General features: G+C 42.8%; 3 protein-coding genes across 3 annotated transcripts; all 3 read right to left on the reverse strand.

Moving 5' to 3' along the window:
- Positions 1 to 1,308: 1,308 nt before the first annotated feature.
- On the reverse strand, positions 1,309 to 32,974 carry cyyr1 (cysteine/tyrosine-rich 1). The gene is made up of 4 exons (XM_080204315.1): positions 32,968 to 32,974; positions 30,275 to 30,377; positions 12,676 to 12,833; positions 1,309 to 1,445 (listed from the first exon to the last, which is right to left on the reverse strand). Exons 1-4 carry the CDS (start codon positions 32,972 to 32,974, stop codon positions 1,309 to 1,311), a joined length of 405 nt encoding a protein of 134 aa, XP_080060441.1.
- Positions 32,975 to 48,758: 15,784 nt separating this feature from the next.
- adamts1 (ADAM metallopeptidase with thrombospondin type 1 motif, 1) lies at positions 48,759 to 56,117 on the reverse strand. Its single transcript, XM_080203398.1, has 9 exons — positions 55,177 to 56,117; positions 54,366 to 54,794; positions 54,025 to 54,157; positions 53,365 to 53,532; positions 52,664 to 52,950; positions 51,705 to 51,891; positions 51,356 to 51,534; positions 50,606 to 50,781; positions 48,759 to 49,696 (listed from the first exon to the last, which is right to left on the reverse strand). The coding sequence occupies exons 1-9, from the start codon at positions 55,720 to 55,722 to the stop codon at positions 48,958 to 48,960; spliced, it is 2,844 nt and encodes a 947-aa protein (XP_080059524.1). The 5' UTR covers positions 55,723 to 56,117; the 3' UTR covers positions 48,759 to 48,957.
- Positions 56,118 to 90,964: 34,847 nt separating this feature from the next.
- Positions 90,965 to 127,110, reverse strand: adamts5 (ADAM metallopeptidase with thrombospondin type 1 motif, 5 (aggrecanase-2)). The gene is made up of 8 exons (XM_080203399.1): positions 125,949 to 127,110; positions 116,639 to 116,771; positions 115,319 to 115,486; positions 112,475 to 112,758; positions 110,641 to 110,824; positions 105,813 to 105,988; positions 101,559 to 101,734; positions 90,965 to 98,050 (listed from the first exon to the last, which is right to left on the reverse strand). Exons 1-8 carry the CDS (start codon positions 126,891 to 126,893, stop codon positions 97,492 to 97,494), a joined length of 2,625 nt encoding a protein of 874 aa, XP_080059525.1. The 5' UTR covers positions 126,894 to 127,110; the 3' UTR covers positions 90,965 to 97,491.
- Positions 127,111 to 144,179: the final 17,069 nt, after the last annotated feature.

The following is a 144,179-nucleotide window of genomic DNA, read 5'->3' on the forward strand; positions in this document are numbered from 1 at the left end:
TAAAAATAGATAGATTTGCCACAACTGTATAAGGTATTGGCGAAAGTGCACCTGGAATGGAACTTGGCTTAAGTAGGAAACAGGCAGCAGAGCTTTGAATTACCCCATGTTTATGAAGAGAAAACTATGGGGTTAATCAAGTCTGGAGGTAACGGATGGGTGAGGATTTCAGCAGCAGATGAGCTGAGTTATGAAAGGAGTTATTGCAAAAGTACAGCTACGCAGATTTAGTGCCAGAGTGGATATGTGGTCAGAAGCTGATTTAGGGTCAAATGTATCAATGTTTTAAATAGACTGATTTAGCTTCAGACTTAGCTTTAGCTAAGGAGAGGGATGGAGTCAGTACCTTATAGAATGGACTTTGTAGTGTGGATCGAAGACAATGCTTCGGTCTTCCTAGTATTTAATTGGAGGAAATTTCAGGCTATCAGCACTGCGTGCCAGACAAATATTCGGATAATTTAGGAACAGTGGAGGAGTTGAGAAAGTCGTCATAGGTAGACCTGAGTGCTACCAGCATATGTGTGATGGTGTTGCTAAGGGAAAATATGTAGATAAGAAATAGAGGGCACCAAGGATAGATCCTTGGAGACACCAGATGCAAATATGCAAGAGCAGAAAGAGAAGCTATTGCAATTGACAATCCTTAATATTCATGTTTCTCCGTCGAGGACATTTGTACTTTGTATGCAGTCCCCAGTCTGGATCAATTATAATTCCCTTTGTGTGGACACCAAAGTTTCATGGGATATTATACAGTTTCTATATGCACAGGCTTTGTTGTTATATTGGGATGATACTTCTGTTTTTCTGTAAACAGGCTCTATTTGATAATATGTTTCAATATACATAAGTCCAGTTGTTATCTTGGGATTATATTTATGCTATTCTATACACAGGTTCTATTGTTTTCCATAATTTTTTTTTGAAATGGGTCACTTCATTTTGTTTCACACACTGATCCTCAGTAGTTACTCTGCGTTATGCCGTTGGGTTCTGCCAGCTCAAAGTCTGGATGTTGATAGAGAAATTTGTAGATTCATAATTTATTGTGACATATGACTGTAGCATTAAATCTAATAATTTATCTTAAAAAAAATCCAATCTCTTTAGTTGATAGCATCGTAGGAAAGAAAATTGCCTAAAGAGCTGAGGAGACAATTATTGTCTGGGCGCAATGATAAAATAAATCAGAGGAACAATTGTGCTTTTCTTTTTTAGCTTTGGGCATAGTCCACTCTCATTTATTATGAGAGATGTAGTTACAATCAGCTTCCAACATTCCATTTAGTAATGCCAAGTGAGAATTTATTTTCTTGAGTAGCCTGGATAAGGTGGGGGTGGAGTGTACCGCAGGAAAGTTCGAGGCATTGGAGTATAAGGTGGGGGAAGATCCATAGGATAATCCATCTCATAGTCGTAGCTGTAAGGTGGAGGAGGCGGGACTGAAAAGAAAAATTGAGAAATAAATAAACTGAGGAGGCAGCATTCAAAATTTAGAGTTGACAGGAATATTAAACAAATAAAGTCGGCCTACTCTCAACCATTGTCTACAGCAAAAAATATATTAAATCATTAGATAGCACTCATTTACACATGTAACATTTTATTAAACTTTGCCAATAATAATCTGTAAAATTTTATCACACTTAAATTGAATAACTAGGGCATGTTTTTCTTGCATTCCTGATACGAGAGAATTTTATGTTGTTCACAGTTTCACAATTATCCAGATGACAAAGCAATGAAGGTCTTATAGAACTATCAGACACTCACCAAAAGTTGTGCTTATACTTGTGATCATAATGCTACCTATGTTTCTTCAAAACAAATACTAATGAAGAGTGTCTCCCCCATATAATTCTTTATCCCCTAAATTAGGAAGAAATTCCTCAGGATATTCCCTGGTGTGTAATGTTCAATGATTCAATTGTTCTATATTTAGTAATGTGACTGGAATTTTACCAGCCCACCCACAACAGAAATCAGAGTAGGCAAGGGGCGGACAATGGAAAGGTCCATTGACCTCAGGTGGGATTTTACAGTTTTGGGACAAGCAAGGCCATAAAATCCTGCCTTGTGTGTCTGTTGTTTGATCTATGCTCACTATACTTGATTACTGCTTTATAATAGACTTTGCCATTTTGCACTCATCAGGACAATCGCAAGAATACCAATGTCAGGAAAACAACAACTTAAAAGGTTGATTGGTTGGCAAGTGGACTCTGATTAGTAGAGGCCTTCATGGTGTGGAGATGCCGGTGTTGGATTGGGGTAGACACAGTAAAAATTCTCACAACACCAGGTTAAAGTCCAACAGGTTTATTTGGTAACAATAGTCACTCAGTTTCGGAGTGCTGCTCCTTCGTCAGGTAAGTGGGAGTTCTGTTCACAAACAGAGCATATGAAGACACAAACTCAATTTACAAAATAATGATTATTATAATGATTATTATGATGATTATTATAATGATCATTATTTTATAAATTGAGTTTGTGTCATTATATGTCCTGTTAGTGAACAGAACTCGTACTTACCTGATAAAGGAGCAGTACTCTGAAAGCTAGTGGCTTTTGCTACCAAATAAACCTGTTGGCCTTTAACCTGGTGTTATGAGACTTTTACTGTGGTAGCGGCATTGCTATGGAGAATTCACGAGTTAATAGAATCATAGAATCCCTACAGTGCAGAAGGAGGCCATGCCACCCATTGAACGTGCACCGACAACAATCCCACCCAGTCCATATCCTCATAACCCCACATATTTACCCTGCTAATCCCCTTGATACTGAGGGTCAATCTAGCATGGCCAATCAATCTAAACTGCACACACATCTTTGGACTGTGGGAGGAAACTGGAGCACGTGGAAGATATGGGGAGAAATACAAAATCCACACAATTACCCAAAGCTGGAGTCGAACCTGGGACCCTGGCATTGTGAGGCAGCGGTGCTAACCACTGTGCCTCAGTGCTGCCCACGTGGCTTAATGGTGACTGACAGTTAACTGCGAAGCATTGTTTAAAAATTTAAACCAGGCATTGCCCTAAAGAATGAAGCTGTGAATAGTTATCACTTATTTTGTTTCATGCAATGTGTGTACAAGTTCTTTCTGGCTGCAAAGAATAGGGCCCTATTTATTAATACATGTAGTTTCCAGTATGTGAAAATGCACTACACTGTGAGTCTGACTGACATTCTTAAATTGTTTGTCAGCATAATTTTTAGCACACTGAAGATTATTTGGCAAATGTCCAATTGCAAAATCACATCTAATTGTTGAATACTGTGGACGAGACTGAGATCTTGGTTTGAGATCTTCCTTGCCATCACCGCCCCATTCCGCCCCCCCGCCCCCGGCAACACAATCAGGTTTACGCCCAGAACCTGATTAGCATTAATTTAAACATATAGAAATCTTATTAAACGGATTTATGATGTGGAATCTGGCCCCATTGAATGCTCCCACCCATTGTCATGAATCACTACTATTTTTTGAAAACGGAAACCAGTCATGAGGACCATGCCGGGACACAGAACTGAGAACAGTCCCTGTTGATGGACATGGCTGAGCAGTCCCCTTGCACTGTTTCTTCCACCCTGGAGGTGCCAAGCTGACAGTGCCAGGTTGGCAATGCCATGGGCAAGCACTCTGCTTTATTTGTGATGGGGGGTGGGGGGGGGGCGAATATTGATGGAGGGGGCTTATGCCTGAATTGGGATGGGGAGGGCAGAGACTGTGAATGGGGGATGGACCAGGTAGGGGGGCGATGGTTGCCCCAATGCCAGCTGAGGGCGTGGGCAGTCATGTCATCTTGATGTTTTTCGTAGTGTAGGATGGGTGCCCTGATCTTTGAGTGGTGGATGGGTCCACTCTGCATGCAAGGATTGAAGTCTTCCTCTTGTCTGCTAGGTGTTCCAATGTGCATGGGGAGAAATCCTGCTGCAATCATTTTGGGAGTTAGTTAGCTCAGATGATCAGAGTGTAGTGCTAATAATGCCAAGGTTGTGGGTTTGATCCCCATACTGGCCAACGGGATAAACCTGTCTTGAAGCAGGGATTTCTTTTAGTGTCAGCTGTGGATCATATGGTGGCAAACTCACCCTGAACCACAAGGTCCTGGGTTCAAGTCTGGGTTCTAGTGTTTGAGTGCATAAAATCCAGATTGGCACTATAATCCAGTACTAAGTGAACATTGCTATGTTGGAAGTGTAGTTTTATATTATGTTAGCCTCAGCTGGATGTAAAAGATCCTATGGCGCTAGTTTGAGTTCGTCCTGTGGCCTAGTGGTATAGGTCACTGAACTGGCGAACCAAAAACCTAGAACAATGTCTGGGATTTCAGATTCAAATCCCATCAGAGTAAATGATTAAATTTGAATTCTAAAATAAACCTCCTGGATAAACTCATTGTTGTCAAGGCTCCATATTAAACTTAATAGGATCAGATTACCCTGCACCCCACAAAGTTGTGGCTCCTTCAAGCTTTGTATTGTGGGAATGCTGCTCAGGTTTCCTGGCCCATAGCCAGGATCCTTTGAGATTACAAAGGCCCATCAGCTGTGGATTCCAGCCTCACTGTGGTTTCATTGCCTTCTCATTAAAAATCTCCCCCCCACCATTATGGAGCCAAACCATACTGCCCTCTCAGCAGATTCATGCCGATGGTGCCCCCTCCACATGACCCCTGCCCCCACAAGTTGGTTTCCACCCTCCCCTAGGAAAATAGCCTTCACCCCTGCTGCCACCCCTTCCTCCTCAAGATTGTACTCTTTCCTTCACGAATCTGCACATTGACAGTGGTATCAACTGCATCCCGCACTTCTCCCCCACCAGTTCCAGCAAACCCCAGGATTGGCATTTACTCTCTGGCCTCCATGCCCCTCTCTGATGGGCACCCCTTAACCGCCTTCCCCCCACTGACCTGTGAGTAACCCCTCCAAATTCATAACCATCTTATCTGCCCACTCATCCATCCACCTGAACTCTCAGGTGCCCTCTCTTCCTTGGACTCTCACCTTTGAATTCACTGTTAAAAACCTGTTGTGAACTGTGTTGATATGACAGAGTTAGAATATACAATGGGGCGGGGAGGGGGGGGGGTTGCGGGGTGGGAAGTGGGGGGAAGTTATGGCGAGGTTCTCTGCTAATGAAATGTGAATGTATTGAAATGAGGTTCCTGACCTTCTTAGCTGGGAACCTCATTACATCACTAGTGGAGGGATGGGGAAAATGTGAAAACAGGATTTTGCTAGTAAGATTAACGTTTTTTGACTCCTTTGGCATTTTGTGCCCACAATCATCGTTTGCCTGGCTGGTATAAGAGCTGACTGAAGTGGTGGGTAATTGGACATTAAGAGGCAAACTAAATTTTTAAAATTTTATTCATTAGTACCACAAGGAGGCTTACATTAACATTGTAATGGAGTTACTGTGAAAATCTCCTAGTCGCAACACACTGGCACCTGTTCAAGTGCCAGAAGACGTAGTGGGATGAGTAATTTAAGACATTACATTTGATAACTGTATTATGGTCGGGAAGAAATGCAACTTCAGTGCCATGATTCCTAAAGCATTTCACCACTGTGGGTTTCCTCCAGGTCATTGTGGACGAAAGAATCAAATGTTATGAGCTTTATAGAGGCCAATACTGTGTAAAAATTTAAACTTCCAGCTTATAGCTAAAAAGGATAACACAACAAGATTTCATTTTAAGACTTTTACCATGGAACCATAGAAATACTACAATGCAGAAAGAGGTCATTCAGCCCATTGTATCTGCACTGGGCAAAACAGGAAAAAGAAATTAGTCGCTCATTTTAATCCTACTTTCCAACCCCCAGTCTTAGCCTTGCAGGTTACAGCACTTCAGATGTGGATCCAAATACCTTTAAAATGAGTTGAGCATTTCAGCCTCAACCCCCAACTTAGGCAGTGAGTTCCAGATCCCACCACCGTCTGGATGAGAAAAGGTTTTTCTTATGTCCTCTCTAACCCTTCTAACAATTTCCATAGATTGAGTCATAGAGATGTACATCATGGAAACAGCCCCTTTGGCCCAACTCATCTATGCTGACCAGGTTTCCTAAACTGAGCTAGTCCCATTTGCCAGCATTTGGCCCATATCCCTCTAAATCTTTCCCAACCATGTTTCTGTCCAAATGTATTTTAAATGTTGTAATTGTACCCACCCATACCACCTCGTCTGGCATCTCATTCCACAAATGCATACCCTCTATGTGAAAAGGTTGCCTCTCAGCTCCCTTTTGAATCTTTCCCCTTTCACCTTAAACCTATGCCCTTCAGTTTTGGACCCCCCTACTCTCGGGAAAAGACCTTGGCTATTCACCTGATCTATGCCCCTTATGGTTTTGTAGACTTCTATAAAATCACCCGTCATCCTCCTACAACCTAGGGAAAAAGCATATCCAGCCTCTCCTTATAATTCAAACCTTCCAATCCTGGTAACATTCCTGTAAATCTTTTTGTACCCTTTGCAGTTTAATAAAATCCTTCCCATAATTGGGTGACCAGAATTGTATGCAGTACTCCAAATATGGCTATATCAATATCTTGTAGTTGTAACATAGCATCCCAACTCCTTTACTCAATGCTCTGACCAATGAAGGCAAGTATGCCAAATGCCTTCTTCATCATCCTGTCTACATGTGACATCACTTTCAAAGAACTATGTACCTGCACCCTTACGTCTCTCTGCTCGACAACATTCCCCAAGACCCTACCATTAACTGTGTAAATCCTGCATTGTTTGTCTTATCAAAATACAACAACTCGCATTTATCTGAATTAAATCTCTTCTGCCATACCTCAGCCTACTGGCCCAGTTGATCAAGATCCTGTTGTATTCTTAGATAATCTTCTTCATTGTCCACTACATCATCAATCTTGGTACCACCTACAAACTCACTAACCATGCCTCCTATATTCTCATCCAAATCATTTATATAAATGACAAAGGTAGACCCAGCACTGATCCCTGTGGCACACCACTGGTCACAGGCCTCCAGTCTAAAAAATAACCCTCTACCACCACCCTACAAGCAAGCTAATTTTGTATTCAATTGGCTAGTTCTCCCTGGATCCCATGTGATCTAACCTTACTGACCAGCCTTCCATGCAGAACCTTGTCAAAGTCCTTGCTAAAGTCCATGTAGACAATGTCTACCACACTGCCTTCATCTATTTTCTTGGCCAACCCTCCAAAAAACTCTATCAAATTTGTAAGACAAAATTACCCATGCACAAAGCATGCCGACTATCCTTAATCAGCCCTTGCCATTCCAAGTGGACGTAGATCCTGTCTCTCAGAATCCTCTCCAACAACTAACATAAGGCTCAACGGTCTGTAGTTCCCTGGTTTTACCCTGCCACCTTTCTTGAATAAGAGCACAACATTTGCCTCCCTCCAGTCTTCCGGCACCTCACCTGTGGCTGTTGATGATACAAATATCTCTGCTTAGGGGTCCCACAATTTCTTCTCTAACTTCCCACTATGTCCTGGGATGCACTTGATCAGGTCCCGTGGTAATTGACCACTGAGCTAGGGAAAATAAGTCGCTCCTGCCTACCCTATCTAGGCCCTTCATAATTTTACACATCACAACTATCCAAGCCCTCTTTATAGCTGCAATTTACAAGCCCTGGCAAAATTCTTAGTAAGTTCCTCTGCAATCACTTCAGGATAATTATGTCCTTCCTGTAATGTGGTGATCAGAACTGTAGACAAATTTCCAGTTGTGGCCTAGCCAACACTTTATACATTATCATCATTACGTCTCTGCTTTAGTGTTCACTTCTCACTTCTTGAACCCCTGTCTATATCTTCCCATTTATTGAGTGTTCCCTTGCTTTGTTTGCCCTCCCCAAGTTCATTACCTCCTTATTACCTTTTCCAAATTGAATTCCATTTGCACCTTCTCTGCCCATCCAACCAAACCACTGATATCATTCAGGAGTACACATTTATTCTCTTTACTACCACACAGCCAATTTTTGTATCAGTTTTCCAATCATGTGTCTCACATTTCCGTCTAAATCATTAATATGTACAACAAACAGCAAGAGTCCCAACACAGAGTCCTGTGGAATACCTCATTTAAGAACATAAGAAATAGGAGCAGGAGTAGGCCATCTAGCCCTTTGAGCCTGCCCCGCCATTCAATAAGATCATGGCTGATCTGTCGTGGCTCAGTTCCACATTCCCGCCCTCTCCCCATAACCCTTAATCCCCTCGCTTATCAAAAACCCATCAACCCACGTCTTAAAAATATTTAGCGAGGCAGCCTCCACCACCTCAACGGGCAGAGAATTCCAGAGATTCACCACCCTTTGAGTGAAGAAGTTCCTCCTCAACTCCAATTTTTGCTGATGACACCAAGATTGGGGGAACGGCAAATTGCTCAGAGGGTGTGGAGAGTCTGCAGAAGGATCTAGATAGACTGGGCGAATGGGCCAGGAAATGGCAAATGGAATTTAATGTTGGCAAGTGCGAGGTGGTCCGCTTTGGTAGGAATAATGGTAGGAAGGAATATTTCTTACGTGGCGAAAAACTGCAGCAGGCAACGGTTCTAAACCGCCCCCGCTTTACCTTGAGGCTGTGCCCCCTAGTCCTACTGTCCTTTCTGAGCGGGAAGAGTCTCTCCACCTCTATCCTATCCATCCCATTCATCACCTTATACATCTCAATGAGATCTCCCCTCATTCTTCTAAACTCGAACGAGTACAAGCCTAGTTTATTCAGCCTCTCCTCACAGGTCAACCTCCTCAACTCCGGTATCAGCCTAGTAAACCTCCTCTGCACTCCCTCCAAGGCCAAAATATTCTTGCGTAAGTGCGGTGACCAAAACTGCACACAGTACTCCAGCTGCGGCCTCACCAATGCCCTATACAGCTGCAGCAAGACCTCCCTACTTTTATATTCAATCCCCCTCGCTATGAAGGCCAGCATCCCATTCACCTTCCTGACCACCTGCTGCACCTGCAGGCTGGGTTTTTGCGACTCATGCACAAGGACCCCGAGGTCCCTCTGCACCGTCGCATGCTGCAGTTTTTCGCCACGTAAGAAATAGTCCTTCCTACCATTATTCCTACCAAAGTGGACCACCTCGCACTTGCCAACACTAAATTCCATTTGCCATTTCCTGGCCCATTCGCCCAGTCTATCTAGATCCTTCTGCAGACTCTCCACACCCTCTGCGCAATTTGCCGTTCCCCCAATCTTGGTGTCATCAGCAAATTTCGACACCATTTCTTTCAGAACCCTCGGATGCATTCAATCTGGTCCTGGGGACTTGTCCACAATCAGTCCCTCCAGTCTATCGAGCACCACCTCTCTAGTAACAACAATGTCATTGAGACGCTCCAGTCCTACCACCTTTCCATCGCTAACACCCGGCAAATTATTCACGTCTTCCTCCGTGAAGACCGAAACAAAAAAGTTATTCAAGACCTCAGCCATTTCCCCATCCCCTACCACTAAGTCCCCCCTCTCAATTTGTGAAAATATTCATCGACCATTACCCTTTGTTTTCTGTCATTGAGCTAATTTTGTATCCAACCTGCCACCTTCTCCTGTATCCCACGAGATCTTTATTTTTCTGTCTTGTTTGCCATGTGTGACATTGTCAAATACCTTACTGAAATCCATGTAGAAAACATCCATTTGTTGTTTCTCAAAAAATTCTATTCACTTAGTAAGACACGATCTTCCTTTATCAAAAGCATGCTGAATATTCCTGATCAATCCATGCCTTTTTAAATGACAATTCATCTTGTGTCTCAGGATTGTTTCCAGTAATTTACCCATCACTGAAGACAGACTACAATTTTCTGGCCTGTCTGTCGCACACTTTTTAAATAGTAGTACAACATTCATAGACCCCAGTCCTCCGGGATGTTGTCCATGTCTAGCAAGGATTGGAAAATGTTCATCAGAGCATCCTCCGTCATTTTTTTCAACAACCTGGTATAAAGTTCATCTGGACCTGGCAATTCATCCACCTTTCGAAAATGCCAGTCCTTCCATACTTCCTCTCTCACTATGCTTATTGTACCTAATATTTGGCACTCCTCATTTTTAACTAGAATGTCTACATCATCTCTCTTCTTAGTGAAGACAAAGTACTTGTTGAGAGCCCTGCATGCATCTTCTCTATCAACCGGCAAGATATCATATACATCTCTGACACGCCCTAACTTTTCCTTAGTTATTCTTATGTTCTTTATGTATTGGTAAAACATCTTATAATTTTCTTTGAGTTTACCTGGCAATATTTTTTCATATCTTCTCTTTGCTTTTCTAATTTCCATTTTGACCCACCCTGTACTTTCTATACTCCTCTTAGCTTTCTACAGTAAAATCTTTTGTTGGCAATATATGGATTTTTTTCTGATTGGCAGTCAGTGATGGGTGAGGTGCCACAGGGATCTGTGCTAGGACCCCAATGTTCATATTATATATTAATAATTTGGAAGAGGGAACTGAATGTATTATCTCCAAATTTGCAGATAATACAAAGTTGGGTGGAAGGCTGAGCTGTGAGGAGGATGCAGAGATGCTTAAGCATGATTTGGACAGGCTGAGTGTGATGGCATTTGCATGGCAGATGCAATATAATGTGGGTAAATGTGAGGTTATCCACTTTGGTAGCAATAATAGGAAGATTATTACTTGAATGTGTGTAAATTGGGAGAGGTGGATACTCAACGAGACATTGGAGTCCTCATGTATCAGTCACTAAAAGTAAGCACGCAGGTACAGCAGGTAGTAATTAAGACAAATGGTATGTTGGCCTTCATAGCGAGAGAATTTGAGTTTAGGAATAGGGATGTTTTGCTGCAATTGTATAAGGCATTGGTGAGGCCACACCTGGAGTATTATGTGCAGTTTTGGTGTCCTTATCTGAAGAAGGATTTCTTTGTAATAGAGGGAGTACAGCAAAGGTTTGCCAGGCTGATTCCTGGGACGGCAGGTCTGTCATATGAGGAGCAACTAAGTCAGGATTACATTCACTGAAGCTTAGAGGAGTGAGGGGGATCTCATAGAAACTTATAAAATTCTAACATGGTTAGATTCCTAGATAGCCTAGATTCAGAAAGAATGTTCCCAGAAGTCCAGGTCTAGGGGTCATTGTTTGAGGATAAGGGGTAAACCTTTGAGGACTGAGGTGAGGAGAACTTTCTTCACCCAGATGGTAGTGAATGTGTGGAATTCACTACCACTGAATGTAGTTGAGGCCAAAACGTTGTCTGATGTCAAGTAGAAATTAGATATAGCTCTTGGGGCTCAAGGGATCAAGAGATATGGGAGGAAAGAGGATCAGAATATTGAATTCAATGATCAGCCATGATCAAAATGAATGGCAGAACAGGCTTGGAGGGCCAAATGGCCTAACCAGCTTCTAGTTTCCATGTTCTATGCGACTACCATAAGCTTTCTTTTCTGCTTTTTCTTGGCCTGTAACAAATTAATAAAAACACTATTAAATAAACTATTTTTGTGGCAACTTATACATTAACCTAGAGAAAAATACATTCATCTTTTATACTGAACAAATATTGTGCTCTCCACAGAACGACAGTCCTTACAGCAAACAGTCTATGGTTGCTTATCATCGGTTCATGTTTCCCTATTCCATCAAGTAATAACTTAAAAAGACTGTTTCAGGTACTTCTCTCAGTTTTTGGAGAGTTTCCTAAATTCACTGGTAGCAGTGAATCTGTTGAATGATCCTTGCCTCTAGGTCCACCAGGACAAATCTCTCCAAATCCTTAGATGGCTGTGGGATTCATCTCTAACGAGACACTATCTCCTTGCCATATATTTCTTGTGCTAGTTCACAAAGCCAAGCAGCCTCTTTTTTCTGTTGATTATATGAAACTGCTGTCTGTCTGTGAAATTCATTGATTTGTAGGGAAACCTGTAGCCTGATCTCAATTTCTTTTTCTGCACTTCTCCATGGCACTATGAAACACATTTGTCTTGCATCCAGTTGAAAAGGCTGATTAGCTATTCTTGACCCCAGCTTGCTTTCATCTTAGAAGTAAATGAACAGTGTAAAGCACAACTGTTTATGATCAAACATTCTTAACAGCTTTCTGGGACTTTTGTGAGACTCATTTTTCATTGCTAACACACAGGCCACTGCCATTGGCCTCAAGCATAAATACCTCACACTTTCTTCTCAGTAAAAGAATCTAAAGTTTTCCTTTGTTCTCTATCAATCAAACAATCCAGGCTTATTGTCAGGCAGAGTTCAGAAGAGGTCATATGACTCCTTTCATCCCTTTGTTTTACCTTAAATCAAAGACATAATTCCAAACATAACAATCTTATTACGCTCATAATTAGAACAAGTGATTGATTACCATGGTTAGCTAATACACCCATTTCTGTTGTATCACATGACTATTGGGATGCTAGAAGGCATGTCAATAAACTTGTTTTATTTTTAGCTAGTAATTATTAAATTCCAAAAAGAAAAGGATAGGTTAAGAGAGTTCAACAGTAAAGGGAATGGACCTTCAATATAAAGAGATGGATTAATGGAGAGAGAGGCAGTGACCCGAAAAAGTTAAATTGATAAAATGAGTGCTCAAGCTCAATAAATGACTATTCATGCCAAACTCCGCTTGCGGATGCTTTTGCTTCTTACCAGTGAATCGACTGACAGTATTGATCTGAGATGTCTGCATCACACCCACACGTGTGCTCCCACTGTTTTTGATACACATGCAGATACAAATGGCTATTCCAGCAACCACTCCCATGAGAAAGACAATCCCAAATACGACACCTGCTATTGCTGTGCCTCTGTAAAAGAAAGAATAGTTACTGCATATTGGAGATGCCATTGTGAAGGTAATTGCATCATTAAATATCAAACTGTTACAATTTCAACAAAAATATTGGTTAGTATTTTGGTTATAATACAATTTTAAAATTTGCCCAGCTTGTTAAAATTCATTTAAAATCTCCATTAACAGTTGAGTGGGATAATGCATTGTGAATATTAAACTATATGCAACCAGAAGATTTCAGGTTTAGTTACTAATTTGTGCCAAATTAGTTGATGTCAGCTGGGACTGTACCAGAAGTACTTAATTAATTACAGTAGATCTTCATTAAAAGTTATTTGAGTTCCTGAAAATCGCGATTTTAAATGAAATAACTTGATGTGAATCATAAATTGAAATCAATGTTACAGCTGGAGTTAGATTCCTTTGGACATTTCTTGCACAGAAAAAGCAACGTAGGAGTTGAAATACTATACTGTAAATGTGCAGCAATCTGCATTCCTAGTTTTCAAAAACAAAATAAATCACCGAATATAACACAAGTGCCGTGTATATTGAAATTAGATAATGCTAAATCACCCAAACAAGCCTCGAGTAGCACAGCTTCTGTCTCATCCACAACACTCCTGGAAATCAGCTCAATTTTGCTTGCTTTCCCACCCTGTCCTTCTCCTTCCCCACACTTTCTCCCTCTTTATTTATTTATTAGTGTCACAAGTAGACTTACATTAACATTACAATTAAGTTACTGTGAAAATCCCCTAGTCGCCACACTCTGGCACCTGTTCGAGTTACACTGAAGGAGAATTTAGCATGGCCAATGCACCTAACCAGCACGTCTTTTGGATTGTGAGAGGAAACCAGAGCGTCCGGAGGGAACCCACGCAGACACGGGGAGAACTTGCAGACACTGCACAAAGAGTAACCCAATCCAGGAATTGAACTCAGGTCTCTGGTGCTGTGGGGCAGCAGTACTAACCACTGGGCTACTGAATCATTCTGTCCGTCTTCTATTCTCTCTCACTATCTCTGACCTTTCCCACTCACTCTCCTTTCCTACCATGACTCTCTCTTGCTCTCCTTTCCCACTCTGTCTCTCTCTAATTTGTCAGGTTGTCTCTTCTCCTTTCCCATTCTCTCTCTCTCTCTCTCTCTCTCTCTTGCTTTCTGTCTCCCTCTTGTGTTGTGATGCTAGAGCTGCAATCTTGTTCACCAGAGGCACACAATTAAATTTAAATGTCTCTTTCCCCTCCCAACTCCAAACTTGCCATGGGAAGGGCATTATATATCTGCCACTCTACCACTTTAACACTTGCTGGTTTCCTAATCCTAATCGTCTCCAAAAAAGACAATCCTACTTCCTGTCACTCAAACAACTTTAAATCCATGCTGCCACTGTAACTTTTATTCCATGGGCTTCAACTTTGCTGGCAAGTCCATTAACAAAATTTTCCAAATATATATATTTTTTACATTAATGCAACATGGTTGTTGATAGCTGGCCAACATTTATTGCCCATCCCTAGTTGCCCTTGAGAAGGTGGTGGTGAGCTGCCTTCTTGAATTGCTGCAATCCATGTTTTGTAGGTTGATCCACAATGATGTTAGGGAGGGGATTCCAGGATTTTGACCCAGCAACTGTGGAGGAATGGCAATATATTTCCAAAGCAAGATGGTGAGTGACTTGGAGGGGAACTTGAAGGTGATGGTGTTCCCAAGTATCTGCTTCTCTTGTCCTCCTAGTTGGAAACGGCATGGATTTGGAAGGTGCCGTCTAAGGATCTTTGGTGAATTGCTGCAGTGCATCTTGTAGATGGTACACATTGTTGCCCTGAGTGTCAGTGGTGGAGGGATTGAATGTTTCTAGATTTGGTGCCAGTCAAGTGAGCTGCTTTGTCCTGGAAGGTGTCAAGCTTCTTGAGTGTTGTTGGTGCTGCACCCATCCAGGCAAGTGGGGAGTACTCCATCACACTCCTGACTTGTGACTTGTAGATGATAGATAGGCTTTGGAGAGTCAGGAGGTGAGTTAATCGCCGCAGTATTCCTAGCCTGACATGCTCCTGTAGCCACTATGTTTATGTGCTGAGTTCAGTTGAGTTTCTGGGCAATGGTAACCCCAAGGATGTTGACATTGGGGGATTCAATGGTAATACCATTGAATGTCAAGGAGCGGTGGTTAGAGTGTCTCTTACTGGCGATGATCATTGCCTGGCATTTATGTGGCATGAATGTTACTTGCCATTTGTCAGCCCAAACATGGATATTCTCCTGACCTTGTTGCATTTGAACATGCACTGCTTCAGTATCTGAGGAGTCATGAATGGTGCTGAACATTGTGCAATCATTGGTGAACATCCCCACTTCTAACCTGATGACGGAGGGAGAGTCATTGATGAAGACTGTTGGACCTAGGACACTAGGTCCAATTCACCTACGACATGTCCTGTAACTGAGATGATTGACCCTCCACAATCATAACCATCTCTTATGTACCAGGTATGACTCCAACCAGTGGAGAGTTTGCCCCCTGATATCCATTGATTCCAGTTTTGCTAAACCCAGTTGGATATTTTCTAACTAAAAGTGTATCTAGAAGTTAGGGAACATATTATAAATGGTAACAAATCAAAAAGCCTTTCACTCTATCAAGTCATTGTGAATGGTAATGCATACTTATTAGAAAAATTGCATTTCAATGATATTTCTTTTAAATTCCTCCTATTTTTGTGGCATAAATGAGAATTGACTCTTGTTTTAACTCATTAATATTTATAAACTTAAAGAAATGATCAAGAAGCTAAGTTTTTATATTCTTTTTACATTAGCCCATAACTACCTGGTTCCCTGGCATTGTATTTCAATGTACCTCAATGAAGTGTTGGGAAATCCCTCTAGAACGTTCTCATGTAAAGGTTTACCCAGGAATTCCCCAGAAGTGCTAACTTCCCTTGGACAAATGCACTGGGCTGGGAACCATCTGACTGAAGAGATTTAAATTGCTAACTTTAGATCGTTTTGGCAGTTTTACCCTGATCATTACTCTGAAAGAGTATTCTGAAAGGATTAGAAGGGAAAAAAAATATTTCTAACTCCAGGGTAACTATTTAAACACCCCCGCAGACACCCACAACACTGCCCCCCGCCCCCCCCCACAAATCTCCCTTCCTGTCCAGCCCTCTTACCTTCCACGTTTTTTTATCTCCACTAACTTCCCTTCACCCTGCCATTGCTCTGCTAGCAACTGTCGGCAGCCACGTGTGCCTCGTGATCCAGCTGACACCTCATCAGAGCACTACACCTCAAGGCAATGATCATTAATTAAAGCTTACAGAAAAAGTAAGGCTTCTTTTGAGATGTGGTGTCAAAGAGCATAGTGGACAGGCAGCTTCAAGCTCTGATATTTGGCCGATGTTTATTGGAAGAATTTGAAACATCTCCTATCTGAGATATGGTCAGAGGGAAGAGAAAACCAGGTAGGTGAGTTTGTCACGCTTAGTGCTCACAGTACTTTAGTGTTGCAATAAAATATTCCAATATCTATTTATCCAACTGTCATCCCATGGGTGAAACATTTGACTAGATCAATAGCTGACCAAAAAAGTCCAAACAGATCCGACTTGGGGTCACTGTCTGTGTGGAGTTTGCACGTTCTCCATGTGACTGCATGGATTTCCTCTGGGTGCTCCGGCTTCCTCCCACATTTTGAATGATGTGCTGGTTAGGTGCATTGACCCGAACAGGCGCTGGACTGCAGGGACTAGGGGAATTTCACAGTAACTTCATTGCAATGTTAATGTAACTTTTACTTGTGACTAATAAATAAACTTTAATTATTTTCTGCATTCTCTTGTTTTCTTCTCTATGAACAGTATACTTTGTCTGTTTAGCCATGAAGTGCTGTTGTCTGTATAGTGTGTAAGAAACAATATTTTTCACTGTCTGTTAATACATGTGACAATGATGAATCACATCAAAAGACTTGACTTGGCTCAGTAGTTAGCAGTACCCTCTGGTGGCTATAATGTATAATACAGAATTAGCAACAGCTCTGCAATAAATTGCAGTTACTAATCAATTTGTGTGTTTTAACCTGGGAGTGTGGCCCCATGAAAACTGTGCAAGTCCTGAAACTGGCATTATAATATGGTTAAAAAGTCTGACAACACCAGGTTTTAGTCCAACCTATTTATTTGATAATATACTCACAAGCTTTCGGGGTTAGCCCCTTCGTCAGGTGAATGGAGAGTTCTGGCCTCAGACTGAGCATATAAAGCACAGACAGTTTAGAGATTGCTGATTAGAATGCGAATCCTTACACCTAACCTGCTGTTCAAGACCTGAAGTGGCTGATAATGTGAGTGGAAGGAGCACTGACGACTCTCTTTAAACTGTGATCAGTGCTCCTTCCACTCACATTATCAGCCACTTCAGGTCTTGAACAGCAGGTTAGGTGTAAGGATTTGCATTCTAATCAGTAATCTCTAAACTGTCTGTGCTTTATATGCTCTGTCTGAGGCCAGAACTCTCCATTCACCTGACGAAGGGGCTAACCCTGAAAGCTTGTGAGTATATTATCAAATAAATAGGTTGGACTAAAACCTGGTGTTGTCAGGCTTTTTACTGTGTTTACACCAGTCCAACGCCGGCATACCCACATCATGATTATAATATGGAACAGTAATATCTCATTAAAGTGTTTTCCAGGGCAGGTAAGCCTTGGCAGATGCAAAAAAGTTGGAGAACCCAATCTGTATGGCATCTATGAAATTGTTATGGTTTTCTTTATGGTTTAATTGGTAAACATGCTTCAGAATGTAAATTAATCTATAAAGTTCAGAAGATTCCAGGTTCAGTTCCAGATCTTCAGTGAGGACAGCAAAGCTGCTACAACTAAGGCCAATTGTAGCATCTTTGAAAATAGGCTATGTTCAGTTATTTCTCTTTATTCTTTGATGGGATAAAGAATTCACTGGTAAAGTTTGCATATATTGTTCATCCTTAATTGCCTTTGAAAATATGATGCTGAACTACTTCTAAACTGCTGCAGTCTACATGGTGTAATATAGCCATAGTGCTGTTAGGTAGGAAGTTCTGGGATTTTGATCCAGTGATGAAGGAATGGCAATACAATTTCAATTTGTGATGGTGTGTAATTTGGAGAGAACCCAGAAGATGGTGTTCCCATGCATCTTCTGAGGATGAATTGCTCTAGCCTCCAATTTCTGATTGTAACAATGATTTTTCATTCTTCAATCTTTGCCATCGGCATAAGATCACTACACTTCAGAAGTTTCTTATTTTTGTCCTCCAAATTTCTAAATATCAAACATGCTATTCATTAATTTCCAAACTTTGTTACATCAAAATTAAAATTCAATGCACATTGCCCTTCAGATTCATTCTCTTTGGCTTGTTATCATCTCATGAATACTCCTAAATTTACCCTGTTTCCTCTTCACCCAACATTTCATTAGCACATTACTCAAAATTTTCAGGAGGAAACATACTGGCTTTTCAATTGCTTATTGGAGTCAAGTAGAGATTCTCTAATACAACCCCAAAGATGTTATGTGTTGAGTAGAGTTTGTATACTTGGAAAGGAGTGAATTTGGTTAATTGGATAACCAAAGTAATTAATTATAAGGGACATATTCTGAAAGATGTAACATGTCATTATATCAGTCAAATTTCCTTTCCTTAAAGTCTATTCCTACGTTGTAAAAATCAATCTGTTTTACCCCTTATACGGTGGACAAATAACTTTGAGTAGACATTATATTAGCACAAACAATATTTATTTAAACCCACACAATCAATAATCACCCACCCAACCAACAATAAGTTATCTTACAGAAAATGCTAGAATTCAAGTACAATACAAAACCTTGACTTAACTTTGTGTGACTGACAAGTACCCAAACAGATATTGGCCTTTATCTGTGTGCTGGTCTTGGTAGTTGTCAGTGTAGTTTGGTCCTTTGGTCTGGTCTGGCATTCTAGCTGTAGCCTGTCTTTCTTTCTTCTCAGGTGTGGTGGCTCTCCTCTTACTGGCAATGTTCACCATTGTTGTAGCTCATTCAGGGGGTTAGAGAGAGAGATTCCAGCTTGTGCAGCATCCTTTATACCCCATTTGGTTTCACGCCCCTTTTTTGGCCATTGCCAATCAATCGATCAGGACTTGATCACTGATCGATAAGAGTCCAATCAGGTGCAATCACACCGATCTCTGGGTGTGTCCCTACACCTCTTTAACCTGTGATCAGTGCTCCTTCCACTCACATTGTCGGCCACTTTAAGACTTGAACAGCAGGTTAGGTATAAAGATTCGCATTCTAATCAGTAATCTGTAAACTGTCTATGCGTTATATGCTCTGTCTGAGGCCAGAACTCTCCATTCACCTGACGAAGGGACTAACCCGAAAGCTAGTGAGTGTACTATCAAATAAATCGGTTGGACTTAAACCTGGTGTTGTCAGACTTTTTACTGTGTTTACCCCAGTCCAACACTGGCATATCCACATCGTGTCCCCAGCGGCCATGCCTGTAGGTGTTGTAGGCACATAGGTCACATACCTCCCTCCTAAATAAGGATTCACGGTGCCCCTATGTCTGGCACACAACCCAGTGTGACCAGAAAGTCTCTTTCATCCTGGAGATGGCCCATATCCTGTGTATTCACTCATCAGGGTTGCAGCCTGTTTGTCTGTCTTTAAACTGCAGCCTGTCAGTTTAGTTTCTTGCCCAGTTGTCCCAGAGTGCTTTACAAAACACCATTTTAGATGGCCTGTTTGGCTACATGGGCGAATGGGCCAGGAAATGGCAAATGGAATTTAATGTTGGCAAGTGTGAGGTGGTCCACTTTGGTAGGAAGAATGGTAGGAAGGACTATTACTTACGGGGCGAAAAACTGCAGCAGGCGACGGTGCAGAGGGACCTCGGGGTCCTTGTGCATGAGTCGCAAAAACCCAGCTTGCAGGTGCAGCAGGTGGTCAGGAAGGCGAATGGGATGCTGGCCTTCATAGCGAGGGGGATTGAATATAAAAGTAGGGAGGTCTTGCTGCAGCTGTATAGGGCATTGGTGAGGCCGCAGCTGGAGTACTGTGTGCAGTTTTGGGCGCCGTACCTGCGCAAGGATATTTTGGCCCTGGAGGGAGTGCAGAGGAGGTTTATTAGGCTGATACCGGAGTTGAGGGGATTGAGCTATGAGGAGAGGCTGAATAAACTAGGCTTGTACTCGTTAGAGTTTAGAAGAATGAGGGGAGATCTCATTGAGACGTATAAGATGATGAATGGGATGGATAGGATAGAGGTGGAGAGACTCTTCCTGCTCAAAAAAGACAGTAGGACTAGGGGGCACAGCCTCAAGATAAAGGGGAGGCGGTTTAGAACGGAGTTGAGGAGGAACTTCTTCACTCAAAGGGTGGTGAATCTCTGGAATTCTCTGCCCGTTGAAGTGGTGGAGGCTGCCTCGCTAAATATTTTTAAGAAGCGGGTTGATGGGTTCTTGATAAGAGAGGGGATTAAGGGTTATGGAGAGAGGGCGGGAAAGTGGAACTGAGCCACGACAGATCAGCCATGATCTTATTGAATGGCGGGGCAGGCTCGAAGGGCTAGATGGCCTACTCCTGCTCCTATTTCTTATGTTCTTATGTACACCTAGAATGAATTGTGATCTGAAGGAACTTGCAAATGAAGACCATTAGAAATAATCTCTATAAAAATAAATCAATTTAGTCAGGAGCGTACTTATTTTTGTAAACACTGATCACATTTAGTGAGAGATACTGTTCTGCTAAATGACCCTCTTTTTTAAGGTTCATTCAAATATTTTGTTCCATTTTAATGACAGAAAATGGACAAATATATTATCCACACCAAACCCAGGACTCCTCATATAAAAGCTTTGAAAGCAGTTTCTCAAGAGTTCTATTATCATTTTACCTTGGTACACAACAATCTCTAATATAAGAGTCTTCTATTTTAGCTTTTAACTCAGTAGCCTTCCAGAATGCAGTTCAGAATATTGTAAGTGGTTCCGAAATACTTGTTTTACAAATAGGCTTATGTTAACACTGCAATTAAGTTACTGTGAAAATCCCCTAGTTGTCTCACTCTGATGCCTGTTCGGCTACATTGAGAGAGAATTGGCATGGCCAATGCACCTAACTAGCACATCTTTTGGAGTTTGGGAAGAAACCTAAGCAGCCAGAGGAAACCTACACGGACACGGAGAATGTGCAGACTCCGCACAGGCAATAACCCAAGGCAAGAATCAAAACCAGGTCCCTGGCACTGTGAGACAGCAGTGTTAATCATTGTGCCACCCCTTATGAGTTCTGTGAGAACGTAGATATTAAACTGAGCAAAGACCGAAAATAATATTGTTAAACCAATTATACTTCCTTCCCAGTGGACAATTTTCTTAGGTGTTTCACACAATAAGCAATAATAGTATAAAGTTAAAAATTAATGAGCAGAACATAAGAGCAGGGAAGGAAAAAAATGAATCATCCAATGTATGGCTTGTCCTATATCTTAATTTGCTTTTCAATGAGTGCTAATTAGAAGCTTTGTGCATCATTTCTATCACAACAAATAACAAGCCTGCCTATTTATCATCAATAAAATTCTGGATAAACTCAGCAGGTCTGGCAGCATGTGTGAAAAGAGGAACAGAGTTAATGCTCCATGTCCATATTACTTCTTCAGAACTGAAGAGGGATAGAAATGTGATGGATTATACAGCTGGAAAGGGGGGTGGAAAAGGTGGAGCAGAATAGAAGATCAGGGATAGCTCAGAGCTTAGGAGAGATTGACAAAGATGTCATGGACACAAAGGAAAAGGAGTGTTAATGGTAGCGTTAAGGACTAAAGAAGGTGATAATAGTGGTGTATAGGTAAGATAGCAGAATGTATTAACAGGGGAACCCATTATGTGTGACGGGGTGGTGGCGGGGAGAGGGGGAGGTTGCAATGGGAGAAGCAATAAAAAGGGTCAAGATGAAGGAGAGAGTTCACAGTTGAATGATTTTGAACTCAGTTTTCAATCCAGAATGCTGTGAAGAAAGGTGAGGGATTGTTCTTCCAGTTCATGTTGCGCTTCACCGAAATATTGTCATGGACCAAGGATGGACATGAGGGCATGAGAGCAAGGTGCTGAGTTGAAATGGCAAGCAACAGGAAAGTTGGGAATCATGCTTGCGGACTGCATTTAGTCTCTCCAATGTAGAGGAAATTGCATGGGAGCAACAAAGAAATCGAATTGGGACCGCATTGGGAACAGTGAATAGGAACACATGCAATCGCAGAAGGTACAACATCTACTCCACATCTCCTGCCTCCTCACTGTCCAAATAGCACTTCACTTGCATCTACTTCAATTTGGTGTACTATATTCACTGCACCCAGAATTGTTATGGGGGGTGGGGGTGCTGGGGGCGGGGGCATCAGATTCCTGAGGCATTGGGATCAGTTCTGGGGCAGGTGGGACCTTGTCAAGATGGACAGATTACACCTTAACTAGGACTAATATCCTCGCAGGGAGTTTTGAAGGTGGTAACTAGATTGTAATGGGGATTGGAACTTGAGGGGTAGCTCAAATTGGAAGGAAGTAGAAAAGTATCAGTGAAATTACAAGGCAGGCAAAAAGAAAATGAGCAACAACTAGGCTTGGAATGTAGAATAATGTTAAAAAGACAAAGTTAAGGGCACTCTATCTGAATACATTAGCAAGGGAGGATATCAGATTAGAAGAACAAAATGTGGAATCTGTTTGGGTGGAGCTGAGATACAGCAAGGGCCAGCAAATATCGTTAGGAGTTGTTTAAAGACCAACAGTAGTAGTAGTGTGGGACATGGTATTAATCAGAAGATCAAACAAGCGTCAAAGAAGCATGTAGAATGAATAACAGCATTTATGGGTGACTTCAATCTGCACATAGACCGGATAAATCTAATGAGCATTAATGATGTGGAGAATGAGTTTCTAGAATTTTATGGATGGTTTTCTAGACTGGTATGTTGAGGAATTGACAAGAGAACAGGCTTATTTAGATCCAGTGTTATGTAGTGGAAAAGGCTATTTAACAGAATGCTTATTATGCAGGAGGCCATTCAGCCTATCCTGTCTGTACTGGCCATCTTAAGAAGCAATTCACCTTGTGCGATCCTCCTTCCTTTTCCTCATAGCCCTGCAATTTTTCCTTTTCAGATAATGATCCAATGTCCTTTCAAAAGCCTCAATTGATCATGCCTCCAGGAATCTTTAGGGATGAGGAACCATCATATGACAGGATTTTACATTCTGTTTGAAAGTGAGGTACTTCAATCTGAAGCCAGGTGTTAAAATTGAACAAAGGAAATATGAAGGTATGGGGGGAAAATTGGTTGAGGTGGATTGGGGAAATAAATTGAGAAATATGATGGTAAACAGGCAATGGGTAGTCAGTAAATAGTGACCTTTGCTCCATCATCAGGTCAAAAGTGGGGATATTCGCTGATGACTGCGCAGTGTTCAGCACCATTTGCCACTCCTCAGGTACTGAAGCAGTCTATGTCCAAATGCAGCAACACCTGGACAATATCCAGGCTTGGGTTGACAAGGCAAGTAACATTCATGCCATACAAGTGCCAGCAGTGGTCTTCTCCAACAAGAGAAAATCCAACCATCGCCCCTTGACATTCAATGGCATTACCATCACTGAATCCCCCACTAAATACATCTTGGGGATTACCATTGACTAGAAACTGTACTAGACCAGCCATATATGGGGCAGCATGGTGGCACAATGGTTAGCCCTGCTGCCTCACAGCACCAGGGGCCTGGGTTTGATTCCCAGGTTGGGTCACTGTCTGTGTGGAGTTTGCACATTGTCCCTGTGTATTTCCTCTGGGTGCTCTGGTTTCCTCCCACAGTCCAAAGATGTGTGGGTTAGGTTGATTGGCCATGCTAAATTGCCCTAGTTTCAGGGGGATTAGCAGGGTAAATATGTGGGGTTACAGTGCTGGGTGGGATTGTTGTTGGTGCAGGCTTGATGGATCAAATGGCCTCCTTCTGTACTGTGGGGATTTTATGATTCTATATACTTACTGTAGCTACAAGAGCAGATTGGAGGTGAGGAATCCTGCAGCGGATAACTCAACTCCTGATTCCCCAAAGCCTGTCCACCAGCGACAAGGCACAAATCAGGAGTGAGATAGAATATTCTCTATTTGCTTGGAGAGTCCAACAACACTTAAGAAGCTCAACATCATACAAAATAAAGCAGTCCATTTGATTGGTATGTATTATGATGGCCACAAAAGCCATGGGGGATCATTGATTGATCTCCTCTTGGGCTTCATGGAGTACAAGCTTCCTTACTGAGCGGGTGGAGGTGTACTCAATGAGAAGCGGTCAGTGGGTTTTTTTAAACATGCTGCTCAAGCTGGACTGGTGTTATAGGTCTTGAGGTGTAGACTGCTTAGCTGTAAGCCACAAGTGCAGCCATTTTCTTTGGTGCATAATAAATGGTATTTGGTGATGACAAACTGACATTTGGCTGAATTATTACAGTACCCCTTCCACAAACATTGAATCCCTCCACTAATAATGGACAGTGGCAGCAGTGTGTACCAGCTACAAGATACAGTGCAAAGCTTCATAGGCAACACCTCCAATCCCACAACCACTACCTTTTAGAAGGACAAGAGCAGCAAATATCTGGGAGCACCACCAACTGGATGTTTCTCTCCAAGTCACTCACCACCCTGACTTGCAAATATTTCACCATTCCTTCACTGTAGCTGGGTCAAAATTCTGGAGCTCCCTTCCAAACAGCATTTTGGGTGTACCTACACATCAGGGACTGCAGCAGTTTAAGAAGGCAGCTCACCACTGTAGGGCAGTTGCTCAAGGGCAACTGGGGATAGCCAATAACTGCTGGTCATCCATATCCCGTAAATAAAACAATTAGATAGTTTACAACAATTACAAACTCCTTGATGCCACAAAAATACAAAAGGAAAAGTCAGTCAACCATGGTTAGCAAAGGAAGTTAAGGATTGTATCAGGTTAAAAGAAAAGGCCATATAAATAGCAATAAAATTGAGGATTGAGAACATTTTATAATGCAGCAACAAAGGACAAAGAAACTGATAAAAGGAGAGTAGAATAGGAACATTAACTAGCAAATTAAACAAAAGAACTGTTAAAGCTTCCTTAACTGTGTAGGAAGGAAACTAAGCTAAGACAAATGTGTGTCCATTGTAGGCAAAGTCAGTAGAATTTATAATGAAGAATAGAGAAATAGCAGAGAAGCTGAAGATTCTTTTATGTCTGTCTTCACTAAGGAAGCTACAAGGAATCTCCAAGAATTAGAGATCCAAGGGACTAGGGAGATTGAGGAATTGAAGGAAGTTACTACTGGTAAAAAGGTTGTATCTAGAAATTAGTGGGACAGAAGATCAATAAGCCCCCTGAGCCTGGTACTCCATATTCCAGAAAGTGGTTGTAATGGAGATAGTGATGGGGCAGCATGGTAGCAGTGGTTACCACTGCTGGTTCACAATGCAAATGACCCGGGTTCGATCCTGGCTTGGGTCACTGTGTGGAGTTTGCACATTCTCCCCATGTCTGCGTAGGTTATTTTTGGGTGCTCCAATTTCCTCCCACGTTCTAAAAGACGTGCTAGTAAGGTGCACTGACCTGAACAGGTGCCGGACTGTGGCAACTGCAGGAATTTCATGTAGCTTCATTGCAGTGTTAATGTCAGCCTTACTTGTGACTAATAAACTTTACTTTAGTGATGCATTGGTGATTATCTATCAAAATTCTATAGATCCTAGAACAGGTCTTGTTGATTTGAAATTAGCAAATGTCCCCTTACTATTTAAGGAGGAAGAGAGAGACAAAATGAGGAACTACAGACCTTTTGGTCTTCCATCAGTAGTGGGGAAAATTCTGGAATATGTTAAAAGGATGTGATAAATGGACACATAATAATGATCTGATTGGGCATATTCAATATAGATTTGTGATTGGGAAATCATATTTGACGAAACCATTGGAACTTTTTGAGGACATTGCTAACAGAATTGATCAAGGGGAGTTGGCGCACATAGTAGACTTGGATTTTCAGAATGATCTCGACAAAATCCTCTGCCAGAGACTGGATAGCAAAATTAAAGCGGTTGAGATGGGAAGCAATATACTAGCATTGATTAAGGATTGGATAACAGACAGAAAGCAGGGATTAGGAATAAACTGGTCATTCTTGAATTGGCAGACTGACTAGCAGGTACCACAAGAATCAACACTTGGGCCTCAGCAGTTCATAATATATCAAGGATTTTGATTACGGGTCCAAATGCAATATTTCCAAGTTCATAGATGACACAAAGCTAGGTGGATATATGTGTTGTGAGAAACATGCAAAGTCGCAGTTGGCGTTGTCCATGAGAGTTCTGACGTTCCAGATCCCAAACATTATTTTAATAGGTGGATGATATCTGTGTGACAGTTATTTGAACTTGGGGCGGCTATTGCACACGAGCTATTACAGGGGCTTGACAGAGCAGGGCCTTCATCCAGTGGCAAGGGAATCTAAGATGACTGAAGACCAGGCTCTGCTGTGTTGGCCTAGGACATGCAAGTACACAGGAATGTAATGGCCTCTTATTAATACACATAAAAAAGATTGTAAACAGAAAAATTGTTATAGACGGAGATTAACAGCTAGATGTGAAAGAAAATTTGCCCAGTAGGCAATAAGATTGTCTTGGATCCTTTGCAACAGTAGAAGAAAAATGATAGAAGAATATGCAAACTTTCTAAATCCAATCATATCCAATGTTAAAGAGGTGACATTATTATGGTGTAAATGATGTGGAGGGAGGAGGAACCAGTGATCCTTTTTAAGCCAGGTTATTTATTGCAGCTGATGTTGTTTAGTTTGCATTGGAATGGAAGCAGCGAGGCTATGTAAGACTGTGCATTGGAAAAGAATTGGCTATCATAGGAATGATCAATGCTGAATCACCTTTCGGAGCAAGACTTGTCTTTGGCTTTGTCTGTATCTGTTATGGACCATGAAACCATTTCTCATTGTTTTATTCTCTCAGTAATTTCCCAAAAGTGAAACCCAAATTGGATCAGTGGTTTATCATTATGAACAAAGGTGCCTTTAAATCTGCTGTGCACATCATAGGATATTTAGATACAGGAAACCTGCAAATTCACCAACTGATGTGAGGGTCTGCAAATTAAAGGGATGCTTGTTTTAAAATGCCAATAATTGTAAACAAAATATTGAGTATGTATAGTCAGGATAATGCATCTGAAACAAACTATAATCCTAGTTCTCAATGCATACACAAAATGCTTCTGAAAATTTAATAAAAATTCTTGCATATATAGCGTTTTCACAGAATCACAGAATTATTATGGTTCAGAAGAAGACTGTTTGGCCCATCATGTCTGCACCAGCTTCCCAAATGAGCATTATGATTTCGTACCATTCTCCTGCCTTTTCCTGTAACCCTGCATATTGTTTTGATTCAAATAATCATCTAATGTCTTCTTGAATTCCTTGATTGAACCTGCCTCCATCATACTTTTAGGCAGTATATTTCAGACCCAAACCAATCACTGTATAAGAAAGTTTTTTCTGATGTCGCATTTTCTTGTGTAGAAAATCACTTTAAATCCGTGTCCTCTTGTTCTTGATCCTTTTATGAACGGAAACAGTTTCTCCCTATCTACTCTGTTAAACCCTCCCATGATTTTGAACACTTCTATCAAATCTCATGTTAGCTTTTTCCTCTCCAAGGAGGACAGTCCAACTTCTCCAATCATCTGATGTACTCATATCCTTTCTAAAATGTGGCACCCAGAACTGAACACAATCTCCAGCTGAGGTCCAACTAGTGTCTTATTCAAGTTCAGCATTACCTCCTTGCTCTTGTGCTCTATGCCACCATTAATAAAGCCTAAGATACAGTATGGTTTATCCTGCCACCTTTAATTACTTAAGTGCATGTATACCTAGGTCCCTCTGCTTCTGCACACCCTTTAGAATTATACTCCTTATTTTATCTCGTCTCTCCATGTTCTTCCGACCAAAATGAATCACCTTATGCTTCTTGAACATCATCTGTCACCAACTGCATAATCCACCAAATTGTTTGTCCTTTTCAAATTCTATACTGTCCTCCTCAGTTCGCACTACTTCCAAGTTTTGTATCATCTGCAAAAATTGTTCCCATGCACACCAAGATCACGTTTTGTGTCATCCGCAAAAATTGTTCCCATGCACACCAAGATCGACATCATTCAAATCTGTTAGGATGTTTGAAATCAGTTTATGAGTAATTAATTCCTTTGAGTTGCAATAATTATTGCTATGTAAACAAATACTAGTCATATTTTGGAGACAGTTATATCCCATGTGAGATGAATGACCAATAATTTGTTTTTGGTAGAAACAGTTCAGAGTATAGTATTGGCCAGGATGCCAGGGAGAACCACTTGCTCTTTTTTGGAATATTTTATATATTTAATGTAGAAGTAGTTAATTTAAAGGAGAGATGACCATTCATCAACCACAACCTGGCAAATCCAACATACTTGGATGAACCATTAAACCAAATTACATCTTAAATGTACATTGCAGAAACAATCAATCACAAACATTACTGAACTGCACAACCACTGAAGTGCACAATCACATTAACACATATCCGAACACAACCATTCAGATATGCAACCAACATGTGCAGCCATTCAAACATATAGCCAGTCAAACACAGAACTAGTTAACCATTCAGCCATTCAAACACAGCATGTCAAACACACAACCAGCTAAACACATAACTCAAACAGCTATTCAATACATACAATACACATAGTGCAGGTGAATGTAGGATTGTACTTCACCTTGTCCAACAAAAATCCAAAGAATCAATTGGGTCAGAAAGCTTCAACATTGAAAAGTTTTGTACTCTTCAATGCTAGTTCTCATAATGTCTCTTGTGTCTTCCACAAGTTCAGATGTTGAGGACAATGGTCAGATTCCTAAGTCTGCAATGGACAAATTCTTCCACCAGAGAGACATCAGAGAAAGCACCACTATATCTGACAAAGGCACCGTCCATCAGAGCAGATACAATCACCTTAGTGGGACCTTGCACGTGTGCAGATAGGGTGGCATTGGGTGAATGACAAATTATGAGTGAGTAGGAAAAGGGAAGAGAAACAGAGGCAGCTGTTGGTTGTCCCCATTGGAGAATGGAGAACGCAGCCATGCTGCTTCAACTGAAGCCATCAGGGATCATTGCATATAGGTGCCAAGAACTGAGGCCACTGTGTTAGTTTAAGTTTATTTTTCAGTGTTACAAGTAGACTAACAGTAATACTGCAATGAAGTTATTGTAAAAATCCTCTTGTCACCACACTCCGGCACCTGTTTGGAGAGAATTTAGCATGGCCAATGCACCTAACTAGTACATCTTTCAGATAGTGGGTGGAAACCGGAGCACCCAGAGAAAACTGGAGCAGACACAGGGAGAACTCTGCACAGACAGTGACCCAAGCTGGAAATCGAATCCATGTCCTTGGTGCTGTGAGGCAGCAGTGCTAACCACTGTGCCACCTATATGAACCTTGATGGCAATTCCTCATGCAATAACAATAATAGGTATATTTAATTTAACAGTTCTTCCCTTGCCTATATGCCAAACTCAAGAAGGAAATTTGACTGTTAATCAAAGTAAGTTTTTTCTAATTTTGTATCGATTTTTGATGAGATTCACTGAGCACCCGATGACCTTCAAATTAAGTTAAAGAGGAGTCACAGGAAGAAAGGAATTGTACTATATTTATATAGTGCCTTATACATCCTACAATATCACAAACTGTTTTCTGTATTCTACTTCAAATAATACCAGAAGATGATGGCTGGTTTAAGCAGCACCAGTAGTGAAGTACTCCTTCAATAGTAATACCGAAGAACTAACTTGGATTGAAAATAAAGTCCAAAATAGGGCTTCTTACTTCGCTCAATGCTTTCAACTATGACAACATAACTACAATCTGACAGAAGAGTGAAAAGGATGATTACAGACATTAGGCTAAATAATGAGAAGATACATGCAGAACTGAACTTGTTTTTATCAGTGCAAATGGAATTGAAAGGAAACTAACAGTCTACATCAAGTAATCTAAACCATCTATAACTCAGAATTTCAAAATGTTAATTACTTCCCACTCTACCCATCTTCCTCAATATTCTATTTCCCAATGAAAATATTTTGGCTCTGCACGTTTTGCTCATAATAGAGCTCTGGAATTATTCTTGACCATGTTCTCCAAACCTGCTTCAATTTATTTTAACACGTTGTAAGAATGGAATTCCTGCATGACAGGAAGAAGTGCTCTGGTATTCTTCGAGCCTGTACTTTTCAAAATAACAGAAAACTTACGATAAGACGCTTCCGATGTAGGCGTAGTATGAGCAGCAATACGGAGGGGAACCTCTGCAGCAGTAGGAAGATTTGCAGTCTTCACATTGTGCACAGAAACACTCTGGATCATTCAAAGACACATTCTCAGTAGGTAAAACATATGAAATTATCTAAATGAATTTTCCCACCCGTTAGAAAAGACCTATATCCATTTAGATCCAAAAGGTTCATTTCTCTCACAATTCAACTATCCAATTTGAACCGTAGAAGTTTACAACACAGCAGTCGACCATTCAGCCCATTTGTATTTGTGCCAATTTTTTGCATCCCATTTTTCTGTTTCAATATTTACTCATTTTTTTCCTTAAAGGATATAGACAGTCTCGATCTCAGCCATCCCTGTGGTAAAACATCCCACACTAAAGCTTCCGCTAAAAAAATGTATTCCAACATTTCTCTTCACTCTTCTTTAAATTGATGACTCCTCAAAGTTGGATCCTCAGCTAGAGGAATACGTTTTTAGATATAACTAAATCAAAGCCCTTTACAGTAAAAATAAACTTCTTCCTCAGCCCTCTTTGCTCCGGTGGAAATAGTTCTACTATTGTATCGAACTGTGCTTTAAATACATTTACTGTTACTACCGATGCCACCTCATCTGGTACATTATTTGCAATATCACTGTCAGCAAAGTTCTGCCTCATCTGTTTTTGCGAAGTAATTTAAGTTTAATATTACTAATTCTACTTTTCTATTTGAATTTAAGGTATTATTTATGGTCAGCATATTCATTTACCATTTGTTGTCCCATTTAGTTCCCGTTGAAAATTTCTTTCTGATCTGAAAATGTTTAATCGCTGATCTTTTTTCAAAGCTCCTTCCTCTTCTACTCAATGCAACTTTTATCAGGTTCAGGCAAGCACTATTTCTGAATACAGTTTCTTAAACTATTATTGTTTCCCACCTGAAAATGCATTCAGAAGACACGGAAGAAAGTAATTGATTCTGTAAGTCCTCAAGACGTCCATTCACGATTAAGTCAGGGCTGTTTCTTCTTTTATCCCAGTTTTTTTAAGTTTATCGAGTCGTTTAGTCGGTCGTGCCTTCTTGGCGCACGTTTCCAGCAGATGTTCTGATCAATGATCGGATCTAAGATCCACCACGATAAAAGAGAGAAAGGGAAAGACTTTCCTTTCCATCTAATCCTTGGGCATTCTTCTTCCGTAGCCATCTTCCATGACCGATCTTTCAACCTTGGTAGCTTGCCGGAGTTATTTTTAAGTATTAATTTTATTTATTTTTCTTATTCCTGGTGGTATTAAGCTCGAATTTCTGTAAACTAAATCCCCAAAGCCTTTCGCCTTTTGCTCTTTGTCAGCTCTGCGGTTTCCGTGCTCTTTGCTAACTCCAGGCTTGTGCTGCATTCTCAAGTTACAGCCCTGTGGGTGGCATGAAGGAAGCTGGGTGGTGCAGGCGACGCTCAGTAAACCCTTATTTAAATCAAATCACTAGTAAAGGAGAAAAGACTAATGTGTACTTGACAAAAAAAATTAAACGTTCTTCCACCCAAATCTTAATCTATAATCATGGTGTAATTTTCAACAATTTATAGAATGAGTGCGGTTAGTATAAGATATTCAACAATAACTTGTAGTTTTACAACGCTTTTCAAACATTTCAAGATGCTTCACAAGAGACAAGCATTCATAAGAAAAACACACAACCAATGAAGGACATGTTAGGATATGTGATTAAAAACTTGGTCACAGATAAGTTAGTAGGAGGTTCTGAATGAACCAGAACTAGTTGGAGGGATGTGAAGACTTGGGAAATGTATTCTAGAGCTTAAGGCTTGACCACAAATCGTGTGATGAGAGAACCGGCGGGTGCACAAGATTCCAGATTTGGGGGAATGCAAAGTTCTTGGAGAGTTGTGTAATTGGAGGAAGTTATAAAGATAAAGAGGGACAAAGCCATGGAGGGATTGAAAATAAGGATAAGAGTTTTAAAACTACAGCATCAGTGGACCTTGAGCCAAATGGGTCAGTAAGATTGACAGCTGAGCAGGATTTGGTGCAGTTTAAAAGCAGAAAGTGGAATTTGGATAAGCTTACTACGTCTAAATTATGCTGTTTATCTGGTGTCTACCACTGGGTAAGTAGAAATTGCCTCCAACTAATTATTGGGAAAACCAAAGCCATTATCGCAAAAGTCACTTGATAATGCAGAACCTGAATATTGCTGAAGCTTTTCATTTTCCATTCATCATGACAAATGCAAGAGCCAAATTTCAAACTATCACAACAATTTATACCACAGGAATAAAGAGTGTTGATTGGTTAGCAAGTTGACTCTGATTGGCCATGGCATTGTTATGGAGAAGTGATGGGCTCTGCAATCTCCCAAGTAATTCAAAAAAGGTGCAAAGCTTGACCATATTCTTTTGTTTGCAGAGAATGGATCACAGCGTATAAATATATAATAAACATAAATGAGCCATATTGTGAACTTGACTTATTATCTTTAATTGGTTGTTAGTGCAGCTATTAATGTATTTAGGATTATTCAATAAGATAATCATATGTAAGTCTTTTTCAGGATTTGCAAGTGCAAGCTCATTGAGTACGGTCTGTCCTCTGCCAGTTACGACCAACTGTTGAACATGCTGTTTGATTCAATTAACTAATCATTACAACATATGGACTACGTACCTGCCATTGCACCAGCACTTAAATTCATACATGACGTTCCTCAATTGTATGATAGGCAGAATGTCTTTTTCTGACAAATTCTGTTAGTGGAAAGTATCGCTTCCTCTCTTTTTCAAATTTTTGAGATGCTTTGCCTTTCCAGGGTAATCAGGGTTAGACCAGGCACTTTTCAGATCCAGAAGTGGTGGCCTTTGACCTACTTGCTAGTTTGCATGATACACAATAATCAATGATCTTATTATGATAGTCACCTTTCTACAGGATAGAACATAAAAGAAATCATATCAGGAGTAGGCTATTCAGCTTTTCAAGCTTGTTCCACCATTCAATGAAATCTTAGCTGATTTCCTACCTCAGCCATTTTCTTGCACTATTCCCATATCACTTGATGTTTTTATTATGTAGAGGTCTATTGGTTCCAGAGCTCTCTTGGGCAGAGAATTTCAAAGATTCTCCACTCTCTAAGTGAAGAAATTCCTTCTCATTCCAGTCGTAAATGCCTTGCCCCTTACTCAGAGATTATGTACTCTGGTTCCAGACCCTCCAGCCAACGGAAGTATATCCCTGGAAGAATTCTGTATGTTTGAATGAGATCCCTTCTCATCCTTCTAAACTCCAGAAAATAAAGACCCAGTCTACTTACTCTTTCCTCATGGCACAATCCCTCCATCCAAGAAATTAATTTAGCGACCTGTTGTTGTGCTCCCTCTATGGCAAGCATCTATTTTCTTAGTTACTGAGATCAAAACTGCACGCAGGTGTGGTCTCACCATAGCTTTATATAATCAAGATAAATTTGATACACTGTTGTTGCATCAAACTTGCAAGGTGTGAAAATGGCTAGGATCTTATTTACAAAATTGATAAGACCAATATTACAGCATGTGATAATGCAAATGTCAATGTTTACATTAACTAGTGAAGGTAGGCAGTTTAATCATTCTCTTTCCTCGGTATGCTAGCTGAGATACCTGCTAATGAGTTCTCCACAACTGACACCTCAAGTTTATCTTGACCTAATGGTGTCCCTTTGAGTTCTCAATATTGACTCCAGACACCATGAAATCTCATGGCATCAGATCAAACATGGACAAGGAAACATTAATCACCATCTATTGCCATCCCACGGTTGATGAGTCACCACCTGAAAGAAGCACTGAGAGCAACAAGGTATCCCCTCTGTGGAGAGTCCTCAATAGTCAGTATCAGAAGTGGATAGACTAGCAGGCCCAAAGATGTCAGTCCCCGGCCTGTTAATCTCATTTAAATTATAGGGAAATAATTATTTAAATCATTTCTGCATCTGTCTGCCAGTTTGTGGCATGGAGGAGATGCTGCCGAAAAGCCATTGCTAGGAGATGCAAGTGGGGTGTGAATGCTCGCGCAAACTCTGCGAATCAGCTGCCACAGGATTCTCCCGGCCCGCTACACTAAAAAAAAGCTAGAAATCTACAGCTGTTGGGACTAAAGAGATCAAGGAGTGTGGAGGGAAGGTGGGGTCAGGATATTGTATTTGATGATCAGCCATGATCATCAAATGGGGAGCGGGCTCAAAGAGCCGAATGCCCTACCTCTGCTTTTATTTTCTCTGTTTCTATGTAGAGGGATAATGGTTAGACATTCTTTCACTAGAGATGATCATTGCCTGGCACTCATATTTGCCACTTATCGGCCCAACCCTGAATATTGTCCAGATCTTGTTGCATGGGAGAATAGACAGCTTCATTATCAGAGGAGTGGCAAATGGAACTAAACACTGGACAATTGTCAGCAAACATTTTCACTACTGACCTTATGATTGAGAGAAACTCATTGATGAAATACCTGATATTTGAGCACTGCTAGACTGGTGCAGAGATGATTGAACTCCAGCAACAAATGTCTTTTTTTGCGTGAGATTTGCTTCCAGCCAATGGAAAGTGTTCCCTCTGATTCCTATTAACTTCAGAGCTTTGTACATCTGAAGTAGGACTTTTAACCCCTTGTATTCTCAAAAACAAATATTTTTAGACATTCTGAAATGTTCCATAGCCATAAATTTTCTTCTTCCTTTGGTGGAAAGAAAGGGGAGACAGTGGGAAGGATTGTAACATCCAAGAATGGGTGATTTGCATGGTATTTGCATTGATAATTTCAGAGAAAAATAAAGCGTGACCACAACCCAGCAGAGCACTTCTCAGTTTAACTGAGAAACATTTAGTTGCTTGCAAGTAACTTATTCGCTGGAGTTGGTGTGATTATTAATGCAGGAATGTGGACAATTATAGAACCATTTAGACTCACAATTGCATCAAGTATAGGTTTTCTAGGGCTCAGGAAACCTGGCAGCTGATGGGAAATCAGAAGTGTTGGATTCAATAAGTCAATGCCTTTCCAACACTAGTTCTGGACCAGAATGAGTGGGAATGCTTCTCCCGTCCCTCAAGCAAACCTGTATCCTTTCCTGTGATTGGTTTCCCTTTACTTTTACAATTTTCCTCTGACCTTTCATCCTTGACATTCCCACAACCATCCCACCCCCGCACTTAATCATCCATCCATGGCCTTGCCTACAGCATTCTTTAAGGCTGACCCAGGATCCCTCTCTTCCTCCTCTCTATTCTCTTGCTGTGGTCTCTTGCCTGATAACTGGCCAGTTTCTCTTTACAGCTTGGCTGACTGCCTGCTAGGGAACAAAGGAAACAATTGAAAATGATGTCTAACAGTTGTCAGACCCTCCATGTTGCTCACATTTTTGTGTTTCCCTGCAACTCTGAGCCCCATTCCCCTCCCCACATTCCCCCCCCCCCACCCCACTCACATGCCTTCTTGCCTCCCCATTATTTTGGAGGCAAAATCTTCATTGGTGCATTCAGTGAAATAACCAGGAGAGGGAGATACTACACTGAGTGAGTAACTGTGGAGACATTTGCAGAACTTTGGGTGGGATTCGCCCAATAAAATTTGAAGTGCCGAATTTGCATAAAAACTAGAGTTTTTCAAAATGGATCTCCCAGACTCTGAGCACTACAGAATACCCTAGTGTGAATCTCATTCAAAATCAGTGGGTGTAATCTATTCCTGCTGATGAGGCCAGCAGCATAGCACTGAGTGGGCAACAGTGCATGTGCCAAACTGTCAGTGCCGAGATTGGCACATGCACAGTAGCCCCACGCTGCAAGTTTCCCAATTGCTGGCCAGCCCAATCGTTGGCAAGTCCCATGACCCCGCAATGTTGTCCCTCCAATCCCCCCAGCCCTGATCGCTGGGCTCTCAGACTTGTTCGGGCCAGCCTCAACCCATCTCAGCCCAACCCTGTGACGGCACTGGAAATCCGATGACCAGAGATGCAGAGAGACGGTGGGGCACTCAGCGGGAAGCTCGCTACATGACCTCCGCTTGACTTTTCCGGCTCACTGTGCTGCTAGAGCAGTGAAGTGGGCTGGGAGAATCGCCCCCAAATTTATCTTAAGTCTCTGTTTATGAAACAGGACATATATCTCTCTCTGTTTTCAACCAAGTTCTCAGGTTGGCTTTGCCCCTCCCTATCTTAGAAACAACCAGTTACTTTCACACAGACTAGGTAATTGAATATTGCCAATTTCTAATCTGTCTGCTTTGTGCTCCAATTAATGTTTCATTTATCTACTAAGGCAAGAATCTACCAAGACAAGATAATTTCACAATGTTTAGTTTAAAAGAAAGGAAGAGAATAACAAAGCAACTTAAGTTCATAATCAGTTCTGCCCACATTCAGTTTTATACTTGAAAAGGATAATAGCTCCACTTTCAATTCATGTGGAAATAATTCAGTTTAAAAAGCGGAATATTTGAAGGATAATTAATCAAAATAATTAGTTAAATAGTTTCTTCAGTTTTAGTCTATCCGCTCAAGAAGATGTTGACTCACTTTGGGATTTAATCCACAAATTTCCAGAACCCTTCACTGATCAACAGACAAAATGATAGAGTTTGAAACAAGTCATTTTCTTTTCCCCAAGTCATCAGAAGGCAGAGAAAGAGAGCATCCTGCTGGACATGTCCTCTTACTTCTTTTGCTTTACTTCACCATGCTCTGCAATTTTGATAGAGATTAAAGTACAAATGTGGAAGTTGAAGAAACCTTTACCTTTTTCCATTTGTTGATTGAGCAATAATAATTCTATGTTGTAGTCCTACTCCTGTTGTTAGGTGAACTTTGTCCAATTTCTGGACTCAAATGTTCTGACACTTGTGACAGGATTCTTGATTGTAAATTTAATAGTAGCCTAAACATTTCAAGGAACTTCTGACAGTCATTCATGACTATTACAACTAATACAGTATCAGAAATCATTCAGAACTAATGTAAATGTTTATTTGTTAGTCACAAGTAGGCTTACATATACACTGCAATGAAGTTATTGTGAAAATCCCCTAGTCACCACACTCCGGTGCCTGTTCGGGTACAATGGGTGGGAATTTAGCATGGCCAATGAATCAAACCAACACATCTTTCGGACTGTGGGAGGAAACCGGAGCATCCAGAAGAAACACATGCAGACACTCCGCACAGACAATGACCCAAACGGGAATTGAACCTGGGTCCCTGGCACTGTGAGGCAGCAATGCTAACTACGGTGTCATCCTCTGCAAAATTTGGAAAAGAGTTTCATCAAATGTAGGTACATGTAAAAACTGCATTTAATTTCTGAAAAAATTCATTTTCAGGATGACGTTTCAGATGGCAAACAAAATTTGATGTCATCATGGGACCACCAACCACTTGCATTCCCCATATTTTCAATCTTTGTCATAGAACTTTCACAGCTTTTATAACCAAATGATATAGCCTTTGGTTATGCCTTGTTGCAAAGTTTGTGAGAGTAATACATGTGTTACGTGCAAATCAATTATCAAAATAACCTCAGCATTTCAGAGTTCAGTGCCACTAGAACATGTGTGTGTGCTGGTGACGTGCTGCCCTGTCCTTCTCCCCATCCCTCTCCTAGTTCATTCCACTGTTCCTCTCCCCTCCCTCCCTGATCTCTCTCGCTGACTCCCTCCCTAGTTCTATTCCACTGTATCTCTCTCCTGTCCCTTTCTCCTGTTCTTCCCTGTCCCTCCCCATTATCTCTCTCCCCTGACTCTCTCCCCTATCTCATTCCCCTGTTTCCCGAGTTTCCTGGGACACTGTGGTGCACTCACAAGGCGAGAGTATCATGGCTAGTGTGTATAGAAAGGTGGTCACACCGCAAATGCAGACTCCACAGGCAGAAAGGGAATGAGTGACCAACAGGCAGAGCAAGAGGACGAGGCAAACAGTGCAGGAATTTGCTGTGGCTATTCACCTGGCAAACAGTTATGCCATTTTGGATACAGTTGATGGGAATGCGCTCTCAGGAGATAACACCAGCAGCAAAATTTATACCACCATGGTTGGTTCTGTTGCTCAGGGGAGGAGTAAAAAGTGTGGGAATGCAATAATTATAGGGGATTCAATTGTAAAGGGAATAGATGGTCATTTTTGTGGCCACAAATGAGATTCCAGGATGGTATATTCCCTCCCTGGTGCTAGGGTCAAGGATATCTTGGAGAGGTGACAGGACATTCTGAAGGAGGCAGGTGAACAGCCAATGGTCATGGTCTTTATTGGTACAAACACCTAGGTGAAAATGGGAATAAAGTCCAAAAGGCGCAATGTAGGGAGTTAGGAAGTAAGTTGAAAAGTAAGACTTTGAAGGTAATCTCAGGATTACTACCAGTGCCACATACTGGTGAGAGTAGAATTAGCAAGATATATTAGAAGAATACATGGCTGAAGAGATGGTGTGAGGGGAGGGTTTCAGATTCTTGGAGCATTGGGACCAATTCTGGGGATGTGGAATGAACTAGACAGATTACACCTAGGCACGACTGGGACTGATATCTTAGGGTGTAGTGTTTGCTTGAGTGATTGGAAAGGGTTTAAACTAAAATGGCAAGGGAATGGGAGCCTTTGCAAGAAGTCAGGAGGAGGAATCAAGGACAAGAGCAAAAGACAGTAAGTGGAATAAGAAGAGTGTTAGGCAGAGAAATCAAGGGCCAGAATCAAACAGGGCCACAGTGAAAAATAGTGTGAACGAGACAAGTAATGTTAAAAAGACAATCCTCAAGGCTTTGTGTCTTAATGTACAGAGCATTCGCAATAATGTTGATTAAATAATAGATGTAAACAGCTATAATGTGGTCTAGATTATGGAGACATGGCTGCAGGGTGACCAGGAATGGGAAATGAACATCCAGAGACATGCAGGACTTAGGAAGGACAGACAGAAAAAAAGCGGTGGCGTTGCATTTCTGGTTAAAGAGGAAATTAACACAATAATTAGGGATGATATTGTGGGCCATTCTTCCATTCTGCTGTGCTAATTTTTTAACGCAGCGGGCCGGGAGATTCTCGCAACAGCTGATTTGTGGGATTTACGCATGCCTTCCTGCCCTGATTGTGTTTCCCAGCCAAGTTTTTTGTGCTGATGGAACCATGCTGAAAATCAGCATAACAGACATTTGCATGCGTTTACATACCTTACCATCTGATTACCAGGTCCGCGACAGCAATCTCCACCCTCATTAGCATCTCCCACCTCTCTGGCATGATGTCACTCTGGCGCGGTTTACAACTGCTGTATAAATGTTGGGAGTTGCGTGGCAGAGTTGAACAGGAGGAAGGAGATAAGTTTTATGGAGCTGCAGCTCCTGGAGCACTGGGGAGGTTGGAGGCAGGACCTAGAGATTTGCTGCTTGCTGTGGGGAGCTTCCTGGGGATCTTCAGGTGCTGTGTCCTGGCCCTATGGGGTGGGGTAGGGCCCTTAATGGACTGTTGGCCTGGCTGCTCTCTGCAGCCACTATACTTTTGTTTGTTCTGGCTATGAGGTGTGGTGGCGACAGGACTGACTGCTGGGTTTTAGGGAGGGGGTGGGAAGTGCACCATGTGCTGCTCGAGGGCTAATCAGTTCAAGCACTAATGCTCCAACAAGGATGCTCAGGTTAACATAGACACTCAAACTGCATATACTCTGCAGTGAATGGGAACCCATCTTGTGATAATTAGGAGTCTATCCCTAAAATGCAACATATGCCTGGAAGGGAATGCTGTAGTTGCACTCATAGCAATGACTCAAGAGGACGCAATGGCCATGCCCGCATACCAACCTGGGGGGGGTAATGCTGGACTATTTGCAAGCAATGAAATTAGAGATGCATACGATAAAGGAACATGTAATTATGGGTGACTTTAATTTGCACATAGATTGGGCAAATCAAATTCATCACAATACCTGGTATACATCAGAATTCCTGGTATACAGGACGGTTTTCTGGATCAAGAGAACATGCCATCTGTGTAATGAGAAAGGAATAATTGGCAATCTAGTTGTGCGAGACCCTTTGTGGATGAGTGACAATAATATGATAGAATTCTTTATCAAGATGGAGAGCGATGTAGTTGATTCTGAGATGAGGGTTCTGAATCTTAATAACAGAAGCTACAATGGTATGAGGCACGAGTTGGCTATGATGGATTGGAAAACATCTCTTAAAGGGATAATGGTGGATAGGCAATGGTTAGCAATCAGAGACCACAACAATTGTTTATTCCTATCTGGCGCAAAAGTAAAACAGAAGAGGTGGCAAAAGCATGGTTTACAAAGTGCTGGGAAGAGGAGTGAGCTCTAGAAGCTTGTGTGTTTTAACTGCTTACAAGGTAGGACAATGCTGTGTTGTTTGCTGAAGGTTACAGGGTTTATTGGGGCACATAAATCCCTCTGTAGAAAATGGGAGTCAGACAGATACCATAGTAAAACATGCTATGGATCCAACCGCAGAAACAAATCCCCTTAGACACACTACTGTGATGGAAGGTGAGTTTAAAAAAATCCCTAAAATTCCAAGAAGTTTATATTAAAAAACAAGAGTGGCCATGTTGACCAAGAGCGAGGTAAGTAAGCTTATTGCGATACAGAGGGATACATAGGCTAGCCAAATTTACTTCTGGGAAAGGAAATGACTTTTCCACCAGGGAGTGTAGTAAGTGCCAAGTTAAGATTGAAACATAGAATTTGCTAGCAGGAGTAGACCACTTGGCCCTTAGAGCCTGCTCTGCCATTTTGATCATGGCTGATCAACAAAATTCAGTATCCTGATCCTGCCTCCCCTTGGTAAAGTTTTGGTACTTCATGCACCTGGAGTATAACCTTGTGTCAGGACTGGAGATTTTGTGTCATCCATAGTTTGCTTGTGGATGGGGTTGACCTGCTCCAGGCAATGACCTGACAGGATGAAAAGTGATAGCATTCTTAATGGTGAGAAAAGCCTACCAAAGTCAGGGAGACAAAACAGCTGCAAGAGAAAGTAGCCGGTGTTTTTCCTGACTATGTGGTAACCCAGTCTATCACCAGAAAAACTTTGTCAGGGAGGCTGAAGTACACGCAGATGACCCTTCTCTTTGGTTATCTGAGACCTTATTCAGGAATGTAGAGGATGCTATGAAGATCTTCCTTGGTTGCAGCTCAACAAGTTGACCTGTTACATAGAACATTACAGCACAAACAGGCCCTTCGGCCCACAAGTTGCGCCGATCACATCTATACCTACCAAGCCATAGAACTATCTGTAACTTCCAATGCCATTTAGATCCCATATACTTATCCAGAAGTCTTTTAAAAGACCCCAGTGAGTTTGCCTCTACCACCACTGACAGCAGCCGATTCCACTCACTCACCATCCTCTGAGTGAAAGACTTTCCCCTAACATGTCCTCTGTACTTGCTTCCCAGCACCTTAAATCTGTGTCCTCTCGTAGAGACCATTTCAGCCCTGGGAAATAGCCTCCGAGAATCCACCCTATCTATTCCTGTCAACATTTTATAAACCTCTATCAGGTCACTTCGCAACCTTTGTCTTTCCAGGGAGAAGAGACCTAGCTCCCTCAACCTATCTTCATAAGGCATGCCTTCCAGTCCAGACCCCACTTGGAGTACTGTGCGCAGTTCTGGTCGCCTCATTACAGTAAGGATGTGGAAGCTATTGAGAGGGCGCAGCCTCTTCAACCCAGCTAAGACTCCTACCCTTGATATTGTACTCCTGCATCCCGTTGGTCCTGCCAAAATGGACCACTACACATTTATCCGCATTGAAATCCATCTGCCACTTCTCTGCCCAGTCTTGCATCCTATCTATGTCACGCTGCAACTTCTGACATCTTTGTTAAAAAAAGTTAGTTCAGATTACCCAAACTGAAGCTGAGGGAGAGGCAATCCTGAATGTAACTATGTTAAAAATGAGATGCTGATGAAGAAGTGAAGACCCCCTCACAGACCTACAAATGAGGAGTGGATCTGCCAAGTAGTGGTGCAAAGAGGTACCATGGGGAAGTATTAAGAGTAGCCTACAAAAATTTTAATGGATGAGCATGTTGGAATATGAAAAACCTGAGCCCGCATCGGCCAACATTTTTACTGGCCTTAAGAATATCGTAAGGTTTTGCAGAATCTGCCACATCTGCCAGATTGTGGGAAAACCCCTGCCTGCAATAAAACCTGCACCAATGAATCCATCCATTAATGTGTGGAGCCACTGCCCATAACAAGACGGGGCCATCAGTCTATATTTATCATCATGGATGTGGCTATCCTCGTCCCTGAGGTCACTCCCTTGAGAACCATATTTGCAAAATAGTGGTGGGGGAACTAACCCAAATATTCCAGGAAATCATGGGTAACCTGGGTGTGACTCAGCTGAAGTCCTAATCGTATCACCTGCTGTATCAGGGGGCAGGCACTAGAATGGTACCAACACACCCTAAAAATATCATAGTATACAGCCAAGAGTACTTCCATGACTGGGAAAAGGGACTAAGTTTTCTTCTGTTTGCTATCAGCAACTCAGCCAATGAGTCCACTAGTTTTATGGTTTACAGACACCGAGTGCAATGTCCTCTGAAACTAATTAGGAAGAGAGTTTTAGAACAGAATGAAGAAGTCTCCATGTTAGACTGCATAATTGTGTTCCATGAGTGGCTAACAACAATTTGTGATGTGGCTCAAGAACACTGAAGAATCTCCCAAACATCTATGAAAAAGCAGGCAGACAAACATGCCAGGACCTGAACCTCTCAGCCTGTGGTCTAATATTAGTGTTCCTACCAATAACAGTGCAGAGTAAAAAGAATCATGGAGAGATAAACTATCTAACTGACATTAAAATAAAAATAAAATACTGCAGGTGCTGGAACTCTGAAATAAAAACAAAATACTGGAAAGACCCAGCAGGTCTGGCAGCATCTGTGGGGAGAGAAACAATAGTGGATGTTTCAAGTTTGTATAACTCTTCTTCAGAGCATTAACTCTGCTTCTCTCTCTACAGATGTTGCCAGACATGTTGAGTCCCATACTGCAAGAAAAAGCAAAAACTGTGTCATATCAACATGTTAAACAATATCACAGTGAAAAAGGAGACAAACAAGTAATGGTCTGTCCAATAACAACAGATCTGGAGAACTAGAGGAATAGTGAGGATTAATTGGAGGGAGACATGGGTGACTCCCAGATTGAATTCCCTTCTGGTTAGCAAACACAGAAATTCTATTGAAATTGGACACCAAATTCACCCACCTGAGTGCAGAAAATGAAAGAGACCTGACAAGGCTTGTTAGTCCATTTAAAAACATGTTAGGAGACAAGCCAAGCTGCACCATTTCAGCTGTACATGATGTGGATGTAAGAGAGCCCTCCCCCCCACTCCATATGGCAGCATCCCTACCCTCTAGGTCCAGAAAGGTTGGCCTATGTTAGGGATGAGATTGACTACATACTGGAGCCTAATAGACCCTAGCAGCAGTAGTTGCAGCTTCTCAGTTGAGCTTGGTCCCAAGCCAGACAACTTCACAAAGCTCTGCATTGACCATCGAAATATTAATGCAGTGACCTGAGCCAATTTCCACTCATCCCCCTGTCTGAAAATTATACTATTATGATAGGTAACACAGCCTACATTCCCAAGACAGATTTACTCAAGGGATACTGGCAGGTTCCCTTGGCTTTCGACATAAAGGCAATCTCCTCCTTCGTAACTTTGGATGGATTGTACCAACGTTGAGTCATATCATTTGGACTCAGAAATGCTCTTGCCATCTTTCAAAGGCTGACGACTAGGTGATGGCAGGCTTACCCAACTCGGTAGTTAACCTAAACACTTCTAACATCCAGTGACAACTGGGTATTGCACAGTAATAGAAGTTCTCTTCCATAAATTAGTTAGCTGACCTCAAAGCGAGTTCACTAATGCTCCTACTAAGACATATAGAATCATAGAATCGTACTGTGCAGAAGGAGGCCATTTGGCTCATCACGTCCACTCTCCCGTCACCCCACACATTTACCCCAGCTAGTCCCCCTGACACCAAGGGTCAATTCAGCATGGCCAATCAAACTAACCTGCGCATCTTGGAACTGTGGGAGGAAACCGGAGCATCTGGAGGAAACCCCACACAAACACGGGAAGAATGTGAAACTCCACATGGTGAGTCAAGGAAAGCACTGCTCAGATCCGCAAAGGTACAAGCAATAGTACAGTTTCCCATTCCCACAACAAAATGGGAAATCATGATTCCTTTAGTGATTTGAATGTTATATCTCAAGTCTGTCCCAACCTTCCCCATGGGAAATGCTTCACTCACTGACCTACTACAGAAAAAAACAGAAGTAGTATGGAGCAAGAAATTCTGGACAGCTTTTGAGAAGCTGAATGCCATTTTAATAAATGAAGCAGTGTCAGCAGCTTCAGACTTTAAAGTAACATTTAAAATAACCATTGATGTTAGTGACCTCGGGGTAGGCTGATCTCCTCCAGGAGACTGAATTAGGAATACAGGGGTCAATCAGGCATTTCTTCAAAACACTGAACAAATATCAGAAAGTATGCCACAAGAAACTCACAGACAGTTTGAGATATGGATGCAAAGAGACCATAGTTTATACAGCCCATAACCCATTGACCTTTAATATTTCAATAGAGAATTCAAGATTATTCTGTTGGAGTTTGTTTTTCCAACCATATTCCTAAAAATCAGCCACATTGCAGAGAATTTGAGTGTAATTGCAAATGTCCTGTTAAAGATACACAGTTAGAAATGATGGGATAACCCAGACTTGGCAAGGCCAAGAGAGTGAATAAAAGTGAATGTGCTTTTTTTATTCTGTGCTTTTATACTTGCAATGAAATGAAAGGGTTTTTTGTGATGGCTAGGTGGCACAAGACTATGCTTCTTTATTTTTTGAAAATATGATTTTTCAATCTTAATCTGACTGGACATTTTTCAATTTAAACTGAGACAGACAAAAATGCTTAAAAATGCAAGGCCACACTCAAAGGTGAAGGTGAGAAATAAACAAATTGCCCTGAGGGGGATATTGGGAGGAGACATTTCCTATAATCCAGATACCCATCGAAACATGTAACTGCCTAAGTAAAAGACATTAAAAATACAAACTACAGGAATATTGAAAGAATGGCTGCCACAGACAGACACAGCCAATACATTTTAAAAATGAGGCAAGACAGCCTAGCCACATGAGATTACAAATGACATAGGCAATATCACAAAACATCTTCAGCAGAGGGAACAGATAAAGTGTTGTTCTCTCTCCCTTTCTCTCTTTCAGAATAAGTATATTGCCCAGTTTGAGAAGCCAACTCTATCAGACACCTACCACATCCAAGAAACCAGTTAATCTAAATCACCTGCAGTCTTTAAAATCTATGCTTCAAGAATGATCAAAAGTCACTTTAATTGTACAATTTACTCTTTTATTGTCCTTCTGATACGTGTCTATGTGTATGTGTGTACATGCATCTGTGAGCGTGTGGGGCCCAAATGACTGCATGAGTGCCAAATGTTTGATATTGTGTTTTTATTATTTCTTTGGGGTTTATGGTTAATAAATTTGCCTTTTCTTGGACTCGAGAAAATCTTTTTTGATTGGGTATTTATTACTCACAGCTTAAATAGTTAAATATACATTCTGATTTGGAAAAGGCACATTCTCATGAAAAAAAACTTAAATCTTTGCTTGACCAAACAAGGCGGTTGAACGGAGGAGAGCCAGTTCATCCCTCCTCACCATGTCATAAAAGTATTTATTGGCTCATTTCCCGAGATTACTTCAGGGCCTTGAATGTTGCTGTGAACTCACTTTGTTTTTGGTAGCATATTCACATTGATAACTGTGTTTACTCAGGGAAATGATGGGGTAATGACATGCAGTTAAAATCTAGTTCCAGTAACAATACTTTAGAAAGATCAAAAGCAGATGTCAATCAGAAGACAGGACAATCAAGAAACCCTTGTGGGAGGGGAAGATTTTCCCTTCTCCCACCAGCCGCAGGAAACGTAGCAGGTGGACGGGATGAGGGCCCGATCATGAATAAGTCTGTTGACCTCCGGCAGGAGTTTCTGGTTTTGTGGCAAGTGTGGTCGGAAAATCCTGCCTCTGCTGTTTTTAAGAGAAAGTTTTGAAAGGAGGGAGATGATGCATAATCAGGGCAGGTTTTCAAAGAACTGGGGTGAAGAGTGTAAGATAAGTCTTTGATAGGGTAATGAATCTCATACAATAAATTTCTTTACCATTCAGTGACAGTTATATAGGCAAATGAGGCAGCCATTATATATTAGCAAAATTCCACAAATAATAACCAGTTAATCTGTTTTTGATTGTGCGAAGAATGTTGGCCAACACACTGGGAGATCTCCCTATTTAAACATAAGGAGTTGGCTATTTAAAATGATGAGGTGAATTCTTTTTAGTCAGAGGGTCATGAGTCTTTGGAACTCTCTTTCTGAAAAGGTTGTGGAAGCAGAGTCTTTGAATATTTTTGAGGCAGAAGTGAATAGATTCTTGGTAAACAAGGGGATAATAAGAGTAGGTGGATAGTCAGTTCAGCCATGATGTTACTAAATGGGAGGGTCAGGCTCAAGCAGCTGAACATCTTATTCCTTGTTAGTATGTCCTCATTTTCAATCGTATAATGGGATCTTTCCAATTACCAAACTACTAAAATCAGAAAGCTACTGGGTTCATCAGATTGGAAGATTTTGCAGTATTCTTTGCTATGTTGGATGGAAATGCAAACACAAGAAAGACACAGAAATTGAGAATTCAGTCTTTTTATTACTCCTAGTGACACATTATATTGTATAAATAGTCTATTATTGTTAAATGTTCTTTGTTTCTTTTTAAAAAAGCGATAACTTAATGATTATATTATACAAAGCTTTACAAAAATAAATAAGTTTTTGAAATCTGTACAAAATGCTAAGTCCTTCACAGAAGGAATTAAATACTCTTACTTATAAAGTACACCTAGTTGGCCTTGGTGCTAGTTTAATATTTACATTCTTCATGTAACTCTGCGGATTTCAAATCTGTAGCTTTGTATTAATAGCAGCCTTTGTATAGCATAGTTTAAGCTGTTTTATTTTCTCTCTTTAATAGAAGAAATCTTGCCCTTCACTGAGGTAGGTGGGGACTGAATTTGTCAGAAACTGAAACAATGAACAGTATCAACCTGTGTGTTAGGACCGTAGGATATTATTTGACAATGACTTGAAGCAGGGATAGTATAACAAGAAATCCATTCCCCACCACCCTTCCCAAATCAAATTCACCCTTTTAGTCCAAAGACACTAGCCCTTGTTGGCAGACAAGGTTTTCCATTATTTTGCTCTGTGGCCTTTTTTTTATTCTGTCTAGGCACACACATCTCAACAGACATCTAATTGTGGGAACATCACAATGAGCCTAGTCCTGTCCTCATATCTTGTAATTTGCAACACAAATCATTGGAAAGTAATCATGAGTGGGAATTCTGGGTGACTTCCCCGAAACCCAGCCCAGCCTAAGATGCAAGAACAAATACACAGCCCAACAGGTGTTCCAGTTGAGCTAACTCAATACAGAATGGGAATGAAACAAATATTTGCTTTTTTTTTTAAAAAGAGCTCTCATTCCAAGGTTCTGTAGCCACTTCATGATTTTTCTGTGTTGTAGCTAATGCCAACTATAAAGCCTTGTTACATGCAAAGACTTAAGGCAGTAGTTGGCAATGTCATGGATAAGTCAGCACATGCAAAATAAACTGAACTTGGGCCTATGATGATCCTACAAAACCAGATGGGAGTCTAGCTCACAAACACAGTGAATTGGCACATTTGGGCACATTTCTCGGACCCACATTCTGTGGGAACATGAAATTGCAGATTCCTCTGATTTGAAAGAAAACGGGGCACAGGATGAAGGGCATAATCAATCAGCGGCAAAACTGGAATCTACAGCTTCCAATGTGAGGCACAGCTATTGGCTGATGCTTTTTTCCCCTCTTAGTACCAATAGCAATGTTAGATATTATTCTGTAGAGGAAACAATACCCAGTGGTGTAAGAATTCAACCCACAAAAACAACTTGTGAACCAGCAGAATATTCTAGAAATAATCTAAAACAGAACGTTCCTTGCAATTTCCAGGGACTGCTTCCTCTCAGAGAATAACGGAACATCTCATTGCAGCAAGACAGTATTCTTTCATCTGTAACAAAATGAGATTACATCTAATCTTGCCAGCAGCACCTCCTAAATTAGGGTCTTACATGCTTACCAAAGAATGAGAAAAACCTCTGATTTCACTGTCAACAGTGAGAATTCTCAGTTTTTTAAAAAAAAAACTCTAGTTACTAACACAACTGACTTGAGAGATAAACAATGCTAGCATTGAGTTCCCCAATTCCCCACACCCTACCCCCCTTCCCCAACCCCAACCCGCTCCTCCTTTATCCTCCTACTGAACCGTAATGACTAAATCAAACATTCATGGTCAAAGGGAGAAAATGGGTTAGATGACTATCATGTGTCACATGACAAATGGATTGGGAAACCCTTATTTTCAGTGCATTCAGTTTGAATAAAAAACATATCTGAACTGTCTTTCATGTATGTTGATTACTTAACTGCAAGCCCGTATGGTGCAAAGCCCAATCAAATGTTTTGGTTTTTTTGACATGTTACAACGCTCCTGTGGCAGCACCTGGCCATCACGCATGACGCATTTCAAAGACCGCTTCCTGAAGCCCTTCCCGCATGTCTTGGAGCAGGCTGACCATTCTCCCAACAACCATCGTGGGCAGGGGATGTCTGCACACAATCGGAGGTCGTCAGGCTTCAGTTCTTTCACACAATCAGTAGCTGGCCTCCCATAGGTGTCTGTACATTCAACTGCTCTGCGCTGCCACCCAAGGCCGCATGTTTTAGAGCAGTCTCCCCATTCGCCAATTACCCATTCAGAGTCTACCGTTTCCTTGATGGCATTAAAAGACTCTTTTTTCGGAATAAGTTTGGTTGGCTGATGCTGCAGGTTCTTCTTCACAAAGAATGTAAATTTGATTCTCGGACGCAAGGAGTCTCCCACTGTGAGTACCTCAACAATCAGTGGCTCCTTGAGGGCACCAAAGCTACGAATTCTTTCTAATGACACCGATGACCCAGTGTATCTCAAGATCGCGCCTTGATATGAAATGTCCTGTTCTAGTGTTGACAAAGTGTACTCTCCATTGAGCAGGTATGTGCCATCAACTTTCTTCAATGCCAGATAGTTTCCATCATGTCTTATGCCATGGAGACTACGTTGCTTTATGTCAATGTTGGTTGCCCCTGCTGGAATGATAACAACCTCTTGGTATCCAGGTCTATTGAAACAGATGGAAAGAAAAAAAGAATGATCAAATTAATCTGTTGGTTTTCAGGTTCAATGCATGACAATTGAAGCATGAACTCTTATCAGTCAACAATGTTCCCTTTCCCTGCTTTCAAATATCCAAATTTTCTCAGTTCTCAGAAAGCTATATCCTACAAATGTATCTATCATAGTATCTGTGGTCTTTGGGCACTCTTATTCATGTAGTAATTTTTCATTGTGACTGTTTATAAGCTATTCAATCACACAGGCACATCAAAGCAGAGTCCCGTCTTGACATGTGATACCCACACAAATAGTTTTCAATAGCCATCTCTGAATGGCAGTCAGTAGCGCAAAGTCTGGCTATTTATTTTTCCTTTCCTTGTGCAGTGATACCAATGTCACTTTTCCTGTCAAAAAGAGCCCTCGTTTGTGAGATTGAACAGGTTTTCATAATGATTTGCTCATTAAACCATTATTTCCTGTCTCTTGCCTGGATGAATGTAATGAAAACTAGCAACATTCCCCAAAGTGGTAGCTGAGGTAGTCTGAATATCCGACAAGTCCCTGATGTAAAGCCAGCTATTTGATTATGAGTTTAGTGGTCTGCTATCTGATATAATGGATATTCTTTAGACAGTCCAACCACAGCACCGGCATGCAATTTCAAAAGGTGCTGTCCTGCTCAAGTTACTGAACTGCCTAAAAACAGTTTAATGCTCTACATCCAAAGTAGTGTGGTATCTGGAATAAATTTCTGAAATAATGAAAGATACCAATTTAGCTTGGTGTGGAAAGTGGCAATCAAATTAATAAAACAAACAGCTTAAACATTAGTGCTTGTGATGCTACTGTAATCCTAACTGGATCTTTTACATTTAACCAATATCGGTAGCATAAACAAGGAGCTTGTACTTACTTTGAACGATCAAGAGAACCAGCAATCTTCTTGCAAGTTGAGCCTTTGCCTTTGCATACACCACACTTATCAAACTTCTTGTTTGAACCGATGACTCTATCACAACCAGCCTTAACACATTGTCCTTGAACACAGACAGAAGTGGTGTCTGGGCTACATGGAGTGCCATCAGCAACCTGTGAAGAAAAGATTTATACATATTACTGATCCTGGGAGAAAAATATATCCCAATGGTAAAACAATCACTGCATAGGAATGGAACACTAAACAGAAACTGGACGTGCATCTTATATTAGAATAATTTTAATAAAATATTAATGTTCTTGGGCATGAGCATTTTCCCTGATTTTTAATCAATGTAAATTTCAGAGTCTTTTTCAGAGTGTCCATAATGCATCATATTACTGAAAGTTTATAAATAAGCATAATTAATTAGTAGCTATAGCAGATAAACCAGTCCATGGGTATCTGACCTGCCCCTGTGCCTATCAGTTGGCAATTTTCAACCCATTAAAATTTCACAATTTGCAGGCTAGCAAATACAAAGATAGAAAAGATCTGAAATGTATGTTTACAATACTCTTAATTTGAAGATTTCTTGAATTTTTGCCCATTGTAATAATGACAAGTCTTGTTCCTATTGGCCACAAACATAACAGCTCAAACCATGAACACAATGGATTTTTGCTTCCTTCCCTCAAACCAACTAGGAAGAAAACCATTAAACTGTTAAGCAATTGGAACACATACCTTGGGTTGGAGCACAAAGTAGTAGCCTGTGCCTTTTGCTCGGCAAATAAGTTTGCATCGATCTTTAGGAGATACACCAGCATATTTTGGAATCCACTCAACTGCAGGCATTCCTCCAAAGGCGGTAGACTTTGAGAGATCATTGTGCACCTCACACTGCTCTTCACGGAATGTTTTACCTGCATTAAAGACATTAAACTGTATGTCAAATACACTGAACTAATTCAGGTAGTACATCAAAAGTCAAAAGATAAATTTGAAAGAAGTATTCAATTTCTCAAGTCTGTGAAAGGGATAAATCCCTCTCAATGGAATTGCTGACTATTGTAAATTATTGTATGGATCTTACCATTGTTAGCTGGGCAATCCATGATGTTGCATGATTTGTATTGCACACGCTTTCCTTCGCAGTATTTTCCACCATTCTGTGGAACTGGACTGTCACAATGCCTAAATGAATACTGCACTCCTCCACCGCAGGTCCTTGAACACTCACCCCAGGGTCCCCATGAACCCCAACTCCCATGCACTGGAGTCTGGAAAAATTGGATAAGTAGATTAGAGATAAAAGAATGAGGAACAACTCAGTAAATTATACCATGATTCTTTCCAAGCAATCACCAATTATTTTTCTCCCGTCATTTATTTCCTCTTTTTAATCTGTCCTCCCTTTTGTCCTAAGGGACAATAATCAGACATGATCAGTTCTCTCAAAACTTATATATCAAGGATAACCTCATCTCACTTAAGACAGGCATATTAGCAAGCACAAATGCTGAGCAAATGACAGCATGAAAGCTTGAGGGTGAACTTTCACCTGTTAGTATCAGGACCATAATTAAAGTAAGGTTAAAATAGCTGTCTCCTAGCTCCCTTCATAGAATCATAGAATCCACAGTGCAGAAGGAGACGATTTGGCCCATCAAGCTTGCACTGATAACAATCCCACCCAGGTCCCATCCCCATAACCCCACATATTTACCCTCCTGACACTAAGGGGCAATTTAACATGGCCAATCCACCTAACGTGCACATCTTTGAAGTGTGGGATGAAACTGGAGCACCCTGAGGAAACCTACGCAGGCATGGGGAGAGTGTGTAAACTCCACACAGACAGTCACCCGAAGCTGGAATTGAACCCGGGTCCCTGGCACTGTGAGGCAGCAGTGCTAACCACTGTGTCACCCACCACAGGACATTTGTACAGCCAAGTCACAGAAGATATGTACTAACTAATTAGAAGAATAATTGAGGATAAGTATGTAATTTAGAAGTAACCAAAGGAAAATACATTTATGCAATGCTTACATTATAATTCTTCATGCTCGTCTGGTTAACACACTTGCCCTCCATGCACCATTTTCCTTCCCCGCAGCTGGTACCATCGGCCCAAGGGAAATGCTTGGTTTGGCAGATGAGCATCCCACCAGACATTCCAGTACACCACAGCAATGAACAGGTGTTGCCTGCATCAGGACAAAGCCTCGACTCTTCCCCAAAGGTGAACTGGCACTGGCGGTCTGCATTGTAGGTGCTCCCTGGCAGTTCACCAGGAAGCTGTAATGGCTTCTGGGGCTTGTCCAACAGACACTCTCCTAAAAATGGAGGTAAACTGATCATTAGCTTTTGATATCAACAGCACAATATAAAACAACATATTGCTTATTTGCATACTTCGAAAAAATGGGCAATTACAATAAAATAGAAACTCCCAATTTTGGATTTAAATTGATAGTACTAATTTATTCAATCACAGATAATACCAGATCATCTGGTCTAGAAATAGAAAAAACGTTATGCTAATAATTGTTAAAGTGCAATACAATTGGTAACTAATCCATTATAAAACTAGTGACTATCTTTTCATTCAAAATGCAATGTATTTATAAATACATTGTCCATTATCGTCACTATGTATTTAATCAAATCAGTTGCCAAGCTTGTACAACAAAATAAATTAAGTTTACCAGAAACATAAACTTTATTTGAGGCAGGGATGTGGTTCTTACCATGTCCATTATCCAGGAAGGAAGTGATCATGTAAGCACTGCAGGCAGACCAAGGCTGATTCCTATCCAAGTTGGAGAGTGTTGACGCCATCATGTGGGAATTCCCAGTTAGACCAACAGTTTTAAGACACTGTCGTGCGTCATCATGGGGCATGTTAAACACGTGGCCTAGAAGGAGGAAAAAAAAGTTACTCAGATCTCAGATGAGATGATGTACACAGTGGAATTAGTTGTACTGGTACTGGATTATTCCACATGTGCCTCATGCACCTGTACTAATGTCAGATGTACCTCAGACAATACTGTACTGGACTGTACTCCCCAACACTATACAGTATAATATATTTAGTCATGAACTAATAATAATAACATATTAACTAATGAATAAATCAAATTTTCCATGTGGTTACCAAATATTAAAAACTTACTGCTACACAGATAATATTTAACAAGGGATTAACAATTGATTTAAAAAGCTGCTTGAATGCATCCTTTCCCCACTCTACCCAGACAATACAGGTAAAGAGTTAAGCAGGAGTTACAAAATGAGCACGAACTGCAGCAGAAACCCCCATCTGTAGTAAGTGGATGTTGATGTGAAGTAAGTTACAAAATGATTACTACGAACATTCATCATGTAGGGGAGGAGTGGCCACTTACCCAATTCATGAGCTGCTGTGAAGGAGGCTTGTAGACCATCATCCTCAATAACGGAGCAACTCCGGGTAGGATCACAAATCGTCCCAACGTCAGCCATCCCGAGAGTATCACAAGTCTGGGCTCCACACAGATCCTTCATAAGAATAAACAAGGGCAGCATTTAGCAAAATCACAGGGGGAAGAAAAGGTTAACTATAAATGCTGGCATCCCTCTTCAAGGACTTTTTTTTAAAAAATCACGTGATTCTCAAAAGCTGCTTTGTGAAGAGTCTTGTGCAAGCACATTAAACAGATTGGACACGCGTACTAATCGACTAGTTTGGTTAGGAGCCTTGGCTTACCGTTCTGGTGAAGAGTATAGCAGTGTCGTAGTGCTCTGGATTACGGTCACTGGCAGCGTTGTGCTGTTTCTGCCAAGTACAGAAGTTCCTCAAGGTCAGGGCAGCATTAGAAGACACATCGGGTCCCTTTTCCTTCTCGTAGATAACAAGGATCTTCACCACCACCAAGTTGATAGAATTTTTGATGCTCGGGTGTTTGTACAATTTGGCAGCCACCGACATTAAGGTCAGGAGGTAGTGCTTGAGCCCGCTGCCGTGGAACTCTGCCATGGAATGGTCTGCTACCAGCAAGGTCTCCACATAGCGAGGGAATGAGACGAATCTCTTGGTTCTTTGATGCCCGGAGGGCTCTGAGGGAGTGGCTTCTGAAGTAGACTGTTGGGGGGTGTCAGTGCTCTCAGTTGCCTGGGCTGCATCTTGATCGCTCACCTAGATAGACATTGAAGAAGTGAAATTAAATGGTTATGGTCAGACCCACAAACCTCCATATCTCAGACAGTGGGCAGTTCTGCTAAAGATGCCAGCCTGTCAGAGCCCCTTGCAGCCAGACTCGTGTCTATTGAGTTCTGCTGCCCTTCAGTATGTCTGACAACTGAAAGAATCCAATACTCATATGTCACTTTTCAAAACAAAACAGATGCAGCATCTCTCTCTGCCGCCAACATGAGCAAGAAATAACCCACAAAACTTTTATTAAAGAAAGAGAGTCGAAATTGACTTCAAGATTCTAGCTAAGAAGGGAACAGGAACTGAAGAAGTCGCTACGGAGAAGCAGAAAAGAAGTGAACCGAAGCCCCGGGACGATGCTTACCCCACACTTGGCAGCGCCAGGGCGGCCCGAGGATCTCAGTTCTGTCCTTCGGATTAAGTGAGGCTGGATGTCCCCTGAGCTCGTCAGATTGCTCGGCTCAATATGATACTCGGCTCCTTCGATCACGAAAGCGCCCTGGATTCCGCCGCAGAGGCTGACCGCCGCCAGAGTGCCGGGCAGCGAGTTGACGGTGCCGGCGTAGAAGCAGTGGCGAAGGTCGGGGTCTTCCTCTCCGCCCTCCTTCCCGGCTTTGCCCGCCTGGGGTCGACCCAGGCGCTGCAAGGTGACCGCCGGGGCCAGGAAGCTCGAATCGGGCTCCAGCTCCAAGACGAACCGCTGCTCGAAGGCTTGGAGCCGGTAGAAGACTTTCCCGGGGGCGTCCCTCCCGAGGAAAGCCCCGGCTCCTTCCTTCATCTCCTGCCCCTTCTCGTCCAGCCGCACCGGGTAGACGAGAGTCTCCTCGGGGCGGCCACCCTGAGCCTGCCCGCAGGACAGGACGCTCAAAAGCGGCAGCAAGACCAGCCTGAGCACCGCCTTCATCTTCATGCTGCAAAGTGTGATCGAGTACAAGTCCTCCAGCAGCCCGCGAGTCGATGACAAAACTTTCTGATACTTGTTTAAACTTTAATGCGTCAAAAATTCCTACTGCAACCTTCTCCCCTTCCCCAGCGAACTGAATATGAAATAAATCGTTTCAAAGTCGGGGGGAAATCACAGTTCCAATCTCTGCCACCTTGTTGCAGTGAAAGTTATTTTCTCCCTCGTGGAGTTGCTGTAGGATTGTGACTATGTTGCCTTTCCAAAAGTGCTGTTCTGAGTTTTCAAATCTTTTCCCTCCCCTTCCTCAGGCTTCTTTGGTTTGTGGTGTTGTCGGCACTGCTAGCGCTCCTTATATACAGCCCTCCAGCGCCGCTCACTCGCCGGCTGCCCCCTCCCCGCGGCCCCTTCCTCTCCCACATCAAAGAGTCTGCAGCCTATCCCGGCTCGATGCGTAAGTCAGAGCTTGGATCAGCCAACTGGCCCTTAGCCCGCTCAATGCATCAGGCCAGAAAAAGGGCTGTCTATCCACCCCCCCCCCCACTCCCCCCGTTCCCCGGGGCTGTGAGCAAGTTTACTGAACAAGCGATTCTCAATTTTCTTTTGCACCTTTTCTTTTCCTCCCTCGGTGCTTCTTATGTAACCTGTTCTGCGAATCACAAAGTATCACAGATACAACTGTCACGCTTCGCGGTAAACCTTCCAGCTCTCTCATTCCCTGAAACTTGCTCCCGATCCAATTCTCCCCTACCGAAATTCTAGGTAACAGAAAAGAAACCTTTCCTCGTTCTTTATATCCATTAGATACATTTCACTTTCTCACTGCGGGAGGACTGGGGGGGGTGGGGTGGGGAGGGTAGGCGGAACAATATTCTCAATTTTATCCAAATTATCCCACCACATTTCTTTTTGTCTTTCCCATCAGGCCGAACAGGACGCTGGCCGAGTAAAAATAAGTTTGATTGCAATCAAAAAGAAAGTTCTTTAGAAACCTTTCTTAAAAGTTTGGTTCCGAGTTTTAGGGTGGAGTTCAACTTTTTAAGGTGGACATGGCCGCCAATTAGGCAAAAGTGAACCCAAATCGTTATTTATCAACTTGAAATAGCGTATTTTAGTTTGTCCTTATTGAAGACAAAACTACATGAAAAGAAGACTCGTTTGGAGAAGATAAAACGCAACTCTCCAGAGCCCCATAATATACGAAGCAACCACAAAGCGCCGCTTAAATGAACGGAACAGGGTTCCCTTAAGCAGATATAATCAACTCTTTTTATATTTTTCTTAATCTTTAAGGGGATATGTTTCCAATCAAGGATGCCGCCGCTCGATTTTACGTGGCTACAGCGATATGCACAGTTTAAGGGAGACGTCCTCTTCCCTCGCCACCTTAAAGAAGGAGGGTGCCAGCCGGGTTGACGCAGCCAGAATCAATGTACATTGTATCACTGAGATAACAATTGAATATCCGAACTCAAACCTGGGTTCAATGGACAAGCTTTGTGTCCTTGTGGAACTCTCCCTTCCTAAAACATCTTTCAACAAGTTTATTAATGAAAAAAAATTAAATAAAAATGTTATTAAGAATCAGTTCAGACAGTATTAGGATGGATATGATGAAACCCACTCTGAGTCTAAATTTTACTCGGGACCATGTTTAGTAACAAGTGCATGTTTCGTGTGATTCTCGGAATTAATGCCTGCCTCTTCCAGCCACTTTGGAGTGCATTTCACAACTTTACGTTACTTCTTCAGCACAGATCTAGCTGGAGCCATTTGCTTGCTTCTTGCGCTGTTTGATTAACCGAGTGCAGCCGGACCTGAGCCACCTCCCCCCCCCCACTCCCCGAGACCTGGCAACACCGCAGCGTGCACAAGTTGTAATGAGAATGTGTTCGAGCTGCACCACCCCACTTCACCCACACCTCAGCTTTAAAAAAACACATCCGGAGCCGTTTCAATTACAATAGACAGATTGAAAAGGTTTGCATTATTGAGTGGCCCCACCCTCAAACCTGGATATAACAACTTAATTTTAATATTCCCTCCCATTGTAAATGCTAGCTGTTGAAGGATTCACTTAGTGTTAATCGATCCGCTGTCGTAACGAGATAAGTGAAATAATGGAAAGTCAAAAAAAAGCCAAATACTATACGTTTAAAGTTCTATCACATTAACTTTTCCACTCACTCAATGCCTATTTCTGTATATGTAATGTTTCTATAATGTTACATGAAAGAAAGCAGTAAGGCACCCCTTGCATATTATCTTTCACAGTGCTCCCAAGTGTGAACCAAGTGTGCAAAGAGAACTTACAGTGGAACAAAACCAACTGCAGATGGCGACTCTGAACCACATATTTATCCCAACTTGTACCATATTCCTTAACTCTCAGCAACCTGTGTCATTTTTCACTTAACCTGTGTCATTTGGAAGATGTGCGGCTGTGCAATTACAGGCCAATAAGCAGAAACTCAAACTATTTGATGTCTCCAGTGTAAGCAAGCAGGTTAGATCTGGCAACTGCTTTCATCTATCAGTTGAAAGCCAGAGTTCTCACTCAGTGCCTATATTTACCTAATATAGAGATGTGAGCTGGAGGCTGAGACAGACAGGACCTTGAAGTTTTGCAATCTTAAGAGCATTTCGGCATCTTACTTCTCGGTGCCTACAGAAAAATGATTGCATTTCGTTGGTCTCCGCAGCAGATCGTTTGCTGAAGATTGCTTGGGATTTTCTGAATTTCTGATCTTACTCAAAAGCAGGAACATAGGAATTAGGAGCGGGTGTGGGCAATTCTGTCCTTCGAGCCCCCTCCACCAATTAACATGATCACGGCTGATCTTACCCTGGTCTCAACTCCACATTCCTGCCGGCTCCCTATAGCCCTTCATCCCACTTTTCATCAAAAACATGTCCATCTCTTTCTAGATTGATTCTGCCTCCACTGTAGCCTGGGGCAGCGAGTTGCACAGATTCACAACCTTCTGAGAGAAGTCATTTCTCTTCATTCCAGTTTTGAACCTACCTCCTTTCACTCTATGGGCAGGATTCTCTGGCAGCGCTCGCTACAAAACTGGAGTATCCCGCCCTAAGGCCAATGCATTTTGCACGGTCAGCAACCACCACCTACCCCCCACCCACCTCCCCGCCAGCTACAATTCCCATGGCCGGCCGGAAGGGAGAATTTTGGCCTATATCTTTGACCTTTTGTTCTAGACTGTCCCACAAGGGGGAACATCTGTTCAGCGTCCACCTTACCAATCCCATCTAGCATTTTATATACCTCAATCAGATCCCTCTCATTTGTCTGAACTCCAGCCAGTACAAGCCCAAGCTATCTAACCACTCCTTCTGCAGCAGCCCTTTCATCCCTGGGATCAATCTGATGAACCTCCTCTGAACTGCCTCCAGTGCCAACGCATCCTTCCGGACAGCAGGGATGAGCTGGTGGGAGAAAGGGGACGTTGTAACAATGGTGCAATAGATGGGATTCTTCCATGACTTGGCATTGGGGAAATAATGTTGGGACAGAGTAGAGGCAACTTCATTCTGCATCCACCATTTTCTCCAGGCCACAAATAGGTCTTCAGTTTGGAAAATTTCCATTAATGGCCAGTGCTGGCACCCACCCCTTTGACAACCTCAAAGTTTAGCTCAATGTTTTTAACCTACATAATAAGTCAATGCACTTCAAAAGGAATTTGTTAGGTGTGCAGCCCTTTAGACGCTGGAGACCTGATTGCCTGTTAGCAACAGAAAATTTCTTTGTAACTTTATTTAATGCAGGCAATTTGCCACCAGATGGCGCCAATTGAACAGTTTTTACACGTGTAGGGAGAAATTCTCTCTTTCAGCACCCCCGGCCTACCACCCCCACCGTCTCCACCTGATCCTACTAATTATTTCCTGCTAATTCTTTGTTGATACTTGTATTAATGAACCACATACAATATCATAACCCCACAGCAACATTGAGTGAGTTCTTGAGCCTATTGATGCTCGAGGACAAAAGTTCTCATAATGCAACACGTGGGGTCTTTCAATCCCACTCATAATTTTATTGAAACATTTGTGGGTCTATTAAACCATCAAGTCTGGAATTAGATACCAGCCTGTAACTCACTCATTGTTATGTGTTACCTTAAATATAAATCACCTGAATGGTGAATTATGCGTTAGGGGTGGCATGGTGGTTAGCACTGCTGCCTCATTATGCCAGGAACCAGGGTTCAATTCCTGGCTGGGGTTACTATCTGTGTGGACTGTGCACGTTCTCCCTGTGTCTGTGTGGATTCCCTCCCACAGTCCAAAAGATATGCTGGTTTGGTGTATTGGCCAGGCTAAATTCTCCCTCGGCGTAACTGAATAGATACCAGAGTATGGTGAGTAGAGGATTTTCACAGTAACTTAATTGCTGTGTTAATGTAAGCCTATTTGTTACACTAGCAAATAAACATTGGATTCCAGCCTGTATCCCACTCCCAGGTATCAATTATTTTATGAATGAAGCATCTGGACCTGAATTAGTTTCCAGAATGGAACTCATCCCCGCCACCCATTATTTTATATATAAACCATCTGAAGTCTTTGATCATATTCAATCTGTAAATGACTCTCAGGTAATCATTAATACATATGTAAACCATTGGAACCCTTCAACTTCAATTTAGCTTATAACTCACTCCTGGATGTGTGTCTGTTATTCAACAGGGCTGCAGTTAGAGGTTAAATGAAAAAAATTAGTTTATTGTCCACCAGGTGGCAGTGGATCACCAGATTTTGGCTGTGAATTGCCAAAGCCCAATGAATGACACAACTATCCCTGGAGACTGACAGTCAAGAACAGATTAAGGCTCTGGTTTTGGTGGTTTATTGATTAATTTTCTGAATTATGCATCATGCAGGGTCACATTCAGGAGATTTGTTAACAAGTTTTGACCAGTAGCAACCTGGAGAACTTGAGGTTACATCCCACATGGTAATTCAAATTTAGTTAAAAAAAACCTGAAGATAAAAAGTGTGCCATCAGTAAAAATGATGATAATGCTGTTGGATTGGTATAAACCCAACTGATGTCCTTGAGGGAAGGAGTTTGTAAAGCCTAATTTGTTTTAATTGTTCTAGTGATGCGATCATCGCTGGCTAGGCCAGCCTTTATTGCCCATCCCTAACTGCCCTTGAGAAGATGGCGGTGAGCTGTCTTCTTGGACTGCTGCTGTCCCTGTGGCGTAGGTACACCAAACAGGGCTGTTAGGAAGCGGGTTCCAAAATTGTGATCTAGTGACAACTGTAATATATTTCCAAGTCAGGCTGGTGAGTATTCCGGAGTGCACCTCCAGGTGGTGCTGTCCCCAGGCATCTGCTGCTCTTGTCCTTCTAGATGGTAGTGGTCATGGGTTTGGAAGGTGCTGCTGAGAAAGCTTTTGCTTACATTTGTCTCCGGTTCCACAGAAATGTGGTTGACACTTAAATGTTTTCTACAGTAGCCTGGCAAGACGCTTCAGGAATCCCACGCATTCACACTTGGAATTCTATAAACAGTTTTGGTCCCTTTATCTGAAGAAATATATATTGATATTGGAGACTGTGCAGAGAAGGTTCACAGGGATGATCCCAGGTATGGAGGGATTTTCTGATGAGGAGAGGATGAATAGGTTGGGTCTGTACTAATTGAAGTTCAGAAGAATGAGAGGTGACCTTACTGAGACATAAAATTCTCAGATGGGGTTGACAGGGTTGACAGTGCATTTCCCCTTGTGAGAGAGTTCAGGACCAGAGGGCATAATCTCAGAGTCAGGGTTTGCCCACGTAAGACAGAGATGAGGAGAATTTTTTTCTCTCAAGAGGGTAGTGAATCTGTGGAATTTGTTACCGCAGAGGGCTACAGAGCCTGGCTCGTTAAGTATAATCAAAGCTGAGGTAGACAAATTTTTAATCAGTAAGGGAATCATGGGTTATGGGGATATGGCGGGAAAGTGGAGTGGAAGATTATCATTTCAGATCAGTCATGATCTCATTGAATGGTAGAGCAGTCTCGATGGGCTCAATGACTCAATCCTGCCTCTGCGCCTTATGGTTTTCTGGTTCAGTTACATCAAGCTGCTGAGGGGAAACTAGGAGTGGGTAATAACGTCACTCTTGCCAGCAACACCCACACCTCCCAGAATGAGTTGTCATAGAGTCAGATGCTGGAATTCTCTCGCCTGTCACAGAATCGGAGCGAGCGAGGGACGGACAGCAGAAATGTCTATTGAGCTCAGGCTGGAATTTCCGGTCTCGCTTGACTAAAATCCCATCCATAAAGTGTTACCGAACAGAACGAGGCCTTTGGCCCAATGTGTCTGCGCTGGCCATCAAGCACCTATCCATTTGCCTATCTAGTTGCATAAATACAAACCTCATGAATCCATGTTGAGTCGTTGAATATTTTTAGGGCAGAGGTGGATAGATTCTTGACCAACAGGTGAATCGAGGGGTATCAGGGATAGGCAGGATGGGAGCAATGAGGCCACATTCGGATCAGCCACAATCTTATTGCATGATGGAGCAGGCTTAAGGGGCTGCTCATGCACCTAATTGTGTGTTTGTATGTACTGCCTCGTATGGTCCAACAAGAATAACTTGAATATATAAAACATCCTTAATGAAACAAATTATCCCAAGATGTTTCACAAAAGGAAAATGAAGGTGCAGCCACTTAAACCTTGACTCTGTTCAAATCTCAATGTGGTGCAGGAGCCTGCTCACTCACTGATTGTCACTGCTGACTGGGGTGAGTTGATTAAACATAAACTGACCTTTGTGGTTCAATATCTCACTGACATCCAGTGCTCACAGCAACTGAGGGAAACCTTGGATTTAAAAACATTTACCAGTTTTATAAACTTGAGCATTTCCAATCGAATGTTAAAAGGATTGATCAATCCAATAGTAGTGGGTTTCAATTCCTGCTTTGTGCTGAGTTAGTTGATCTCAATGGAAACAGCAGGAAGAGTGTAATGACTAAGCTTCAATGTCTTGAGGACAGAATGGAAGACAGGTGTGCAGGCATTAGCTGAGTTCCAGAGCTAACCTGATTGTAACGGCTCTGACTGTGGGTGGGCGAATTTTTATAACAGACCATCCAGTGCCTTGCTTGCAGGACTAATGCTGGTGAAGTCAAAGGGGTAATTGCAGATGGACTAGGAGAGAAGGAAGGGGACTGCGCCAAGAGAATGTTAGTGACTCCACCAAACACTGTCCTCCTGAGGACCTATTGGGTAGATAATGCCAATCCATTTTGATTTAAGGAGGAGTGGACAGGCACCAGTTCTACCTCAGGCCTCCAGTCCACTGTCACCAAAGGAAGACTATTCTAGCTGTGGTGACACAGGAATTTGAAACTTTCCAGTGAGGGGGCATGGTTAATAAAGAAAAAATAAACAAGATGATACATGTTAAAACATAGACAAAGGGCAGGGCTTTAAAAATCAAGTGAGTGGGATAGTTGATGGTAATGTGAGATGAATATTGAATAACAATGAAAGAACAACATTGTTAGTCACACACGGAAAAGCCTTTTCCAGTAAGAGAAGTCGCTATCGGGAAAATTGTGTTTTTCTTCTGATTAACATCGTAGAATCATCAAAACCCTACAGTGCAGAAGGATGACATGCAGCCCATTGAGTCTGCATTGACCACAAATCATCCTACCTAGGCTATATTCCCCATAACCCATGTATTTACCCCACTAATCTACCTACCTGCATGTCTTTGGACTGTGGAAGGAAACTGGAGCACCCGGAGGAAACCCATGCAGACAGGAAGAACATGCAAACTCCACCCAGACAGTCACCCAAGGTTGGAATTGAATTCAGGGCCCTGGCACTGCGAGGTAGCAGTGCTAACTGTGCCACTGTGTCACCCTGAACCATCCTAAATGATTTTTTAAATTTCCTGTGGCATTTTATTACAGCATACTTTTTAAGTCTAAGAATGCTTCTGATTCTTCTCCTAATGTAAGGACCGGTTGTGATCTTTGTAACTAATTCCTGCTGTCCATAATCACTCAATTATTGATAATTTGCCACACATTCACACACACACTCACACACACTTACACAGAGACACACGCCTGTACATGTGTGCACTTGCACACACAAGCACATAACACGCAGAGAGACAGACTGACATACTCACAACACATACACACACACACAAACACACATACATGCACATACATGCACACACAAGCGCACACTCGGACACATACACGCAAACACAGGATTTGATTTGATTTATTATTGTCACGTATTAACATACAGTGAAAAGTATTGTTTTTTGTGCGCTATACAGACAAAACATACCATTCATAGAGAAGGAAACAAGAGAGCGCAGAATGTAATGTTACAGTCATAGCTAGGGTGTAGAGAAAGATCAACTTAATGCAAGGTAAATCCATTCAAAAGTCTGACAGCAGCAGGGAAGAAGCGGTTCTTGCGTCGGTTGGTACGTGACCTCAAACTTTTGTATCTTTTTCCCGATGGAAGAAGTTGGAAGACAGAATGTCCAGGGTGCATGGGGTCCTTAATTTTGCTGGCTGCTTTGTCGTGGCAGTGGGAAGTGTGGACAGAGTCAATGGATGGGAGGCTGGTTTGCGTGATGGATTGTGCTATATTCACGAGCTTTTGTAATTCCTTGCAATCTTGGGCAGAGCAGGAGCCATACCGAGCTGTGATACAACCAGAAAGAACGCTTTCGATGGTGCATCTGTAAAAGTTGGTGAGAATCGTAGCTGACATGCCAAATTTCCTTAGTCTTCTGAGAAAGTAGAGGCATTGTAGGCTTTCTTAACTATAGTGACGATATGGGGGTCCAGGACAGGTTGTTGGTAGATCTAGACATCTAAAAACTTGAAGCTATCGACCATTTCTACTATGTCCCATTGATGTGGATAGGGGCATGTTCTGCTTTAGGCTTCCTGAAGTCAGTGACAATCTCCTTCATTTTGTTAACATTGAGGGAGAGATTATTGTAGCTGCACCAGTTCACCAGATTATCTATCTCATTCCTGTACACTGTCTCATCACGGTTTGAGATCCACCCACTACGGTGGTGTCATCAGCAAGCTTGAAAACCAAATTGGAGGGAAATTTAGCCACACAGTCATAGGTGTATAAGGAGTATAGTAGGGGGCTGAGAACCCAGCCTTGTGGGGCACTGCTGTTGAGGATGATCATGGAGGAGGTGTTGTTGCCTATCCTTATTGGTTATGGCTTGTGAATTAGGAAGTTCAGGATCCAGTCGCAGAGGGAAGAGACACATGCAAATGCACTCATATACACACACAAATATACATACACACGCACACACAATCACATGCAGCCACGCACATGCAAACACATGCAAACACAGACATACACGCAACACACAAATGTACAGATACACAGACATACATGCACACAAACATGCATATAAACTACACACACAATCATACACGCAACACATGCAGACACACATGCACACACACACACACACACACGCAGAAGCTGCACAGTAATGACATAACTTGAGTTTTATCTTTACTGCCGTCATGCAACAGACTCTGTTAAAAGGCTGCTGCCTCCCTTTATATAATTTATTTCTAAAGTTTGGAAGCCATTTGAACTCAAGTTATCAATCATCAGTTAAATTCTCAGCATGTACAAGGTAAAAGCAACTAAAAATGGATTGCATGACACACTTCCTTTCTAGTGATGTCATGCTGCAATCCCTTACAAACATACAAAACAGGAGCACAAGTAGGCCATTCAGCCCCTCAAGTACGCTCTGCCATTCAATAAGATTATGGCTGATCTGTTTTGAATTCCACATTCCTTTTTATTCCAGTAACCTTTGATTTCCTTGCCTAACAATAATCTATCTACTTCTGCCTTTAAAATATTTAGTGGTCCTGCCTCCAGAAAGTTCCAAAGTCGCACATCCCCCAGGAGATAAAAACAATACTCCATACTTCTAACCTCGCCCACAAAGGAAGTATTGTTCCATGTTCACCTTATTAAGACCATTCAGGATCTTACATATGTCAATCAAGTCATAGAATTGTAGAATTTTACAGCACAGAAGAAGGCCATTCAGCCCATTGTGTCTGCACTTGCTTCCAAAAGAGCTACCCAGCCAGGACCATTCTGCAGCCTTATCTCCACAGCCCTCCTAATACATCACTTTCAAATATGCAGCCAGCTCTCTTTTGAAACCTCCTATAGAACCCACCTTCACCACTCCCTGGCAGAGCATTCCAAATCACAACAACTCTGAGAATAAAGACATTTCTTCTCATCTCACTCCTAGCTGTCTTGCTGACCATCTTGAAATTGTGATCCCTTAGTCACTGGCATTCCAACCTGTCAAAATTGTCCATCATTTTGAGAACCTCAATAAAGTCAACCCTCACTCTTTTAAACTCTGCTGGAAACAAGCCCAGCCAGTCCAACCCTATCCTTATAAGACAGCCAGCTCATTCCAGTTATCAATCAACAGAGTTTGAGAGTAAGCTTGTGGGGAACATAAAATCTGACTGTGACAAGAGGCATAGATTGGTAAAGACAAATGTAGGTCCCTTTCAGTCAGAAGCAGGGGAATTTATAATGGGGAGCAGAGAAATGGCTGACCAACTAACTGCATACTTTTGTTCTGAATTCACAAAGGAGGATTCAAATAAGGTACCAGGACTGTTAGGTAAGACAGACTTTAGTGAGCTGGAGAAACTGAAGGAAATCAGTATTAGTAAGGAAATGGTATTGGGGAAATGGTGGATTTAAAGGCCAATAAATCCGCAGGGCTTGATAATTTATATGTCAGAGTACTTAAGGAGGTGGCCCTCGAAATAGTGGATGTATAGTTGGTCATCTTCCAAGATTCCATATACTCTGGAAGAGTTCCTACAGATTTGAGGGTAGCTAATGTAACCCCACTATTTAAAAAAAGGGAGATAGGGAGATGGATAGGAAATTGGTTGGCAGACAGTAAACAAAGAGTAAGAATAAATGGACCATTTTCCAAGTGGCAGACAGTGACTAGTGGGATACCGCAGGATCAGAACTTGGATCCCAGCTACTCACAATATATATTAGTAATTTAGATGAGGAAATTAAGTATAATATCTCCAAAATTTGCACATGACACTGGGTGGGAGGATGTGCAATGAAGAGGATGCAAAGATGCTTTGGTGTGATTTGGATAAGCTGAGTTGAGTGGGCAAATGTGTGGCAAATGCAGCATAATGTGGATAAATGTGAAGCTATCTACTTTGATAGATTAGGCAGATTATTATCTGAATGATTGAGAGAGGGAAGGTGTAATGAGATCTGGATGTCCTTGTATACCAGTCGCTGAAAGTAAGCATGGAGGTGCAGCAGGCAATGAAGAAGGCAAATGGTATGTTGGCCTTCATCACAAAAAGATTTGAATACAGGAGCAAGGGTGTCTTGCTGCAGTTATATAGGGCCTTGGCGAGACTACATCTGGAATGTTGCGTAGAGTTGTGATCTCCTTATTTGCGGAAGGATGTTCTTGCTATAGAGGGAGTGCAGTAAAGATTTACATGACTGATCCCTGGGATAGTGGGACTGACGTATGTGGAGAGATCAAGCCAGTTAGGATTCTATGTTAAATGACTAGGCAATTTTCTCCTCATGTAATACATGATTTGTGAGGTAAGTGCCAAAGTTATCAGATTGGGCAGAAAAATATACTGCAAGGAAGTGTAGAGATGAGGACAAGAATGTGTTTCTGGATGTGCATTTCAAGTGAGTGCTGAACATTTGGCGTGCTGTTTAGGTGGTATGATTGGACTAGGAGGCCTTCAACTCATTTTAATTGAACTTGGAGCATCAATGAACCTTGCGCAACATAACACAGTGCTTTGGCACCTTATTCACTGCAAACATTTCTGTCATATTGTTGGCCTTCCAGCTTCTCAAGTCGCTTGGCTTGTGCTGCAGCTTGTGCTGTGTTTAAAGATTGCAACGCTTATGTGTCTGTCTCAGTGAGAAGTCTTCATTGAACTCATTGCTGATTGGCAGCTTGCAGAGATTTCGTCATGGCAGAGATCACATGACTGCAGCAACCAGATAGGACATGTAGTACTATTGAATTCCAAATCCCAAACACAGCAGATTGCTGAACTGTAACTCATTACTTGTGAATACATGTTCCCCCAGTCCCACTCTATTCCTTTTATGTGAATGGATTCCTCCAATCATTCACCAAATTCTATTACTTTTTTGTTGGATTCCAATTGACAGTTATCAATTTTCTTCAAATTATAAACAATCTCTCATTTCAATGTATTTGTATTTATATCACATGTATGACAGCTTTTTGCCTATCACACAAATGAGAAATGTGGTACATGTATCTCAGTGCAGGTGTGATGCCAATTATGTAGATCTTACATCCCAGTGATTGGCAGATCATCTCAACAGCACATCCCTTCTACTGTTGCAGTTGGCAACACACTGACCATACCTAACTAGCCTGTTCTCGCAAAACTCAAAACATAGTGCCCACTATAAGATGTGATTCTGCGATTTATCAGCACTTGCAGAATAGTCCTGGGTTGTGCTAATTACACTGAAAATCAATTTAAGATTCTCTGTCAGGCTCACAGTATGGCACATTTAAGGATATTTGCGGATACTGATGAAGATTGTCAGAGAATAGAGTTGTAGATAGTGATGAAGATTGTCAGAGAATACAGCAGGATATATATAGGCTGGAAAATTGGGTGGAGAAATGGCAGATGGAATTTAATCTGGACAAATATGAGGTGGTGCATTTTGGTAGATACAATTCAGGGAGTTATAAAATAAATAGCAGAACAACCAGGAGCATAGACACATGGAGAGATCTGGGAGTACAGGTCCACAAATTCTTAAAAGTGGAAAAGGTGGTGAAGAAAGCGTATGGCATGCTTGTCTTCATCGGATGGGGCATCGAGTATAAAACTTGGCAAATTATGTAACAGTTGTATAAAACATTGGTTAAGCCACATTTGGAATACTGTGTCCCATTCTGGTCACCATATTACCAGAATGATGTTGACGCTTTGGAGAGAGTGCAGAAAAGATTTACCAGGATGTTGCCTGGTATGGAGGGTATTACTGAGGTGAGATTGAATAAACTGGGATTGTTCTCCCTGGAAAGACAGAGGCTGAGGGGCGACCTGATAGAATTTATAAAATTATGAGAGGTACAGATAAGGTGAACAGGTGGAAGCTTTTTCCCAGGGCAGAAATGACAATTACAAGGGGGCACAAGTTCAAGATAAGGGGGGAATGGTCCAGTGGAGATGTGTGGGGAAGCTTTCTACACAAAGGGTGGTGGAGGCCTGGAATGCATTGCCAAGTGAAATGGTTGAGGCAGTTACGTTAACCACATTTAAGATTTATCTTGATGGGCACATGAACAAGTGCGAAATAGAGGGATATAAGCTATTGATATTGGTTCACATATTGGTAAACATGATCGGCGCATGCCTGGAGGGCCAAAGGGCCTGTTCTTTTGCTGTACAGTTCTTTGTTCCTTGTTTGCTTCGCAAGAAGCCACATATATTCACACACAGGGCTCTGTCCTTTGCAAACAGAAAAAACATGTCCACACTTTGCACCTTTTCCATCCATACCAAAACTTAGGGGACAGTTATTCCCTGGTTCGTTCTCCAGGGCAATGCTTGACTGATCAGAGTCAATATGGCTGGTTTGTATTTGAACAAAGTTGGGTTAACTGCTCCATGTTGCATTCTCCAAGGCAATACCTCCACCAATCAGAGTCCAGTTTTCAACCAATCAGTAGTCACTTCTCATGCAGTATAAATTGTTGCTCTGCTGTTATGATTTGGTAATTTCTTGCAAGACATTCTGATGATTGAAAGAAGAAAGTCTTTCACAGCGTGTCTCTTTTTTCAACAATACTCAAGATTTCAGGTAAAAGAAACACTGTTGACCTGAAGAATAACTTTTTTACTTAGTGACTGGTTAGACTCTGAAGTGGAATGTGGTGGTGACAGGGTCAGTTGAGGCATTCAGAATGGAATTGACTCATTATTTGAAAAGGAAACAAATGCAGGACAATGGAGAAAAGGCGCTAAGTGAATTACAGGGCCAGCACTGACATGATTGGCTGAAGAGACTCCTTGTGCTATAACCATTGTGTGATTCTATGGTGATGTATTTCTCAGCCAACTTCAGGGAGTGAAGATGGGACCATACTGGGAGGACGGGGCTGAAGCTTTCTTTTGCAGCAAAGGCATCAAAAATGGGGTTGAGGGACTAACTTAACAAATCAACTACAATGAAGTTGACTAATGTGGTGAATGGAAGACCAATGACTCGGTTGTTTGACAGTATCGTTGCAAGAGGTTTGGAGAGGACAATTTCTGGTCCAAGGGATGCATAAAGAAATGAGGTTAAAAGAGGGTAGATTGATATGGATATCAGGTGATATGAGGACAATGAATGTTGGTTTTTGGAATTAATGGCTCTTCATTTCCCCTTCGTCACTCCATCTAAATCTTGGCTACTGCTCCCAAATCAGGAGTATACATGGCAACAGTTGAGGAGTTTGGTCCAAAACGTGATTAGGTGGAGAGAATTTGTCTGTGGCCTGTGCTCCCTCAAGGAGTGAAAAGCCTAAAAAGAAGCAAAATCAGGAATGACTCTGCACTTTTAGAAAAGAGACAAAATAAACGTATTGCCTGTTAGTGATCTTACTCTTACCTCGCATCCAATCTTCCCATTGAAACTTCTTACTTACCTTGTCCATTTTTATCCATCTATCCATTTTACTACCAGCAGTGTTCCCCTCACTGTTCCTTGCTTTCTCAGTTATAAATATGCTTTTTACTTAGTTTCAATCATGGCTTAGTTGGTAACATTTCTGCTTCTGAGTTAGAAGATTTTAGGTCCAAGTTCCACTCCTGAATAGCAGCCTCAAACTCCAGTGTGTGCAGCATTGTGGGAGTGCCACAGTGTTGGAAGTTGTATTTTGGCTGAGATGTTAAATCGCATGCCCACCTGGCTTCCCAGGTGGATATAAAAGATGTCATCCTGAACAAGAGCAGGGGAGTCATAGAGTCATAGAGGTTTACAGCAGGGAAACAGGCCCTCTTGTCCCAACTTGTCCATGCCACCCAGTTTTTAGCACTAAGCTATTTCCAATTGCCTGTGTTTGTTCCACAGCTCTCTGTACCTAGCTTACCCATGTAACTATCTAAATGCTTTTTAAAAGATACAATTTTCCCACATCTACTACTATCTCTGGCAGCTTGTTCCAGACATTCACCATCCTCTGACTGGAAAAAGTGCTCCTGTGAACCCTTTTGTATCTCTCCCCTCTCACTTTAAACGTATGCCCTCTGTTTTAGATTCTCCTACTTTTGGGAAAATGATGTTGACTATCTACCTCATCTATGCCCCTCATTATTTTATGGACCTCTATAAACACCTCTAAGTCTCCTACACTTCCAGGAAAAAAGTCCCAGTCTATCCATAGACTCCTTATAACTCAAACCATCAATTCCCAGTAGCATCCGAGTAAAACTTTTCTGCACTCTTTCTTGTTTAATAATATCTTTCTATAATAGGATGACCAGAACTGTTCACTATATTCCAAGTGTGGCCTTACCAATGTCTTGTACAACTTCAACAAGGCGACCCAACCCCTGTATTCAATGTTCTGACCAATGAAACCAAACATGCCGAACGCTTTCTTTCACCACCCTATCCACCTGTGACTCCACTATCCAATTGGCTACCTCACCCTGGATCCTGTGAGATTTAACCTTATGCAACAACCTACCATGCGGTACCTTGTCAAAGGCCATGCTAAAGTTCATGTAGACAACATTGACTGCACTGCCCTCATCTGCCTTCTTTGTTACCCCTTCAAAAAACTTAATCAAATTCATGAGACATGATTTTCCACTCACAAAGCCATGTTGACTGTCCCTAATCGGTCCTTCCCTCTCTGAATGCCGGTAGATCCTGTCTCTCAGAATACCTTCTAACAATTTACCCACTACAGGCGTTAGGCTCACCGGCTTTTAGTTCCCAGGCTTTCCCTGCAGTCCTTAAACAAAGGCACAACATTTGCCACCCTCCAATTTTTAGGCACCTCACCTGTGGCTGTCGATGATTCAAATATCTCCACAATTTCCTCCCTAGCCTCTCACAACATCCTGGGATACACTTCATCGGGTCCTGGAGATTTATCTACATTGATGCGCTTTAAGACTTCCAGCATCTCCTTATCTGTTATATGTACATTCCTCAAGACATCACTGTTTATTTCCCCAAGTTCCCTCACACCCATGCCTTTCGCAATGGTAAATACTGATGAGAAATATTAATTTCGGATCTCACCCATCTCTTGTGGATCCACACATTGATAACCTTGTTGATCCTTGAGAGATTCTACTGTCTCCCTAATTACTCTTTTATCCTTTATGTATTTGTAGAAGCTCTTTGGATTTTCCTTTGCCTTATCTGCCAAAGTAGGCCTGTGATGGGAATTGTAGCATGTTGGGGGGCGGCGGGGGGGAGGGTGGTTTGGAGCATGGCTGAGAATCCCACTTGTAATCTCATGTCCCCTTTTTGCCCTCCTGATTGCTCTCTTAACTCTACTCTGACACCCTCTATATCTTTCAAGGGATCCACTTGATCTCAGCTGCCTGTGCACGTCATATGCCTCTTTTTCTTCTTGACTAGTGCCTCAATATCCCGAGTCATTGAGGGTTCCCTATTTCTTTCAGCCTTGCCCCTCACTCTAAAAGGAATGTGCTTACCCTGAACTCTGGTTAACACACTTCTGAAGTTTCCCACTTATCAGATGTCCTTTTGCCTGCCAAAAGATTCCCCCAGTCAACTTTTGAAAGTTCCTGTCTAATACCATCAAAATTGGTCTTGCTCCAATTTAGAATTTTAACTTTTGGACAAGACATATCATTCTCCACAGCTATCTTAAAACTAATGGAATTATGCTCACTGGTCCCAAAATGTTCCCTCACTAACACTTCTGTCACCTGCTCTTCCTTATTTCCCAAAAGGAGGTCAAGTTATCCCTAATGCCCTGGCTAGTATTTTTCATCAACAAACATCCTTAGAACATTATCTGGTCATTATCACACTGGTGTTTGTGGAGACCATACCTTGTGCAAATTGGCTGCTGTATTTCCTGCATTGCAACAATATGACACTTCAAGAGAATTTCACTGGCTAAAACACCTTTGGGATCTCCTGTGGTCATGAAAGGTGTTATGTAAATGCAAGTCTGTCTTTTTAATCTTTTCCCCTTCAACAATAACAACAACTTGTAATTACAATACACGATGAACATTGTAACAAAGCTCAAGCAATGTCTATTCTAAATGGTTGGGCAGCAATCTGAAAGGCTCCGAGCAGACCTTGTACAAGTCAACGCCTCACTGTGTGAGCATAACTGTGAAAAGAAAGGTTAAAAGACACCAAAACACATAGCCTCCATGTTCTAAATTAGATGGAGGAAATCGAAATCCCAAGCTGCTTGACTACAGTATTATTAGGCACCGCATCAAAGGAGACATTAGGATGAGTGAATAAAAATTTGGTATGACTTGAGAAGTATCTTAAACCAGGAAGGAGAGCTCAAGAGGGGCAACTGTCCAGAAAGGATCCTTAGTAACCCAGTTATACTGATATCAAACCTTTAACACACATCCTGCTAACCCATCTCATACTTTCCCAGAAATTCAAAGCAATTGTTTAAAGTTTTAAAAGTTTTAAAGTTGATTTATTAGTGGCACAAGTAGGCTTATATTAACACTGCAATGAAGTTACTGTGAAAATCCTCTTGTTGCCACACTCTGATACCAACAGGTCTTTCAGTCTTGATCCCCAACTTGCCCCAAACCTCCCCATTTCTGTTTCTTTGCAGAAGACAGATTGGGGAGCACAGAACTAACTGGCGAAAGTGCACTTCCATTTTAATGGAATTTTTATTTCAATCCGTGACAGTGAGCTTCCCAGAGCTCAGGAATTCTGATTGGTAAGAGGAGGTGAGAAGAGCTAGATCAATGAGGTAATTGCATTTATAGCATTGCTCGTGGGTCAGGAGTAACTGGAGTGTTTACCCTCAGCTCAACAAGCTTATCTCATTACACACCTTGTGATTGGGCAACCAACCCTCACACATCCATGATCTCTCACTCTCCTTCCCCACAATCTCCAATTCCGTCCCCCCTTCCTCCCACCGTCCATGATGGCTAACCCCGCCTCATCAACATGGTAATAGAGATAGCCTTCTGATGCTTATTGCCAAGGCTCACACATGACTCACATATTGACAAGCTACCAGAGCATGATCAACATTCAGGAAAGAATCTACCTCTTCAGGAAAGAAGACCAGGAAGGGAGAAATTGATGGGTAGGAAGACTGATAGGAAGAAAATAACTTTCCACTGGATTCTTTGCTGCACTCATCCCAAAAATGGTGAATCCTGCCCAAGGTCAATGGACTTCTTTGTGGTTCCCCCCACCCACTACGATTCTTGTGGCAAGCGGGACGGGAGAACTCCCCCATTATTTTTCAATCCTGATGAAACGTAGGGAAAGGACCCTGGCACAGTGGGTAGCACTGCTGCCTCACAGTGCCAGAGACCCGGGTTCAATTCCTGGCTGGGGTCACTGTCTGTGTGGAGTTTGCTCGTTCTCTCTGTGTCTGTGTGAGTTTCCTCCGGGTGCTCCGTTTTTTTCCCACAATCCGAAAGAAGCGCTGATTAGGTGCATTGGCCGTGCTAAATTCTCCCTCGGTGTAACCAAACAGGCACTGGAGTGTGGCAACTGGGGGATTTTCACAATAGATTAATTGTAGAGTTAATGTAAGCCTACTTGTAACTAATAAATAAATATAACTTTAACTGCTAACACTGCTGGACTGTTAGGGAACAGACATGCACTTCCTCCACAAGTTGAATCCCTTGACCCAACACTGTCAATGCAAATTGGGGGAGAGGTGAAATTATGAAAAATTAATCCTGATCACGTGGCTGGAATTTCTGCTTTCAGAGTTTGTTCATCACTTGCAGATGCTGTGAGCAAGACGAAGCGATAGATGGCGCTTTGTGTTAACTGTTATTACATGTTTCACTGCTAAGCCTCAATTCTGAGAAAACTCTGGTCATTTAAGTGAAAAGGGAAAGCAACAAATAGTCTCGGCTCCTCTGGAACATAGAACATAGAACATAGAACATTACAGTGCAGAACAGGCCCTTCGGCCCACGATGTTGCGCCAACCAGTTTTTTTTTAAAAGAAACACTGACCCACTAATCTAAACCAATCCCTTTTCGTCCATAAACCTATCCACGGATCTCTTAAACGCCCCCAAACTAGGCGCATTTACAACTGCAGCAGGCAGGGCATTCCAATCCCTCACCACCCTCTGGGTAAAGAACATACCCCTGACATCCGTCCTATAACTACCCCCCCTTAATTTAAAGCCATGCCCCCTCGTGCTAGCTTTCTCCATCCGAGGAAAAAGGCTATCACTATCCACCCTATCTAAACCTCTAATCATCTTATATGTTTCAATAAGATCCCCTCTTAGCCTCCTTCTTTCCAGTGAAAACAACCCCAAATCCCTCAGTCTCTCCTCATAGGACCTCCCCTCCATACCAGGCAACATCCTGGTAAACCTCCTCTGCACCCTCTCCAAAGCCTCCACGTCCTTCCTGTAATGTGGGGGCCAGAACTGCACACAGTACTCCAAGTGCGGCCGCACCAGAGTTGTGTACAGTTGCAACATGACGCTGCGACTCCTAAATTCAATCCCCCTACCAATAAACGCCAAGACACCGTATGCCTTCTTAACAACCTTATCTACTTGATTCCCAACTTTCAGGGATCTATGTACACATACACCTAGATCCCTCTGCTCCTCCACACTATTCAAAGTCCTCCCGTTAGCCCTATACTCAACACATCTGTTACTCCTACCGAAATGAATTACCTCACACTTCTCCGCATTGAACTCCATCCGCCACCTCGCGGCTCAGCTCTGCAACCTGTCTAAGTCACCCTGCAAACTATGACACCCTTCCTCACAATCTACCACACCTCCGACTTTGGTGTCATCAGCAAACTTACTAATCCACCCAACTATACCCTCATCCAGATCATTAATAAAAATTACAAACAGCAGTGGCCCCAAAACAGATCCCTGAAGCACACCACTCGTAACCGAACTCCATGACGAATATTCACCATCAACCACCACCCTCTGTCTCCTATCTGCTAGCCAATTCCTGATCCAAGTACCTAGATTACCCCCAATCCCATACATCTGCATTTTCTGCAGAAGCCTACCATGGTGAACCTTACCAAACGCCTTACTAAAATCCATATATACCACGTCAACTGCCTTACCCCTATCCACCTCTTTGGTCACATTCTCAAAGAACTCAATAAGGTTAGTAAGGCACGACCTACCTGCTACAAAACCATGCTGACTGTCTCTAATCAATTCATTACTCTCCAAATAACTATAAATCCTATCCCTAATAATTCTTTCTAAAACCTTGCCCACAACAGAAATAAGACTCACCGGTCTATAATTCCCAGGGAAGTCTCTGTTCCCCTTCTTAAACAATGGGACAACATTCGCTGTCCTCCAATCTTCCGGTACTATACCAGAGACCAACGATGACCTGAAGATCAGAGCCAGAGGCTCTGCAATCACCTCTCTGGATTAAGGGGAAAAGTAATCACTCAGCAATTCTGTTCCTGATCACCATTCAGAGTGTCTTTATGAACCACAGGATCAAGTTTGGCTTTAATGTCCTGGGTACTAATTGCACCCAGGTATTCACATTCTAGACTCACCCATGAGTAGGGAACTCTGGCTTGGTAAACTGTGCCCCATTAAAGATTAGCACCTATAAAGTGGGGAAATTCAGGAGAAAACTGATCACATCCCACTGATGAGACCAATGTGAAAATGGAAGATGTTTGAATCAAATTGATTCAAATGATATGAATAGCATATTGCATGCTCAATGCTTAATTAATAATTCATTAATATGTGTTATTGTTCTAGTACCTGCATGGATACAAGAGAGAGAAAACAATTTTACTCTCTCATTCCCCCCTTGATCTTGGCGACCCAAACACTTTTGAACAGGAACTTAAGTTGACAAATTAATTTAAAAATCACATTTGTTGCCATGACCCAAGATCATAGAATTGTGGATTAACTGCACAGAAGGAGGCCATTCAGCCAATTGAGCCTGTGCCAACCCTGTGCAAGAACACTTTTCCCTTCAAGTGCTTGTCCCACTTTTGAAAGCCAAGATTCAAGATGCCCTCCACCAGTCTTTGACACAATGCGTTGGAGACCCTAAACATTACCATAAATGGTAAAAAATTGCAGCATGCTTTTGTATAGAGGGACCTGGGTATCCTTGTGCATGAATTGCCAGAATTAGTTAGCAGGTACAGCAGGTAATTAAGATGGCAAATGGAATTTTGCTGTCCATTGCTAGAGGGATGGAGTTTATATGTTGCAGCTGTATAAAGTGCTGGTGAGGTCACACCTGGAGTACTGTGTACAGTTTTGGTCTCCTTACTTGAGAAAGGATATACTGGCACTGGAGGGGTGCAGAGGAGATGCAATAGGTTGATTCTGGAGTTGGGAGGGTTGGGTTATGAGGAGAGACTGAGTAGACTGGGGCTATACTCATTGGAATTCAGAAGAATGAGAGGAGATCTTATAGAAACACATAAAATTATGAAGGGAATAGATAAGGTATAAACAGGGAGGTTGTTTCCACTGGCAAAAAGGAAGAGGCTGGCTAGGGTGAATGTTGGTCCTTTAGAGGATGAGAAAGGGGACCTAGTGGTAGGGGATGGGGATATGGCTAAGGTCTTGAATAACTTTTTTGTTTCTGTCTTCACGGAGGACGACGTGAATAATTTGCCGGGTGTTAGCGATGGAAAGGTGGTAGGACTGGAGGGTCTTAATGACATTACTGTTACTAGAGAGGTGGTGCTCGACAGACTGGAGGGGCTGATTGTGGACAAGTCCCCAGGACCGGATGGAATGCATCCGAGGGTTCTGAAAGAAATGGCGGAGGTTATAGTGGATGCCTTGGTGGTTATTTTCCAGACGTCGCTGGATTCCGGGGAAGTGCCGGAAGATTGGAAAACGGCTAATGTTACGCCGTTGTTTAAGAAGGGTGCCAGGCAAAAGGCGGGGAATTATAGGCCTGTTAGTTTAACGTCTGTGGTAGGTAAAATGTTAGAATCCGTCATTAAGGAGGAAATTGCGAGGCATCTTGAAGGGAATTGCTTGATAGGGCAGACGCAACACGGTTTCATTAAAGGGAAGTCGTGTCTGACAAATTTACTGGAGTTCTATGAGGATGTGTCTAGGGCAGTGGATAGAGGAGAGCCAGTGGATGTGGTCTTTCTGGATTTTCAGAAGGCGTTTGACAAGGTACCTCACAAGAGGTTATTGCAGAAGGTCAGGGGACATGGAGTTGGGGGTAGGGTGTTAGCGTGGATAGAGGATTGGTTGTCAAATAGGAGGCATAGAGTGGGGGTCAATGGGTGCTATTCGGATTGGCGGTTGGTGACTAGTGGGGTGCCCCAGGGGTCGGTGCTGGGGCCTCAGCTATTTACCATTTATATAGATGATCTGGAGGAGGGAACCGAGTGTAGGGTGTCGAAATTTGCTGATGACACCAAGATTGGGGGAAAGGCAAATTGTGCGGAGGGTGTGGAGAGTCTGCAGAAGGATCTAGATAGGCTGGGCGAATGGGCCAGGAAATGGCAAATGGAATTTAATGTTGGCAAGTGTGAGGTGGTCCACTTTGGTAGGAAGAATGGTAGGAAGGACTATTACTTACGTGGTGAAAAACTGCAGCAGACGACGGTGCAGAGGGACCTCGGGGTCCTTGTGCATGAGTCGCAAAAACCCAGCCTGCAGGTGCAGCAGGTGGTCAGGAAGGCGAATGGGATGCTGGCCTTCATAGCGAGGGGGATTGAATATAAAAGTAGGGAGGTCTTGCTGCAGCTGTATAGGGCATTGGTGAGGCCGCAGCTGGAGTACTGTGTGCAGTTTTGGGCGCCGCACCTGCGCAAGGATATTTTGGCCTTGGAGGGAGTGCAGAGGAGGTTTACTAGGCTGATACCGGAGTTGAGGGGGTTGAGCTATGAGGAGAGGCTGAATAAACTAGGCTTGTACTCGTTAGAGTTTAGAAGAATGAGGGGAGATCTCATTGAGACGTATAAGATGATGAATGGGATGGATAGGATAGAGGTGGAGAGACTCTTCCCGCTCAAAAAAGACAGTAGGACTAGGGGGCACAGCCTCAAGATAAAGGGGAGGCGGTTTAGAACGGAGTTGAGGAGGAACTTCTTCACTCAAAGGGTGGTGAATCTCTGGAATTCTCTGCCCGTTGAAGTGGTGGAGGCTGCCTCACTAAATATTTTTAAGAAGCGGGTTGATGGGTTCTTGATAAGAGAGGGGATTAAGGGTTATGGGGAGAGGGCGGGAAAGTGGAACTGAGCCACGACAGATCAGCCATGATCTTATTAAATGGCGGGGCAGGCTCGAAGGGCTAGATGGCCTACTCCTGCTCCTATTTCTTATGTTTATGTTCAAAAGGGAACCGAGTGCAGGGTGTCGAAATTTGCTGATGACACCAAGATTGGGGGAAAGGCAAATTGTGCGGAGGGTGTGGAGAGTCTGCAGAAGGATCTAGATAGGCTGGGCGAATGGGCCAGGAAATGGCAAATGGAATTTAATGTTGGCAAGTGTGAGGTGGTCCACTTTGGTAGGAAGAATGGTAGGAAGGACTATTACTTACGTGGTGAAAAACTGCAGCAGACGACGGTGCAGAGGGACCTCGGGGTCCTTGTGCATGAGTCGCAAAAACCCAGCTTGCAGGTGCAGCAGGTGGTCAGGAAGGCGAATGGGATGCTGGCCTTCATAGCGAGGGGGATTGAATATAAAAGTAGGGAGGTCTTGCTGCAGCTGTATAGGGCATTGGTGAGGCCGCAGCTGGAGTACTGTGTGCAGTTTTGGGCGCCGCACCTGCGCAAGGATATTTTGGCCTTGGAGGGAGTGCAGAGGAGGTTTACTAGGCTGATACCGGAGTTGAGGGGGTTGAGCTATGAGGAGAGGCTGAATAAACTAGGCTTGTACTCGTTAGAGTTTAGAAGAATGAGGGGAGATCTCATTGAGACGTATAAGATGATGAATGGGATGGATAGGATAGAGGTGGAGAGACTCTTCCCGCTCAAAAAAGACAGTAGGACTAGGGGGCACAGCCTCAAGATAAAGGGGAGGCGGTTTAGAACGGAGTTGAGGAGGAACTTCTTCACTCAAAGGGTGGTGAATCTCTGGAATTCTCTGCCCGTTGAAGTGGTGGAGGCTGCCTCGCTAAATATTTTTAAGAAGCGGGTTGATGGGTTCTTGATAAGAGAGGGGATTAAGGGTTATGGGGAGAGGGCGGGAAAGTGGAACTGAGCCAGAACAGATCAGCCATGATCTTATTGAATGGCGGGGCAGGCTCGAAGGGCTAGATGGCCTACTCCTGCTCCTATTTCTTATGTTCTTATGTTCTTATAGAACTACGGGGCCTAAATATAAATATCAAAATAAGGGGGAGCAGATTTAGGACTGAGTTGAGGAGGAACTTCTTCACCCAAAGCATTGTGAATATGTGGAATTCCCTGCCCAACGAAGCAGTTGAGGTTACCTCGTTGAATGTTTTTAAGGCAAGGATAGACAGATTCTTGATCAGTCAAGGAATTAAGGGTTATGGTGAGTGGGCGGAGTCTACGAAAAGATCAGCCATGATCTTATTGAATGGTGGAGTAGACTTGAGGAGATAAATGGCCTATTTCTGCTCCTAGTTCTTATGTCCTTATTTGGTATATAAAGGACTTTTATTGGCTTTTGTTCTCTTGCGAATCACTAACATCCATGCTGTCTGCTTATTGATCCTGTCTATCAATGGGAACAGTTACTCCCTCTCTAATCTGTCCAGACCCCCGCATGATTTTGAACACCTCTGTCAAATCTCCTCTCTCAATCTCAAAAACAAGGAGGCTTACATTAGCACTGCAATGAATTTACTGTGAAAATCTCCTAGTCGCCACACTCTGGCACTTGTCTGGGTACACTGAGGGAGAACTTAGCATGGCAAATGCACCTAACCAGCATGTCTTTTGGACTGTGGGAGGAAACCGGAGCACCCGGAGGAAACGCATGCAGAAATGGGAGAAAGTGCACATCCCGCTCAGACTTTGACCTAAGTTGGGAATCGAACCCAGGTCCCTACCGTTGTGAGGCAGCAGTGCTCACCAATGTGCTACCGTGCCACCTTATCTTTTCTAAGGAAAACAACTCCAGCTTCTCCAATCCATTCTTGTAACCCAAGTCCTTCATCCTTGTGACCATTTATGTAAATTTCTTCTGCACCATCTCTATAGCCTTCATGCGTTTCTGAAAATGTGGTGTTCAGAATTGTGCGAAATACTCCAGTTGATGCTGAACCAGTGTTTTATAACGGTTCATCAGAACTTCCTGCTTTTGTACTCTATGCTGCCGTTTACACAGTCCAGGATCACACTGGATCTATTTTACAACCTGTTCTGCCACCTTCAGCAACCTTCAACAGAGAGACCCCAGGTCTCTGTTCCTGCAACCATTGCAGTATCCTTTGCTTTATATTGCAGCTCTTTGTTCTTCCTACTAAAATGTATAATTTCACACTTCCCTGATATTAATTTAATCTGCCAAATGCCTTTCCATTTCATAATAAGAACATAAGAACGAGGAGCAGGGGTAGCTTATCTGGCTCCTCGAGCCTGCTTTGCCTTTCAATAAGATCGTGGCTGATCTTTTCGTGGATTCAGCTTCAGTTACCCACCGCTCACCGTAATTCTTAATTCCTTTACTGTTCACCAGCCAGAGTTCAATCACCATCCTCTTCACTCTTTAACATATTTCAAAATTTTGTGTCATTCATAAATTTTCCAAGTGTGCCCTATGTGTATCCAAGTCTATGTCATCTACATATACATTAAATTCCCGATGAATTGAATCTCATTATATCCACTCACAAACTCGTGTTAAGTGGAGTTTTGCAATAGCTGAGGAGGTCCAATTTCCATGTGGATATACCTCCATGAAACCCGATACATCGACAAACAGTTTATATTAAAATCAATCGATTCAAATGCCAAATGAAAACACAGTTAATCAATAAATTTGATTATGTGAAATGCAAAAAAGTCTTTATTCAACATGTTCACACCTTATGATGGCTTTGCAAAAAGCTGGAGTTTTCCAATGAACAATGTTGCGAGATAGGAAAATCTCTGTCATTTTCATCTGCTTAGCATGTTGTGTTTGGCCTGTACACATCCCACCAGCCCCACAACCAATCCCAATGTCCGAGGAATTTAAACCAGTCCCTGTGGCACCATTTCTCCAACCATTCATCTGCTCCAACCTCCTAACGCTATCCTCATGATAACAATCTTCCTTGTAACAGTCCAGAGATTACTACCTTTCTGGTCCTGCTTATTAATGTCTTTCCTAGCTTCCTAAATACTGCTTGCAGGCACTCATCCCTGTTTCCTGCTATTTTGTTGGTACCGATATGAACCATGACTTTTGGCTTATCAGCCTTCTTCCTCAGAATGTTCTTCAGCCGCCAGTAACCTTGATAACATCTGGAATCATATCTGTGATTTCAGAACTCCAGTCTGTGCTCTAATTACTGAATCCCTTATCACTATCTTATTCCGCCTCTGCTATACATCTGAGACACCAATGGTGCCATGAGTTTGACTGAATATAATCCCAGAGGAATCATCACCCTCATCAGTATTGAGAATACTGATTAGAAAGCAAGGTGCATGAGGCTTCTGCATGAGGCTATATAGATTGAGCTCAGAAATAAAAAAAAGGTCAGCCACACTTTTAGGACTCAAATAGTGGGAGGGAATTAGAAGAGCAAATATGTAGACTGATTTCTGAATGCACAAACAATAGGACAGTAATCATTGGAGACTTCAACTACCCTAATATCAGCTGGGATACTGTATTCACGAGAACATTTTTCTTCAACATGTAAGAAGCCCAATGATCCTAGATTTAGGCCAGAATTTTCTGGCTGCTCACGCCAGCAGGGTCTTCTGGTCCCACCGATGGTGCAGCTCCATCACAGGTTCCCAGTGGTGAGGAATGCATTTAATAGAAAACCTCATTGACAATGGCGGAACCAGAACATCCAACTGCTGGCCAAAGGCAGGCCACCTCTGCTGCCACAAAACATATGGTGAATTGGATGGAAAACCCCACTCAATGTCTTTGAAAATGAAGCTGGGCAAGAAGATGAAGCACCGCTGGGGTAAGATGGGACAGGAGGACCATACAGCAGAAAGTCAGATAGGCTGAATGGCTCCTTTCTGCATCATAACTAGCCTATGGTTCCACTTGCCTGATGAAGGAGCAGTGCTCCGAAAGCTCATGCTACCAAATAAACCTGTTGGACTTTAACCTGGTGTTGTGAGACTTCTTACTGTCCCCACCCAGTCCAATGCCGGCATCTCCACATCATGGTTCTATGGCTCTATATATTTTTGAAAAGGGGAGCCACTATTGTAGTTTTGTTAAAAGAGTTACCCGAAAAAATGAAGTGGCTCAGCAAGAACTTGGGAAATTTCATTTCCTTTTGATCGTCATGTCAAAGGCTCATGCTGGTAACAGTGAGGCAATGTTATTAAATATATTACGTTTTATATGAAGATGACTACTTTGGAGAATGAAATCTCACTATTGCCATTTAAAAGGGCATTATCTTTAACAATGTTTAACAAATTTAACAACAATTTACAGCTTGCTGCTATAGTGATTATAGAGATTGGTTCCCTAATCTTCAAGGTCTCCTCAAGGTCTCAACTCACCTGCACGGTTTTCTACTGCTGTGATGGAATTCTGACAGCATATTGGTTTTAGATCTTCAACAAAACTTTTTTTGTTAGAAGTTCAGACCATGATAATCTCTTTTTAACGTACTGTTCCCCATGAAGGGAGATTCTGCAGCCGACTCTGGCAGCCATTGTACGCTTGGACTACTTGTAGTCCAATGCCATGGTGAACATAGATGCATGCTTTGATATTGGTAATATGGGCATGGTTTCTCCCTCTTATATTTATTCTTAATGCCTTGGGCCTCCAGTCATCTGTGGAACGCACTGAAATATGCCTGGACATTCCTGCAGCTATACTTAAGAGGTGTTATATGTTGGGAGCACTTATTCTAATCTGTGATCTGGAAATGCTGAAAGCCACAGTGAAGATATCCCATAATATCAGCTTGTGTGTTACAGAAAAAGTGAGATAATGGGTACCCATTACATTTTGCCTTGATTTCTGAGTTGGAGAAAAGGGTATTCAACACCAATTAAACATCTTTCTTCCTAGGTCCTCAATCACAGTTTAAAAAAAAGTAGATCTCTCCAGTGGTCTGGTAAGTAAAGGCATTTTTCAGGAAATGTGCTCACTGACAAGCAAGATTCCAGGTTTGTGTGCCCACTCGATAGACCAAAGTCCCTTTTCTGTGCTGTACGACTTGCCTTGAGTTAACTAATCTTGGTTAGGGTAGTTGTGGTGCTACAATCAGCAAGATGACCTGGGCTGGCAAATCTGACTTTCTTCCCTTGATCATAATCCAACAACCCATGGCTGGAAAGTATACACAGGCAGGGGCCTAATGAGGACAAGATAAGGCTCAAGTGTGATGACCCTCTGTTGCTTTAGATTCTGTCAAGGACCATACTAAAGCAAGGAACTAAATATGGCTAAACATTGCACTGGTGCAGCTGGGAAGTGACAAAGTGTATGTTGTGAAAGAATAAAGCTCCCTTTCTTCTGTATTAAATCCACACTGTCTCAATTTGAGGGAACATGATGCTGAAACTAGGAGGCAAGATTCCTCAGCAATGACGATTTTGATTTGATTTGATTTTTTATTGTCACATGTATTAGCATATAGTGAAAAATGTTTCTTGTGCACTCTCGAGACAAAGCACACTGTTCATAGAGAAGGAAATCGAGTAAAGAGGACTGTAGACAGGGCTTTAAACCAATTGGGGGGGGAGGGTGCGAGGGTAGGTGACCTTACGAGGTCTAAAGTTAAGGAGAGGGTACAGGTAAGGGAAGAGGCCGAGGATGTCCCAATAATAGAGGGAGTAGGGGGCGTGAGTACAGTTGGTGGAGTTACGGCAAATAGGGTCCAGGTGAAGGCTGGGATGAAAGCGCTGTTTCTGAATGCACGAAGCATTCGGAATAAAGTGGATGAGCTGGTGGTGCAGATCGACACAAATGGACATGATCTGGTGGCCATTACAGAGACGTGGCTGCAAGGTGACAGGGACTGGGAGCTGAATGTCCAAGGGTATCAAGTATTTAGGAAGGATAGGCAGGAGGAAAGAGGGGGGGGGCGTAGCTCTGCTGATTAAGGATAGCATCAAGGTGGTAGCAAGGGATGATATTGGAGCCAAGGAGCAGAACGTGGAATCGTTGTGGGTGGAGATTAGGAACAGCAAAGGGAGGAAGATGCTGGTGGGTGTCGTCTATAGGCCCCCGAATAATGATCTGGAGGTGGGGCGGGCTGTTAACGCGCAAATAAGTGCGGCGTGCAGGAATGGGACGGCCGTAGTTATGGGGGATTTCAATCTGCGTATTGATTGGTCGACCCATGTTGGACACGGTGGGCTCGAGGAGGAGTTCTTGGAATGCTGCCGGGATAATATCCTTGAACAGTGTGTGTTGGAGCCGACGAGGGAGCGAGCTATCTTGGATCTGGTGCTATGTAATGAGGCGGGTAGAATTAGGGACCTTGCGGTGAAGGATCCTCTTGGAGAGAGTGATCATTGTATGGTGGAGTTTCTGGTGCAGATGGAGGAGGAGAAAGTGGGTTCCCGGACACGCGTCCTTTGTTTGAATAGAGGGGAGTACGGTAGGATGAGAGAAGAATTGGCGAATGTGGACTGGGGGAGTGCATTGGAGGGAGGGTCTGCTGAGGAGCAGTGGAGGATCTTTAAGGAGATCTTTCTTGATGCTCAGCAGAAATTTATTCCGATGGTCAAAAAGGACTGTAGGAGGAGAGGTAATAAGCCGTGGATAACGAAGGAGGTGAAGGAAAGTGTTAAATTAAAAGCGGAGGAATTTAGAGTAGCTAAGAGTAGTGGGCGAGAAGAGGATTGGGAGAGGTTTAAATGTCAACAAAGATTGACAAAGAAGTTGATGAAGGAGGGTAGGAGAAACTATGAAGCTGGGCTAGCGCTTAATATAAAAAAGGATAGCAAGAGTTTTTATAAATATATAAAAAGGAAGAGGCTAGCTAGGGTGAACGTTGTTCCTTTAGAGGATGAGAAAGGGGACCTAGTGGTAGGGGATGGGGATATGGCTAAGGTATTGAATAACTTTTTTGTTTCTGTCTTCACGGAGGAGGACGTGAATAATTTGCCAGGTGTTAGCGATGGAAAGGTGGTAGGACTGGAGGGTCTTAATGACATTACTGTTACTAGAGAGGCGGTGCTCGACAGACTGGAGGGGCTGATTGTGGACAAGTCCCCAGGACCGGATGGAATGCATCCGAGGGTTCTGAAAGAAATGGCGGAGGTTATAGTGGATGCATTGGTGGTTATTTTCCAGACGTCGCTGGATTCCGGGGAAGTGCCGGAAGATTGGAAAATGGCTAATGTTACGCCGTTGTTTAAGAAGGGTGCCAGGCAAAAGGCAGGGAATTATAGGCCGGTTAGTTTAACGTCTGTGGTAGGTAAAATGTTAGAATCCGTCATTAAGGAGGAAATTGCGAGGCATCTTGAAGGCAATTGCTTGATAGAGCAGACGCAGCACGGTTTCATTGAAGGGAAGTCGTGTCTGACAAATTTACTGGAGTTCTATGAGGATGTGTCTAGGGCGGTGGCTAGAGGAGAGCCGGTGGATGTGGTCTTTCTGGATTTTCAGAAGGCGTTTGACAAAGTACCTCATAAGAGGTTATTGCAGAAGGTCAGGGGACTTGGAGTTGGGGGTAGGGTGTTAGCGTGGATAGAGGATTGGTTGTCAAATAGGAGGCAGAGAGTGGGGGTCAACGAGTGCTATTCGGATTGGCGGATGGTGACTAGTGGGGTGCCCCAGGGGTCGGTGCTGGGGCGTCAGCTTTTTACCATTTATATAGATGATCTGGAGGAGGGAACCGAGTGTAGGGTGTCGAAATTTGCGGATGACACCAAGATTGGGGGAACGGCAAATTGTGCGGAGGGTGTGGAGAGTCTGCAGAAGGATCTAGATAGGCTGGGCGAATGGGCCAGGAAATGGCAAATGGAATTTAATGTTGGCAAGTGTGAGGTGGTCCACTTTGGTAGGAAGGACTATTACTTACGGGGCGAAAAACTGCAGTAGGCGACGGTGCAGAGGGACCTCGGGGTCCTTGTGCATGAGTCGCAAAAACCCAGCTTGCAGGTGCAGCAGGTGGTCAGGAAGGCGAGTGGGATGCTGGCCTTCATAGCGAAGGGGATTGAATATAAAAGTAGGGAGGTCTTGCTGCAGCTGTATAGGGCATTGGTGAGGCCGCAGCTGGAGTACTGTGTGCAGTTTTGGGCGCCGCACCTGCGCAAAGATATTTTGGCCTTGGAGGGAGTGCAGAGGAGGTTTACTAGGCTGATACCGGAGTTGAGGGGGTTGAACTATGAGGAGAGGCTGAATAAACTAGGCTTGTACTCGTTGGAGTTTAGAAGAATGAGGGGAGATCTCATTGAGACGTATAAGATGATGAATGGGATGGATAGGATAGAGGTGGAGAGACTCTTCCCACTGAAAAAAGACAGTAGGACTAGGGGGCACAGCCTCAAGATAAAGGGGGGGCGTTTTAGAACGGAGTTGAGGAGGAACTTCTTCACTCAAAGGGTGGTGAATCTCTGGAATTCTCTACCCGTTGAAGTGGTGGAGGCTGCCTCGCTAAATATTTTCAAGAAGCAGGTTGATGGGTTTTTGATAAGAGAGGGGATTAAGGGTTATGGGGAGAAGGCGGGAATGTGGAACTGAGCCACGACAGATCAGCCATGATCTTATTGAATGGCGGGGCAGGCTCGAAGGGCCAGATGGCCTACTCCTGCTCCTATTTCTTATGTTCTTATGTTCTTATGAAATGAGAGAGTGCAGAATGTAGTGTTACATTCATAGCTAGGGCATGGAGAAAGATCAACTTAATGCAAGGTAGGTCCGTTCAAAAGTCTGAGGGCAGCAGGGAAGGAGAAGCTGTCCTTGAGCAGTTCGTACCTGACCTCAGACTTTTGTATCTTTCCTGATGGAAGAAGGTGGAAGAGAGAATGTCCGGGGTGTGTGGAGTCCTTAATTATGCCGATTGCTTTGCTGAGGCAGTGAGAAGTGTAGACAGAGTCAACGGATGGGATGCTGGTTTGCGTGTTGGATTGGGTTACATTCATGACCTTATATATTTCCTTGCAGTCTTGGGCAGAGCAGGAGCCATACCAAGCTGTGGTACAGCCAGAAAGAATGCTTTCTGTGGTGCATCTGTAAAAATTGCTGACATGCTAAATTTCCTTAGTCGTTTGCTAAAATAGAGGAATTGGTGGGCTTTCTTTACTATAGTGTCGGCATGGGGGGACCAGGACAGGTTGTTGGTTCTCATCTTGGCAAAAGGGTATGTGACTGGAATTGTGCACAGACTTGATTACTTACTTCCTGATTAATTGCCAGATATTCTGGTGGATAAAGCCTTGTATGAAGTCATACTTTGTTGTACAGCTTCTTTTTCCACCCCAGCACAAGACTTGGTTCATTGTTAGTGGGCTGACTTATTGCGAAGGTTGTGGGTTCAAAGCTTGAAAGACGTGAGCAGATAATCATGCTTCACACTTCAGTGTCGTACTAAAGGACTGTGGTACTTCTGCAGCTGCCTGTCTTTTGGATGAAATGTTAAACAGTGGCCCTGACTTCTCTCTCAGCTGGTTATAAAAAAAACACTATTTCGCAATTTGTCAGCCACGGCTCAAGAGCAGCAATTCATTTTTAGGTGGGATTTTGCTGATATTATTTGTAAGGATATTCTGGGACTACATGCAGGCCTTACCCTGATGATACTAATGTTCCATCGGCCTACACAGTATTCCCAGAGGTGGCCACTTAGGTATTTAGGAACTTCATCCAATTAGGGATGATGGGCAGACTCACTGGTGGTAGGGCCAGAGTACCAGAGACTGTGGGTGGTTGCCAAACTGACTGGAAGAGTCAGATGCTGCTGATGTAGCTGGGAGACACAAAGGTGCCTTATGATTGAAGATTTCTAAAACTAAAGTATGTGTGACCGGAGGATGGGTGTGGGGAGGGTGGTGGTGGGGGTGGAGGGGGAAGGGGGAGGAACACTCCACTGGATGGCCTGCAACCACAGTTATGCCCCATGATTCCCACAGCTCCTAGGTGTGGGGGTATTAAACAGGGATTCATTGGTCCTCTGGCTTGCTGCAGGGAGGCCATTCCCAGGCAATAGCTAGGTTTCAGCCTTACTGGGGAAGAGAGTGGGAGCCCATTCACTGGCAGGGAGATCTCACCATCATTACCAATTTGCCCCAAATGAGCACTTAATTGATCGCAATTAGGTAGCTGGTGTTTCTGGGCATGTGGTTAGCACTGCTGCCTCACAGTGCCAGGGGCCTGAGTTCAATTCTGGCCCAGGGTCATTGTCTGTGCAGAGTTTGCACGTTCTCCCATGTCTGCATGGGTTTCTGCCAGGTGCTCCCCTCAGTCTGAAAATGTGTGAGTTAGGTTGGTTGGCCATACTAAATTGCCCCTCAGCATCAGGGGGATTAGCAGGGTAAGTACATGGGGTTACGGGCCTGGGTGGGATTGTTGTCGATGCAGGCTCAATGGGCTGAATGGCCTCCATTCTATGATTCTGTGTAATGAATGCCAGTCAGGCCAATGCATCAGGGAGATGACTCAACGTGCAACTGACAAAATTCCCCTTCTGCTTGTCTCCAGAGCCTCCTTGCATAGCAAATAAGTTGCTGCCCTTTGAGACATGGATCATGAATTCAAACCCTTCTGACTTAAGTACATAATCCAGGTTGACACTTTAGTGAGGGATTACTGCAGAGTCAGAGGGCCCATCTTTAACTGCGGTTGCAACTTTTCTATCAAATCTACATAAAAGGTCCCACATGGAAGAGCATGGAGTTTTAACCAATATTTATCCCCAATCAAACATGGTAGCTGACCATTGGTGAACTCGATGGGCCGAATGACCTCCTTCCGCACTGTAGGGATTCTACAATTGACCTCCTTGTTGTCTTTGAGACTTTGCTGTGTGCAAACTGACAGCTGCATTTGTCTACATTAGTACAGTGACTGTATGCAAAAGTTTTGGTTGGTTGTTGAGTGCTTTGAGATGACCTGAGGTCATGAAAGTAACTAAAAATATGCAAGTCCTTTCCTTGAAAAACAGGGAGTTCTCTGGTGGCTGAGCTAACATTTATCCCTGCGAGCCAACACCACAATAAAGCAGATTATAGGTCATTTATCTAATTAACCTCGCAGTGTGCAAATTGGCTTCTGTCTTTTCTGGCAATGCAACAGTGACTACACTTTCAAAAATAGTCACTGCTTGTGAAGTGCTGCGAGGCATCCTGCCCATGAGAGACAGAAATAAATTCCCTTCTCTTGATGAATAGAGCTACAGCTAGTTTATTTTCACATTTGCAATGTGTTTTTGATTCCTGTGCTTAAGCGATCACAGCATTGTGTGTGTTATGAACAACATTTTGGGAATGATAACTATTTACTCATTTCCATTATCCACTAGGTTGGCAGATCGGATCCACAATAGAAGGTGATGAAACTCCTAGCCCTGGAGTCATATGCATATAAACACACAAACACACTCACACACACACCACCCCACCCACACACACTCAGAGCATATCAGTCTCTTTTAACAAAAGTAATTACTACTTTGAATGGTTTGTCATTGTTCCTTCCCTTCTAGTCTATAAATTAAAATCATTTTTCTTAAAGCAAAGACTTCAGATTTGTGTTTTTAAGGCAGGCTGGAAGAGGGATAAAATGAAACCTCCAAAAGGGAGTTACAAACTGAAAAACTCTTTTAAGTTCAACCATTAAAGAAAACAACACCAGGTATTAAATTGTGAGAATTAAATTGCATTTGGGAATATATAATTTACACACATTAAAAAAAGGTGTTTTTTTTAGCATTAGTTACACAGGCAACATGATTATTGTTACAGTACATTACAGAATATTACTGATGTGCTTAAAATAATTGATAAAAAATACTTCCGAGAATCATAGACTGGTTACAGCACAGAAGGAGGCCGTTTGACCCATTGAGTCTGCACAACTAGTCCCACTCCCCTGCCTTTTCCCTGTAATCCTGCAAGATTTTGCATTTTTTGTTCTAGACATGATTAATATACATTACACAACTGCTACACATTTTAAAACAAGTATTAGAATGCATTTGGCATGTTGCCTCAGTCAATTAATAATTTTTCTTAAAAAAAAGGACAAGCAACTTTCCTCATGAGGAATGCACACAGCATCTAAATGATTACACGAGGAAAGCGCACAACGCAATAGTAGACAAAGCAACCAGTGCTGTACATTACGTAAACATACATATTTAAAAAATATACTGAACTTTCACAAGAAGAGTGAAGCATAAATTAAACAGTTATACAATAGGACACAACAGCAAATTTTTTTCAAAAACTTGCGCGATTGGTGTTCTCCACATTAAATAACAATAAATTAAACTGTTACATCAAGTTCACACCAGTTATACAAACACAAATAAATTATTTCAGTGCTGTGCCTTACACTTGTTCACAATTTAAATTTACACTGGAATGTTTTCTCCCTCTTAACGGAGACCCAATTAAAATCTATACATTGTAGAAAAGGATTATCTTTTCGATTCCCATGTTTAAATGGGAGCCACTGAACTGAAGATGCAGAGTGTGAGTTCTGATCATTTTGATTCCATTGGCCCAGCTATGAAAATGTGTGTGGGTGGGACACATCATAGATATCAGAATAATGCCACCCAAATTTTCTTTCACGGAATTGGGGGAATCCAACTCCCTCCAGGATCACTCCTGGGAAATCAAAAGGAGAACCTCTTGGGGATCATTAGACCTCGTGGTTCAAGTTGTTCTGGGAAGAATGCACTGGGAATTGCAAGGGAGACTGATATAATGCTTCCCTTCACCTTGATCCGCGTACTGGGTTTTGAATTGGCAGTCTGTGCTGTTCCCTGGGAATTGGAGGAGTCCTTTGTTCTATCTGAGATCGCATGATCTCTGTTGGGATCAGAGCTGGTCTATTTTAAAATGTGCCAAGTGTGCCAACAGACATTATCCACAGGAAAGTAAAATGTTTAAATGTTAAACAATAATGTACAGTAGATTTTGACCTTCATGTAAATAAAAGTTAAAGAATCACTTATATCTGACCTATTGTCAATCAAAAAGCCTTAAAAATCACAAATGCAATTTTTCAAATGCTAGTTTATTTTCCTGTCTGTTTCCAACTTTTTCCCTCCCCTTCTTTCCTTTCCTGAGAGCAATAGACACCCTCTGGATGTTGTTGTTATTGTATCTTCAAACACTTCCCTTGGAGAATAGCGTGAAGTAATGGAAGGATTTGCAGGCTGATTAACAGCCAGACGGGTTGTGATATGATGTTCTCTTTAAGGCCACAACCATTTTTAAAAAACATTTTTTCTGTTAGTCCAATGAACCCATATCCACTAGTGGTTAGCATACCACTGATGGAGGTCGAACATGAACAACAGTTGCTCCTACCGACTCAGAGACAGGAATATGACTAAGCAGCCAGAAGTTCACCCATTTGTACCCACTGGTAATAAAAGCAAAATACTACGGATGCTGGAAATCTAGAAATAAAACAGAAGGTGCTGGAAAGAAACTCGACATCTATGGAGAGAGAAACAGAGTTCACTTTTCGAGTCCAGCATGATTTTGCTTCTGAATTGGCATCAGGCTGGGGCTGGGGTGTCAATGGCAGAAGATGATCCTCTGAGTATACAGGCTGGTGGGATGGCAAGTGAGGGCAAGGGGGACCCCTATCGTGGCTCTGGGAGGGAGGGGAGGGGGTGAGGGCAGAAGTTTAGGAAATCAGGAAATGGGTTAGATGTCGCTGAGAGTCCTGTGGGGTGGTGGCAGGGGGGAGGGGGAATCCTCAGTTCAGGAATAAGAAGAACAAGTTGGAAGCCCCGCGGTGGGAGGTAGCATCAGCAGAACACATGGAACAGAAAGGGAGAAAGTGGATTTACTGGCATCTCAGTCAAACGAGCTTTCATTATTTGTGAATCTGAAACCGAATATTTGAACATTGTTAAATTACAGGGCATTAGTGCTTCTAGTAAGGTTTATTTAATGAGACAGAAATGGGAACCCTGGTTGAAGTTTCCATCTTTATCCTAGGAAGGCTGAGGCAGTTTCTCTTCCAGGGCCAGAATTTTATGTTGAATGAGTGAACATGTGCCTGACTCGAATTTGCACGAAATAGCATGAAAAGACATTAGGCGTGTGCCCCGATGTCTTTGCACCCACACGCAATATTACTGTGGGAGGGCACACATGCGAATCAGAAGCGTGCCCAATGACAATTAAGCAGGTCATTAAGCCCATGAAGGAGACAACTGTTTGTGATTTTATATGGCCCATATGCTTTCAGTGTTGGCAGGCAATCAGCCAGGAGGCCTTTACATTTTCACTTCATACCGAGCCAAGGCAGGGTCAAATGTCTGGGATGAAATAAAGTAACAGAAGATGTTTGTGGGTTGAGTTTTGCTGTCAATTGCTTGAATTTGCATCACAGCTTTTTTTGTGCACATTTCATTGGAATAATACTGCAGCTCCCTGAGGCAGCTCCACAGCTGCTGTCAGCCTTCAGCGACCCTGTTGGAAATGCCCGCCTGTATCCTCACTTCTCTTATTGCCTGCCCTCTTCCTGCCACCCCTCCTCCCGACAGCACTGTGCCTCTCTCAGTACCAGTTTCATGATGGCTGTGAGTTAACTGGCTGGCCAGTGTGAAATTGCACATCAGTTGCAATCGTGGGTGGAAGCATATATCACGTCAGCTTCTGGGACTGCCAATCACGTGTGCACGATGAGCGTGAAATTCTAATCCGTGGGTTAGTATACCACTAATTCTAATTAGTTAGTTAATTAGTGGGTTAATTCTAATCACCGTGGGTGATCTTCAATGAACTGAGCTACATTGTGGGTAGTTTCCAATTGAAAATTAACCTTACCATTGCTGAACAAGTTCTGGCTGCTGTACACAAAGATCCTAAAAGCAATGAACTCTGTATATAAACAGCAAATGTGGAGGAAGATAGAGCTAAGGTCAACTCATCACTGAAACAAGACACTTGAAATAGCTTGTTCTAATTCAGATGGTGCTGAGGTGCCTTTGGGAGGAGAGATATTTCTCAGCACCTGGGCAATGTAGATTGCTGTCTTGCCACAGAGGCCAATGAAGCTCCTGACTAGGTCTATTTACATGGAAAAAACATTAGTTAACAATGCAATCCAATTGGACAGGGAATAAAATAAAAGGCATGGTTTTCTGAAGCACCGCATAAAATTGGGGACTGATCCTGAGAAAACTGGCATCAGTACTGCCCGAAAGTGTTGATTCTTTTGATACTGTACCATACCAAAGTGTGATATAAGCAAAATAATAATTTGCAATAATGGCATACAAAAGAATCAACTGCGATATTGGAAGTGTGCAAAGCCTTCATGCTATTTGGGAGAGGGAGGGAGTTACAGTGGGGATGATTGATTCATTCCAGCCTTCTCTGAAAAATTACCTTTCAGCATCCCATCACTTGAGACTGATTACTCAGTCGGCTCAGTTCTATTACAATTAGCAATATTTCCCCTTTTCAGCCTGGATAAATGGAGACCTGGAGATCTTCACTGATAAAAGAAGGCAATTCCTTACTCACAGGGATATACATGTTTGGAAAGACTTTCAAGGAACACAATGGAAATAAATACCTTAGTTCAAAATACACTAGATGTTAGGCCTGGGGGGGAGTTAGGATGTTAAAGGGGTGAGCTTCAGTGGACTGAATAGTCTTTTCTGACCCATCAGTATTCTTATGTTTACCGCTGCTCCATTTGAGATCAACTAGTTCGTCAGGAAGCTTCATCAAACACTCAAAATCTTTTTGTTTCTATGGTTCAATACAACTTTGTATACTTAGTGTAGTGGTTATGTTAGTGGGCTCGTGATCTTGGAGGTTTGGGCTAAAAATCTAGACAATAACATTGAATCTCCCCTTGACTCTCTGCGAATTTGGATTCAGTTTAAAACATCTCGACATAAAAACCGAGTATTGGTGCACGTGACCATGGGAGTGTTGGACTGTCCTTTAAACTTAACTACTTAATTCATGCGCTTCAGGGAAAGAAACTGGCTGCTTTTACCCAAGCTAGCCTGCACTTGCCTCCAATTACACACCAACATGGTTGACTCTCAAGTGGTCTAGTGTAACATTCTGCTCTGTCAAAGCAACAGGAGGGCTCCCACCATTGTCACTTTCTTGGGGGAAAATAGGCTTGGGTTAAAATGTGGCTTTGGCAGCAAAGATCCATCCTGAGACGGAACATTAACACAGCCATTTGGAAGCGAGGCAACTCTTAACTAGATATAGCCCATTCACAACTAACCTGGCAGTTGAGCTTCAGTTAAGATGGGGAGGGATGAGACTAGGAAATGAAACACATTAGTTATGAAATTGCACATTTTCCCGCCTGCAAATCATTTCTGGTTAGATAGCTTCTAGCACTGGTGTGCCGATTACAATGGAAATTATAAATAGTTAATCAGAAACACACTGAATGACTCCATTGCTGAGCACATGAGATCATGAGTAAGGTCAGCTGCTTTTAAAGCAAAACACCACTTGTCCTTTTTTTAAATTCCTGGAGATGGAAGGTGGACCAGTCAGTAAATCCCATCACATGAATGACCTAATTGACCTTTAGAAACCGATCTCCATCAAGTTCAGAGCTGCAAACCACAGATTCTTTGAGACTGTTGGTGTTTCTTTTTGAAGTAGGACTGTTACTTGTCCAGTCTTGAAAATAGACACTGGTTGTTGAGGTGACTGTTGGAAGATGTAAACTGGACTGGAATGGTCTGTTCATTTGAAAACATGTCTTTTATTCCCACTTGCTTCTGTCTCTCATGCTCCAACACTTAATTAATGAAGTTGTCATGGTATTTGATGAAGCTTCGTATTGGTCAAAGCAACAATCAGAATGAAAACCCTGATGCCATTCCCTTCCTTTGCTCCTTAAACCCGAGTGACAACCAAGTTCTGCTTTATCATTTCTAAGCGCCACATTAGCTTGTTCCTGCAGGCTCATGGCATAGCTTGAATAAACTCTGAGAAAGTATGTGTACAAAGCAAACTGTTCTTTCCGTCAGACAAAAATAAAACACAAACTTGTTCTTGTCTCTGGTTCCATTTGCTCCACTGCAACATCAGATAAATAGCATACCAAGTAGAGCACATAGTGGGTCAGGAGTGTGCAATTTAACTTAGGGACAGATATTCGCTCAGGTCAATAGTAGCAATTTGAGATGATCATTGATCTTGGATGCTTTGCAGAAGCTCTGAACTTTGATGAAAAGTCCCACGCTAGAATTTCTTCCCTTAGTGATTACAGACAGACATTAGAACTAGGCACTGTCATCCTTGATCTATCAGGAACATAATGTTGGATTATTAATTGTATCATCTTCACCACAGAATTCCAAACAGTGCAGCCATTCTGCTCTTCTATTGGATCAGGTTTGTTATTACCAAGTGGAATTGTATCATACTTCAATCAACTACTCATTAAAAGAGTCTGTTAGGAGTGGTTAACTGTATGCTTAGGTATTGCAGTGAGGGGTAGTATCATTAAGCACTCCAACAAGATGTTGCAATCACCATGGCATAAGTTCCTCCTAGAGGCCACACAGTGCTGTACGCTCATTGGCAATTTTGGTTCCTTATTCCATTCTTGGATAGTTAGAGGATTCCGTCTCCAGCCAGCTGGCTTCTTTTACTGTCATGTGCGCAAGAGCGAACAAGAGTGCAGCATTTCTTGCACCATCCCAATCGAATGCCCAAAATCAGTCACTGGCTCCAATTGAACAGCCACAAGACAACAAGGTAAAACAAATGTGAAAAAATACGGCACACTTATGCCGAAGCTGCTGACATCAGATTCCTCAGGACGGTTGGATAGATTTGTGGAATCAATGCACCATCTTGTATCCATGGAGTGGGTGGCTCTTCGGAATCATTTCCGTGTAGCTGAGGGATGCATCTGAGGTAGGCAAAATGCAAGATGGCGTGATCTTCTATTTTCCCATTCTCACTAGTCTGGGGCAATGCATCTGAAGCTCTTCTGCTGTGGTGCAATAACGATGTGCACTTATTCATCCACAAGACATATTCTGCCCATGCTTCCATTGTCCTCAATTTCGCAGCACTGTCTGCTTTGTGTCAAGACATGCTGACAAGCTTTTCCCTCCTTTTCTCCAAGTTAGATTAAAGTGAAACACCAAACAAAAATGACAATATATAGAGCATCTTACTGGCAACTGTGCATTAACATTTTCTCAGAAAACATTGTTTAAATGCTGATGGTCTTTGGGAGAGGCGGCACCCTTTTGTCAGTTTTCCGAGGCCATTTTTGCACTGAACGGTTCTGGTCTGCCAGCCAGTGTCACAGGTTCTGGAACATGACAGCCAAGGTCCTGTCACCCACTTGGGCAAGTTGGATTGTGCTGCCAGAGTCTTGATGGCATTCTCGTTGGCCGAGGGCACCTGCTTCCTTGGAACAAAATAGCTGTAGCGCACGTCCAGTGGTTTCCCAGGATCAGTGGCAAGAATCTGAATTATCAGCGGCTCCTTCAATGGGCCATGACCCATTGAGTGCATCTGGTCATCCTTCTGGCTCCAGCCACTGTAGTTGAGCACAGTGCCGTTTAGATCAATGATTGTCTCTGAAGTTGAGATCATGTATTTGCCATTGAAGAGATAGTCCCCATTCTTCCTTTTAACCGCCAAATAAGCAGTGAATCTCTGCTGACCCTTTGGCTTGTACTGCCGCACTTTGATATGCGTTGCTCCGGCAGGGATTCTTGTTACCTCTCTGTACCCCACGCTGACGGAACAAAAAAAAATGAAGTTAGCCATGGAGAAGAGATGACTTTATTGCCAACAGTTTATTTTTTCTGTGTAATACTATATTGTTGTCTATTCCATTTTAAATGTATGCAACCTTCCATGTTTGTTATTCCCCTGTCAAATATACATGATTGATATACACCAAACCTGTTACTCTGTAATATAATCTGAGTCTGCTATTCTCTTACAATTTATTTAGGGTCTTCTGTGCCCCGAGAATACATATGGAGTCTGTTGTTCTCCTACAATCAATACAGGATCTGCTATTCCTCTCAAAATAATTTTGATGGAATGGGGGCACTGGGCTTTGCTGTATCTGGCAATATACTCAAGCTCTGCTTTTACATTGCAATATAACTTCTTCTTCACTCAAAGGGTGGTGAATCTCTGGAATTCTCTGCCCGTTGAAGTGGTGGAGGCTGCCTCGCTAAATATTTTTAAGAAGCGGGTTGATGGGTTTTTGATAAGAGAGGGGATTAAGGGTTATGGGGAGAGGGCGGGAAAGTGGAACTGAGCCACGACAGATCAGCCATGATCTTATTGAATGGCGGGGCAGGCTCGAAGGGCCAGATGGCCTACTCCTGCTCCTATTTCTCATGTTCTTATGTTCTATATAGCAGTATCATTTAATATTGCTTTGGTTCATATTGTTTTAATTGTAGGAGCCTGTCAGTCAATGCCATGTCCACAAAGTCAACTACTGGTGGTAGTGCCTCACTGAAGCTAAAGACATACGCAGCGCATGAGCCTAAATTCGATAGGACGGCACAAATGCTTCCATGTGATCCAGATCACATGGAACTCTGTTATCAGTTACTTTAAGGGGTGCATTTACTTACTTAAAACAAAGGCCTCATCTCTCAGTGGAAGCAGCGAACAAGGAATTTCCAGCAATGTAGCAAACCCAATGTAATCTTCACACAGTAGTCCCTGGCGGCACAGTGGTTAGCACTGGTGTCTCACAGCGCCAAGTTCAATTCTGGCCTCGGATCACTGCCTGTGTGGAGTTTGCACTTTCTCCCCATGTCTGTGTGGGTTTCCTCCCACAGTCCGAAAGATGTGCTGGTTAGGTGCACTGGCCATGTTAAATTGCCCCTTGTATCAGGGGGATTAGCAGGGTAAACATATGGAGTTATGGGAATAGGGTGGGATTGTGGTCAGGATCCAATGGGTTGAATGGCCTCCTTCTGTATTGCAAGGATTCTATGATTCTCATAATCGTATTGAATGTTGAGATAGCTTCAGAACTATTTCATTTTCTCGTAGGAGTGTACAAGTGAAGTTCCAGGAATTACTGTCACTCTCTATACATTTGCAAAACTCTAGTGGTTAAGGCTCAGGCGTCAGTATCCCGCCAAAGAGTGGAGAGTTGATTGAGCTGATGTGCTAACCTTGTTAAACAGCTAGTAATACTTGGCTTTTCAATGGGCCAACGTGTCTGCCTATGAGACAGAGTGAAACACTGTAGCCAGGTTGCACATCTGAATCGCCTGTGAACAGAATTTCTAACAAAATTAGGCAGACCTTCACCTCTACAGCTGTGTCTTGAAAGCCTCTTGTTTTACAACCTTATGTATCTCAACATGACCAAGCTGAAATTACACCAGAGCTTGGTATAGACTTTGATGACCTTGTGGCCTCAATAATTGCAACATTTAGATTAGAGATCAGCCTTAAAGGGATTGGACGCTTCAACTAGTTTGTCTGCCATAGTGCGGAGATTCGTCTGAAGTTGCTGCCATTTATTTTTCATAGCATTCCTCTGAACACTGGAATTTCCTTAAACGCAACCCATAGGAGCTGTCTGTTCCATAAACTCTGCACTGGCCAATGTGCACCACGCAGACTTGCTCAGAATGTGCCAGTGCTTAACCCTTCTGTTAAATCAGCTCAATGTTGCAGAAAACAGCACTATAGACTTTAACCAGTTTAATCTGTCACTGCGGTCCGCTCCAATGCCTGTGGGACAGTTTAACGGCCTTTAACACTTTCTCCATTTGTGTACGATGCACTCACAGAGTCCCCCATAATACTGCTATAGTTCCCAACACTAGTAAGTTGCACACTTACACTCATACCCACCCAGTTATTCCGCAGAGACCAAGCATTCAGAATGTCTCCACGTAACTGCTCAGCTTCCATACGCGATTCATAATGACACTCACAGAAGTGCTGGCGGTGCTCCAGTGATCACTGTTTATGGGCCCACACAGTGAGTTAGTTATCAGACTATCAGACTGCAAGAAGCTGATATTCTGTCTGCACCTACCGTCAGGTGGGTCTCCAGATAGTGATCAGGAGTGGGAATTCTGCTTTTGAAGTTACGATACAGCGATTGGGGATAAGATTGCCCCTTTGGGTTGAGCTACAGGAAATTCCAGCGTTTAGGAGAATGTTATGAAAAATTAAATGCCATCAGGCTCAGGCTGGTCTCCACGCGGCAGACAAATTGGTGGAAGCTCCCCAGCTGAGATTAAATGGAGCATCTCAGTTGCCTCTCTCGCTAAGGTCAGCTAATTCAGAACAGGATATAAAGTGAACTTGCAGCCTTCTGAACTGCACAAGTTAGTGCTGCACCGTGTGGTCCATTTACCCATTAAGTGCCTGAAATGTCCATTACACAGAGAAATACAACTAGAGAAACGTAGGGTCAAGAGGAAACCACAGGGGGCAGGGTTGGAAATATTTGGAGATTGCTGTTGTAAACAGCATTTCCTCTCTTCCTGACAATTACTGCTCATTAACTTATCTTAAATACACTGAAGTACTGAGCTTCCTGCACTTTGGCGTTGTCTGATCCTTGCTCTTGTCCTTGTTTTACGAGAGTTTGGGTCCATTGGGAAGTTAAATTGACAGACCACTTCAGTTATATTTGACTCCCACTGAATGGCTGATCCAGAGTGTTACTGAGCAGACTTTCACAGGCCCTTCTTGTTACTGGGCCTCTCCATACATTGTTCTCCCAGACTGACTCTGTGCCCTGGTACATTTTAAATGAAGTGCTGTTTTAAATATCAAGGGACTACATTAACATTTGATTGCCTATAAGTTCGAGCGAAAGAGAATAACAGTCAATAGACAGAGTCAATTGAAATGTGTGCCGGATATGAGGACAGAATCTAATTTGATCATATTGTACTGCATTGTCGAATAATCTGCTTGCTAACTGTCATAGTCTAGGGTATACATGAAGTACAGTAGCTTGCAAAAGATATTAGAAATCTGATGGCACTGCATCTAAATGACTGTCAGGCTAAGTGGAGAGTGGAGAAGAAAAGTAGGACAAGAACAGTGAATATATTTCATTTCTCAGCTCCAACATCCCTTGTTTACATCTATCACCACAAAATATAAAATTAGAAAGATGTTGGTGGTGTTAATGCTTCCAGAGGGAAATTTAATATAAACACGCAAAAGATTCATAGAAGATCGCTGACACTAATTTCCAGTAAATAGAATGACATCATGTATTGGTTCACACTTACCTTCTCTTGGTGAAACTTCGAGATATTTTTACGCAGGTAGAACTATCTCCCCCACAGACCCCACACTTGTCATACTGCAGCTTGGAGCCGATTATCCCATCGCAGCCGGTCCTGATGCAGCGTCCTCGTACACACACTGAATTGCTGTACGGTTGGCATTCCGTTCCGTCTGTCACCTGGAGATGAAAGCGAAACATTGCTCAGCAAATGGGGGAGGAAGCTTTTAGCTTTCAGCTCATTTCTGTGTCACTCTTGCTGACTCCAAGGGCTTGGGTTTTCCAGCCGCTGTCCGCCACGGTGATTGTCCGGCCCCACTTTAAGGACTTTTGGCTGGGCTGCCGCATTCCCTGGGACCAGTCCCGCCACGACAGGACAGAAAATCCCAACCCAAATGTTCAGGGTAGACCCATTACATATAGAGCAAATCAATCAGGAAATACGTCAGCAACATCACTGGAAACGGGGAACTCTCCATTCACCTGACGAAGGGGCTAACCCCGAAAGCTTGTGAGTCTATTATCAAATAAATCGGTTGGACTAAAACCTGGTGTTGTCAGACTTTTTACTGTGTTAACAGGGAACAGGCACAGGTGAGCCAGCAGCTTCCTGGATAGATAAGTGAACTTAATAATGGGATACAAAGTGGATTATGAAGGAATTAATTTTAAAATCTAGATCTAAGGCTCTCAATTTGTACATTAACTCAGCTGATATGCCACATCCTGACTTTTGTCCGTATAATATTTCATAGACCTACCATCTGCCCGCCTGTAAAGCTCAGTAAAAAATAATTCAGTCAAACAAGCAAACCTCTGTACTAGAAGAGTGAGTTGCCAGGTTTATGTTCAGCTCCTGTAAAATGGCTGGGTAATCTGTTGAGACCTCCAGTGCTGTGAATGCTTGCAGATGCTTTTTAGTAACTCATGCAAAGTTTAGGTAAAGGTCCACTGTGTAAAATAGCACCATGATCGAAAAGAGTGGGGGCAAAAAGGAGTGAAATCACAAATTAGTGACTAGGCGATGCCAAACTTGGGTTTCAGAAACCAGTTAAATGTAACAAAAAGACTGAAGGAGGGGATGGATTTTAAGGCCCAGGGGAAAATCAAGTAGAGACATGCAATGAGATTTGGTTTCAATGTCACAAAGGTGGAAATTCCGATATTAACTGGAGCAGGTTGGGTGTAAGTGGGGAGAGGCGGGCAGGAGTTCCTCCCAGACATGTAACCCATGGCAGAACTCCACACAGCCAGAATCCCGGCATTAAAATGATGGAGGTAAGAATGCAATGGCCTTTTCCCCGACAACGTTACAACCAGCTCCTCCATTGCCCCCTATCACAACCAGCAATCAGTGATCTCATCCGAAAAGGCTAGATTAAAATTTGGCTAAATTTGTGTTTGTAGCTTCAGAGGCACTCGGAAATAAAGTCCAACCGAGCAATGAGTGAAATAACATCATTAACTCCGAGGAAGATTTCCAGTGGAGGGAGCTTTACTGACAGAAGGCTCACCTTTGAGACAAGCTATCTCTTGACCCATTCCCTACAAGTTAAAAGGGGATTTTGTGCTGCACTAACTTCTAGGATGGAGGTAGATAGGTCAGTAACTCTCCAAGATACTTTTCCTTCCTTACATTTAAGTTGGTTTCTCTCCTATTATGAACGTCCAGCTAAACTAGCTCTGAGCCACATCCATGAAGGACCATTCTTCTATTTGGCCCCATTTGTATGACACCAACAACAATAAGGACAAAGTTCCAAAAAGCACTAACATTAAGTACTGATTTTGCAAACCTCATTGGAATGATCGGTACAGATCTGTATTTCACATTGGGAAGATAGGCAATGTGTCAAACCCATTGTCAACAAAACACATGCTCGCCCAAGCGAGAAAGAGCTCAGAAACATTAAATATGTGCAATGATAATTCAGCTTTTGTGAAAGTCATTGCCAAAGATGTTAAGCAATGCATGCTTTCTTCAATTATAGGTGAAAAGAGCCAAAACATTAACAGCATTTTGGTCTCTAAATTGAACATAATTTGTGCTGTAAAACTGGGCTCACTGTCAATTTGTTGGCAACAGTTCATAACCTTAATTTCACATTCTGCTTCATCAAATTCTTTTTGATAAGAAGCCTCGGAGAATAGTTTTATGTGAATCCGAGCTTTCATTTTATGTAAAGGTGTCAGTGCTAAGGAATGGAACTCTTCCTGCTTTTGGGACCCAACAAGAAGATTATGCAGTCTCAGGTTAGCTGCCGCACTAGTCAAGATATAAATTCCTTCAACCACAGAAGTGCACTAAATGGTATCTTTATAAAACAGATTTGCAATTATATCTTCCATCGTGTATTTTAACTGCCACCCACAGAACAATTTCATTTCCATTTCCAAAAGAGAAGGTTGAGAGGAAATTTAATCAATGTGTTTAAAATCATGAGGGTTGCAAGAGAGAATAAAAATGGAGAAACTGTTCTCATTTGCGGTAGGGTTGATCATTAGAGAGCACTGAATTGAGGAGACTGGTGAAAGAAACAACACTGACATGAGGAAGAATTGGTTTACAGAGTGAGTGGATAGGAATGCAGTGCTTGAGGGGGTGATGGAGGCAGATTCAATTATGGTTTTCAAAAGGGAAATGGATAATCACCTGGACAGAAAAGAAAACGCAGGGCTGATGGGGACGGGAAGGGGAATGGGACTGGCCTCTTTCTGTGCTGTAACCATTCTATGGTTCTTCTGTAAGTTTCTTTTATGGAATTTCCATGCAAGACCACCACTTAGAATCAAACCAGGATTGATGGGATAGGGCTGAGAATATTCCAACGTTTCTTATGAACATACAAAGTCGTAGAATCCCTACAGTGCAGAAGGAGACCATTCGGTCTATTGAGTCTGCACCGACTCTCCGACAGAGCATCTCACCCAGGTCCTATCCCTAACCTCATATATTTACCCCACTAATCCCCCTAACCTACACATCTTGGGACACCGAGGGACAATTTACCATGTCCAATCCACCTAACCTGCACATCTTTGGACTGTGGCAGGAAACCAGAGCATCCAGAGGAAACTCATACAGACACAGAGAGAACATGCAAACTCTACACAGACAGTGACCCAAGGCTGGAATTGAACCTAGATCTCTGGCGCTGTGAGGCAGCAGATAATAGAAGCAGAAGCTGGCTATTCATCCCCTTGAGCTAAATCTGACATTCAAAAAGATCATGGTTGATCTAGTATAGCCTTGAGTCCACTTCCCTGTGTGCCCCGCATAAACCTTGGCTGGAATTTTCTGGCCATTCTTGCTGAGCGCACTTCCAGACCCATCAAAGCGAAACCCCCACCATGGATTTCCTGGCAACAGGGGGTGCATAGAATGGAAAAACCTATTGACAGTGGCTGGAGCAGAAGATCCCACCTCCGGCCCATAGTGGGCTGCCTCTGCCATTGTGAAGCATGCTGTGGAGTAAGGAAAACCCCACGCCTTGACTCCTTTGCAGATCAAAATTCTGTCCACCTCAATCTTGATTTTATATTCAATGATCCAACCCTCGCGGCTCTCCGGAGTAGAGAATTCCAAAGGACGAGAATCCTTTGACAGAAGAAACTCCTCATCTCCTTCTTGTTGGGAGACCCCCTCATTTTTAAACTGTTCCCCTCAATTCTAGATTCTCCCATGAGGAATTGTTTTGGATTTTGCCAGCTGTCAGAAGAGGCTCTACCCACCATTTTGGGATAAGGCCTGTTTGCATATCAACCCAATGAACCACCCAGTTTCAATGAAGATGGACACATAGATTTAGAAATTGGTTCACTCCAGCCTCATGATACAGCAGTCCCAGCACTGCAGTGGGTAGCCTGACAGACACCTAATACAGGACCTTGAGCCACAGTTACATGTGAGCAGTGAGCCAAGAGGTGCCTGCAGCCGATATTCAAAGAGCACTTCACTCCTGAGCATTGTCAGCATTGGTCTTCAGCTAGGTCCTAGAAGGAGGGGGGAAAGTATTAGGGGGTGTGAAGGGATGGGCACAACGAAGGGCACCCATGATCTCAGGCGCTGAAGTAGAACCTGGAGGAGTTCTCCCATGTTCAGGTAAGTATCTTTAAAACAACCTTTGTGCTTCCAGCATTGAGATACAGCTGCCTCCAGAAATCACTCTCATGCAAAACTCTTATGCAAAACTCTTTCTCACACAGACATGAACATTCGACTTGACAACAGAATGGATATAATGATCCAAACCACTACCTTCTGAGAAAATACAACATAGTATCCTGTTCCTTTAGCTCGACAGGTCAATTTACACACATCTGCGGGGATCACACCAGCATACTTCGGAACCCATTCCACAAATGTTTTGACTCCATTGGCATCGGTCTGATATCCGTTCCGTGCCTCGCACTGTTCATGTCGAAAAGATTTGCCTATTTGAATTAAAGATTTTTAAAAAAATCAATTAATAGGTTGTTATTCATTATCACATAATATAGGCACAATACACACTCATCAAGGGTTTTAATGCTCTATAACAATAACAAAAGTGAATGCATAAAAATGGCGAGTGAAACAGAGATACCAGTAGAGTAAGAATAGAAAGATCCTCCATGGAAAAAAAAAGGAATGTTTTTCTATTGCTCTCTCCAATTAGCCTAACTATTCCATCCAGTAATTGGCTCATCCTTGTTTGCTTCTCCCTCCTGTCTACTATTAAGTGCACCACCTAATCAGGCATCTCCACCTAGCTGTACCCACTCCTCTAATATTGGTTCACTCACTATTTACCCGTGTTCCATCCTTGAACCATAGATTTCTCACCGAACCTTACTCCAATCTTTCAATGCTGAACTTGCCCCCTAGCCCTATTCCAACTTTCCTCTCCAATACTGTTGTCTTCTGCTACCTCCATGCAGCCCTTGAATATTGAGGTTCTCCTACCCTACCTAACTTCTCTCTGACGATGGTTTCTCCACCCAAACTTTCATCCAACATCAGACTTTCCAACTCATATTCCCCACTCCTCTCCCAATACTCTTTTCTGTTACTGTTATGCCCTCCCTGAGAAAAAGGTTCCCCTCCTACCCTTATTCTCCCTTTGCAGAGCATTGTCCTAGCTAAACTTTTGAACCACTGTCAGTAGTATTTCAGTTTCTGTCTAGATTTACCGAGCCCTCTTGCTACCCTGATAAACTTCATGCCACGCATAACTCACTTGTTGTAGTGCCATGGATAAATTGGCCTCACAATGTGTCACACAGTCAGCATGTGGTATCTTTCCAGCTCACTGCTTTTTACACTCAGCACGACTTTTGATTTTTTTCCACAGTTTTGGAAATGCAATCATTTTTTTTCGATGGAATGACCAGAATATAAAGTACAATCATGCAAACAGTAGGCTGGAAAAAATTCACTTTTCTGGCATCTTACACTCAGACAGTATGTTGTTAGATGCCAAGACCAACAGGATCTGACAGCAGACTCAAAGCACAAGCCACTACTAATGCTTAGAAGAGACCAAACAAGCTCTGGATCTTTGAGATGAGTGACCCTGTTACTCCATTCTCTTTTCATTTGTGCAGACCTACAAGGTACACTGCGATTTAAATTTGATTCAAAAATAAACATCTTTAGAGACTCAGCCTTAATTACCAATCAATTTATATTTTCAGGCAGTTTTGAAAACATTGCTTCAGTTTTGTTTTTGTTTCATACAGTTCCAATGGTCAGATTCCTTTTGGTGAGATGGGAGTGCCAGGTCTGAAATCCATCTTTTGAAACATGCCAAACTCAGGTTTATACGACCATATACACTACTCACCCCAAACTATTTCCTATTACATCATACATTGCAAATGCAGCCCAATATCAGGGGCATTATAAGGCCACGAACTTCATTACAATGTGCGGTCATTACAATGTTATTTCCCGAGACATTTAACCCTCTAAATATACCACCAGATAATGAGCCAAGATCAACAACTGGCTATTCCGTGTTATCCCAAGTTCTGTCAGAAGAACTTGGGAACTTCCCAAGCAGAAACTCAGTATTCCCCTTGTCACCTCCCATGTCTGGTTGGAATGTCATTCACAATGCCTGGAAATTCTCTCTGCCTGGTTTGTATTACCCATGCTGTTGCAATTGAGATGGTTAATGTTTGCAAATCCCATCTGCAGGGATCTTCCTGAAATATTAGTGAGATGGCTAGAATATGTTCCCAAGTGGGCTGACGCTAAAACTTGCAAAACCTGGTTGAAATTTTGAAGGTGTGTTTTCTTTTCTCTTCCCATGCAGACAAAGGTCAGGAATTTGCTCAGAACTCCTGCCGTTGCCCTGACTTCCCATTGCTGTGGTGAAAACGTGAATGGGATTCCGCAGTACTTCGAGCAAAGTGACGGCGGTGCAGTTCACAGGAAGTTGCTGCCCAATCAGTATGGTTCCCCAGATTTCCACCAGTGGCCAATGACAAAAATGTCATCAGTTGGCACTCCACCTTCTGAGTCTGAAGGTCATAGGTTCAAGATCCACTGCACAATTTGAACTCAACCTAGGTTGACACTCTAGTGCAGTATTGATAAAGTTCTGGGTTGCAGGCGGTGTTTAGTGAAACATTAAACTTGAGATTCTGAATGTCTGTACTGAGAAACATTAGAAGTCTTATTACCTTATTCAAAGAAGGCGAGGAGGGGGGAGGTGGGAGGGCTGTCAATAAACATCATCATCTGTGGGATCTTGCAACGTGATAAATGGAGTTAGCTCACACACTAAGGAATTTAGTGTATGTGAAGTACTTGAACTTTTTCAACAAAGAACAAAGAAAATTACAGCACAGGAACAGGCCCTTCGGCCCTCCGAACCTGCACCGAAGATGCTGCCCGACTTAACTAAAACCCCCTACCCTTCTGGGGCCCATATCCCTCTATTCCCCATTTTATTCATGTACTTGACAAGACGCCCTTCAAAAGTCACTACTGTATCTGCTTCCACTACCTCCCGTGGCAACAAGTTTCAGGCACCCACTACTCTCTGTGTAAAAAATCTGCTTCATACATCTCCTTTAAGGTGCCCCTCGCACCTTAAAACTATGCTCCCTAGTAACTGACTCTTCCACCCTGGGAAAAAGCTTCTGACTATCCATTCTGTCCATGCCTCTCATAATCTTGTAGACTTCTTTCAGGTTTCCCCTCAGCCTCTGTCGCTCCAGTGAGAACAAACCAAGTTTCTCCAACCTCTCCTCATAGCTAATGCCCTCCATACCAGGCAACATCCTGGTAAATCTTTTCTGTATTCTCTCCAAAGCCTCTGGTAGTGTGGCGACCAGAATTGAACACTATATTCTACGTGCGGTCTAACTAAGGTTCTATAAAGCTGCAACATGACTTGCCAATTTTTAAACTCATTACCCCGGCCGATGAAGGCAAGCATGCCATATGCCTTCTTGACCATCTTCTTCACCTGCATTGCCACTTTCAGTGACCAGTGTACCTGTATACCCAGATCCTTTTGCCTATCAATACTCTTAAGGGTTCTGCCATTTACTGTATATTTCCTAACTGTATTAGACCTTCCAAAATGCATTACCTCACATTTGTCTGGATTAAACTCCATCTGCCATCTCTCCAACCAAGTCTCCAACTGATCTGCACCATGCTGTATCCTCTGATGGTCCTCATCACTATCCACAAATCCACCAACCTTTGTGTCGTCCACAAACTTACTAATCAATCCAGTTACATTTTCCTCCAAATCATTTATATATATTACAAACAACAAAGGTCCCAGCACTGATCCCTGTGGAACACCACTTGTCACAGCCCTCCATTCAGAAACACACCCTTCTACTGCTACCCTCTGTCTTCTTTGACTGAGCCAGTTTTGTATCCACCTGGATAGCTCACCTCTGATCCCATGTGACTTCACTTTCTGCACCAGTCTGCCATGAGGGACCTTGTCAAAGGCCTTACTGAAATCTGTGTAGAAAATATCTACTGCCCTACCCTCATCAATCTTCGTCACTTCCTTGAAAAACTCAATCAAATTCATGACACACGACAAATTTGGAACCTGAATGTGAGTGTTATGCTGCTTCCATGGAAGTTTAAATGGGAATGTGATGGAATATATATACAAGCAGAGCAGTTCTGGGAAGAAAGAATGAGTCAATGTTGATGAAGCAATACTATGAATAGTCCTGTAATTTCTGTAAAAGTCTAGTGCTCTTAAATGTCTTAAAGAGAGAGATCCAGGTCCAACAGGCTATAATTTGATGAGAATAGGTTTTGTATTAATAGAGGTGAACTCCACTTTGCAGTATCTCTCATTAGGTGATTATTCTGGCTCTTTGTACCAATCTGGTCTTGTGCCAGCACAGTTGAAAATCCAAAAAGGCAGAAGCATTGTCGCCACATTGTTAACTCTCCCCAGTTCAAATGGTTTATTTTGATTTCCTTGCATTGTTAATTTATTATTAAAATTCTTGCACACTATCCTACAGGCATGGATGGGCGTAGGCAACACCTATCTTAGACCAAAACGTCGCAAATCCAATCTTTTTTGATAACTTGAGTGACTTTATTTGGAATAACAGATATGACACCACATTAGGTCTCAGTGCTCCTGGGCTGGAGGGGAAAGTTGGAACTCAATCAGGATTTTGGTTACTTTGCTGGGAAGTACACTTGTGTGGATGCTGAATGAAGAATGGAATCAACTTCCACCTTTGACAGTCAGATAGCCAACAGATAATGAGTATTAAGAAAGATTGTGTCAGAAAGTTGCCAGCTGCTTTGTAACTGTACTCCATCATAGATGGCAGCCTGAAGAAAGGAAGTTTAAGGAGAGAAAACCAAACAGAACCAGTGTGACTGATCGGTGTAGTTTAATCTTTAAGATGTATGTGTGGGTTAGGTTGATTAACCATGGTAAATGCATGGGGTTATGGGGATAGGGCAGGGCTGTGGGCCTGGGTAAGATGCACATTCGGAAGACGGTGCAGGTTCGATGGTCCAAATGGACTGTTTCTGCACTGTAAGAATTGTACGTTTTATGTTTCAATGAAGGGTAATTGTAGAATAGACGTACCAGTTTGTGGACACGGTGTCACATTGCAGGATCGGTGGATGGCACGTTTCCCCACACAGTATTTGCCATTGTTTCTGGGAGCAGGATTGTTGCAGTGCCTACGGGCAAACTGCACGCCCCCTCCACATGTCCGTGAACACTGTCCCCAGGATCCCCATGACCCCCAGTTTCCATTAGCTGACGCCTGCAACACAAGGAACAACAAATATAAATAAACAAATGCCATTTGAACTGGGGAGAATTAACAATGTGTTGACAATGCTTCTGCCTCAATTTTTCTGGCACTAGACCAGGTTGGCGCTACCAACAGCCAGAATGATCACTTAATGAGCAATACTGCAATGTGTAGTTCACCTCTATCCGGAGGCATGCTTTCTACTTTGTGTCCACATCGAATAACTCTACTCTGCCTCTCTTTCGGCCCATCAGGTGAACAAATTCATTGCTGGTTTGCTGTGTGTATAAACCTGTTGGATCATCTTGTTCAATTTTGAATATTAGTCTCCTGCAGTGTAGGTGCCAACATAGCTCCCAAGACCTCACCTGTGTGGACATTTTGACGCATATGTAAGTGTTGGCAGGCTACTTTCGATGGGTGGATATCTCTGTCGAGCCCACTTTGTTTTCAGCAGGATTAAGTAGATGGCAAAAGCAAATTACTGTGGGTGCTGGAGTCTGAAACAAGAACAGGAAATGCTGGAAAAATCTCAGCAGGTCTGACAGCATCTGTGGAGAGAGAACAGAGCCAACTTTTGGCATGCCACCAGATTTGAAACATTGGCTCTAATTTCTCTCTCCATAGAGGCTGTCAGACCTGCTGAGATTTTCCAAAATTTTCAGGTTTTATTGAAGTAGACGTAGTTAGGGGCAGGAAGCCTGGTTTGAGGCTTCTACCCCTTTCCCACTTCAATGTATCCGCTGAACCAAAGGAAGAGATTAATCTAAGGTGTCAACACTTTCAAAATGCACTGACTTGAATTGCAGAAATCCATCCAATTGGTCTTGGGGGCTTTGAGATTATGTCATTGGCCGTGAACACTTGAACATTTGTGTGAAATTCTGCTCGCTGTGATGGAATAGGAAGTGCTCCATCTATTTGCATATTGCAAGTAAACCACTGTATAATTCCAGGGCCACGAGAAACTGAACCTGGTCAGAGTGTAGCATCCTGAGCATTGAGGCCTGAGGATTTGCCACACTTCCTCTTTGTGAAAATACACAGATGACATTTTTTTAATCCTTGAGAACTGGAGGAAACCAGTTGGCAGCCAACATCAAAAAGGATCTGTGGGAAAATAGTTTTTGCGTTACGGCATTGGAATGAAATAGGCCGTTGTTCTCTTGTTTGCTGGTTTTATTTCCACTGGAATGAGGCGGCATTCTTGGTTCTAGACTGGAACAGGAATGACACTGTGCTTGACCAATTGCTGTCTCAGCTTTGTTGCTTTCAATCCCTCAGATCTCAGGGCAGCATAGCATTTCACAACAGAAATTAAAAACAAATACTGCATAACAGTCACCTCGAGGTTAATGTGATTTTCCCTCCACCCCAATCCCGCCACGTTGCTTCTCATTTCCTCTTGTCTTTATGTATGGCCAACACCAGATTCATTCATTTTTCATGTTGGAGCCCAGACAGCAATTGCCAACAATCTACTCAAACACAAAATGCTTCACTGCACACGCATCTGGTCACATCTTCTCTACAGATCAGTGTGCACATACAGAACACACGCACATACAAGCAGATCAGGGGTGAGATCCTGCACCTGATGTGAGAAATGAGGTTCCATGCATTCTGATCAGTGGTGTTATTTCTAGATCACCTACTCACCGAATAATACTTCCGTTTGGTTTTGTCCACACATTTGCCGTGGAGACAGATTCTCCCCTTTCCACATGGTGTCCCTTCCACAGCAGGCAGTTTCTTGGTCATGCACACCATCTGACCCTGACGGATGACAGCGCACCACAGGCGGGAGCACACATCCATTCCCGGGCAGACCGTGTACTCTGGCCCGAAAGCCAACTTGCACTGACGGACAGCATCGTAGCTCTGCCCTGGCAGCTCCTCAGGTACTCGCAGGGGCTTCTTTGGAGGATCAAGGAGACAATCTCCTAGAAAGGAGAACAATCTTTAAATATTCATGTTTCCAAACATCTCCTGGAAAAGAACTATAAAGTTCAATGTAAATTAGCTTTCCCATTAGTAAGAGTGACACTGAACCACACAGACCAGTAAAGGTCCGAATTCCATCTTGTTTTGCAATTTGATCTCAGACAGGGGGGTTGTTCCAATTAGCCTCAATGCAACTGAACCACACACACACACTCACTCACTCATACACACACACACACACACCCATACACACACACATACTTACACACACACTCATATTCACACAATACTCATACACACACACTCACACATACACTCATTCATACACACACACAGACGCGGACACACACTCACACACACACACTCATATACACACACACTCACACAGAAACACACACACATACATACACATACAGATGCAGATACACACAGACACACACATACACACTCATACACATAAAGACACACACACACACACAAGAAAGCTCTGTACAAACTCACATTTCTTTTAATGGTTAAAAAGACAATAGGCAAAGGGCAGAGCAAATACTATCCAATCGCTCATCGATCTTTAGAAAAGGACCTGACATTTTAATTTCAAAAAGCAGAATCAATGACTCTCATATAAAATGCACCAATCAGCAATGTCCTTATAAAGTGATGGAGATCTCTGCTTCAAAGTTGGGGATCGGGGTTCAGGAGATAAAATTTCAACTTAAGTGAAAAATCTGGATTTGAAGCCTAATGACGACCATGAAATCATTGTTGATTGTCATGAAAAACCATCTTGCTCACTAATGTCCTCTTTAGGGAAGGAAATCTGCCATCCTTACCTGCTCTGGCCTACATGTGACTCCAGATGCACAGCAATGTAGTTGACTCTCAAATTCCCTCTTAAATGGAGGGCAGATAGGAATGGGTTATAAGTGCTGGCCTGGCCAGTGGCACCCATAAATGAATAAAAGAGGTATCTTCTTATCCTTTGCATAGCAGCCATTTTCAAAGCAGAAACATGGCTTAGGCGTAATCCTTCTACTTTGCATAGGGTGATCTGTTTCAACCCTGGGTTATCCTCCAGCCTGAGAGATGTAATAAGCCTCTATATGAACGGAAGTCTGTTTGTACATATTTTCTACTTTGATCTTTGCAACAAGTAAACAAATGAGCTATGATTGAGGCAGTCCCTTCTAATTCTGTTTAGACCACAATTTGCACTAATTTTACTTTATGCCTTCTTTGGATTCTCCTTGCAGTTTTTTGGCCCTCTTCCAAAACTGCTGATATTTCCTGGGGTTTTGTTCGACACATTTACTGCTCTACAATCATTCACCATGTGTGAACCGACAAAATAAATTCTACCAGTCTTCTTTATACATAAAGGGGATACATAACAGCTGAGTCTGATCCTATTCTTATCAAGCCCACAAAAATTTTCCAGCAGGGCTGTCACCAGAGAGTGATCACAAATTGGAATCTTTATCAATTTCCATCCCTCAGAAGTCCAGGGGCATGGGGCTTCAGTTGAGACTAGCAACACAACACTGACCAAAGAACAAATCTGGGATCTTCTTGTGTTGGATAGCTCAGTCAGAGAAATAAAAACTTGTAATTATAAGGCCTTTCCATCCCAAAGTGATATACAGCCATTGAGACCATAAGACATAGGATTTGGCCCATCAAGTCTGCTCTGTCATTCAATGAGATCATTAGCTGATCTGATATGATAAATCCTCACCTCCACTTACCCGCCTTATCCCTATAACCCTTGATTCCCTTACTAATTAAAAATCTGTTTATCTCAGCCTTGAACATACTGAATGACTAACCTCTACAGCCTCCTGTGGTCAAGAATTCTACTGATTCTCTCCCCTCTGAAAGAAGAAATTCCTCTTAAAGTCTTAAAGTATTGAAGTATTTCTAACTCTGTTAAAACCACAATTTTCATTCATTTTACTGAATACTATTTTTGGATTCTCCCTCCAGACTTTCTCTCCACATTAGAGTGCTGATGTATGTAGTCACTCTTGCAACATAAAAGAAAAAAAGCAGCTAATTTGCATACAGTCAGCTCCCACAAACAGCAATGTGACAATGATGGGAAAACCAGGTTTATTGATGTTAGATTGATGGATAAATGTTGACCGGGACACTAGGGATAACTCTCCCACAAAATAATACGTGTTTTACACCCACCTGAGAAAGTAGGCTTGGCCTTGGCTTAATGCCCAATCTGGGAGATGGCACGTCCAACACTGCAGCACTTGCTCAGCACTCTACTATAGATTTAATTCTCAACTCTCACCACTGACGTCTCTGTTGATAGGACAGGAGCCGACAGTCTCCTGCTGCTCAGCCAGCTGAACTACAGCTGGTTGTACCATGAGTTATTGTGGGGCTGGTTATCGTGGGCATAAACAAATGCAATAAGAGTGAAACTGCATTCTGTCAGCATGGGCTGTGATGAGTTTGACACATGACTATTATTGAAACACAGGGGCCACTCATTAATATGGTATAAAAGGAGTAGTATAGATAATGGACTGTTGTGAGGGTACCTACCGTGACCGTCATCAAAGAACTCGGTTACTGTAGCAGAAGTGCACTTGGACCATGGTTTGGAAGAGTCAATGCTGGTCAAAATTGAAGACATTAGCCGTTTATCTTCAGTCAAGCCATATGAGTCTTCACAGAACTTGGAATCATCATGGGACAGTCCCAGGAGATGTCCTTCAATCAACAGGAAGTAGTTATAGTCAAACAATAAGTATTCCCAGATCTGATGTCTTGAAAATCATTTCACTATTTTGATTGGCGCAGGCCTTCTTGATAAACAATCCCATTCCAAAATCCAAATTAAGCATCACCTAACCACTGCTTCTTTATTAATCTCATCCATACCCATTGTGGACCTTTGGTCTTTTTCCCAGATTTTCCGACACCTCTGCCAGTCTGAGAAACTGGATAAGTATCATGCTGTGACGGATCTTACCCGATCCCATTTTCTGGAACTGGGCATAAATTTGCAGGAGTGGCCGTAGAGTGAGACTTGCTTTTGATCAGAGCAAGAAGAGGATGCTGAAGAGACCCATTAGTTATGTTGGGGAATGAGAGAAACATGAGATCTTTTCATTTTGACAAAGAAAGTTCAGAATTATGACAGGTATTAATGGAATTGGAGAAATTCAATGCCAATAATTAAGCATTGGATCATCAAAAATATAAAGAGAGGGATTGGAAGGTTGTTTTCTATGCAGAGGTTTGTCAGGATGTTGAATAACCTGTCTAATGCAGTGGTGCACACATAACCCACCACAGCTTTTAACTATTGAGAGTATTCAAATACTGTTAAAAGAAAAATTAACAGGGTTTGGTGAGGGGGCAGGGGAATGAGACAAAGTGGATTACTCTTTCAGAGAGCTGGTGCATTTGTGCTGGGATGAATGGTCTTGTTTTGTACTATGTAATACTATGATTCTAAGGGCGGGATTTTACAGCCTCACTCATCCCAAAAACGTAAAATCTAACCACAGGTCAATGGACCTTTCCATACTCCGCTCCTCGCCCGCTCCAATTTCTGTGGCAGGCAGGGCAGTAAAATTCCAGCCTATGACTCTTCTCTATCTCCCTATGGGCTACTGCTTAACATACCTGGCCAAAGTGACCAGGGCTGGACTCTAGTGCATCAGATTTCTACATATTGGGCCAATCCCTCTTTCCAGTTATCTCTTAAACTTGATATATGTGACAATAAATTGATAATCCCTGATATATCAGTTAAAATAGACAGACAGATTGTGCCTTTGGACTTTTTGTGGGATCTTATACTTGGGTTGCTTAAGTTGGGACATGTACAGATTTTATTTGTGGGAATGTACATACCTATTTCATGAGCCACTGTAAATGCAGCATGGAGGCCGTCATCTTCAATGATTGCACAGCTGCGCTCGGGGGAGCAGATGGTTCCCACATCCGCCATTCCCAAAGTATCACAGGAATGATGTCCACACAAATTCTGCAAGTAAAGAAATAAAACACACTTAAATTTCAAACTAGCCATTTGTAAAGCAAGCGCTTATATATTACAAGGTCAAATTATAAATTGAACATTCTAAAATTATGCAGCGGGTCAATCAGCATCCAACTGATGGGTTAAACTGATGGGGCAGCAAGGTGGCACAGTGGTTGGCACAATGGTTTGCACTGCTGCTTCACAGCATCAAGGACCGGGGTTTGATTACTGGGTTTGGGTCACTGTGTGGACTAAGCACATTCTCCCTGTGTCACTCTGCTGCTCTGGTACTCCTTGCAGCTTTCGTTAAAATAGACAAATCCAGGTAATTACAATTGTTGTAAATTTCACATTCAAGGTGAAGAACAACCCTGTGAAATAATTGCCTTCCTTTCTTATTACATCTTTAAGATTGTTTGTATTTTCAAAAATCATGGTTAGAATGGTAATTTTTAAAATCTCTTGCGGCACATTTTTGGGTTTTAGTAAAATAACCATCACAGGTTCCTTTCAAAATTGATAAGTTTGAACTCACATGTATTTACATCTGCATTAATTTTACACCATCATCCTCTCTTTCATTTTAGTTGGTTCATGTGATATCACCTGATTATTCTGTTGTGATCATGTATGTGAATAGAATGAGGATGCATCAGTTTCAGCCATGATGCCCATATAGACTGAATTGAATAGCCTGATACCAATTATATAATGAAGAATGACAACTTGACGAAATCTTTAAGAGCGCACTGAACTGTGCCCAGCAAGACTCAGCACCCTCAGTGTGTGATAAGTAAATCAAAGGAGTAACAATAATAGTGCTAACCAGGTATGATCTGGCACGCGATTTGTGGCGTGATTTCTCTCTATCTACCTGGAAGCATAGGACACTTTGTTCCACGTTTAGCGGCTAACTTCTGCGGATCCATGGTACATTTCAAGACTGGAACACATCCCTAGCTTCAGGTAACACAGCAGTGAGAAACTTAAGCCATTTAGGACAGCTAAATAAACCACAAATCACTGGCTCCAAATTAAACTGCGGGTCACTGCGATTCAGTATTCCTAGTGAGGAGCAGTTTTTCCCGGGAGCATGTGCTTCTTGGCAAGTCAGAAGCACCCATCACATGACCATCCAGCCAAGGACCAAACCACAGGCTGAGCGCTTGTGTTTACCCAAGGTGTTTTCTCTGTCTGTACCACACCACAGAATTGCCTGCTAACTGCTCTGAACATTTGTGTACGAAAGATTATGCCTCTTATGAAATTCCTCTGCTTGCTATTTTAACGGAGGTGTAAATCCACTTAAAATCAATATTTTGCTTCCTTGAATGTCATTTTGCAACATGCTGAAGCCTGTGTTTTATGTGTATATATTTTATATACAGGTTAGGTAGGAGAGTATGTTCTACATGCATTTCTCTTACCATTTTATACTATATATATATTTACTGGGTTTGCTTTAAGTTGGTACATAAAAGAAAAGATACCAAGGCTATAGTGCAGGTCACCACCATCATAAAACCATGAAGCACTGATTAGATGGATGACTCTGATTTGCCAATGATCTGGTTGCTGATAAATAAACAGTTTCACCCTTAGAGAGAATGTGCGCTCCGCGGATTTGATGAGTTGGGGCTTCTCTCTCTCTGTGGGCAGTGCAGAATGCTGGCTGGCAGCCAAGGGGGACAGGACCCACAGTCTGTGCTAACCAACCATTAATGGCTCTCTGAAAAGGGAGAGGGAGAGAGAAAAACAACACTGCCGAGGGAGGAAAAAAATAATAATTATAAAGAAAACATGTTAGGGGAAAGAGGCAATGACTGGTGTTTTCACACAGGCTCCTGGCATTAGTTCAAAGATTCCAGAATCAGGTGTCTCTTCTGGTCAGTGCTCTGTTTATTGCTGCCCCACTTAAAGGCACTGGACAACACAGCTGGGAGTGATTTCTTTTTTGACCGACACAAAATCTTTTGGAAAATAAACAAATGTCTCTGGAAGTTCAGAACAACACGTACATATCCAAGCGTAAAGCAACAGACAGCCTTACTGTTTATTATTTACCCAATAGCAAAGCCCAAAAACCCATGTACAGTATTAGTCACAATTTTGTTCCGGTGTGGGATTTGATACTTACTTTGTCAGCAGTGAGTTTTCCCTAAATAAGTTGATCTATTTATAGTACGGTTATTGATAAACACAAGGCTCTGACTACTCTCCATCAGCACTCCTTCCACCCCCACCCTACACTGATTGGTATTACCTGCTTTTTCCTCATTTTCTGGCCCAGCCTTTCTAACCCCACCCCCTTTCTCCAAAAGGGAGTTACTATTAAACTCAAGAATTTCAAATTAATTTTCTCAAATGCTCCAAAAATAAAAGATCAAATAGTGAGAAGATAGCCGTGTAATTAAGAGCTATTTTTCCTTGTAATGTAAGAAAAAAATGACATGGGCAGACTGCTTCAATGAAAGGCATATTATCTTCTGATGAAAGGCCACACAAGATATTTTGTTGAGCTTGTAAACAGAGGAATGTGCCACAAGGTAATTGCGCCTGATGTAAGTACAAAAATAATCATGTAAAATTATTTGAATGTGGGTTATAGTATTGCCAACAGTTAGGGCCATGGCATAACCCTGGAATCTGCAAGCCTTTCAACCAAGATCTGAAAACAGGTTTGGCCTAAAGTTGATCTGCTAAAAACAGATTTTGTAAAAGAATGACCTGCATCTTTATCATGTTTTTCAGGATCCCCGGATGTCTAAAAACCAATAAAATCCTTTATATTGTCCTTTTTTTAACGTGCACCCTCCAAGCTCCCACAAACAGCAATGTGATAACACCCAGATAAACAGTTTGAGCAATGTGGTTGAGGGCGAAACGTCAACCAGGTCCCCAGGGGTAACTCCCTTGTTCTTCTTTGAAGTACTGCCATGGGATCTTTTATATCCACCCAACCGGGGCCTCAGTTTAATGTCTCAACCAAAGCTAGCGCTTCCGACAGTGCAGCACTCCCTCAGTACTGCATTAGAGTGTCAGCCTTGATTTTCAAGCTCAAGCCCTGGTGGGACTTGATCCTGGAACCTTGGGACTCAGAAGCAAGAGTAACATCAATTGACATTTTCTGGAGTGCAATTCTTTGATGCTAATCATCTCCCAGGTGATTATGTATAAGCTTGGGCAGCAATTGCTAAGCTGTTTCACTGTGGAAGACGTCACAACATGTTCCATTATGGCACCACCCATATTCTCCCCTACCTGCTTTCTAGCAGTGACATAGGGCAGCAATCAGGAGTAGAAACCCTGGTGGATATCTTTTCTCCTCCTGGCAAAGGAACACAAGCCCTTACTAACTTTCCTGGGATCTAACTACTGATCAAGAATCAAATTTGAGATCTTGCTGCTCTGGAAGGATCAATGCATTTATTCATTAAGCATTCAGGAAGCATTTTCTCCATGTATATATCACCCTATCCAATTCATTCACTGGAACTACGTTCCCAATCGGAGAAGTAACTGTTTCTCATACATACATGCACTTTCACTATTCGGCAAGGTTGGATCATTTGGGAGAGGCTTCTTGGTGACAGATTGTGCTTCCACTTTTAGACAATTTCTGTACTTGATCCTTTGACCCTCTCTCTTTCTAACCTACTGTGGTTTGAAAGAACTGATCTCTGTGGAGTATTACTGATAATGGAAGCTTGTCTTCCTAATCTGTGAAATTATGAAGATAACCAAATTTACTTTACATTGTTGAATCATAGAATCCTACAGTGCAAAAGGAGGCCATTCGGCCCATTGAGTCTACACCGACCACAATTCCACCTGGGCCCTATCCCTGTAACCCCATGTCTTTACCCTTGCTAGTCCCCCCTAACATTAATGGGCAACTTAGCATGGGCAATCCACCTAATTTGCACATCTTTGGACTGTGGGAGGAAACTGGAGTCCTCAGAGGAAACCCACGCAGACATGGGGAGAACGTGCAAACTCTACACAGTCACCCAAGGCTGGAATCGAACCTGGGTCCCTGGCACTGTGAGCGAGTTTAAGTTAGCTGCTGTCATAATCAATGTCTGAAATTACAGTCATTGTATCCACTGGAATTTGAAGAAGATGAATTGCAATTTTAAGATCTGCTGATCAATACCAGCCCTATTTTCTAAAGACAGCAGAGCTCAAGTTCATTGTACAGACCAGTGCGTAGGTGGAAATGTAGACAGACCAGAAATGTGTCAAAAGCCTGTTGAAATTCACAGTCTTGGTTCACAACTTGAACAAATTACAGGGGCATGTCTGATAACCGTACAGCCATTCTTCAATATATTCTAACCATCAGAGGGATGATGGGAAGAGAACAAGCATGTTGCCATTGTTCATCACTTGGGCCATGTTTCTTCTCCTAAATGCACTTATGGAATGAGAAGAATTGGTTTGATATACATGGCACCTGAATCTGTGGTGAACGTGACTCATGAGTCCTGAAAGGTCTGGTGCTTCTTAGAAAGCACAACCCAATGACCTTTTAATCATTGTATAAGAGATCACTGCGTTATAAAAACAGAAGCACTCTATTCAGTACAGCTCAGTATAACTGATGCTATCTGGCACTGATGGCATTTGCAGGGTTGGCAGCTGGTTTTAAAAGACTGTTAGCTTAGACACCAGATGACACGGTGACAAAGTGGTTAGCACTGCTGCCTCACAGCTGAGTTCGACTCCTGGCTTGGGTCACTGTGTCTGCGTGGGTTTCCTCTGGGTGCTCTGGTTTCCTCCCACAGTCCAAAGATATGAGGGTTAGGTGCATTGGCTGTGCTAAATTGCCCTTTAGTATCCTGGGATGTGGAGGTTAGAGGGATTGATGCAGTAAATATGTAGGGATAGGGTCTAGGTAGGATTCTTGTCGGTTCAGACTCAATGGGCAGAATGGCGTCCTTCTGTACTGTAGGGATTCAATGATTCTGCTGTTTTTTTGGTTATTATGTGATATCTCTGTGATCAAAATTCATTGACCTGCCAGATTTGAAACTAGCTTTGTACTTTTGAATTGCCGTAGCTCCACTCAACACGCCATTCACTATGATATTTTGAAAGGCTTAAGATAGACCAGTTGCATGAATCTGTCTGCATATTTCTGCCGATCCCCCTAACACAATGTGCCTTGGCATACAGACTTCAAATGCCTATTTGCTTTTTTTTTCAGTGTTATCTCTTCATCCCTATCTGGTTTGAATGGATGGTTCCATTGTTGGGATTAGTTCTGTAGTAACTCACTCCAAAAACCCTGATACACTTGGCAGTCTTGACAAAGAGTGCCAGTATGATGTTCAACTATGGAGGCTGTAACAGGCAAATTCAATGTGATTCCCTTGGCCTCCACATTGGCAGACCTTTGAATGGTGGGGGTGGGGCTGAGAGCTGGGCATCATTAGATAGAGATGGGAAGCAAAAATTCTACTTTCTTCAATTTCCTATTTCAGAGGCACTGAAAACAATTGCAATACTGTCCAGCTGAGGTGAGTTAATTTCAAAAAGATCGGCAGAATCAAACCTGAGATAATCTTCACCTTTGTGGCTCAAACACCTTTTTGGAGTTGTATAGAACTTTGGTAAGGCCACAGTTAGAGTACTGTGTGCAGTTCTGGTTGCCACACTATAGGAAGGATGTGATTACACTGGAGGGGGTGCAGAGGAAATCCATCAGGATGCTGCTTGGGATGGAACATTTAAGTTATGAAGAGAGATTGTGTAGGCTTGGGTTGTTTTTGTTGGAGCAGAGAAGACTGAGGAGCGACCTGATCGAGGTCTACAATATTAGGAGAGACATGGATAGAGTGGATAAGGAGCAGCTGTTCCCCTTAGTTGAAGGGTCAGTCATGAAGGGACATAAGTTCAAGGTGAGGGGCAGGAGGTTTAGGGGGAATATGAGGAAAACCAAATTTACCCAGAGGATGGTGTTGGTCTGTATTGCGCTGCCTGGGAGGATGGTAGAGGCGGGTTGCCTCACATCATTTAAAAAGTACTTGAATGAGCTCTTGGCACATTATAACATTCCAGGCTCTACGCCAAATTCTGATAAAGGAATTAGATGGGCGTTCAGGTGTTTCTCGTATGTCAATGCCGTCTCAATGGTCCGAAGGGCCTCTTCTGCATTGTATGATTCTTTGATTCTATGATTCTAATATCACTCAGGTAAGATCCAAGTCAATCATTTCCAAATGCGGGCTAGGATACATGATGAATCTTAATTTCAACTGCATTGTTCCAGGGAGGGAAGGAGCATTTAAGCCTACATATGCTGTAGCTCAAAGGGGCAATGAAATTCATAGCAGCAAACAGCATAAAAAAGCATGATGATGACTGAGGGCAAAGTTGGACTCTGCAGGTGCTTGACAAGATATTTCATCAGCCTTGACCAGGTGCACAAAGAAGTCCTGGAAAAGACTCCCAATGTGCATATTCAAATATTGATAGATTTGATCTTTTTAAAAAACTATCGATCCCTTTTTCTTGTCTTAATTTCTTCATCATTTGATCAGATGAGGCACTTACATTTGAAAATACTGCTCTCAAATACTGCTATCCCACTCCAGTTCTGCTGGTTACAAACTGAGGACTAATACCCCAAACTAACAGGGATGCAAGTGAGACCACTAGGATGGAAGAAGCACCTTTTTTGTTGGCTTAGCTGTTGGGACGGTCAGACAAATCAGGAAGGTTCCAAATTTCATTTCAGGTCTGTACTGAGTTAACTGTTTTTATCCAGGATCGCAATTGCCCTCAATGCCACAAACTCAAAACAGAAAACCTAGCAAAGCCACCTTCCTCTGATAGGTGTCCAATGACGTATGCTGAAAAGTGGACATTTACTGGGCCACTGTGAAGTCAGGTGCTCACAGTGGCTGGTCAGTCTGCAACATGGATTGCAGAAATTCACAGTTGAATGTTTGCTTCCTCGAAAATATCAGTAATGACAGCATTTCCCAACAACAAGTTAATGGCTTGAGGATAGGGAAAATTGGCAAGAAGAGGAAAACATTCGTCTAAGAATTTTCAAGTCAGTCTTTTTCAGAACTGGACAGGTGCAGCTGAACAGCTGTTGGTTCAGCTCATTCTGAAGTCTGGATACATCCTCAGGAATGCAAAGTTTGAAAACCTGGAATGCTACTGAATTTCCATGGTCTTACAAGCCAATCATTAAAGCACAAATCACAAGAATTAAGGAGTGAAAAAATACTAAAAATATGTGATCACCTTCAATATAATGGCCCAGAATCACAATTCCACCTTAAACTTAAAGAGGTATCTATACCGGTTAAAAACTGTCTGGTTAGCAGATAACATAATGATGTACCTGCATTTGTTTGATTTGATTTATTATTGTCACATGTATTAGTATCCAGTGAGAAGTATTGTTTCTTGCACGCTATACTGTACATACAGCAGAAAGGAAAGGGTGCAGAATGTTGTGTTACAGTCATAGCTAGGGTGTAGAGAAATAAACTTAATGCGAGGCAGGTCTATTCAAAAGTCTGATGGCAACAGGCAAGAAGCTGAAAAGCACTTTGTATCGGTCTGAAGTCACTGTAATCCATATCAATGCCATTTATCATTTATAAGGAGCTAGGGGGTGAGGAGGGCAGGGGGAGGAGGGGGACGTGGGAGGGAGGTTGAGATTATAACAGGCCAAAGCTGTGCCAAAATAGTTGGGAGTTGGACTATCCTTCCCCCGTTCTTGTCCAATGGTTAAGACTTTAACTGCATTTAAGATTACATTTATAAGCTTTCGAAGGTCATATGGCCCATGAAGGAGTCGGGATAAAGAGAGAGCTTTATGTTCCTGAGAATTCCTCCAGACACTGAACTTGCAAACTCCCAGCTGCTGAAGTTCCCACGGAAAAAAAAATCCCAACTGCTAACTGCAACCAGAGGCTGGTGCAAAGGGCCTTGAATTAGCATAAGGATAACTTAAAGGGGCAATGCCTCTTCAGGAAAAATACCACCTAGTTTTTTTCCAATTTGCAGCGGTTGAAAAGAAATGTTATTTCGTCCCAACATACTGCAGTCAACTAGCATCACATATTCCTGAACAAACGCACAAATATATTGACCAGACAATTTTTCATTCAGGTGGTGCCTGTTTAATTTCAGAAGCACATGCTCCGAGCTTGCAAACCATGGAGTTGAATGTTTATAAACATCTTACTGGATGGGAGGGCATTATTAGCGAGGACTGACTTCACTTTCATTCCTTCTGAAAAGCAAGGAAAGCATGCATCCCACACAAACATCCAGGTCTCAGTATTCAAAGAGCCCCAAATACAGTAGTGAGCTAAACCCTGGACATTCCTTACTGTTCAAGGTCAGGCTGACAACAGCTAGCACCACACTCTGAAACTATTATAAGGGACCAATACAGTTGAAAAAACCTTACACTTAAACCTGCAATTCACAAAATTTACCTGCACTTTACAAGAGAATTCAAATTATTTTGTTCCTTAAGCATTGCTTTAAAAAAATGTTAAAGCTTTTCATCTTGAACTCAACAGGACAACACCCGATGTCTGAGGAAAGAGCAACTTTATACTGTGAACTCTGTTCTCATACAGCATGAAGTTGTTGTTGCCCCCGACCTCATGTTCTTGCGATTTTCCTGATGAGTACAAGATGAAAAGCTTCGACAACATGCCTTTTTTTCCCAGCAAAATTCATTTCATTCCTTTGGGGGAATTAACAATACCTTGAAATTATAAAATACATAAGAAATGGAGGCTAATGCTGCTCACATGGACCCGTGTCAGAGGCAATCGCCCAGGCAGCCTCGCTGCTTTGGTTAGGGGACACTCAGTGAGAGAGTGAAGATCTAACTGGGACACGTTAGTACAGTTTGACACTTGCTCTGCGCGCTGAGGTTCACCCACAGCATCATCAAGTTCGGGGTGAGCACAGATCAGGACCTGATTCCAGAGTTCGTGGGGATGGTTTGACACAAGTTTTTCAGGTGTCCTCTCCCCCCGCCCGCCCCCCCCCCCCGCCGAAAGAACCCATTGCATCTTTATTAAAACCTTATTGATGATGAATAAGGTGAAGATGCAGAACCACACTTGGGGGTTTTGACCTGTTGTGTGTGTGTGTGTTGTGTGTGTTGTGTGTAGGGTGTACAGAGGGTCTTACCTCCCGGGTGAAGAGGATAGCAGCATCGTGATGGCCCGCATGGCTGTCGTCCAGCTGGTTGTGTTGGTGTTGCCACCTGCAGAAGTTCTTCAGGGTGGCCGCCGCGTTCTTGCTGACCTGGGGCCCCTGGCCTGGCTCGGTGATGACCGTGATGTTGACCACGGCCAGGCGGACCGGGTTCTCGATGCTGGCGTGGCCGAAGAGCCTGGAGGCGATGGAGGCCAGGGTCATCAGGTAGTGCTGGAGCTTGCGGCCGTACTGGCGGGACATGGAGGAGTCGGCCACCAGCAGCAGCTCCACATGGCGAGCCCGGGACACGGAGCGCTTGGAGCGGCCGCGCCGCCCGCCCTCTGCGCCCTTCCCCGGGGCTCCGGGCGAGGGGGTCTCGCAGCGGCTGGGCTCGGCCAGGGTCCGGAAGGTGAAGTGCTCCCGGCTGAAGAGGTGCAGCACCTTGTCACCCCCGTAGAGCGGCTGGTCCCGGGCTGCGGGGGGGCTGAGCAAGGGGCTGATGTTGTAACGGGAATGGCCAACCGCGAAGAAGCCGTGCAGACCCCCGCACAGGTTGAAGACAGCCAGGGACTCGGGCTGCGAGTCCACCGTGCCCCGGTAGTAGCAGCGGCCGCTCGGCCCGGCGCCCGCTGCTAGCGGGGAGGGCAGGGCGGCCCCCAGGTGCGGGGAGGTGACAGCTTCGTCCCTTTCCAAGTCCAGCAGGAACCTCTTGCCGTCCGCGTACACGATGTAGCCCACCTTGCCGTCCCCGGAGTAAATGCGATCCACATTGTGCACCAGCCCGCTCCTCCTCCTCCTCCAGCCGGGCTGCCTGGCAGTGACCGGCCCGGACAGGGAGCTGGCTGGCGGCTGGGTTAGGGTCAGCTGCTCGGCTGCCAGGCACAGCCACAGAGTCTGATAGAGAGTGCAGAAAGTCAGCAAAGCAAACAGCACCATGTTGTCAATAACAATCCCTTACAAACTCCCCAAAACAAACCAAAAAAAAACACACACACGCACAGCTTCTAAAATAAACAAAAAAAAATTCAGAAACTAAAATATTGAATTGCCAAATCTCCCCAAAAAACTTTTCAGTGCATCACCCTGCCCGGGTAAAACTCATCAAAATATTTATTTTCAAAAAGAGCAAAGAAAAGTTCTTTGTACAAGTGTGCCCCCCTCACTGTTAGAGAGGAGATCTAAGATGCGAGGCACTGTAACAATGAATTTATAGCCAATGCCTCCAAGCTCGGATCGTCACTGCTGCGTCTTAGAGGCACTCTCTGCAACCGCCCCCTGCCAGTAATACCCTGATGTACTCACTCAAACATCGCTGTCCACACCGCGTCACTTCATGCATCTCGTCAAAACATCGTTGTGAAATAAATACTGGATTGATGGCCCGAAACTTGGATCTGGCACTTGGATCACCCTCGCTGGGTCAAACCTGCCTTCCCCGGGATCTATTCCAGAGAGGATTCATCATTATCCGCCTTGTTGGCGTAGAAGGGAAAATCCCGCGGGGCACGACCCGCTACGGGTCAAGGTTTTCACATCACTTCACTGGACTCACCCCTCGTGCCAACTCCTACCCCCCCCCACCCCCAGCCTCCCCGACCATCGTTACGCAGGCGTTGCCCCGATAAAGTTAAACAGGTCAAAAGGACAAGGGAACGACATAGCTTGTCTGTAAGAGAGCACAATGTAACTCCAAGTGTTCAGTACATTCAGGGGCACAATCCTGATTGGAAACGCTTAACTCTTGACGAACTTCTGTGCTTGACTTAGCTGGGGGTCGGCTTGAAAGTTTAGCAACAGGCTTCAAATCCAAGAGTAAATGAGACAACATATTGTAGGATCACCCCCCCCCCCAAACATACTTTAGTATCCCACCCACTCTAACATATTGTAGAGTTCCCCCACCCTAACATATTGTAGTGCCCCCCAACATATTGTTTTGGCCCCCACCCAACTTAATGTATTGTAGTGTTCCCCACCCTAACATATTGTAGTGTCTCCCCCACCCTAGTATCTTGTAGTGCTGCCACCCTAATATATTGTAGTGTCCCCAATCCACCTTAATGTATTGTAATGTTCCTCCACCCTAACATATTGTAATGTCCCCTTCACTCCGAGTGATCCCGACTGATATTAGTCTGTAGGTGGGGATAGGCAGGAGCTGGGTGGGCTGAGGTGCATTCCCCCACATGGTACCTTGCTGACATTCTAAAACACGAAGGACGGCAATGTGGTACCCAGCTCCCTTAGTGCTTGCGGAGTATGAGTGGGTACCGAGAGGAGAGGAGGAGGCACCCTGGAATGCCATTGCAGAGGCTGCAATCTATCCTTTAGGTTGTTCCTGCTCGGTTTCCCCTTCTGTTTCCTTAGCACCCCACTCACCCCTCGATACCTCGGCAGAGCATCTGCGAACACATCTTTCATTTACAGTCTCTCAGAGATATATAATTTCTGGATCAGAGTTCGGGAAGGTGAAAACATCACATTTTAAAAATGCTTAAAAAATGTAAACACATTCACATTACTAGTTACTGCTTGGCAATGGGGAAAACTTACTGCATCTTATAGCATGTGGCGCTCGGGGCTTTATGTAAATACAAGTGCGGTCTACATGCTAACTGGCATTTTACACAGTTCCCATATTGAAACAGCGGACAAGTTTTAAAGTGGCAGTCACTTCCAGAACAACAGCTGCAATAATACAGGGAGAATTTCATATTCTGTTAAGAGTGATATCTGTTTTGTAAACGCCTGTTGTGTAACAGAAATTTCACACTAACAATAATTCCGCGCAATTAAACCTATCGTAATTATTAGCCTCAATCTCATCTCCCCATGCTCCCAGTAGGGTGCAGTGTCACAGACTGTGAGGCTACATAACCATGGGCTAATATTACACAGCGTAATTTCAATAGCTCTTTACACGAGCCCAAACATGTAAACATATCTAATGTTCTCAGTTTCAGTAATCTATCTATCTATCTATCTATCTATGTGTCTATCTATCTACCTATCTATCTACCTACCTATCAACTATTTATCTATCTATCCACTATCTATATATCCAGTATCTATATATCCACTATCTATCTATCTATCTCTATGTACCAATTGGCTACAATAATTAGGATTTTGTGAAAAAGTTGGTGAACACTGAAATGAACTAAATTCCAGGTCGCGAACAGAACTGGAACAAACCTCAGAGACAGAAAACAGTTCAATATATTCTGAAGGTCTGAAATAGTTGGATTCGAGTCTCCCATGAACATTATTTTCTCCCCTCCAGGTGGGAGTCTCTCTTTAAGAGTGCGCGTGTGGCTGACTCTAAACTGTACTGAGACAAAGTAACTCCTTTGGCGGCTGCAGTGTTTTCTGTAATGTGCCAGCGGTCTGGCACTGGATGCTCGCGGCTCTTTGAAAGCCATTTGCTATCGGTATTCCAATGCTGGATGACTTACTAATAATCAGGGCGATCCGAGGATGTGCCTCCAAGAGAGAGGACAGCCGGCAATAAAGGTGCTACCCGGAAAATATAAAGGACAAACTATCCCTCTTTCACTCACTCCAAGGTGAACAAAATATCTAAAGCAGTGGCTTTAATTCAAAGACTCCCCCGTCATAGTGATCGAGCGGTAAAGCGGAGATCTTGTGGCGCTGTGTAGCCCCCACTCTCCATCTCTTCAGGACTTCACTTCTGGACTTGATGGTCAATAATACGGCCAATCTTCCAACGTGCACCGTGAAAGGGATTGGGAGCGTTTCCGGCTCAGCCCTGCTACTTTGTCAAGTATACTGATGGAGCAATCCGGTAGCACGCTGCTGCCTCACATCACCTGGGACCCGAGTTCGATTCCGGCTCGTCTGTGCAGAGTTTGCACGTTTTCCCTGTGTCTGTGTGGGTTTCCTGTTACAGTCCAAAGATGTGCGGGTTAGATGGATTGGCCATGCTAAATTGGTGTTAGTGTCAGGGGATTAGAAGGGTAACTATGTGGGGTTAGGCAATAAGGCTGGGTGGGATTGTGGTCGGTGCAGACTTTGATGGGCCAAATGGCCTTGTAAAGATTAGTTAGAGTCATAGAGGTTTACAGCATGGAAACAGGCCCTTTGGCCCAACTTGCCCATGATGCCCTTATATATTTTTTAAAAACTCCTAAGCTAATCCCAATTGTCCGCATTTGGCCCATATCCCTCTATACCCATTGTACCCATGTAACTTTCTAAATGCTTTTTAAAAGATAAAATTGTACCTGCCTCTACTACTACCTCAGGCAGCTTGTTCCAGACACTCACCACTCGCTGTGTGAAAAAATTACCCCTCTGGACACTTTTGTATTTCTCCCCTCTCACCTTTAACCTATGCCCTCTAGTTTTAGATTCTTCTATAAAATCCATGGAGGCCCATGGCTGCCAATATCCTCTCAGGGCATTGTACCTGAAGGAGGATTGGTAAGACAATCCCTTTCACTCAGATCCGTGTATGCTTCAAACTGGAAAACTGATTTTTTTCCCATAAGGAACTTTAGTGACAGAAAGATTTAAATTTATATAGCACCTTTGTGACCTCAGGAGGTCCCAAACACTTTTTCACCAAGGAAGTCTGCATGGGTTTCCTTCAGGCGCTCCAGTTTCCTCCCATGGTTCAAAGATATGTAGGTTAGGGGAATTACCCATGGTAAATGTGTGGGGTTATGCGGATAGAGTGGGGGAGAGGGCCTGGGTAAGATACTCTGTCAAAGAGTTGGTGCAGAGTCAATAGGCTGAAGGCTTCCTTTTGCACTGTAAGAATTCTATCTATGATTCCAAGTACTTTTGAAAGGTAATTTATTTTAGCATAGAACACATCACAGCTAATCTACACACAGCAAACTCACACAAGCCCAATGTGATAATGACAGATTTTCCAAGTGTTTGTTGAAGGATAAAATTGGCCTGGGCAAAGATTGGGGAGGGGGGTGGGGGGGGTGGCGGAAGAGGGGGTGGGGGGCGTGGCGGAAGAGGGGGTGGGGGGTGGGGAGCGGGTGGAGGTCAGGGATGGAAGAAATCCCCTGTTCATCTTGGGATCTTATCCATCAGCCTGAAACAACAGCAGCATTGAATGTCAAATTTGAAAGATAGCTCCTCTAACAGTGCCGCTCTCTCCCTCAGAGCTGTAGTTTGGATTACGTGTCCAAGTCTTTTGAGTGATTGATCTGAAGAAGGTGTCATTGATTTGGAAAGTGGCGGATGTGACCCTTTTTTAAAAAGGGTCTCAAGACAGTCCCAGCAATGACAGGCCTGTTATTTTAATATTCGTGTTAGATAAGGGGGTAAGTTTTCCAATCCCATCCAGCTCGGGGCTTGTCAGAGACCGGATGGAAAATTTGATGGACCATTTAAAGGTCCATTGACTTGGGTGGGAGTTTCTGGTCTTGGAGCGGGTGAGGCCAGAAATTCCTAGCTAAGGCTTTAAAAGCAATAATCAGGGAAAAACACTTGGGGAGATTTGATTTAATTAAAGATACGCTGCATGAATTTGTAAATGACAGATTGTGCTTGACTAGTCGAATTGATTTTTTTTGATAAAGTAATAGTGAAGTTTGGTGATGAGAATGAAATATATGCAGCCTACATGGATTTTAAGAAGGAATTTGCCAAAGTACCACATAAAAGGCTGGTCAATAAAATTGATGCTCACTGAATCAAAGGATAAGTATCATTGAGTCATAGAGTCATAGAGGTTTACAGCATGCCGCCCCTTTTCTCAACCACTGAGCTAGACCATATTGTTTGCTTTTGGCCCCTATCTCTCGATACCCATCTTACCCATGTAACTGTCTAAATGCTTTTTAAAAGACAAAATTGTACCCGCCTCTACTACTACCTCTGGCGGCTTATTCCAGACACTCACCACCCTCTGTGTGAAAAAATTGCCTCTCTGAACGCTTTTGTATCTCTCCCCTCTCACCTTAAACCTATGCCCTCTAGTTTTAGACTCCCTACCTTTGGGAAAAGATATTGACTATCTAGTTGATCTGTGCCCCTCATTATTTTATAAACCTCTATAAGATCACCCCTCAGCCTCCTACGCTCCAGAGAAAAATGTCCCAGTCTATCCAGCCTCTCCTTATAACTCAAACCATCAAACCCTGGTAGCATCCTAGTAAATCAGCTTGGATTAAAAATGGCTTCAGGATAGAAAGCAGAGGGTTATGGTAAATGGCCATTTTTCAGACTGGAAGATCATAGACAATGGTGTTCCCCATGGGTGGATGTATATCAATTACTTGGATATTGGAATAAACAGGAAAACTTCAGAATTTGCTGATGATGGAGTGATCAGGAGAAGTGGCAAAGAATGAAAATGATACTAATCAACTTCCAACAGGACTAGGGTAGGTTAGCAGAATGGGCAGATCAGTGGCAGATAGAATTAATTAGAAGTGTGAGGTGTTGCATTTTGGTGAAAGGGATAGGGAGATACAATATGGTATTAATTTCATAAAAGGGTGTGCAGGAACAAAGGGGGCTTATGTGTATAGATCATTGTATGTGGCTGGAGAGAGAATAGCTAGCAAAGCCGAAGGGATCTTGAGCTTCATTGACAGAGAGAGTACAAATGTAGGGAAGCTATGCTGAACCTTTATAAAGCTCTGGTTAGATCACAATTAGAATATTATGTACAGCTGTGGTGTTAATCTGGATCTGTCAGCTCATTTGCTAATATTATATATTTATAGGCTGTCTGGCAACTTTCTAAACATTATATTGTGCACTCAGTGGGCATGATATGATCTTTTGTAGCTGGCTTTCTACTCCAGACCCAAAACCTGAACGAATGTGAGTCTACCACCGGTCGCACTAAACATTTCAAGTTGTGTAAAATCATTTCACTGTGGCTTCTGGGAACAGAAGGACTAGAAATGGACAGTCAGTCAGAATCAGTAAGAATGACAGGTTCTATTGTTATTGGATGCATTCTGTCAGACTGAAGGCGAAACAATAAAAAGAAAAGAGGAAAAGCTTGCACCTCTGTCACATCTATCACAATAGTGAGGGTGGTGAAGTATTGTCACTGGACTAGTAATCCAGGATGCCTCTCCAGGAACCTGGTTCAAATCCCAACATTTGAATTTAATAAAAATCTGGAATTAAAAGTCTAATGATAACCGTGAAACCATTGTCATAAAGACCCATCTGGTTCACTAATGTGCTTTAGGAGGGAAATCTGCTGTCCTTACCTGGTCTGGCCTGTGACTCCAGATCCACAGCAATGTGGTTGACTCTTAACTGCCTGCTGAAATGGAGGGCAAACAAATCCCATGAAAGAATAAAACATTGGGATGTCCCAAAGCTATTTCTAGTGTAGGAAGTGAGGTTGCCACTTTGCACGCACAGCAAGCTTCCACAAACAGCAATATCACAATAACCAGGTAATGGGATAAATATTGGGCCAGGAGACTGGGACAAACTCCCTTGTTCTGCTAAGAACTAGTATCATTGAATCTTTCATGTCCACCTGAGAGGGAAAATGGGACCTTGATTTAATGCTTCATCTGAAAGATGATACTTGCACTAAATAGGACAAATGGGGAAAATGGGGAAATAGGAGAGAACCATATGGAAGCAGTTAATATGTTGCAGCACTTGCAAAATATACCTATAGATGTAGCAGATATGAAATTAAAACAAAAACTGCTAGCAAAACAGTGGACCAACAAATCAGAAGGAAAGGGAAGCAAAAATTCCACTACTTGGTCTGAGAAAGTCGGCAGCATCTCAGAGCAGTACTAGCTTGGATTTGATTTATTATTGTCACATGTATTAGTACACAGTGAAAAGTATTGTTTCTTGCATGCTATACAGACAAGCATACCATTCATAGAGAAGGAAAGGGGAGAGTGCAGAATGTATGTTACAGTCATAGCTAGGGTTTAGAGAAAAATCAACTTAATACAAGGTAGGTCCAGTCAAAAGTCTGAAGGCAGCAGGGAAGAAGCTGTTTTTGAGTTAGTTGGTACGTGACCTCAGACTTTTGTATCTTTTTCCTGACGAAAGAAGGTGGAAGAGACTATATCCGGGATGCACGAGGTCCTTGATAATGCTGACTGCTTTTCCGAGACAGCAGGAAGTATAGACAGTCAATGGATGAGAGGCTGGTTTGTGTGCTGAACTGGGCTTTGTCTCGACCCTTTGTAGTTTCTTGCAGTCTTGGGCAGAGCAAGACTGTATCTTTTCTGTATTCTTTTTCATCATTGTTTGAGATCTGACCCACTATGGTGGTGTCATCAGCAAACTTGACAATCGAGTTGATGGGGAATTTAGCCACACAGTCATAGACACATAAAGAGGATAGTAAGCAGCCGAGGACACAGCCTTGTAGGGCACCGGTTTTGAGGATGATTTTGGAGGAGGTGTTGTTGCCTATCCTTACTGATTGCTGTCTGTGGGTCAGGGAGTCTAGGATTCAGTCGCAGAGGGAAGAGTTGAGCCCCAGGCCATGGAGTTTGGAGATGCGTTTTGTAGGAATAATGGTGTTGAAGGCTGAGCTGTGGTCAATAAATGGGAGTCTGACGTAAGTGTCTTTGTTACCCAGCAGATCCATGGTTGAGTGTAGGGCCAGGGAGATGGCATCTGCTGTGGATCTGTTGTGGGGATAGGTGAGCTGTAGTTGATCCAGGCAGTCTGAGAGGCTGGAATTGATTCATGTCATAAAAACCTTTCAAAGAACTGCATAATGATGGATGTCAGAGCCACTGGACAATAGTCATTAAGACACGCTTCCTGGCTTTTCTTTGGCGCAAGGATGATGGTCATCTTGAAGTGGATAGGGACCTCAGATTGGTGTAAGGAGGGGTTGAAGATGTCTGCAAATTCTCCCACCAGCTGGTCCTTGCAGGATCTGAGTGCACGTCCGAGTACCCCATCCGGGCCAGTCACTTTCTGTGGGTTGATTTTGAGAAGGCTGACCTGAAGTATGTGATGGTGATCCTGGATACAGGTTCTGCGGGGCGGTGCTGTGATGGGGGTGGTGGGAGGAGTGGTGGAGGGGAGGGGGAGCAATGGAGGTGGGAGTGTGGGGGCATGGGGACATGGGGCGTGAGGGGGTGAGGGGGTGCGAGGGGCTGGGGGTGGTGGAGGGGTGGGAAGTTGGGTGGGGTGAGGGGCATTGGGTGGGTGGGGAAGGGTTGGGGGGCAGTCGGGGGTGGGGTAGTGGAAGGGTGGGGGGATTGGGGGTGAGGGGCATTGGGTGTGTGGGGGAGGGTTGGGGGTACGGGGGGGCGGGTGTGAGGTCAGCGATGTATTGGTGCTGGCAATTCTATATGCTTTCATCGTATAGCCTATTATGACTTGCAGATCTTGCCATTGTCAATGGGAATCTGTGTGGCTGGTCTGAGACTCTTGCTTGGTATGGCACTGTCTTTTGGTATCTTTGATGGATCTCCTTATATCGCTTCTGACTTTCTTGTATAAGGCAGTTCACCTGACTTGAACACCTCAGACCTAGATTTCAGCAAGCCATGGATATCCCTGTTCATCCATGGTTTCCAGTTGGGAAACATACGGATTTGCTTCTTTGGCATACGGTCTTCTACACACTTACTAGTGAAGTCAGTTACTGTAGTGGCGTACTCGTTCAGGCTGGTCGCAGAATTGACCAGTCCACTGACTCAAAGCAGTCTGTAGGAGATCATTCCCAGTCCATATTCTACTGAGGGTTGTCCCCATGATCCCAGGGAGATTGAAGCCTGCTTCTTGAGGTGTTTGGTCAGAGACAATGGCTGGAATTCTCCAATGTCATATGCCCTGCTGCTACTGCCGGGGGGAACGGAGAATTTAGCACTCAGCCAAATCCCCATTCACAGCAGCAGGACAGGAGGATTGCAGTCACAGATGTGTTTCGTGAATCCTGGCCAAAGTGTTTATTTGGGAGGTTGCTTTCTGCCCAATCTTCCTCCAGGTTTCATCAGGGTTGTGAAGTTGGAGATGTTTGATTCATGTCCAGAGGGGTTTTGTACCATTTTGGTGAGTTGGGAGGCCTTGAAGGTCTCTGTGGATGGGGAGGTCCAAATGCTGCTGATACCAGTTATTTCTCTATGTTTGTCAAATAGAGGAAGGGGTGATAATGTACAGTGAATTCAGTATACTAGCTTAGAGGAGTTACATTGGCATTGCTGTTTCATAAGGAAACAGTTTTTAAGGTTTTGGATTTTAAGATAAGAGGAGACAAATTAACAAATATTGCTTTTAGTTGGAGGGAGAAGGAATACAAAATATTTGCCGTAAGTACCAATGTAACACCTTACTCACATTAAAGGCACTGTTGTATATAATGGCAACTCAATTCTTTAGACTCATCAGGAAAATATATAATTATTAATAAATTGTGTATGTTGCACGCACATGTAGGGAGTGATAGCTTGTGGCTATGTTTGTGGACTAGTATCCTAGTGGCCTGGACTGATAATCCAGCAACGTGAGTTCAGATCCCCCCACAGGAGCTGGAAAATTTGAATTCAACAACTAAATATATCGGGAATAAAAAGATAGCAGTGTGACTGTCTCTTAAGTACCCTCTGAAATGGCTAGCAAGCTAATCAGTTGCCAAGAAGACCTCTCCAATGATAAATAAAAGTGCCATATTGTAAAATATTTCTCTTAATATTTAAAATAACTCGTCTTTTCTTAAGTAAATATGGCGGAATTTTGATATTTTAAATGTCATTAGTTTGAATAAATGTTTTTCTTTAAAAGTTGTTTTGAACAGAGCAGGAATACTTTCTGTTTAATGGGATACTTAGCAGCTGGAAAGGTAAACAAAAAAGATATTGTTTTTTATTATTGAGTTCATGAAACATTTTATAGCTTGTAATTCTCATTATATTAAAAATGCGTCGCAAGATAAATTTGTTGCTGGCACTGGGGCAAAAACAAAGTGCTGCAGTAAGTAAAATAAAAATAAGCAAAGTTGTCTGGGGCCAAATGATAACTGTCAGAACTATTACCGTAATGATACCGATCCAAAGGCAAATAAACACACAAGTATTGTGAGTGGACAAAAATATTCATAGTTCCTCTAATGATGTATTTCTGGATCTTATTGGCCTAAAGCTTCCAACTAAAAGGTCTAAATTATTGATAGAAGAAAAGAAATGTTCAGGTTTCTTCCCAGAGTCCAAAAGACACACTGTGAATTGGCCATGCTAAATTTTGCCTCCGTGTACCCAAACAAGCACCGCAGTGTGGGCGACCAGGGGATTTTCACAGTAACTTCATTGCAGTGTTAACGTAAGCCTACTTGTGACAAAAATAAACTTTGAAACTTTAAAATTTTATTTTCCATCTAATCTTCATTTAACTTTCATGTTAAAGGTTGAATTGAATTTTATGCCAAAACCAGATTTGAATTTCATATCTAATTCTGATTTACATTTTGTGGTTCTTTCTGATTTGTTCTGCAAGTCAACCTGAATTCCTCACTCCAATTTGACTTTATTTCTTACCGACTGAATTTCCTTATTTAGGTTTCACACTCAACTGAACAGCTGTCAAAATGATCAAAATAATTTGCTGGAGCTTGGCAAAGAATGGTTAGCACGATTTAAATTAACTGTCTGAATGTAAAATGCAAGGCTTCTGAATGTGCTAGACAGAAAAGAAGTCCAGGTCCATCTAGTTTATCTCTTGTGTCCTGTGGTACTCGCATGACACAATGATCATGGTGTTGCAATCTATCTCTTTCAACAGATCTGGGTGCAAGGTGAGGAAGCCCTAACTGATGGAAACCTTTCGACATCCTATTCTGTTCCTCCCAAACATGCTGCATTTACCAATAACAGCATCTTGTACTTATATATCTTCAATATAGCGCAACATTCCAAAGTGCCACGCAGGTGTGATATTAGAGAAGTTGTGATACTGAATCCCATAAAGAAATATTAGGACAGGTGATCAAATATTAGGACAGGTGATCAATATTAGGACGGGTGCTATTCGGATTGGCGGATGGTGACTAGTGGAGTGCCCCAGGGGTCGGTGCTGGGGCCTCAGCTTTTTACCATTTATATAGATGATCTGGAGGAGGGAACCGAGTGTAGGGTGTCGAAATTTGCTGATGACACCAAGATTGGGGGAACGGCAAATTGTGCGGAGGGTGTGGAGAGTCTGCAGAAGGATCTAGATAGGCTGGGCGAATGGGCCAGGAAATGACAAATGGAATTTAATGTTGGCAAGTGTGAGGTGGTCCACTTTGGTAGGAAGAATGGTAGGAAGGACTATTACTTACGGGGCGAAAAACTGCAGCAGGCGACGGTGCAGAGGGACCTCGGGGTCCTTGTGCATGAGTCGCAAAAACCCAGCTTGCAGGTGCAGCAGGTGGTCAGGAAGGCGAATGGGATGCTGGCCTTCACAGCGAGGGGGATTGAATATAAAAGTAGGGAGGTCTTGCTGCAGCTGTATAGGGCATTGGTGAGGCCGCAGCTGGAGTACTGTGTGCAGTTTTGGGCGCCGCACCTGCGCAAAGATATTTTGGCCTTGGAGGGAGTGCAGAGGAGGTTTACTAGGCTGATACCGGAGTTGAGGGGGTTGAGCTATGAGGAGAGGCTGAATAAACTGGGCTTGTACTCGTTAGAGTTTAGAAGAATGAGGGGAGATCTCATTGAGACATATAAGATGATGAATGGGATGGATAGGATAGAGGTGGAGAGACTCTTCCCGCTCAAAAAAGACAGTAGGACTAGGGGGCACAGCCTCAAGATAAAAGGGGGGCAGTTTAGAACGGAGTTGAGGAGGAACTTCTTCACTCAAAGGGTGGTGAATCTCTGGAATTCTCTGCCCGTTGAAGTGGTGGAGGCTACCTCGCTAAATATTTTTAAGACGCGGGTTGATGGGTTTTTGATAAGAGAGGGGATTAAGGGTTATGGGGAGAAAGCGGGAAAGTGGAACTGAGCAGCGACAGATCAGCCATGATCTTATTGAATGGCGGGGCAGGCTCGAAGGGCTAGATGGCCTACTCCTGCTCCTATTTCTTATGTTCTTATGTTCTTATGTAAAGCTCGCTCAAAATGTTAAGATTGGATTTGTGGCTAATGACTGACTGGATGAGAGAGGACGGTCAGGGAGTGGGGAATACCGCGCCCCATAAAATCCAGCCCAAAGACTTTAAGGAGTCTCTCTAAGCTTAAGAAGGAGGTGGAGGTGCAGAGAGGAAATTCTAGAGCTTTGGGCAGCAGCACTTGAATGGTGGATCCATGAACACCGGGGATATACAAGAGGTCAGAATTAGAGGGACGCAGGCTTTGCGGGGTTGTAGCACATCTTGTCTCAAGTTATTCATGTACTTCTCTTATGGGTGGGACTTTCTGGCCGTTCCTGCCAGTCGAATTTTCCGGTTGTGCCAATGGCAACCCATGCCATCGGTTCCTTGGCAGCAAAGGGTGCGAACTATGGGAAATCCTGTTGGCAGCAGTGGGACTGGAAGACTCTGCCACCTGCCGATGGCAGGCCACCCCGGGTGTGACAAAATCTGCCACAGGGCGTGTAAAACGTATCCTATTTTATGAAAGAAATCTGTCCAATATTGTGTTTGAATATGGCAGTAAGTCAATATGCAACTGATATTCTCCTCATTCCAAAACTTTGGAACTAGAAGATGATTTAAGGGATTACAAACCCTGAAGGTAAGAGTAGATCTGTGAGAGGGAATGCTTGATTTTACTCACAGGAGCTAAGAGAACAGTTATCAGATACCAAAATATTTCACAAAAGAATATCAGTTACACCCACCTTCATTGCAATTTCCTCTGCATCTTTACTTACACCATACATCAGGTGGCACAGTGGCACAGTAGTCAGCACTACTGCCTCACAGCACCAGGGATCTGGGTTCAATTCCGGCTTCAGGTCACTGTGTGGAGTTTGCACTTTCTCCCTGTGTCTGCATGGGTTTCCTTTGGGTGCTTTGGTTTCTTCCCACAGTTCAAAGATGTGCGGGTTAGTTTGATTGGCCATGCTAAATTGACCCTAGTGTCAAGGGGATTAGCAGAATAAATGGGTGGGGCTAGGGGAATAGGGCCTGCGTGGGATGTGGTCAGTGCAGATTTGATTGGCCAAATGGCCTTCTTCTGTACTGTGAAAAAAAGGGGCAGCACAGTGGCTAGTACTTCTGCCTCACAGTGCACAGTGGGTTCAATTCCAGCCTCGAGTCACTGTCTGTGTGGAGTCTGCACATTCTCCAATGTCTGCGTGGGTTTTCTCTGGCCGGCCAGTTTCCTCCCACAGTCTAAAAATATGCAGGTTGGGTTGATTGGCCATGCTAAATTTATCCTAGTATCAGAGAGATTAGCAGGGTAAATATGTGGGGTTACGGGATTCAGGCATGGGTGGGATTCTGGTCAATGCAGACTCGATGGGCTGAATGGCCTCCTTCTGCACTGCAGAGATTCTATGATTCTGTGATCTAAAACTTTCATGCATACCTTTGCACTTTTTGGTTTGAGTGCTTCTCCCAATATCCAAGTTCAACTCCCCCAGAACTTGAATTCTATCTTTCACCAACTCCCTTGGGTTCTTTTAATGTTCATGTTCTAATTTTTAAAATCTCTTCAGACTTATTCCTCCTTACTAACTGGCTCATAGTTCAATTTGGCACTCTTGGCGATATATATTCCTTTTCAAACCCCTGAGAACAATCTGCCTCATAACCACAACTATAACTAAAAATACACTTTGCAAATTGTGGAAGAACTAGTCTCTTTGTTAAATGTTTGTGACAACATGAACATGATATAAAAATTTCTCAGCTGATTATTGTCAAGTGGCCAGTGAACTCATTCGAAAATCATGTGCCTTTGGTTTCAAAAGAATGGTAAAAATAACATTTTTGCTGAGCTTGTGATGTTGTTAACACGAAATTTTCTGTGTGCCAGTATGTTGAATGTATTTTTAATGCTTGGCTTGATTTATCCTACATGAATCATAATGCACCATTTGCAATTTTTATTTCCATTTTCTCTTTAGACTTAAAATGCAGGGTGCAGAGAATTAATTTAACATATCAATAACGTTACCACTGTTAAAATACCTTTTATAAGTGCAGTGCAAGCGCTTATTGCAACTTGTGCTGTAATTTGCATATCATTATTTATTCTGATTCTTGTCATTGGTTTGCATTTGGTATTTTGAGCATGCGATATTGTAAAGAGTCAATCTTAGTGCATCTAAATATATTCATCTGTAAATATTGTGAAATGGTGACAGTATTTACTCATCTCGACTTGTGGTTTGTTCATTACTGAACCATGGTGTGGTTTTCAAGGTGGGTTTGAATGGACAGTTCAATGCTCTCACACTTTGTTCACTCGTCCACAATGTTGTACACAGGTTGGGGGCCAGATCGCCCATATTTGATTCCTGGTCTGGGTTGAGTTTGTGAATCTCAGATGGGGCGATATAAAACAGATGAAAAAAAGAAGAAAATGTTGAAAATACTTACACCACAGGTCAGTCAGCATCAGATACGAAGATAACATGTAGAGAATTATACTGTTTGTGCAACAGAAAGACAGACTCTTCAGCCCAAATGGCCCATGGTGATGTTTTTGCTCCATACATCCCTCCTCTTACCCCATTTCATCTAATTATATCAGCCTTACCTTCTGTTCCTTTCTCCCTCATGTTTATCCAGCTTCCCTTTGAAAGCATCTACATTATTTGTCTTAACCGCTCCTTGTGGAACATAGGAGCTGGAGTATGCCATTCAGCCCATTGAGCCTGCTACACCATTCAATATGATCATGGCTGATCATCCACTTCAGTGCCTTTCACCCGCCACACTAACCTCGTATACTCTTTTAATTTACTTCTTTTTATTTGTTCATGGGATATGGGTGTCACTGGCTGGGCCAGCATTTATTGCCCGTCGCCAACATTTATTGCCCATCCCTGAGGGCATTTAAAAGCCAACCACATTGCTGTAGATCTGAAGTCACATGTAGGCCAGGCAAGGTAAGGACAGCAAATTTCCTTCCCTTGAGGGCACCATATAAGTTTTTACAATGGTTCCATTGACATCATCAGACTTTTAATTCCAGATTTGGCCTTCATAGCGAGGGGGATTGAATATAAAAGTAGGGAGGTCTTGCTGCGGCTGTATAGGGCATTGGTGAGGCCGCAGCTGGAGTACTGTGTGCAGTTTTGGGCGCCGTACTTACGCAAGGATATTTTGGCCTTGGAGGGAGTGCAGAGGAGGTTTACTAGGCTGATGCCAGAGTTGAGGGGGTTGAGCTATGAGGAGAGGCTGAATAAACTAGGCTTGTACTCATTAGAGTTTAGAAGAATGAGGGGAGATCTCATTGAGACGTATAAGATGATGAATGGGATGGATAGGATAGAGGTGGAGAGACTCTTCCCACTCAGAAAGGACAGTAGGACTAAGGGGCACAGCCTCAAGATAAAGGAGGGGCGGTTTAGAACGGAGTTGAGGAAGAACTTCTTCACTCAAAGGGTGGTGAATCTCTGGAACTCTCTGCCCGTTGAAGTAGTGGAGGCTACCTCGCTAAATATTTTTAAGACGCGGGTTGATGGGTTTTTGATAAGAGAGGGGATTAAAGGTTATGGGGAGAGGGCGGGAATGTGGAACTGAGCCACGACAGATCAGCCATGATCTTATTGAATGGCGGGGTGGGCTCGAAGAGCTAGATGGCCTACTCCTGCTCCTATTTCTTATGTTCTTATGTTTAAATATTTTCTAGGTTTCAATGAGATCTTCAATGGATACAGGCCCAATTTCACAATCTCTCTTCATAGGACAGTTCTGCTGCCCCTGAAACAAGTCTGGTGAACATTTGTTGCACTCCATCTCTGGAAATACTATCCTTTCTGAGGTAAGGGGACTAAAACTGCACACAACACTGCAGGTGAGGTCTAACCAAGCTCCTATACAATTAAAGCAAAACCTTACTACTCCTGTGCTCAAATCCTCTTGCGATAGATGCTGACATTCCCTTAGCCCTCCTAAATGCTTGCTATACCTGCATGTTAGCACTCAGTGACTTATTGACAAGGACACCAGGTCCCTTTGTACATCTGCACTTTCTAATCTCTCACCATTTAGCAAATGCTCTGCACACCTATTCCTCCTACCAACATGATAACCTCACATTTGTGCTTCAGAGAGGGAATGCCCTGGATGATGAGGAACCACAAGAAATCAGTCAATTCTCTGAAGATGAGATCGATGAAGACTTGGAGGAACCACCAAATGGAGAAGGTCAAGGTCCTGCATGGGAGGGCATGGATGGCCATGACACTTGGGAGGCAGATATTCCTGTAAATCATGCAGTCAAGGTGTCTGAATTGTCTATAGTTGCAGTGCATCTCCTTCATCCCACCTTCATTGAAAACCCATTCTAAAAGTAATTTCAGTAAAATCACTATCTCCATCCATTATCATAGTTGTAATGAACACACCTTCACTTTACACTCTGCATGAACCACATCTCCTGTCATTTTCTTAAACTGGAAATATTACACTCAAACTCTGAGGTGTTTCAACTTGTTAACATCTGACAGATTCTACAATGCTGACATTGTCTTCATCCAATTCTCAAGAGCATTGGAATGATGAAACCACCAACAGATCATTCATCACGCACTCTTGCCTTATCCCTCTTAACAATTCTTTCTTTCCACTCTCAATAATGCCCCTTACAATCACATCACCCCATGACCTTTCTCCAATCTTGCCACTGCCAATTTAACAGCTCCAGTAATTCCTAACCTTCTTTGCCAGTGGTGTGAGGGTGGCCAGCCTGGCAACACCAGTCCAGCTCTGTTCCTCCCCCTAGCAGAATGGACCCTCTGCTCCTGCAATGAAGTTTGACAGTGTAATGAACGATATTCCCAGTTTTACTTATTCCTTCACTTTTTACTGCACCAGTTGCACAACGATTAACAGCTAATACACAGTGTGTCTTTCACACTTTACTTCACACACCCCACCCCTAACAACAACCCAAAACATGTCATGTTCAGTGTCAATTATACGCCAAGATGCCTCAGACCTCTGAGCAATATAGAAGACATTACCCAGGTATAGCCTGCTCAAGACATTCCGAATACATTAATGTCCATGGTGGGGACCTACTCACTATTGCAGATCTTAAAATATCATTGAGCCTCTTTCGATAATGAGTCCAGGTTCTGCGGATGACCCAACATTACTGACATTTGTTGCCATCGTCATCCAGG

This window comes from Carcharhinus amblyrhynchos, chromosome 15 (genome assembly GCF_965287045.1).
Source record: "Carcharhinus amblyrhynchos chromosome 15, sCarAmb.v2.hapA, whole genome shotgun sequence".
Classification (NCBI taxonomy): domain Eukaryota; kingdom Metazoa; phylum Chordata; class Chondrichthyes; order Carcharhiniformes; family Carcharhinidae; genus Carcharhinus; species Carcharhinus amblyrhynchos.

Excerpts from the sequence above, each read along its gene's own strand:
- adamts5 (XM_080203399.1), bottom strand. The coding sequence starts at position 126,893 with ATGGTGCTGTTTGCTTTGCTGACTTTCTGCACTCTCTATCAGACTCTG. Across the intron at positions 110,825-112,474 it reads CCAAACGGAAGTATTATTCG|GCGTCAGCTAATGGAAACTG; the intron begins GTGAGTAGGTGA and ends CTTGTGTTGCAG. Across the intron at positions 101,735-105,812 it reads ATGTTGTATTTTCTCAGAAG|GTGACAGACGGAACGGAATG; the intron begins GTAGTGGTTTGG and ends TTTCATCTCCAG.
- adamts1 (XM_080203398.1), bottom strand. The coding sequence starts at position 55,722 with ATGAAGATGAAGGCGGTGCTCAGGCTGGTCTTGCTGCCGCTTTTGAGC. Across the intron at positions 52,951-53,364 it reads CTTCCTGGATAATGGACATG|GAGAGTGTCTGTTGGACAAG; the intron begins GTAAGAACCACA and ends CTCCATTTTTAG. Across the intron at positions 50,782-51,355 it reads ACTTTGTGCTCCAACCCAAG|GTTGCTGATGGCACTCCATG; the intron begins GTATGTGTTCCA and ends TTTTCTTCACAG.
- cyyr1 (XM_080204315.1), bottom strand. Across the intron at positions 12,834-30,274 it reads TACATCGGAAGCGTCTTATC|AGGCACAGCAATAGCAGGTG; the intron begins GTAAGTTTTCTG and ends TTTCTTTTACAG. Across the intron at positions 1,446-12,675 it reads TACTGTCAGTCGATTCACTG|TCCCGCCTCCTCCACCTTAC; the intron begins GTAAGAAGCAAA and ends TTTTCTTTTCAG.